Raw genomic sequence first — 117,518 nt, forward strand, 5'->3', positions numbered from 1 at the left:
GTGTATACATTGCACAGTATTTATATATATATATCCTTATATGTATATGTATGTGTAAGTATTTATACAGTTTAAAAGAGTTCGCTTATATTTTCCGTTTTGGCCGTTGTTGAATTTACTTTGTTACATTTCTGTCGTTTCGCGTTTTTCTGCTTTTTAAAACACTCCAGTGTATGCAACCTCTTCGTTTTGTTTTATTCTAAATAACAAGAAAGTTTGCACGCTATTAAAAACGATCCGCTACACTCCATATATATATATATATATATACACATACGACACACATACATACACTTATCCATTTATACACGACACTTACACATATCCATTCCATATATTCCATATACATTACATATATATATCATCCAAACTTTTTTCATATATGTACATGAACAGCAGCAACTTGTGATCCAACGAGTTTAATAAAGATTCACGCTGCTGTTTGTGTTTTATTTAACATTGTGTTTTTTCCAACACCGAAACATATTTGTGTTTTCCAACAGCGATCTTTCCGTCTGTTTTCTTGTGTCGGCCTTGTTCACTATCCTGTGACAGCCGAAGTTCCTCTCCAATTTGTGCTTGCTTTCGGCTGTCTGCTTTATCTTGAGTCTTTGTCGAGAAAAAAACTCTAAAGTGACTGCCGAAGCATAGTATGTTCGAAAGCCAAAAGAGTGAAAAAGACTCTAAACTTTCATTAAAGCTTCCGACCACAGCTCGTCACCTGTCGTCCGCTTCGCCCGCTCCTTCGGGGTCCAAATTCGCCACCCCTGCCGGTCAACTCCGAGTCAAAGTCGATCGTTCGTCGCCGTCTGCTTCTGCAAAGACTCCATCGTTGCCTAAATCTTAAACTGCTCCACGTAGTCAGGCAACTACCCGTTCCGTCCAAGCTAAACTTAGCAAAACCCGTGCGATGGCTCTCAGCAACTTCGTCGCCGTCTCTGACAGACTGGTGCATCACTGCTATGCAGTGTATGAGCGGTGTCTCGCCCGTGTAAAGGGGCAAATTACCCAAGTTTCCGAATCAACCAGGAGTGAAGCATCCGCTCCTCTTGTGTACTCCAGTGGCTGCCGGCTCCCTCCAGTCGACACCGAAGTATTCCGTGGGGATTACTTGCGGTGGCCGACCTTCCGTGATCTTTTCACGGCTATCTACGTCAACAATCCGAGGTTGACTCCGGTTGAGAAACTATTCAGCGGTGCTTGACCGCTCTTGACCACTCAGACATTTTAGTTTCTAGTTCTTTCGCCGACTGCTTCCTGGTCTTTCTTTGCTCATTCAAGCTCCCCAAACTTACACTCTCACTATGGGAGCAATCATTGGTGGACAAGACCAAGATTCGTACACTCGAGCCTGTTGAGGACGTGAAGCAAACGTTCAACTCGCAGAACTCTACCGCTGGCCCATCCCGTCCACAGCAGAGTTCAAAGCAAGTTAACTCTTTCAAGGCCCAAGTCACTCAGAGAGGCAAATCGTGTGACTTGTGCTCAAACGACAATGAAATGCGCATTAGCCCTTAGACGATGATATTACTATTTACATATTTTGAAGCTAATATTAATGTCTCCTTGACATATTTTTAAAATGTAAATTGTTTATGAACAATATTAATAATATATATGAGAATTCTCTAAATACATTGCAAAATGTCATTCTGCTCAAGGGTTATTGAAGAAAAAATTCGTCCGCAGACAACCTCTTGCGTCGAAAAACGAACACACACTGACGAAAGCTTTTGCCGACGAGACTACCTTCTATAATTGTATCATAGGCTTGGCCATCGCTGGCGTAAAGTTTGGAACAAGAGCAAAACAGAGTATGCTAAATAACGGTACTTAGCAAACGATTCTGAGTTTGCTCATGTGCTCTGAGTTTACTCATACGCGATGATTTTGTTCATACGCGTTGAGTTTGTCCATTCGGAGGGAGTTTGGTCATAAGAGATTACCTGATATGAGCTGTTTGAACACGAACATGAATAAATTCAGCAAGCAAACGAATTTACCGGATTTGCTCCAAGTGAACAAATCTTAGAATTTGTGGCACGAAACGAATTTAAAACAAGTAAGAAAGCTATAGTTGCATGTGCTCGACTGTGAGATAACCACTACCCATTTTGAATTCAAGAAAACAACGCGGCTTTATTCTTAAAATATATCAAAATAATATACCTCAAAATACTACAAAAATACCAAATGGTATAGGTGGAATATTTTTATAGGATTGCATTTAAAATGTATCATGAACAAAAATGCTTAGTTGCTTTGGCTAACTATGAGTAGGTGTTTTTGCCATATAAAAGTATTTCTTTAATAACTTTAATTTTTAAATTCATGACTCCAGCTTTAAAATTACGCTTGTTATTCGAGTCAATTTGCGGTGCGGACAATATTGTGTAATCAGTGGAGGTTTTGTCAGCTGCTTGTACTGAGCGCCATTGCTTCTAAGGACGGTGTGTGTACTGCTTATCCAGTGTACCATTGTCTTGGAGTCGGACCAAGGAATCTAATGGCAATCCTGCCTTCTTGTTTGACAATAGAATAGTATAAGTTCTTTTGGCTGTCATCACTTTTTTTTGGTCTTTGTGGAGTCTCCCGTTTAATTTAAAATCATCCGTTGCCTGCTGCCAGTACATGCCGAGAATTTTCTCCTCTGCATCGTTTCATTGCACAGTTTTAGTACTCATATTGGTTCAAGGCATCACCGTTTCATTGCACAATTTTAGTAGTCATATTGGTTTAAGGCATCAATTATGGTTGACGAACTAGATGCGAATTGACAAAGCTCGAACTGGATTTGGCATTTATTGCTCTTTTTCGGGACGTTAAATCATTTGCCATTGGAATGCTATCGCGTAATCGACGTAATGGTAGTCGGTGACCACATTCGTTGAGCATGCTACGTCAAATATCATCACAATCATATCGTATACATACGGATCTCGTTGGTCGTTTCCATCGCGCAAGCGTAGCACTTGCTGTGGTCATATCATATGTGGTCATATCATCTCCTTAATGTTGGGGCAAACTTCGACAGCTTCTTGTCAAAAGTGTTTAACTTGAGAGTGGGTTGGTGTTCGGCAATAGTCTTGTTTATCTGTTCTTTTTGAATGTGTTTATAAACTAATAAAAATATAAAGTATATCTAACAAGTAGAAAGCTACAGTCGAGTGTACTCGACTGTGAGATACCCGCTACCCATTTTGAATAAAAGAAATATATTTTGGGGTATTTTTTAAATATATCAAATATACTGCAAAAATACTAAACAATATACGAAATGGTATATTTGGTATTTCGATATAGTACCGCATTCAAAATATACCATAGACGGCACAATATACCAGATTGTCAGCCAAAGCAACTAAGAGCCCTTGGCTCTAGCCCTAGGCGTGTTTGCCCATACAAAAGTATTTCTCTAATAACTTCGACAATTTTTATCTGATCGCAAATCCAAATTTTCAGGAATCATAACTACTACAGTAATTACTGTATATACCAAAATTCGCAACTCTATCTTGAAAATTACGCTTGTTATTCGATTTTTTTGATTTGCAGAGGCGGAAGTGGGCGTGACAAAAATTTGAAACATAACAAGTGCTGTCGAAAAGAAATTATAGCTCTATCTCTTATAGTCTCTGAGATCCAGTGTTTCATACGGACGAACGGACAGACACACAGACGGACATGGCTAGATCGTCTCGGCTGTTGATGCTGATCAAGAATATATATACTTTATAGGGTCGGAGATGCCTCCTTCTACCTGTTACATACATTTCCATCCGGCACAAAGTTATAACACCCTTCTACCCTATAGGTAGCGGGTATAAAAACTTAGGGCGTAAAACAATCGATAATGGGATGAGATGAATTGGAAAAACAAGAAATTCGCACATGTTATTGGTCCAAGAGAAGGATAACAGCCAAACAATTTTTTAAAACCGATAGGGATAAATGAGGTGGTCACAGAATGAAATCTTGATCCAATGGACAGTCGTCTGGACGAAGATATTATTAAGTTAGCATAAGTCGCCAAAGCGACTTAAAGCATTAATTGAAAATAGATTGTAAAACGCAGCACTCTCTTGTCAGCCTGCTGCATTTGGAACGAGTAACTTCGATCACTCACTAAGATTAACTCTTTCGTACCCACCCGTCTGCTGTTAATCACTATTCGAATATTTTAATCCGATATTCGTGGTTTTTATTTTGCTTTTAGTATGTTTAAACTAATATTTGTTTGTTGTGCTTTTTTTTTATTACAAATTGTTATAGAATTGCTATATTTAATATTGACAAGTTTAGGCTCTGAATACAAACATAAATTAGCCAGAAGTGCAGAGAGGCAGAAATAACTCGAACCAACGAGCCAAAGAGCCACATAGCAAAGGTTAAGAGCAGCATCTAGAACTTATCAGCTGTTTAGTGCTTCGAACTCGCATTCAGTTTCGCTTATAAAGTCAAGATAATTGCTTCGGTACTTCAATACTCGTAGCGAAATATGCCAGAGCTGGCACTGTCATACCAATAATACGCATATGAAATGTTGTTATTATTATTATTATTATTATTATTATTATTATTATTATTATTATTATTATTATTATTATTATTATTATTATTATTATTATTATTATTATTATTATTATTATTATTATTATTATTATTATTATTATTATTATTATTATTATTATTATTATTATTATTATTATTATTATTATTATTATTATTATTATTATTATGTTGTCACAAAAACCTGCCTATTAGCTAGATAAATATTCAAATATACGAATTCATTAAAACTGCTATTTTTTGGAGTATTCGATAAATTCTGAAAATGAAATTAAGCAAAATAATTAAAACACAATTATTTATCATCGATAACGCAATTAAGACTCCGATGCCTACTTTTGACACCCATTTGACAGCCACGCATTTACAATTTATCGATGATTAGGTCCAATCGATGACAAAATATAAACATTGATATGTGTCTGCAGATAACACATTAAAGTTCTCTTCAAAATTTATATTTGTTTGGATTTTTCAAAGATGGCTTCCGCAGGTTTGATATAAAGTTATTTTACATTATTTCCCTATAAATTATTTTCATTTGATGAATAATGTATTCAATGGTGAGGTGAAGTTATTTCATTTTGATTGTTTTACCCTCGTGGTCTGCACTTCGACACGTAATGATATTCGCATACATACATACATACATAGATGTAGATGGGCAGAACACGCTTGCTTGTGTGCTGTTCGTATACAGAACATTTGTATAGGTTTATGTGTACATATGTTTGTATATTCATACTTGTTCAATTAATTTAGAAATGTTATTCAAATTTATTTCTTATGTATTTATTCACATTTAGGCAAGAAGGGAAAAAAAAAAATAAAGGAACTGTTATTTCGTTACAATCGTTCCTCTCCAATGGCGATACCCCCCGTTGGAACTACACAAGTAGCGAAGAAAGTTCGCAATTTGGATGGTGATGAGAGTGATGACGGCAGCCACGCGGTTATTTATCAGTTGCCAACCGCCCCGCGAGCAAATCGAATACTTGATGACGATTCTATTCCGCACAAACCGCCATTCATAGCATACATAAATAATTTACCATTTGATGCCAGCGAGGACGACATTTACGAATTCTTTGGCTCTATTAATCTAGCATCTTTGAGGTTACCTCGTGAGGATGGCGAGACTGGCCGGTCTCGAGGTTTTGGCTACGTTGAGCTTGAGAATAGGGAGGACCTTATACACGTGCTTAGCTTGCCGGATCCTTCAATCAAGGGACGCCGCATTCGCATTGAACTGTCTAATGAAAATGATCAGCAAAATCGTCGGCAACAAGGCAATCGTCGTTTTGAAGGTTTTGGAAATTCTAGTGAGAATCGTGATTCAGGAAATTGGAGACGTGATAGCCAAAACAATGGGAGTGGATTCGGAGGTGGTGGAGGAGGATATTCTGGAAACTATGATCGCGGTGGTTTTAATCGGGATAGAAAACCAATTTCAGAAAGGGATGAAAACAATACTCCTGGCTCATGGCGTACAAATAGTCGGCAGCCGCCCACAGATTATTCGCCTCCTCGAAGAGATCACCGCGATCGGGATCAAACCACTGACAAATTTCGTAATCGAAATCATGATTACAACGAGGCTGCCGGAGCTGCCGAAGAAAGGCCAAAGCTAAATTTAAAGCCTCGAACACTTCCGTTGCCGGAATTAGTAACTAAACCAGATCCTGATAATGAGCAAGAAAACGAAACTGAACTGCCGCAAAAAGTAATAGGAGGTGGTTCCTCATCCGTGAATGTATTTGGGTCAGCAAAACCTGTGGACACAGCTACAAGAGAATTAGAGATTGAAGAGCGTTTGGCAGAAGCTAGAAGGTTAGAAAAATTTCGTCACGATGATGAAGATGTCAATGAACTGAAAATTTCTGAAATGCAAATTGACATACACGATAATGAAAATGCCAATGCATCAAGTAGAAGTTGGCGTCGTACGCAAGACTCGTCGACAAATTCTGAAGATAAACAGTCTGTAGTGCTGGGTATGAAAACGTAAAATATTGTCTTTAGTAATACATTATATAATTACATTATCATTTTAGACGACAAACGACGTGACGATCGAGATTTTAAAAGATTAAATAAATCGCGGGATCGTAATGACAGGTAGAGTATAACGGATACAAGCATGTGTATGTGCACGTTGTCATATTGTACATATGATTTAGGCGGAAGGAATTATTTCCTACTTAAGGTTACATAGTCTTGATTCATGTGAACTTTCAAGACTATAAAATTAAGTTTATTAATACTTAAGGTTCGTACATTCTAAGCGATCTTAAGAGAGATCCATCAAGCTAGATTGATCCCAAGCCTTATATCAATATCTTTTATTCCGTGAAAATGGTAAAATGGCTGAAATGCCTCAAGTAAGCAGTAAAGCACAATTAAATAGAATGAATATTTTTAATTGTTAACAGACATATTCTAATGCTAATTACCGACTAAACAAATGAAAATATTTTAGGTTTGAAAATGTGAAAACAAAAAACTATCATGATGGAAAATCTAAAGAGGATAATAAATATAAAGGGGATTATCGAAATGACCGACTTCAGCCCAAGAATACAACTCTTCAGGCTGAACCTGTAAGTAAGCCCTATACTTTCCTGGAATCATTATCACTGCTCTTTTAAATTACTCATATTCTACGGTTTTATTGAATATTAAGCTATCATCGTTACTCACATTTTTGCTTTGGAAAAGTACAATTTTTCTTTACGGAAATAACCTGTTAATAATTGTATTTTTCAGGTTTTGCAGTCTTCCAACAAATATTCAGGACTTGACGATGAATCATCCGACTAAAAATATTTCTATATATAACAAAATAAAGAAAAATTAACACATTTTACGAGTAAAAATAAAATTCCATAACTACAGAGAAATAAAAAAAATCTATTTTGTTCTTACTGATGAAATGAAGGTTACAAAAATATTAAAAAAGGTTTTAATCAATGCAAAATCTCGATCAACTTAAGTACCGGATAAAAGCGTTGTTCTCAAATGAGTGAAATCGCGTTTTTCCGTGCAAAATTTTAGCGGTGTCATTTAGATAAGCAGTTTCCAGCATAAACAAAATTGTGGGCGTATCGATAATCCGACACTGGAACCCACATACGAAAAAAATTGGCAACCTATTATTCCGCAGTCATATCGGCAAAGTGAAAAGAAGCATCAGAGACTATAATCTATTGCCAAGACATTTTTCGTTTATAATGGATCCAAAGAAATACTAGAAATCGAGGACTACTTCATATATTTATTCAAGAGTATGACGAATAAGTAAAGTTCACAGTTTAGTAGGGTAGGGACAAAACTACTAAATTCTTTCTGCCAAGGTGTTGTACACTTAAGCGCTGTTCCCAAATGAGCAAAATTTTTTAAGTGCGGAAAAGCAATATATTTCGGAAGTTGTGGATTTGACCTCAACATACATATGTACAGTATCGGAGTATCGAAACGCTTAACTTTTTTTTTATATACTGGGAACTGTGAAGCCTATTAAAAAAGTGCATTTATTAAAAGGAACAGATAAACACACATTCTTTGCCTATTTCTATGGTGAAAATATCCCAAACAAATTTTTATTGCAACTTGGTTGCATTTTAATTAACCCTATTTTTCTTTACGAGTGTGGTTGTAGAATAAGACGTAGAATAAATTATTCGTTCTAACAACTTAAAAATGAACATAGCATCAAGAACATAACATAAAGAACCTAAAAAAAGGAAAATATCTAAACACATTTCATAGAACTAAAGAAGGTTTATATAAGACAGAATATAAATATATTCACACTATTAATGAACAATTTTAAAGCGACAATTGAATAAAGCTGAGCAGGAGTATTATTTGTATACCATATTCCTCGTTATGCTCATTTAGGCAAGATTTCCACCTCCTAATTACTATACAAATGAGCATAACGAGGAATACAACATAGCAGTTGTCTACCAGTCACGTCATGTGTAGACACAAGACCAGAATTGACATTTCCGCTTCGTTTTGCCGTATACGCGGAATTGATTATCTACAAGACTCGTCAAGTATCAAGAAATTTAAATTTCCCTCGGCTGCGCTGGAGGATTTTGTACTTGACGTGTCTACCAGACAGTCTGGTGTCCAGGTCATGCAGAAAATCTGTGTTTAGATTATAGTGCGTAGTTCGGAATATGCAAAATAAAAATACGCTCAAAAATATTTGCAGTAAATAAAATGTTTATTGTACTTCTAGTTAAATTTATTAAAACTAATACAATGAGTACTTAAATTTATATATTATCTAAACAGAAAAAATTTATTTATTCCGCCGTTTTCTATTTCGCCCTGGACAATGTCTTGTAGTTTATCAGGCATGCTCCGGTTTTCACTTTTCGTTTTCGTTTTCGTTTTGGGACCAAAACCGAGATTTTCGTTTTTAGGTGCTCCGGTTTTCACACGTTTTTGGTCATCGTTTTGCTATCGGAACGTTTCATTTTTTACTACTAAAACAGCTGACTTGTGTTTTGGTTAAAAGTAAACAACGCGAAAAAATGTCTTTGGTATGTCCAATTTCGTGCGTGGATTGAACTCACTCAGGATTTTTTTATCCTGCATAGTTTATTTATGCTTCCCCTGAATGAAATATATTTGCCTTTTGTCTTTTTTGCAAAGAAAGATTTGAAACTTTCTTTAAAAAAATCAGTTGAACGGCAATCAGCTGTTTCCCTCAAAAAATGGGGATGCCACCTTTTTAATGCATTTCATTCCGGTTATTTCAACAATTTTTTTTATAAAATTTTAACGCATAAGTAATTAAATTAAATAAATTAATTTTTAAAACATATTTTACCCAACTTCAACAAATTTATCGCCATCCGTTTGATTATACAAGTATTTTTAACTTGCTTTTCATTCTATCAAAAGTATGGCAGCTTAGGCGATAACTCATGGTGTCCGACTTATCGGTCGCTCACCAAAACGAAAATTGTTGTTGCCGACGGCAAAATTTGATATCCAAATTTGAGGTGGGGTCAGAAATTAGTCGTTTTAAAAATAATTACAAGCCTAATTGATCTGCTGGCGGTCTTAAAAGAACGACAATAAACCAATGAGTCAACTACTTTTTTTCCTTTTGCAAATAAGATCCGATTTAATATAGAAAAAGGCATTTACTTTTCATTTCGGCAAGTCAAATTTTCTCGTTTTGCAATTCGAAAAAATCTTGTGAAAGTGAAAACGGGAGCACCAATTTTTTCGTTTTCGATTTCAAAACGAAAACGAAAACCGAAAGTGAAAACCGGAGCATGCCTGTATATTTTGAATTCTTAAAAAGACATCCCCCACAGCTCTTTCGTAGTCCTCAAAACTGTAAATATAAATACAAATATATTTAATATTTTAAATCAGATTAGAAGAGTAGATTACTAATATTAACAACTTGCTTCTAATTGTTTTATAAAAGATAAATAACCTCTACATGCATAAATAACCTCTACATGATTTCAGTGCCAAACAAAATGTTAAAATTTCCTTTTGATGTTTCATAATTTCATTAGGTTTTTGATAGGGTTCTAGATATGAATGCTAATGGTCTAGAGAGTTGTACTCATATAATTAGTAAAGTCAAAATATTGTAATATCCTTTTGTCAGATATTAAATCGTTTTTTAGTTATTCATACACTTATGCAATTGGAAATTGATCAAATTTTGAGTATACTATGAGTGTGTATTTCTGCCCTTACGAGGTTAGCTATATACTACTTCTGGCCAAATAATGAAAATCCGAATATTTATCATAAAAATTCGGTTTATTGTTTTTCAAAGTATTTTCCAGCAACATTTATACACTTTTGCATGCGCTCAAACCAATTGTCGAAGCACTTTTTCCACTTCAATTGAGGGACCAAACCATAGTTTTTTAACGCTTCAACAGCATCTTCTGTCGACGAAAATGGTTGACCACGAATTTTTCCCTTGATGTGCGGGAATAAAAAGAAGCTATTGGGTGCCAAGTCAGGGCTGTACGGCTGGTGACCCATCAATTCCACGTTTTGGGCGGCCTAAAAGGCGCGGGGTTGAGCTGATGTGGTAGAGCTCACATTGTTATGGCGCAGAATGATCCGTACTGTCACATAACGATCTTGCATTATCAGTTCACGCACGGCATCAATGTTCTTGAAAGTGTTAATTAACTAACTCCATTTTTGTGCCGACGTAAGTTTTTGATTAATCGTCCATCGACCAAACGTGGTCACACATGAAAAAGATGAATGGAACTTTTATCGATACAACTTTTAGGAAAAAGCCAATTGGGAAATATATATATATAGCAACCTTCGTACATCTATTGTATAAATAAGTTTCTCGCTTGGTTCTGCAAAAAATTTTGGGGATAATTTTATAAACGTCAGTTTAATCTTATTCTATGTTTATGAGTATGATGTTCTGCTATACAAATGACTTTATCAATGACACCTACTTTGAGGCTATTGTTTTTAAATATTCCATCGAAGGTTTTATGAATTGGTCCCCTTGAAATGTATTTTTATTAATTATAGGGATATTGTATTTGGGTCAAATTTTTATACCCGCTACCCATAGGGTAGAAGGGTATTACAACTTTGTGGCGACAGGAAATGTATGTAACAGGTAGAAGGAGGCATCTCCGACCCTATAAAGTATATATATTCTTGATCAGCGTCAACAGCCGAGATGATATAGCCATGTCCGTTTGTGTGTCTGTCCGTCTCTCCGTATGAAACACTGGATCTCAGAGACTATAAGAGATAGAGCTATAATTTTTTTTCGACAGAATTTGTTATGTTTGCACGCAGATTAAGTTTGTTTCAAATTTTTGCCACGCCCACTTCCGCCTCCGCAAATCAAAAAAAAAATAATAACAAGCGTATTCAATTTAAAGCTAGAGAGTTTGGTACATACAATAATTACTATAGTAGTGATGATTCCTGAAAATTTGGTTGCGATCAGATAAAAATTGTCGAAGTTATTAAAGACATACTTTATCGCTATACCAAATATACCAATTGGTATATTTTTAGTATTTTGCAGTATATTCGGTATATTTTGAGAAAATACCGCAAAATATATTTATTTTATTCAAAATGGGTAGCGGGTATCTCACAGACTGTAGCTTTCTTACTTGTTCTTAGTAGCTCTTGACTTGAGGAGTACTACGTATTCGGAGTCTGCTTGTACTCGTTCGTTTACATTCTGTTTATAGCCGCTCATTAATGGTGTTCGTTCTTCTAGACTTATTGCTTGCTGATCCGTTTATGTTTGAGTGTTACAATTTCTTGTCGTTTCGCTATATCAGGAGCTGGCTATTTACGATCTCTATCCTACTTTAAATTGAGGCTTGTGCGTTTTTTTACATACATATGTATGTATGTAATAAATTAATTAAACTAGTCAAGGCTTGAATATTTTTGTCAATATATATTGTTTCTTTACTGTGTTGTTTTGATGCTCTGGCTTGAAGAGCTACAAAATATTCGGGACATGTCATTGGTTCTGATTTCTGAGTTGGATTTCTGAAAACATTCTGTAGTTTTGTATGATTGCATGCATAGTTGGAAAGTTATGTTACATTTTTGGTTTTCATGCACAAATGCAATTTCTAAGATACATACATAGCTCATTAGAATCTTCCATATAAGGACGTGACAGATCACACCGAACAAAAATGTCTAAGGCCTTGTTTCTGAACGGTTTGGTTATGAGTTGCTTTGATCCTTTGGCCAATTGCACACAACTTATTTGGTTAAGAATCAGTAATTAGTGTTTGTAAACTGGCTGATGGAATTCTACTACTGAGTGGCTAACATCCGGTAATCGTAGTCATCTTCGGTAATGGTAAGTTAAGGCATTTCAAGATAGTCTTCCGGCTTTTACGTTTCCGCATTGCTAATTATTTTATTGCGGAGGTATGCAAAATAGCAAAACATTTTAAAGTTTTATATTAAGTTTTATGGAAATTGTTGTAAGCTTTTTTCAATATCAGGCACCCTATCCAAGTACCGTAAATTTCTTTGAATTTCTGGAATAATTCCCTTTGATTCTGACACAATTAAATCAAATTGTTGTTCACTAAGAAATTTTGTTTGATACATTTTAAATGGCTTTCCGAAAGTTTGTTTGTCGTCGAGGATGTCCGACAAGAGTACACCGCGACAACGGGACGAACTTCGTCGGCGCTAATCGCAAGTTCGAGAAGCTCAGGAGACGAGTCGAAACACTGATGAGTGCGCCTCACTTCGGAAGACAATAGGAGGCAGATGTCAAGTCTGCAAAGCACGTGGATGTCAAATCAGTAGCTCCACATGCGAAAAAAAGACAATCTATTATTCCGCACTCATAACGGTAAAGTGAAGATAGATAATTAAAAAAAATTATAAATAAAGCATCTGACGTCTTTTCTAGTGAAGAGAAATAGCATTAATGAATATTTTGGAGCCGCAAGACTATATTTGGTTTTTGCCCATACAAAAGTATTACTTTAACAACTTCGATAATTTTTATCTGATCACAACCAAATCACAAAAACTATAATTATTTTGTACATACATATGTACCAAAATTCGAAACTCTTATTCTATTTTTGTCGATTTTCGTGGCCGTAAGTTTCCTTATCAAAAATTTTAAACTGATTAAGATCCCGTACAGCTTTTTGTGCCGAATTTTCTATTCGGTGGTCCAGCCTAGCGATGCGATCTTCCGTCCTCAAGGGGAACTCTGCATTTGCCGGCAATCAAAGTGTTCGCCACTTGGCCCAATATCTGTTGGTTTGAACGTCCATTTGCCTCCATATTTGTCTTAAGTCATCTCGCATTTTCATCAAACTGGCTAAACTGAGATGATAAAAGCATATGTAAATGCAAATTAATTTCTTAATTTACATCAGATTAGAATGTTAGAATGTGGTTAAAAAAATATAGACAACTTGACTCCGATTGGTTTTTTAAAACATGTGCAGAAAACACTCACAAAACAAATAACGTGTGATACACCAAATCGCAAATGTCCAAGAAAAAATATTAGGTTGGCCAAAAAGTCTTGCGGTATTTTTATTGAATTTTCAATTGTTCATAAAATTGGTTAGAATAATGCGATTTAAGTCAAATATGCGCCGTTTTGTTCGATGACGAGTTCCCAACGAGATGCCAACTTCATAATGCCCCTCTTATAGAAGCTCGCTTTTCTATTGGCAAAAAACAAGGAGAGCCAATTTTCACAGGACTCTCTTGTGGCCAATTTCCGACTACCAAGGTCGTTCGCCATGGACAGAAATAGGTGGTAATCACTTGGTGCGAGATCCGGACTATACGGTGGATGCAATAGAACCTCCCATCCGAACTCCCGGAGCTTCTGGCGCGTCACCAAAGATGTGTGTGGCCTGGCGTTGTCCTGATGGAAGACAATTCGGCCTCTGTTGACCAAAGATGGCCTCTTCTGCTTGAGTGCTGCATTCAAGCGGTCCAGTTGTTGGCAGTACAGGTCCGAATTGAGCGTTTGGCCATAGGAGAGCAGCTCATAGTGGATGATTCCTGCCAATCCCACCAAACACACAGAAGAACCTTCCTGGCCGTCAATCCAAGCTTGGCCACCGTCTGGGCAGCTTCACCGCTTTTCGACCACGACCGTTTGCGCTTCACGTTATCGTAAGTGATCCACTTTTCATCGCCAGTCACCATCCGCTTCGAAAACGGGTCGATTTTATTGCGATTCAGAAGCGATACGGCCAAAAATGTTTTTTTGCGTCAAGTCGTGTGGCACCCATACATCTAGCTTTTTTTTTAATCCAAGCTTCTTCAAATGGTTTAAAACGGTTTGATGACTCATGCCAAGCTCTTGGCCGATGCTACGGGTGCTACTATGCCGATCTCTTTCGATCAATTCGGCGATTTTATCGCAATTTTCGACGACAGGCCTTCCGGACCGTGGCGCATCTTCGACCACCTCCGCACCAGAACGAAAACGTTAAAACCATCGTTGTGCGGTGGAAATGGAAACTGTATCGGGTCCATAAACTGCACAAATTTTATTGGCAGCATGAGTTGCATTTTTGCCTTTATCGTAGTAGTACTGTAAAATATGCCGTATTTTCTCTTTATTTTGCTCCATGTTTGTGACGCTATAACTCACGAACGACTCAAGACAAACAACAATAAATCAAACACGTGTTAGCGCGGGAAAAGAGCTTTCCAAAAAGGTATCGCATGAACCGATTCGATAAATAGAACTAGAACTACGCGCTTGCAAAGACACCTATCGGAAATACCGCAAGACTTTTTGGCCAACCTAATATATGGGAATTAAGCGGCGGACACTGTCTGACAATACAATCCAGTGGACTACTGGAGTGTCTGGCAGTCAAGGAAGTACCATGATACGAAACACAATTGTGATGTGCATACAATAAACTTTACGGGTTCGGAAATGCCTTATTCTGCTTGTTATATGAATACATTTCTACCCTATGGGTAGCAGGCATAAAAAGCGGATAAACATATCACAATTTAAGTTTTACACTAGGAGACAACTAAAGTACAATAAGAAACCGTTATTTCCCTAGAAAATTGATCCTCACACAGCTGCAAAGTTGCTGATTGAAATAAGCTACTTGATTTTTGGCAATTTTTTGTTTTTCAATAATTTTTTTATATAGTAAACAAAAAATTAGACGGTAAATAAAAAAATATCTTGTATGTTAAAACATTAAACTAAAATCCTGCGTTTAAATAAAGTTAATACCCCCTTCAGTTTGGCCAGTATACTGATTCAAAATTGTTGGTTGGTGATGGTTGAAATAAGCTGTGATCCACTGTTCATAAAAACAAGTTTTTCTGAATAAGCAATAAGTATGAAAAGTGCTCCTATTCTTAATTTCGAAACTATTGGTTCGATCATTTTCGTCAGTTTCAATTTAAATACGAAGGAGATATTTATATATTACATGCAACAACTTCCAATTTAAAAAAAAGGATGTAAGAGTAGATGATAGCATTCGCGATCCGACTCACTCGATCCAAATATTTCTTTCGTTTTTAGCATTCACATCATAAAACAGATTCGAATGATAATTTTGCAATTTGATTTATTCAAAAGAGCAAAATACAAAATCGACGAATTTTTTAATTCACAGAGGGATACTCTTTAAGCATAGACGTCACGCTGAGCCTTTTCCCATGCAGCCATTGGCCCATGCTCTGGGCGGTATTTGACATTGCATCCATCTTGCTCCAGGCGATTATCATCGCGAAGTTCTTCGTAACGCTCGCGATCGTACTTAGTGAACCCCCAATTTTTCGAAACATAAATCTGCAAGATGTGAAAAATAAAATATTTGCGGAAAAAATCAGTAAAGAATGTCACCTTTTGGCGTCCAGGGAACTTAAACTTGGCACGACGGAGAGCTTCTACAACTTGTGCCTTGTACCGGTCGCTTGAGCGCACCGACATAATTGGTTGTCCAATTCGGACACGTGCAACTGTGCCCTGTGGCTTTCCGAAAGCGCCTCTCATTCCAGTTTGAAGCCTTAAATTGATAGATAAAAAATATTTAAGAAGTCAACAAAAATATTTCTTTCTATTTACCTATCAGCTCCAGCGCACGACAACATTTTGTTGATGCGAATTACATGGAATGGATGCAAACGCATACGGATGTGGAATTGATCTTTTCCGCAGTATTTTACTAAATACTTGTTGCAGCAAATACGACCAGCTTCCAGAGCCTCACTGCTCAATTGTTCGTATTCATCAGAAACTAAATGGACACAAAGTGGGAAATCCTCCACACTAGCCTTCTTTCTGCCCAAATCAAAAATGCGGATTTTGGGATCGGGTACACCACGACAGAACCGCGATTTTGGATACGGCTTGTTCTTACAGTAGCGATAACTAAAAATTTAACAGGAAAATAATTATTTTAATTAACCATAAATATATATGTTTGTATATATGTATACATATATCCACGTACCATCTTGCAGGTCGACGACCCATTTTTTAACCTGAAATTATATTAGGATTTAATAAATATATTCAACACTAAATACATAAAACTCCACAATTGTTAATTTAACGATGTAAACATTTGAAAATTAAAAATAGTGGCGATGTTTTCCGATTTATAAAACCGCAAATAATATTACCTGTCACTCAGAAGCTCAAAACAAAAGGAAAGAGAGATGACAACCGGATACGAACAAAGGTCAATTGAGTTGCAATATTATCATATCGATAAACTTTGGCATATAAAAACAGGTTAACTTTCAAATTTCCAAATACAAGATAGCAACGTAGAGTTTATTCTTGAAATAAGCATCAATGAATTATATTAGTTTATGTCCACAACGTCCACAACTCGGGTTGTAAGGAAAATAATATGTGACGGTTAACGAAACTTTATGTGCCTAACAAGCATTTAAAAGAAATTATTGATTTTCGTTTTAAAAACGAAAACAAAAAAAAATTGGTGCTCCCGTTTTCACTTTCATAATATTCTTTCGATTTGCAAAACGAGTAAGTTTCTCTTGCAGAAATGAAAAGTATATGCCTTTCCTTACATTCAATCAGATCTTATTTGTAACAAGAAAAAAAATAACATATCAATTTATCATTTCACCTTAAATTTCGTTTTGGTGAGCTACAGACAAATTCGACACAATGGGTTATCGCCTAAGCTGCCATCCTTTTGGTGGAATAAAAAACGAAGTTAAAAATGCTTGTATAATCGCGGCATTAATGGCAAAAATGGCATTAAATTTGATAAAGTTGGGTAAAATATGTTTTTTTTTTAAATTAATCAATTTAAAAATTAATAAATTACTTGAATGTCAAAATCGCATGAAAAAGTTGTTCAAAACACCGTAATATAATCAGTTAAAAATGTGTCATCCCCTTTTTTGTGGGAAATATGTGTTTGCCGTTTTCCATTTATTTAAATGTCATTTTCAAATCTTTATTTGCGAAAAAGAGAAAAGGCAGAATGAAATCACACCTATGTACGCAACAAATTAGACAAACGAAAGGAATTTTTTCGCGTTGTTTACCTCTGACCAAAACAGAAGTCAGCTGTTTCAGCAGTCAGAAATTAACCGTTAGTCCTTTCACCAAAAATCACATCATTCAAACAGCTGTTTAGGGAGGCCAAAGTGAACAAACTCAGGCAGGGAAACGAATATAAATGGAAATATAAATAGAAATAAATAAACGGAAATTGATAAATTAATAAATTATGCGACACTTGAAGCTTCATGAAATATAATATACATAAATTACGTTTATTTATCCATTAATCGTCACTACTTATTTCAGTTTATATATATATAATATATAACTTTTTTTTTTTTTTTTTTATATTTTTATACTAACGGTAGTACCATCAAGTGCTCCAGCGAGCCAGGGGCTTGTTGACGCGCGGACAAAACAAAATATATTTTTGAACAGCATGCATTAATCGAAAACCGCGAATAAATATTAAAAAGACGTTGGACAGCTAATGAAATAAACTAGTATTACTATATTAATACGGAAGAAAAATATGTTAGTAATAATGTATATGGGCAATTCAGTGAATAAAAAAAAAAACATAACCTGAAACAATTTTAAAAATAAGAAAAGATCACTCTTATAGCTCTAGATTAGTGCTTTAATTAGAGCTAAGAATGGTTTTGGAATTTTCTTACTGTTTTGTTTTCTGTTTTGATAATTGCAAAAATTAACAAATTCGTACGCAACACCAAAAAATGAACGAATTTATATATTTTATCGTAAAACAGAACAAGTTTATAAAATCAATCTTAGCTCTAAAAATAGTGCTAATCCAAAGCTTTAAGAATAACCTTCACTTATTTTTAAAATTGTTTTAGATTATATTTTTTGTGTTAACTGTAAAGGTGGTCGCACGCGACACTTAACAGTCAGCAACGCTCAGTAACAGAAGCAAGGTTCAGCAATAATAGACCACTACGGTAAGGTGGTAATAGGTTTCGGTTCCAATTTAAGTTACGAAGACCAAATATCAAAAATTGTTTGTGCAGCGCCTCAATCCTATCTTGAGAAACCCAATGCTGGGGATTCCAGATAAGATATCCATACTTAAGTATAGGACAAGTACTCCGCTTGCCCTATTTACAAGACAGAATATGTTTATCAAATTTTAGTTTTGCTCTATTCGCTCTAGAGTATCATATAAAACATACAAAAGTACCCGGGTGTGCTCTATAACAGAAGGAAGATCATTTATGAACAAAGTAAACAATAGAGGAGCCAAATGACTACCCTGGGGTACACCAAAAGTAACTTGGACACATTTAGATACAAAGTCATTATAATAAACATTCTGAATTCTGTTGGAAAGGTATGAGGAGATCCACTCAATTAGGCTATGAGCTAACCCTAAAAGATTAAGTTTATACAGTAAGAGGTGATGATTTACTGAGTCAAAGGCCTAACTAAAATCGGTGTAAATGACATCCGTTTGCATTTTATTCTCAATAAGTTAGTAGATGTGGACAAGAGGTGGAGAACATTCGATAGTCTGCGCCATCTATAGTGATTGATAGTTTCCATAAACTATCGACGATAGCAAGGAAAATCTATCGTCGATAGTTGTCGATAGCGCAGTAAAAGAAAAAAATATGGAGAGCGTGTCGATAGTGGCCAACCATCGATAGTCTCGATAGTTCTCCACCTCTAGTCTCTAGGTATAATATACGATTTTTTTCAGATTTTTGGAAAAGAGCATCAATTAACAGATAATTTAAACATATTAAGAGCGGTTTTCAGATACTACCAGCGCAATACCTTAGCACCGTGCCTGCCGAGAATGAAACAGAATATGTCGTTTGGAAAAGTCAGCAATTAAATCTGCAATATCAGGACCATTAGATAATGTCATATTCTCCAAGGACATTAATGCTGGCTAAGACGCGGATCTACGCTTCGAATTTATGAAGTCATAAAATCGTTTTGAATCACGTTGATATCTTATTCTGCACTTACGCAAATAATCATTATAACAGTTATGAGTGCGGAAAGCTGCTTGAGCACTAGAATAGCGGAGAAAATCAAGGGAAGAGCAAGTTTTCTTGAATCATTTGAGTTTTTGGGTGCCACAGAGCCCTTTTTTCAGGGATTTCGAAAATATTGACTATTTTGCCAGTGCTTTTGCTAAAAACAGTAATGAAGCTTTCATTTTATGGATGCTACTTAAATTGTTGAGCAACACCATAATTTAATAAAAGCAGACAGTCAACAAATCAATTGATGAAGAAGAGCACGACCAAAATGTAAACTATTTCTGTTAAAATGTAAGGAATTTAATTTTAAATAATTTAAGGGTGGGGCTAAAGAAATACACAATTCATTTGGCAAAAGGATTGGATGCGGTTCGAAGAATTCTTCGCTCTCTATAGTCTCCTTTTGCAGTTTCTTTTTGGGAGACTTCAGTTAGTCGCGCAATTTCAATAAAAATATTTACACCGGCCTACTTTGAATTCAGCCGGCAACAGCTGATAGCCGAGAATTACCCAATAATAATTGTTTATTGGGTAGAAGAGAATTTTTTTTATTTAGAAAAGTAAGATTTTATGCGAACTAAAATCTTATTTCTAAGTTTATTATTGCATTGCAGTTTAATTCACATTTTTAATTATTATAAATTAATAAAAACAAGTAAGAAAGCTACAGTCGAGTGTACTCGACTGTGAGATACCCGCTACCCAATTTGATTAAAGCCAATATATTTTGCGGTATTATTCTCGAAATATACCAAATATACTGCAAATACACTAAAAATATACCAAATGGTATATGTGGTATATCGATATAGTACCGCATTCAAAATATACCATGGACGGCTCAATATACCAGATTGTCAGCCAAAGCAACTCAGACCCCTAGTAAGTAGGCGTATTTGCCCATACAAAAGTATTTCTTTAATAACTTGGACAATTTTTATCTGATCGCAATCAAATTTTCAGGAATCATAACTACTATAGTTATTATTATATATACCAAAATTCACAACCTTAGCTTTAAAATTACGCTTGTTATTCGATTTTTTTGATTTGCGGGGGCGGAAGTGGGCGTGGCAAAAATTTGAAACAAACTTGATCTGCGTGCAAACATAACAAATGTTGTCGAAAAAAAATTATAGCTCTATCTCTTATAGTCTCTGAGATCTAGGTGTTCATACGGACGGACGGACAGACACACAGACGGACAGACGGACAGACGGACATGGCTATATCGTCTCGGCTGTTGACGCTGATCAAGAATATATATACTTTATAGGGTCGGAGATGCCTCCTTCTACCTGTTACATACATTTCCTGCCGGCACAAAGTTATAATACCCTTCTACCCTATGGGTAGCGGGTATAAAAATCGAAGAGCAAGTGGAATTCTAAAACTAGAGTCACGATACATTTGGGTCAATCAGAACAACAGTCTTTATAATTTCTGATAGAAGTGGGTGTGTCCAAAATCTAAAACCAACTTTAACTCCGTACAATAACAAGTGATAAAGCTACAGTCGAGTGTGCTCGACTGTGATATACCCGCTTCCCACTTTAAATAAAAGCTAAACAGTTTAATATTCCCAAAAATATACCAAATTAATATACCACAAATAATCAAATATACTGAAGGTTGTTTTTGGTATATCGCTAAAAACATAAATACCACATGGAGCGCAAAATATACCAGATCGTCAGCCAACACAACTAAGACCCAATTGCAATAATCGTTTTTTTGTCATACAAAAGCATTTCTTGAATTACTTCGACGTCTTTTATCCGATAGCAACCAAATGTTCACCAATAATAAATAATGTAGTTATTATTGACTGCTAACATTATATACATATACATATGATAAGTGCTGTCGAAAACAAATTATGTATGTATATCTCTATTTCTTAGTCTCCAAATCCGAGTGTTCAGACAGACATACGGGCACGGCTTTATCTTCTCGGCTGTTGATGCTGATCAAGAATATAAATACATACATATGTACACCTAAGGGTAACGGGTATAAAAATAAAATAAAACAGCGTGGCAAGAATTCACAATTTTTCGCATTGAATATTAGATGCACGCAAACAAATTCAGAATTACATATGTATGTATGTACTAGCTGAATCGATCCAGCTCCGATTGATTTGCCCCCCTATGAATTTGTTTCATGAGTAAGCTGCACTTTCTTGATTATTATGAAACTATACTATTTTTGAAATTATTATTATAAACAATTTTTTTTTTTCAATTTGTATGTCCAGGGAAATATTTAAATTTTTTGTAATTTTCAAAGAAATTTTCGCTTTTAGTATCATGCCTTTTTAATGACACTTCTTAGGTATTTAAAAGTACGGTTACATTAAACAGTGACCACGTGTTGAAATAATTTTTTGTAATCAAAGATTAGCAAACAATGTGTGTATGTATGTATATACATACCGTACATATGCATATACATACGTACATATGCATGTACATGCATACGCACATGAGTACATACATATGTACATACATGTGTACATACTGACGTTCATATGTATGAATGTACATACGTTCGTGCCTCTGTTGTAAAAATTCTTATGTATAGACATTTCTGAGATTAACTTTGGCATTTCCAATTCTTAAGCAGAACACAATGGATGCTATTTCCAACGGATGGTTTAGTGAAATCCAGGATGATTTGTGGCCCGGTCAATCGTTTTCATTGAAAATTAAGCAGCTTCTTCATAAAGAAAAGTCAAAATTCCAAGACATTCAAGTGGTTGAAACGTAAGTTTTTTAATGTATCATAAGCATGCCAAGACAGTAAAGAATACAAATATATGTACATATGTTTTTTAAAGAAAGTTTCATTACAAATATGAATGTAGAGTTCATATCTTCAAACTTCAGAACATGAAAATAAATTTAGGTTTAATAAGGTTGAACTCATTACATCAAAAGCTACTTTATTTATATTTAAATTTTGTTCATTAATTTTCTGAGAAATTAAATAAACATTTTCTTTTTGTAGTAGTTATGTACATTTTGCTTCACATTTATGTAAAAATAATTATATTGATTTATTCAATTAAATTCAATTTGTGACTAAACTGTGTGGAGTAAAGTATTAAAATTACCATTTTTGTACTTGAGTCGGCAAAACAATGTTTTTACGCTTATTTTGATTTACAGTTTTTGTATCCGAATTCGGATCACAAGCGTTTAAATAAAAAATTATTGAACCTAGTAAAATTTATTAAAAATAAGTAAGAAAAATTTAAATCATTTGTAATAGATTGTCATTTTTTAATTATTTTCATAATTATTGCTCAATTTGCAAAAACCATTATCAGCATGTGTTGTTTAGATTATGTGGCAACACAAAAGTGATAAAGATCACGGCAAACAAGTAACAAATTATAATAACGTATATTCTGAATCTTATTTGTTATAATATGTATGTACTATATGTACATATTTTCGAAATTAAATTTGACACCACATAATAATAAAGTAGATAGATTGGCATTTAATCTGCAATATCTGTATTCTGATAACTCATTGGTATTTTTGGATAAAAGAATTCGATATTTCTGGTTTTTTTCAGTGAAACATATGGAAGGTGTCTAATATTAGACGGAATCATTCAATGCACATCCCGAGATGAATTTTCATATCAAGAAATGATTTCATTTTTGCCGCTTTGTTGCCATCCTAATCCAGAGAAAGTTCTGATTGTTGGTGGCGGAGATGGCGGTGTGGCTCGCGAAGTTGTAAAGCATCCATTGGTTAAGGAAGTGCATCAAGTAGAAATTGACGATCGAGTTGTTGAATTGTCTAAGAAATATCTTCCTAGTATGGCTTGCGGTTTTGAGAGCGAAAAAAGTAAAACTTACTATCGGTGATGGCTTTGAATATATGAAAAATCACAAAAATGAATTTGATGTGATTATAACCGATAGTTCAGATCCAATCGGTCCTGCGGTCAGCTTATTCCAAGATAGTTACTATGAGTTACTCAAAAATGCCCTACGAGAAGGAGGTATAGTGTGCTCTCAAGGCGGAAGTTTTTGGTTAGATTTCGATTACGTTAAAAAAACCATGAATGGTTGCAAATTGCACTTTCCAAAAGTTGGCTATGCAATAACTTCTATCCCGTCGTATCCATGTGGTCATATAGGATTTATAATAGGATCCCTAGACGCAAACAGATGTCTTCATGATCCAATAAAAAAGTTTGAGTCAACAGAAATTGATTCGTTACATTTGAAATACTACACAAGCCAAATTCATTCAGCAGCTTTCACATTACCGCGATGGATTGAAAAACATTTTTACGCCTAACGCTAAAAAAAACAATAATATTGTAAAAAAGCAATTTGTGTGTATTTAAATAATAAAGAAATAATTGCCTTCCGGTTATAAGGCAAATATACATATACATATATGTTAACTATTTGTTGTATTATAATAAACTTTTTTGGTTTTAACACTAATAAATATAGTTAAAATCAATTAAGTTTATAAAAACATCTAAACTCTTATAGGGACAATAAGTAAAAAAGCTTCAGTCAAGTGTGATCCACTGTGAGATAACGCTATCCATTTTACAATATATGCAAACTGTTATTATTATTATATTAACAATAAATAAGATGTCATTTGAAAATCGGTATTAACTCACATGATTTGAGACCAAAACGTACGTTTTCGTTTTTAGGTGATCCAGTATTCACAAATTTGTGGTCATCGTTTTGCTATTGGACGTTTTATTTCGTATTATTGAAACAGCTGACGTGTGTTTTAGTCAGAAGTAAACAACGCGAAAAAATGCATTCGTATGTTTTATTTACTACGTGGATAGAATTCACATTAGGATTATTTTACCCTGCATAGATGATTTATGCCTTCCTGAAAGAAATTTACTTACCTTTGGTCTTTTTGGCAAATAAAGATTTGAAACTTACTTTAAATCAGTGGAACGGCAATCAGCTGTTTCCCACAATAAAGGGGATGTCATCATTTAGCCGATTTCATTCCAGTGATTTCATCAACTTTTTTTGTATACAATTTTAGCACTTAACTAATTAAATTAAATCAATTATTTTTTAAAAAACATATTTTACCCAACTTCAACAAATGTAATGCCATATTTAATGTCATTATTGAAGTATTTTTTACTTGCTTTTCATTCCACCAAAAGTATGACAGCTTAGGCGATAACTCATGGTGTCGGACTTATCGGTCGCTCACCATAACGAAAATGGTTGTTGCCGACGGCAAAATTTTATTTGCAAATTTGAGGTGGGGTCAGAAACTAGTCGTTTTAAAAATAATTACATGCCTAATTGATCTTCTGACGGTCTTAAAAAAACGACAACAAACCAATGACTCAACTATTTTTTTTGTTTTGCAAATTCGATCCGATTTGGTGTAGAAAAAGGTATTTACTTTACATTTCGGCAAGACAAACTTGCACGTTTTGCAATTAGAAAGAATCTTGTGAAACTGGGGCAAACAAGTAAATAAGACTCACCATCTTTTTTCTTTATGCCTACTAAAGTTCATCACGTAGATGTGAACGGTAGGAAATAGCCAGGTTTGCACCGGTATTGGAGCCATTTGTGGTGGATCAGGTAGTGCGTTAAGGATCTTGCATTTTTGACAAAATGATTTGTAAAGCACATGGAATATGGTATTGCTGATAGTGGTTTTATGATTTTCATGATTTCATTCCATTTTCATGATGGAATTTGACTATCAAAACAGATGTGTACTGCTCTCTGCAAGACTTTTAGGTCTTTCTTGTTGTTGATAGTATCAGCTCTGCCTTGATTGATTTCGTTGACATTCAATCCATAAATCTAGATACATATGTGTACTTACGACTATGCGCGCCTGTTTATAAAAAAAGCTTTCTGCTCTACAAACCATTTCTGTACCCAAGTTTTCAGGCATGATTGCAGTTAATTTTTACTTTTAGACGCTCTATGTATAATATGGACGTGGCCAGGAAATATTATTGGGAATTTGCCTTATACGAAAACCTATCGTAATTTGGATGTACATATATAGCTCCGGTGAATTAGACACGAAGGGAGGCGTTCGAAAACTATCAAGAGCATTTAGCAAATTTCCCACTTTGATGCTACTGTTGATTTTTGTTGCGGCATCAGGGAAATTGAGTTTCTTCTGAATTCATCGTCGCTTTGCTACATCGGAAGTATTCAATATTTCCCCGACTCTATGCATGACGAATTGTTGAAATTTTGGTAGGTTAGTCTTTAGCCATTGCGAAATGGTTTTCGAATCCGACCCGAATGTGACGGTATCTTTTAGACCACGTACTTTTAGAACTCGGAGTTTCATACGCGGAATACACACAGGCTTCAGCGTTGCGACTTTGCGTATGGCTGCTGTTAGAAGACAGCCATACGTATTACCATCATAGAATTTCAGTTGCTTGCACTTGTAGTGGTAGCAGTCGTTATGAAGGCATCTATTTATCCCACCCGATGGTTGCCCCCCAAACACGCTGAAATAGGATTTTAAATTTGACGGTGTAAAATGACAGCAATCCAAAGGGGTCAAATATCGACATAAGGACTTGTAGTATCTCTAGTTTAGATGGGATTGGATTCAACGCAGACGTGCTCACCTAAGAATGTACTTTAAATCATCAGTTCTGGGTTCCCAATCCGTGCATAACATTTTCTCGGTGACTTTAAGCTGCACTGGACTCTTGACAGAGTTTGACACCCAAGTAGCGTAGCTCGAATCCGCCTGCCTGATGAATTGACCGCAACTGTGCATCACCACATTCACTGAGGTGGCTTCGATTCGAGTTGTGTCGCTAGTCCATTGAAGACAAAATTGGAATGGTTCACCTTTAATGCCTCTCTGTGCATCCGTCCAAGCCACACGGTTTTTTGAGAAAGCATACCTTGCGATTATTTTTTAAATATAGCACGCCTTTTTTGACCTAACAGTCGCCTATCTATACTTCCCAGAGGAACGTTGAAATTCGCCTTACTGAATGATAGGATATTCCGTTAATATACATGTAATGCAAATGCTGATTGCGGCTTTTCACGCGCTTTTAATATGTGCGTTTACTCTGCTTACTAACGTCGATTCAACAGTTAAAGCTGCTTATGCTATTTGATATAGCCAATCGCTGAATTCCTTAATAATTAGTATCGCCAGCCTTTAGCCTGTCTCAATATTTACGGTCGCATCTACGGCAAGTGATGCTTCCACTTATCCCACTGCACCCAATCAGCTGATTTCGTGTCATAAGTATCATAAGCCTATTTGCATTTTAATAAGTTAGAAATAATGTCTTGAAATCTATTGTTGATAAAATCGTCTTTCTATGCGACAAAATTACAGAAATTATTTGGAAATGATATCAATCCGCTCGATTCATCGACAGGTACTTGACCATTACTTATAGTCAATTCCTCAGAGAAATCTTCTGCAGATGTATCATTAAGCGATGCAACTCTCATGTTTATTGTCAGCTGCAGTTTACTCACATAGCGCCTTAGATTCGACGTTTTGAGGCAAGCATTTATTTCGTCGGCAGCCGTAGATCTTGGAACTACTGGCAGTGTTTGGCGGAAATAACCAGACAGTAAAATCATTGCTCGTCCAAAACATCTCGAGTCATTCCGTAAATCTTTCAATGGTCGCTTAAGTGCCTTCGTCCAAGATGATGATTTTCGATGCCGATAAAACTTTGCCCACTGAATTTTTTTCATAATATTACTCGTTGGTTCTTCAATAGTTTGAAGATTTACCGGTGATGTTAATGCTGAATGAGCCGTAAAGTATCCTAACAATGTGGCTGGTATTCCAGAAAAAGCATCTGCATTCCTTATGTTGGATCTTGCACGAACAGTGGCTAAAACTACAGACATGAGGAATGTCTTACCTATTCGACCGGGGGCATTTAGGAAATATAAACCCCCATTTCCATCGCCGATTGCGTTTAGAAAGTATCATAAACTTCCTTTTGTTGAGAATTCAATAGGGGTACATTCATTTGAAATACTAAATCTAATTCCTGATGATCATATTTACGTACCCTTTAAAATTCTCAATAAAATGCGTCATTAATTTCACGATTTGGTGCTGGCATTCCTAATCTGATTAATTAAGTACCGCACACACATGAGGTAACACATATCTTCGATCAAGAGATCCTCATTCTTCTCAACATCGTGATTTCTGGAAGTGACACGAATTTTATGTAAAATATCTTCTGACATATTATCCTTATATTTGTGCCACAAGTTACATGGGTTTGATGTCCGTATCTGACTTGGAGATGCATAGATAAAGACTTCAGCGGTTGTCGTTTCCCAATGGGTGTCGTTTTCTAATAAGTTCAGTTTTATACATGCAGCAAACAATCAAAGATTATTGGGCAACTCTCGGTTGAGATGCAATCAGTTGTTTACGATTGTGTTCAAATTAGACTGGTGCATATATTTTGATTTAAAATGCCTATTGCGCGATTCATTGCAATCAAGGAGCTGAAAAAAATTATTTAAAATTAAATTTCTTTAATTTGCTTTTTTTTCTCTTCTTCAATCATTTTCTTTACTGCCTCTTTGTCTGTCTTACTCAATTTGAATGGAGCCCATAATCTAAACAACACATGCTGCAAATTGCACAATAAATACTAAAATAAAGAGAAAATATCAATCCATTCTAAATAAAATTAATTTTTCGTTACATATTTTTAATAAATTTAAACAACGTTTATAACAATTTTTAAATTATTTTTAAAACTTACATTTGAATGCGAATACAAAAACATGTCATCATTATAAATCAAAGTCAGCGATTTTTCAAGTGATTTAACTGCATTTGCAAGTAGATCAAGTTTGTTTCAAATTTTTTCCACGCCCCCACAAATTAAAGAAATCGAATAAAAAGCTTAATATTAAAGCTAGAGCTGCAAATTTTTGAGTATACAATAATAACAATAGTATTTGTGATGTCTGAAAGCTTGGTTGCGATCAGATAAAAATTGTGGAAGTTAAAGAAATACTTTTGCGTGGGCAAAAACGCCTACTTACTAGGGGTTTTAGTTGCTTTGGCCGACAATCTGGTATATTACGCCGTCTATGGTATATTTTGAAAACTATATCGATATAACAACCATTTGGTATATAGTGCTTACAAAAAAAGAATTACGGCTTTATTTTATTATATAAAATTGTAAGTCATCAAAAATCAATGTACGATTAGTTCATATAATATTCTGTCAGTAAGCTTGAAAGGGAATGAAAAAATTTAAATCACATTAAAAAAACATAAAATGCATATGTATATTCTCCAACGCGGTCCGTGTGCCAGTGCCATTTAACTGCAAACATAAAGAACGCGAGCAATTGTTGTTGTCTTCATCTTCAAGACTTTCGTCGCGGCAAAACAAAATTGTCGTGCGCTAGCTGCTTGTCAGTGAGGCAACAGCAACTTTTTTTTTGAAAATGGTATTAGCTACAAATCTAGCAACTTTTTATTTTTTGTTAGCTATTTTAGCAATTTTATATTTATATTTTATTTAAGCCTTTTTACTTTGTATTGTTGCCATTCACTGCAAAAGTTGCGATTAGTAGTTCACAATGAAATCGGTACTTTTATTTAACTTAATGCTTCGATTATATGAGCTACTTGAGTTCACTGACTTGAAAAGTTAACTGCATTTTCAAAGTTCACTGTGCCAAGTGTTTTTTATACCCTTTTACCCTATGGGTAGTGGCAGGAAATGTAACTTTGTGCCGGCCGGAAATGTATGTAACAGGTAGAAGGAAGCATCTCCGACCCTATAAGTATATATATTCTTAATCAGCGTCAACAGCCGAGACGATCTAGCCTTGTCCGTCTGCCTGTCTAACCGTCTGTCCGTATGAAACACTGGATCTCATAGACTATAAGAGATAGAGCAATAATTTTTTTCGACAGCATTTGTTGTTTGCAAGCAGTATGACCAAAAACGCCTACTTACTAGGGGTCTTTGTTGCTTTGGCTGACAATCTTATATACTGTGCTGCCTATGGTATATTTTGAATCTGGTAGTATATATATAGAGGGTATCTCAATCTCAACGAAATCCTGTTTATTTTAATTATTTTATTTCTAATTTCAATATTTTACATTACATTAATATAAAATGAATAGAATCTATCAAAACTAACATTGAAAAGATTTAGAAATTTTTTTTTGGTAATTTTTTTTTATAATTTTTAGCAACTTTTTTTCTGATATCTAGCAACTTTTACTCCGGAGAATTTGGCAGCACTGCGAGCTGCGTTAGAACTTCGAATTTTCGAACGAGCTGAAGACGCTCTGGTGTTCGAATCGCGGCGCTCGACCCGACTGGGGTCGCCATAATTCAGTTTTTAATGATACAAAAAATTGTATGGGATGAAGCAAATATTTATTTATAGTGAGTGGTAATACCCTCATGATTTTGAGTGTGTGTGTATCTCTTAACTTGCTTGCGAATACACTTTGGCAAACAGACTCCTTTTTTGTCATTATTATTGCTTTTGAAGATAGAAACATGAAACTGTGCACAAGATAATTACCTTTAGTTTCAAACAATGAAATCTAAGCTTCACTTTTGAAGTTTACTGAAATAATGTCATTTGTTATATTTAAGATGTCTTTATTATGAATTAAAGTGTTATCATACAATTTGATAATCAATAATTGGTGTACAAAGATTTGCTTCATTAGCCACAAATAGCCGGAGTAAAGCTCGTATGACAAGTATATATGAATTAATTAGCGAGAAAAAAACTTTGGGTGGCAGTGATGTTAAGTAGGGGAGAGTTTGTGGTTCAAGAACAGTGTGGTTCAGTTCAGTGTCGTTGTCTACTCGAACTGTAGCTGAGCTGTCGTTGATTATGATGATCCCGTCGTCCATCTGGGTGATTGCATTCAGGTCGCATGGATAATTTCACAGTGGGCTGTACCTCCTGCATGAGGCTCTTTGGTGCATGAAGCTCCAGAGGCCGGGCGGCAATAAGAGGGTGGGCTGATAAATAGTCGGCAAGAAAATACGTTTTTTTTTTTAATTTTGCTTTTTTATTTCTCAACATAATCTCTTTTTAGACGTATGCACTTGGACCACCGATCCTCCAGTTTCCCAATACCTTCCATAAAATAGGATTTGTCCAGGTCCTCAAAATAGGCGTTTTTTCACAGATTACCTGTTCATTTGAATGAAATTTCTTACCCCCAAGCCATTTTTTTAAGTTTGGAAATATATAATAGTCACAGGGTGCTAAATCTGGAGAATAGGGTGGATGGGGTAGAATTTCGTAGTGCAATTCACACAATTTCGACATGGCGACATGGGTTGCGCTTATTTTCCATTGTGAGCAATCGCGGCACCCATATTGACGAAAGCTTTCTCATGTGTAAAAATTCGTGTAAAATGTTTCCAACGCGTTCCCGAGAAATATTTAGAGCATTTGCAATCTCTCGCAGCTTGATTCGGCGATCATCCAATATCATTCCATGGACTTTATCCACAATTTCTGGTGTTGTCACCTCTCTAGGACGACCCGGGCGATCATCGTCAAAAATGCTTGTCCGCCCGCGTTTAAATTCAGCAGTCCAATATTTTATTGTTGAAAACGATGGAGCTGAATCCTTATAAACTTTGTCTAACTCATTTTTAATATCGCCGTTGGATTTCTCTTTTAAAAACAGAAATCTTATGACAGCACGATATTCGATTTTATTCATGTTGACGACAATGCAAAAGTGAATGCGCTAAAAGTCTCGCCAAAATTACCAGTGTTGATAAAACCGCATGAAACTTTCACAGTAATCAGCTGATAGAAAACACTAATCGAATAAAATATTTACGAATTTTTAAAAAATTTTTTTCTTTGTTATGCCGACTATTTATCAGCCCACCCTCGTATGTGGTTTCAGGCGTAATGGCGCAAACCTCAAGCACGTGAGTTAGTCCACTGCAATCAGCTATGGTGTTATTCATCACTCGTAGCATGTGGTCTTCTTGGATGACAGAAAAAATTGTAATTTTCTTGCAAGCAAATTTAATTTTTGGGAACTTAATAAAATGTACAGCAATGGCTGATTGAAGTACTTTTACGAAAGCAACGGGTGTAAGATCCCCTATGGGAGGGTTCTTCTAGCCAAACCGTTTCCAAATCTGCATGGTCTAAAAAATTTGGGCTAACAATATGAGCGTTTGCTTGTGTAATGGCAAGCATTAAATTTTGCAACTCCATCAACATTCTCTTCCTGGCCAATATGTTTCATATAAATGACTGGTGTCAGCTGGTGTTGACATCAACATCGTCATCACCTTTAACATGGACCCCAAAAAAAATCTAAACTCCTTGCGACCCTTTTTTGCACGCCTAGCGCTTTTAATAAGTTCCGGAGATGTGCAATGTCCACGTTTAAGAGTTTTCAAAACGGAATGCAACAACAGAGGCATTAAATTTTCTGTTTCATTGACTATGTTAGTTCAGATGCTAAATTTCACTTTAGCCTTTATCCTGCCCCAGTATACGTCAAGCGTTTTCGCGTGGAACATCATCTGAAGCAACTTAATATTTAACGTGGATGCAACCCACTGCGAATGCTTTTCTGTTGAATCTTGGCAAATTAGTGTTAATCAATCCGAGAAATTAATTAAGATTGGCTGAACATCACTTAATTTATTTTCATCGATATTTTGCAAAACAAACTGCTTCACAGCAGCTTGTGGGCGATTATTGTTACTCCAAAAATGAAGCAACGTTGAATAGAACAACGTAAATACAACTGCAACATCGAGTATTCCCGTAAATCGGGCAAAAATGTTAATCACCTTTTGATTGTTAACAGTTTAGTAAATAACAATCAGCTTTAAAATTGCCTAGACTGGCCTACGCTTACAAGTTACACTCTACAGAAGCACATTTACATTTATTAGCAAGGACCTAAAAATATACCAACAACACATTGTACGATCAGACAATGACATGTACTACAAATTTAGTGCTAATAATTAATATTACATACCTTGACGATTAAATTCCAACTTCTAGCTTTTTTGCTTGATTTAATATTTGAATATAAAACTCACAAAAAAATTACAAACTTTCGCAGAAAAATTTATTTTTTTTTTTTGTGAATGGAAAGATCATAGTAAAATTGTAACAAATATCAAAAAACGAACGAAGTCCAAAAAGCTTAAAAAATGTAGTAGTATTCATTTATTTAGTTTTAGTATTCTTAATTTGTGGGTGTAAGTTGTGTTCCGAAATTATCGTATGAGGCTCGTCGATTTTATTGGCCTGAGGTCCAATGTACTGTTATTGCACCCACAAATTTTCAAATGTCAGAAAAATATTTTTAGTTTAAAATGAGACGCATGACCAGTATGCAGACTAAAGTGCATGCATTTGATTAAGATCAACGACGATAAGTCGTTGGCGGTAGAGTTGTAATTGATTTTGCATCAAATGGACTTATGCACTCCAAACTTGAACAGCGATCTCATAAAAAAGATTTATATGAAGCAATCGCAAATGGATTGAAGCAATCAGAAAGAGAGGGAAGCTGAATAGAGTCTTGCGAAAGCTAGATTTTGTTCATCCGGGAAAAAGAATTGCGTGTACAAAAGACAGGAACAAATCTTTCATTTATCATGTCCTTTATATGTCGGCGATTTTCTTATAGCTTGCCAGTTGAAGAAGGATTTGAACAGCTAAAGCAGCGATGTCTAACGTATTTGAGGGTGTTCAAGCTTTTTCTAGGTATCAAACGCGTTGGCGAGCTCGGCGAGATTACTTGGGGTCATTCACAGTACATCAAGAATCTATTACGACGGTAGTGACCAATATAAGCAGCAACTATCAGTTAATGTGGCTATCTCGTACAAACAGTCCTAATATTTTGCATTCAGTTGAGCGATGCATGTTCTGTGATATTTAGCATCAAAAACGAAGCTTAGGGTACACTAGCGCAAGTGACAAATTAAGTGCGCAACAACTGGCAAAGAATCCTGTGCATCATTTAACTACATAAATTAATTTTGCACATGAAGGGAAAATGGGGGACAAATAGTTTGTATGTAGTATGTTTTAGCAAATGATATCATCGCAAACGAAGAATTTGCCGAAGCATAAACATATGGATATCACAAATTTGTTTTATTTAAAGTAGCCTTTGTAAATATGCTTGCATTGAGGAATAATGTAACATCAGTGCACTCATACCATAGCTGTTATTTTTCTTCTGTGAACTATTATGAAAGTTACCTATCATAATAAGATTCCTTTAATGATCCTTGTCTTGGTTAAAATCATATCGAAAGAGCGGGAATATATTATATGATCAAAATCCACTTCGCACAGAAAATGGAGGAGTTTAGATATACATAGTTGTTATAGGACATGTTAGCTTTGCTAAAATGGTGTTTGGAGTCACTGCTTTTTTTTATCTTTAGTGCATGAGTGCAGAAGAAATTTGGAGTGTGATTAATTTGGCCCAACAAAGCATTTCAAACAAGAGCAGTTAAGTTGAGGAAAATTAGGAATTTTATTTGTTACATTTGCAAGATCAAATTTTCTTATTCGGCCAAATATATAAAATTGTATAATATCCATTTGGTAATTTTTAAATTTATTACAAATGGTTTTAAGTACTGGTCCTTCTTGCTCGTATATTCTCCCTGCTTCAGATGATGCTTTGTATTTAGCTCATTTTTCTATAATTAATAACATTTCTTCTTTCTGATCGTGATCACTTTATATCCATTGGTGACTTCAATATTGCTGGTATATCATGAATTTTAATGGACTTTGCTCCTCTATATCCCATGTTTTTATTGATAGTCTTTTCGGGGTATCATTGTCTCAGATTAATGGTATTCCAAATTGTTTAAACAGGTCTTATTATTGTTTTAGACCCAGATTCCTGTTCTCTATCGAGAATATCTCCTATATCTTCGCCTGAAGATCCTTACCATCCCACTTTAGAAATTATGTTGGAGCTCCCATTTATTGTGTCAGAGTCTAGTGTACGTTGTGGTGAGCTTTCTCGTTGTTTTCGGAAAACCGATTTTGAGAAACTTGCCCTGCTTATATCTCAAACTGACTGGTCGCAACTTTCTTAGTCTACGAACTTGGATATAGCTGTTGAATTTTTGTATATTACTTTGAACTCGCTATTTGAAGCTTGTGTTCCATCAAGAACTCCAAATTTCTCTGATAAACCCATATGGTTTACTAAGAAATTATCGAATTTAAAAAAATCGTAAGTCGAGACTTTACAAAAAATTCAAGGAAACTGGCTCTTTCCTTGATTTTCTCCGCTATTCTGTTCCTCAAGCTGCTTTTCGCACTCATAACAATGAGTATTATAATACATATTTGAGTAGGTGCAGAATAAGATTTCAGCGTGATCCAAAATGATTTTATGACTTCGTTGGCTATAAAACCTTTTTTTCGGCAGGTCCGGATGGAGTTGTGTGCTAAGGTATTGTGCTGGTAGTATCTGTAAACCGCTTTTTAAATTGTTTGAATTATCCGTTAACTTATGCGCTTTTCCAAAAATCTGAAAAATTCACCTATCCTAAAAAAAAAAGGGAACAAATCTAAAGTTCAAAATTATCGCGGTATATCTAAATTGTCTGCGATTCCGAAAGCATTTGAAGAAATAATAATTTCTCAACTGCAACATCTGTGTAAATCTATAATTTCACCTTACCAACATGGGTTTGTGAAGTCTAGGTCCACTTCTATAAACTTATTGAAGTTCTCTTCTATTGTAATTAAAGAAGTCGAGAATAAAATACAAACGTATGTCATTTACACCGATTTTAGTAAGGCTTTTGACTCACTAAATCATCACCTCTTACTGTATAAACTTAATCTTTTAGGGTTACCTCATAGCCTAATTGAGTGGATCTCCTAATACCTTTCCAACAGAATTCAGAATGTTTATTATAATGGCCTTGTATCTAAATGTGTCCAAGTTACTTCTGGTGTGCCCCAGGGTAGTCATTTGGGTCCTCTATTGTTCACTTTGTTCAAAAATGATCTTCCTTCTGTTATTGACCATTCCCGTGTATTTACGTACGCTGATGACGTTAAGCTTTGCCTAACATTTAACGATAGTCTTGCGAGCTTACTGTCGCAATGTGACCTTAATCGTCTAGAATCTTGGTGCAGAGTAAATATGTTACATCTCAACTGCAATAAATGTAAGTTTATGACCTTCTGTAGAAGTTCTTCCCAGGTAATATGATACTCCTCTTGAGCGAATTGAAGGTGGGAATTACTTAGGGGTTCTGCTTGATGCAAAACTAAAATTTGATAAACATATTCTGTCTACTGTAAATGGGGCAATGGGTGTTCTGGGATTTATAAAACGCTGGTAGAAAGAGTTAAAAAAATCCCTTCATTACCAAAACTTTGTACGTCTCACTGGTTCGTCCTATCCTTGAGTACGGATCTCTTGTCTAAAATCCCCCAGTATAGGATTTATCAAGATAGGATTGAGTCGGTGCAGAAATAATTCTTGTTTAGATTGGAATCCTAATATTATATTACCGCCTTATCGCAGTAGACTTTTATTACTAAACCTTCCTTCTCTTTCTGACTGTAGAACTATGTAAGGTGCTGATTTCATACAGAGACTAATTAATGGTGAAAAAGACTCTTTGGAGCTGTTAAGTCAAATTAGTCTTACAGTTCCGGTCAGGATCACTAGGAATTTTCCTCCTCTTCTCATTTCACGTAGAACTACTAACTTTGCTTGCCATAATCCCTTCCGTATTCTGTGTGTGAATTATAATAATCTCAATAATGTAGTTTGCTCTAGTAAATCTATTCCTCCGCTTAAAACCTTATTATTAGCGTATTTAATGTTATTTGGACGTTGACGTACTAACGCCCAACGATACCAAGCACGGGCTTGTTGACGCGCGGACAAAACAAAATAAATTTGTGAACAGCATGCATTAATCGAAAACCGCGAATAAATATTAAAAGACGCTGTACAGCTAATTAAGTTAAATTAAAATATGTTGGGATATATGTATAAGAAGATGAAAAACAATAACTAAGTATTTAAGATTCTTGAAAATTTGGTTACGATCACATAAAAATTGTCAAAGTTATTAAAGAAAAAACTTAGTTGCTTTGTCTGACAATCTCGTATACTTTGCACGCTATGGTATACATATGTATGTACATATTTGTATTATTTTTGCAGTATTATCTTGACAGCTTTTATTTAAAATGGTTAGCGAGCACACTTGACTGTAATTTTTTTACTTGTTAATATTTGTTGTTTATTAAAAATCGAATGATATTTGGAATGATATTTTTAGTTGTTGTTTGGTTTTTTTGGTTATCTTTTGTAAATATTTTTTGCGGGAAATTTGACGAATGTAATAATGGCACCACTTTTAATTTACAGGGGCTAAAGTGGGCGTAACAAAATTTTGATACAAAGTTAATCTAAAATAACAATTGTATCTCTCTTAGTCTCTGTTGTCTACGTGTTCATAGGGACAGAAAATCATGTCTTTCTACCCTATGTGTAGCGGGTATACATATATATATATATATAAGCTTTACTTATTCATTTTAGTTAATAATAAGTCAATATTACCATGTGTTTAATCGATTACCATATACAGTAGATCGCACCTTATTTCGTGCAGTCGCAAACTAAAAGTTTAAACCTCCACTGGGTCTAAACCATCAAAGATATTTCAAAAATTTAAATGAAGATTGGTATAGCAGAATTTGTAGATTTAAAATTAATATGAAAATTTTCTTAATTTCAAAAGTAAAACATTGAGATAAAAAAAAAAATGTTGAGTTTTTTTGTGCCGCAGCTTTTTTTGTGCAGACATTTTATACAGACGAAATTCTAACTTTTTTGACAAGAATATTAAATACCAGTTTTGGTATTTTTGGTACTTATAATGAAAGGCTTAATGAGTATTTTGACTTGGCCACATTGACGTATTGACATAGAAGTATGCGTTTTTTTTTAAATTTATTGTGAATCAATTGAGACGTTGTAGACTATAGTTTAATAACTAGTCATCTATCTAGTAGTGTGGTGAGTATAAAACTATATAGATTTGCATAAATTTAATATTAAAAAAATTAATTGTGTTTCTTTAAATTATTCAAGGCAACATATTTTTTAGTAATTTAAATTTACTAAATTTAGTCGTCACCGAGGGCACTCGAAAATTATATTATAATAATAATTTTATTTAATATTATTTTTCTATTTATTTGCGATTTTCACGATATTAAGAAACTCGATTTCAAACGATCAGATTATTGTATAAAGTGGTTATTTGATCTTCAAACATTTGCTTATGATTCTCTCTAATTTGCTTTATTTTCTGACTTATTTGGTAGCAAAGCGATATGAAATATGGCGCCAAAATTTGTAAGTGGATTAATCAGCTGATTTATTATTTTTTCGATAACTATACCGAAATATTCAAAATACGGCCACCTTTTCAGAATCATTGCCGCATGATGCAGCTCTATTAGCCTTCTCTGTCTTACACACAGCCGCTTATGGATTAATGTGGCCGAAGGTTGTACTTAACGGAAATTTTCAATGTGAGAAGGGAATAAATGGGATATAATTTGAGATGTTCTAATCGATATTATTTGACAAAAATTGAAGAATAACAGTTTGTTATTACAATAATGTAAAATTGCAACAACCCGGTATTCGACACATTTTCGCATTTGGAGAGCTTGTTCGTTTTTATTGTTATCGAATGCCGTGTATTTAAAGTTAATACTTCGCAACACTAACAAATACGTTGTGAAATATGATTGGACCACATGTGCCCAATCAAAGCGTTCCACCGGGTATACACAACAAATATATTCATCTCTTTCTGACACATGGTGTGTATACTATAGATTTAACCGGCTTTTCGACCCATTTATAAAATTTGTTTGATTCTTACAGTAAGTTTGTTTAAAGAGTTCGGTGCAGTAACACGTGTGCATGATGCTTCTAAAAGTAATCGCTCTTTTGCTGGCGATAGGATGTTTAAATGCCGAAGTGTATTTTGAAGAAAAATTCGAAAATGGTAATTTTTCTGCAATGTTTGGAATTGTTTAGTTTTTGTATTTCAACTTCGACCTAATTTCTGGATTCCAGATAATTGGAAAACTGAATGGATCTATAGTAAGCATCCCGGAAAAGAGTTTGGAAAATTTGTTCACTCTGCAGGCTCCTTTTACAATGATGCTGACTTGGACAAGGGTAGGACGTTTTTATTTTATTTGGGCATTTTGCACAATTCAAATTCATAATTTACACAGGCATTCAGACATCGCAGGACGCACGTTTTTATGCATTGTCTAATAAATTCGATGGATTCTCGAATAAGGGCAAACCTTTGGTGGTTCAATTTTCTGTAAAGCATGAGCAAAATATTGATTGCGGAGGCGGTTATGTGAAGTTGTTTGATTGCTCTCTGGACCAAACGGATATGCATGGTGAATCACCTTATGAAATTATGTTTGGACCCGACATCTGTGGACCTGGCACCAAAAAAGTGCATGTGATTTTAAGCTACAAAGGCAAGAATCACTTAATCAACAAAGATATTCGTTGCAAGGATGACGTGTATACACATTTCTACACTCTGATTGTGAAGCCAGACAATACCTATGAAGTGCTAATTGATAATGAGAAAGTGGAATCCGGCAATCTTGAGGATGATTGGGATTTCTTGGCGCCCAAAAAGATTAAGGATCCAAATGCAAAGAAACCTGAAGATTGGGACGATAAGGTACTTCGAATATCTTTTACGCAATTTTCTATCTTTGATAATTATTTTGGCAATTTTATTTTAATTTGGAACAGGCCACGATTCCCGATCCTGATGATAAGAAACCTGAGGATTGGGATAAGCCAGAGCACATTCCAGACCCCGATGCTTCAAAACCAGAAGATTGGGACGATGAAATGGACGGCGAATGGGAACCTCCCATGGTCGATAATCCTGACTACAAAGGAGAATGGCAGGCCAAGCAATTGGATAACCCTAATTACAAAGGAGCATGGGAGCATCCAGAGATCGATAATCCAGAATATAGTGCTGATGACAATCTCTATCTGCGCAATGAAATTTGCACTGTGGGCTTCGATCTGTGGCAAGTCAAATCGGGCACAATATTTGATAATGTCCTCATCACAGATGACATTGAATTAGCATCAAAGGTAGCGGCTGAAGTAAAAAATACACAAGCCGGTGAAAAGAAAGTGAAGGAATTGCAAGATGAGGTGCAGCGGAAAAAGGACGAAGAAGAGTCCAAGAAGAATGCCGATAAGGATGATGAAGACGATGATGATGATGACGACAATACAGAGTCTAAGCAAGAGACTGAAGACAATGGTCACGATGAATTATAAATGGCATTTACAAAAAAAAAAAAAGTATTTGTGCATCTTTAATTTGTTTGACAAATACAATCATTCTTAATAATATTTATGTAGAATTAAAATTTGCAAGACTTATAAGTTTAAATAAATGAATTGCATATTAGTCTTCGAAATAATAATTTACCTGCATGAATTACGATTGTTTTATGTACATATAGTCAATACTAAAATGAGCTGCACAAACTGTGCCTTCAATGAGGAACGGAACTCTTCTGATGATTAATGAACAAAAGACTGACTTAATTACATACATATATAATGAATCTGATAGTTTTGTGGAGCTCAAAAGTACAAAATTCGCGCAAGTAATTATTTCATAAAAAGAATGTTTTTTTTTAAATCGAAATTTTTAAGTCTCAATTTGACGTATCCTTGGTTAATAAATAGGGAACACATTTTGTTATATTTTATACAAAGTTTAGACTTACTAGGAGTTATCGCCTAAGCTGCCGTACTTTTGGTGAATGAAGTTGGGTAAAATATTTGTTTAATAATAAAGTTATTTAATTTAATTACTTAAATTCTAAAATCCCACGAAAAAGTAGTTGAAATCATCTGAATGAAATCGATTAAAAAGGTACCATACCCTTTTTGTGGTAAACAGATGATTGGCAAATACATAGATTGTTTTCAGAGGAAAGCAGAAATCATCTATGAAGCCAATTGAATTGAATTGAAAATTGAAAATGCGAAAGCCATTTTTCGCGTTGTTTACTTCTGACCAAAATCACAAGTCCGCTGTTTCAGCATTAAGAAATAAATTATAAGATTGCAAAACGATGACCAAAAATTTGTGTAAATCGGAGCACCTACAAAAATCTTGGTTTTGGTCCCAAAACGAAAACGATTGAATAGTTAATACCGGTGCACGCATGATAACTTCTTAATTTCAGTGTCAATTTTCGATACAAAAATATGGCATGGAAAATAATGTTTAATTTTCAATGTATTCTAGCCCCAATTTAAATTAATTTCGTTTTTAAAATCTGAAAATCAACTAATTATGAGTTGTAGACTACAGTTTTAGGAATAAAATTTAGTACAATCAATAACGCTAGAGCTATTTTTCAAAACGAAAACGAAAAACTAATTACAAAACGAGCAAATTTGTCTTTTCGAAATGGAAAGTAAACGCCTTTTTCTACGTCAAATTGGATATTATTTGCAAAAGGAAAAAAATAGTTGACTCATTGGTTTAATATAAAAGAGCAAATAAATTTCTTTCAGAGGAAGCATAAATTATCTATGGAGGATAAAATTATCATAATGTGAGTTCTATCCACGCGAGAAATTGGACATACGAAGTGCATTTTTACGGGTTGTTTACTGACTAGGGATGTCGGAAATTTATCAAAATATCGATATTTTTCTCTTAAAGAATATCGCGATATTTTTTTTAGTAAAAATAGTCGATATTGATATTTTTGAGATGATGTATCCACTGAAAATGTGAGCGGAGATTCTTTTGTGACCGTCAGCTTAGTGATTCCTAAAATTAATACAAAATTAAAAAAAAAAATTAAAATTAAAAGAAGAATGTGGTTACCGCTGAGGGCATCGAAGCAAATAATACCCTTCTAAAAATATAAGATAAGCGATTGAGTGCTTTGCTGCAGTCTAACATCCTGATGAAAGGTACTATGCTTGATCTTCGATTTAAAAAAATGTTAGTCGATATGCCTCTTCATGTAAAAAATGTCACCGATAAAGGCATTAAGCATAAAAGAAACAAACAGAAATATTGCCTTCGTCTGAAGGAGAAATAGATTGCGGAGAACAGGACATGGTCGCATTAAGCGTACACGAAAATTTTCTAGATTTGCAAAAAAGGATCATATAACTCCGAGGCTCTACAGTCCAGAGTTCCAAAAGAAAGGAAATGCAGCTTTTCTTTAGTACGACATTTTGTAGTTGGGAGACAAATCCGTTGGAATTCTGGATTCCACAAATGTCAACTATGCTCATGCTAGCAAAGGTGGCATTAGGTTAATTAAACACGCCTGGTAGTTTGGTTTCATCTGGCTTCTGCCATAAAGTGTGTTGTTTGTAACTCCAATTGCACTATGGGCAAAAAGTCCCGAATTGCGGCATTTTTACCATTTTTGAAGATAGAAACATGAAACTTTGTACATATACCTAAAATATAAATATCGAATTTCGGTTTTTTTCTTTTTTCAATTGGACTACGACTTCCTTGCCGCCCACCTTACCATGAGGTTATAATTTTCGATTTTTTTTTCCAAAAATTTGTTTTAAAATTAAACTAAATTTATTAAATTAATATATTTTTTAGCAAATTTGCATTTTAAATTTAATTTGGATCTATGCAAAATTAAATCAAAAATTTATTAGAGCCCAATATTATGTTTTGTGACTCTATACCTTGGTGTCCAGTTAATAATTTATTCTTCACAAAGCTCTTCCTCCAACTCCAGGGAACTTTGCCCAAAAATTTCGAGTTCATTATCTCCGCCTTCTTGTACCTGATTATCATTATTGTCTACACATGCCCATGTTATTGGAGGCTCAATATCAGGAGATTCCAAAAGAGCTATAACATTTCTTGGAAGGCTTTTTTATAGTTTAATCTTTGGCGTTCCTTTAGATTTATAGCAGTGGGTCAGAGGAATCTAATGCTCTATTTAACACATCTGATAAAGTATTCAGGCGGCTGTTTTTCTTTGCATGAAAACATATCGATTTTGTAAAATTTTTTGTGCTTCACAGCAGTTTGTTGGCGGTTGTTTTTGCTCCAAAAATCAAGCAACGTTGAAAAACAAGACGTAAATACAACTGAAACATTGAGTTTTGCCGTAAATCGGGCAAAAACGGGCAAAAAAGTTAATCACTATTTGATTGTTAACAGTTTGGTTAATAAAATTCAGCTTTAATATTGCCTCGAGCGGCCTAGACGCATTAGTTATACTCCACAGAAACACAAATACATTTGTTACCAGGGACCTAAAAACATACCAACAACACATTGCATGATTGGACAATATATCACATGTACTAAAAATGTAGTGCCAATAATTAATATTACATACCTTAACGATTAAATTCCATATTCAAGCTTTTTTGTTTGATTTAATATTTGAATATAAAATTGACAGAAAAAATCACAAATTTTCCCGCCAATTTTTTTTTTTAAAGGGTCCAGACCATAGTCTTTAAGTATGGGCGAATAACAAATTACCAACGAAGTCTAAAATTTTTTAAAAATATGTTTCAGTATTCTTGAAGTATTCTAATTCAAAAAATAAAGTCAATTTAATGATACCGAACACAAAAAAAATGTAAAAATGCCGCACTTTGCGACTTTTTCCCCTTAGTGCATTGTCGTATGACAGACCAGGATGTAACCGAACGAGTTTAAAATCGTTAAATACAGATTTGTTTTCTAACCTAATTAAAAGCATTAAGTACAAATTCTATGAATTAATAATTAATACGTTTTGAAAATATTTAAAATTGAACACAATGGGCTGTGCTCTATACCATATATGTACTTAATAGTTTTGTTATTTTTATTTTGAAGAACGCAAATAAGGCTGCAAACATAGTGCGCGCTGAGACGAAGATGAAGATGAAGCTGAAGACAAAAAACAGTGCAGTACAATTTATATAAATTCGCTCACCCGCAAACATACTGCGCGCTGAGACGAAGATGAACGGTGCAGTACTGTTTTTGAAGACGAATCGCTTGCTATTTTGCCTTTGTTGATATTTTTTTTGTTCTACCCATGCTTTGGCGCAATGCATGTTACAATTTACATGTGATTTGAGATTTGGCTGACGGACAAGTTTTGTGAAAATGTGAATTATAAATGAAGAGTTAATTTTCGAATTAAGAAAAATTAAATAAACATGTAACTAAATGAAAAGTTAAAATGATTGAAATGAATGAACTAAATATATTTTGAATAATTTTCTACCTTAACGTTACAATTTGCCTTTCTGCAGGTATAATTGGGGTTTTAGTTGTTTTTTTTTTTTTTCTTCAGCTTTGTTGCTTCAGAGTGGGTATAATATTTGTTTTTTATTCACTTTTTAAATAAAAAATAGTCTATTGTGTCTCAAAATTTATTCAATTTTGAATAATTAGTGGTTCAATTTTTAACAGAATGTAATCAAATGTGCTAATTTTTATTCGGGTATACTCCAAAATTTTTTTTTCATCTTGACGCAGCTCATCAACTAAATGATGAAATTCGCCGAATGCTTTTCTTCCCAAATTAATTGGGTGAATTTTTCCATACACTATTTTGTTTCATTTAAATTTAAAAAATAACCTTTCCTCTAACAGCAGCTCATCTTCTGAAGAGAAATCCATTGCGACTAACATCACAAAATCGCAACAAATCCGTCTTGCACCATGCAACTTATTAGCTTACTCGCATCACAAGCAATTCGTATTCAGCTTTGTTGCTTCAGAGTGGGTATAATAATTGTTTTTTTTTTTTATTCACTTTTTAAATAAAAAATAGTCTATTGTGTCTCAAATAGCTCTTATTTGCAGTCCATAGTTGATGAAATCATCTTGGGCCTGTAAACTTACAGCAACTTGAAATTAAGCTGAATATTAAAAAATTTCAAAAATACTTGATATATCGATTTTTTTAAAAATATATTTCTTAATATCATCGCGCAATATATTTTAGACAGCAAATATCATCAATGCGACATTTTTCCAAAATCCAAAAACCTTACTTCTGACCAAAACACAAGTCAGCTCATTCAGCAGTATGGAGTGAAGCGTTCCGATAGTAAAACGATGACCAAAAACTTGTGAAAACCAGAGCACCTAACCTAAACGAAAATCTCGGTTTTGGTCCCAAAACGAAAACGAAAAGTGAATACCGGAGCACGCCTGATTCAGGCGTTTTAATTTCAAATTGACCTGATTTGTGATATTGACCTTCGTGTATTTTATATTTACCCATTGATTACATAAATTACATTACATTACATTACATTCAATATAACATATTTTTAACATAAAATTAATGTTATATATCAATATTTATTTATTATTTACTTCTTGGCATTCTCACTTCTAAGTCGAGCACACTATTTTAAAAATCTTAAAGCTTATTTTAAGCATGGGTCGACGCTCTCTTTAATTTTTTATTTGTTATTACTCATGTTATACGTATATGTATGTATTTGAGCTCAGTTACTCAGTATGAAGAGCTAGGTACTCAATTTTGTAATTTGTTTAGGCTGCATCATAGAAATTATCATTAAGTAGAACCTTCCGCCGCATTATTCTATAAGCGGCTGTATGTAGAGAGGAACGGCTAATATAGCCGCTTGATTGATCATGAGGTAATAATTCTGAAAAGGTGTCGGTATTTTGGCTAATATTTTGGAATATTTATCGAAGTGCGATATGGATGGAAATCAGGTGATTATTCAAATTGCAAATGTTGGCGCCTTAAAATTATTGCAAATTGGAATTTCTTAAAAAAAAAAAATAAAATTGAGAAATCAAAAAGAAATAACCACAGGTATAAAAGTGTTTTAAGAAAATCGTCAAGTCGATCAATGCGACCTGTTTGTATAAAAGTATGATAGTTACTGAGCGAGTTGCTTATTATGATGAAAAACCGAAATAAGTAATGTCAATTGACGAATAACATATGGGCAATCCTCAAAAAAAGGTAAACCACGACCGAAAAAAAAAATCTTCACATTCATCGTATTTTTTTGTATAATGTCATAAAGAAATATCAAAATTTTCATAATACAATGGATCCGTAGCATATCTCCGTTGTTTTTATAAAAAAAATTTGCCTGCAAACTGAAAAAATTTAATTTTTTCACTTTTAGCTCCCTTTGTATGCATTTTTATGTTTTATTATTTCACAAAGAAAACATATGATATGTTTGCTCTTTTTCTACCAAATCTCTTAATAGCAATCCAATAATAAGATAAAAAATGCAAAGTGAGCGAAAAAATTTTCAATTAACTGTTTATTTTTATTTTGCTTCTTATCTATGTTCAAATCGTACGTTCGCGACCGAAAACATCATTTTATTATAATTGCTTCGCAATAAGTGCAAGCAGGTGAATGAAACTTCGCGTGTTAAGTGATTTTGGTATATATATTTTAAATATAAAAAATCGTTGGGGTTACTCAAACCAATCTTTTTTTATTGATTGTCAAAGTAGCGTACGTTCGCGACCTTACCTATAAGCCTATGTCGATTTTTACTAGCGTCGCATGGATTTAAAAAAAAAAAATTTTTTTTTTGTTTTTGAAAACTATGTTGTTTGCAGTTACTTATTACTTGTTAGTTATTACTTATTATTTATTACATATTTTTCTTGCTATTAATAAATTTCAGTACATTTTTCATATTTAATAAAAATTTATTTTTTTTACTTTTAAATGTTATTAGACACATTAAATTGAGTTAAATCCGTTTGTTTTTATGAAATATGAAGTTATTAATAAAAAAGTTGTGGTAAAATAAAAATTTAATAAATAAAACAACATGGAAAAATCGTACGTTCGCGACCGGAACTTAATTAAATTAAAAATAAATAAATGGAGATATTTTCTTGGGAGTAGACTTAATAGAAAGCAACATGATTCTACTTTAAAAGTAAAGTTATTTCTTTAAAATATTCCGTCTCAATTCGCAGAGTTTTGTATTTTACTGTATTAAGCCAAAGTCGACTTCCATTTTGCGTACGTTCGCGACCGCATGTTTTTTTGACAATATTATGAAAATTAAAAATCGATAAGCCCCATAATTTACAGTAACCCAAGAGCTAAACAAATGCTATCGAAGAGTAAAAAAAAAGTTTCAGGAAACGTTTGTTTTCGATTTTATTTTTTTAATTTATCTCGTACGAACGTACGTTCGCGACTTTGAGAAATGCTCATATATTATTGCATATATTTATTATTTTCTTCTTTTTCCTGCTTGAGTTTGTTTAATTTTTATCTCTAAACAATTGATGCAGCTTTGCCGTAAACCACTTGTATCATGGAATTTCATAATAACACCTGGTTTAAATAGAGTATGACAGTCCAGCATCAGAAGTATCGATATCTCATATATTATAGGCTAGAGCTGTATAAACAAAATTCATTTAAATTTTTCCAAGAATGATGTATCTCCAAAAGACTACATTTTGTGGACAGAATATATTTTTTCGAAAGCTTTGCAGCTTTGACAAAATGATAACGTTTTTATCTGACCAAAAAATTAATTAGTTCATTATTCATCGATTTCATTAGGCATTTGTATATTGGTCAAAAGAAAACAATGTGAAAAAATGACTTTCGTTTTTTTAATTGCCTGAGTGGTTTGAACGCACATAAGGATGATTTTAACCTGCATAGATGATGACTTATGCCTCTCCCTTTGATTTTTTGGACAAGAAAAGTTTTTTATCTTTTATTTTCAAAAGTCAATTGCACGACAATCAGCTGTTTCCCACAAAAAGGATGCCACCTTTCTAATCGATTTCATTTTGGTGATTTCAACTACCTCTTAATGCACTTTAGGTATTAACCTATTAAATTAAAGGGATTTGTTCATATAAATTTATTTTTTATCACATTTAAAAAATTAATGCTATCTGTTCTACTATAAAATTATCTCATATTTTGGCGATAACTCATGGTGACAAATTTATCGATCGCTAACGAAATCGAAAATTGTTGTTGCCGACGGCAATATTTTATTTGCGAATTCGAGGTGTGGTCAGAAATAGGTTGTTTCTAAAATAATTACATGCTCTATTGATCTTCTGGCGGTTTTGAATTAACGTCAATAAATCAATGAACCACTTATATATTTTTTCATTTCCAAATAAGACAAACTCGTTCGTTTTGCAAATCGAAAGAATCTTGTGAAATTGAAAACGTTAGACTCAGTGTGACCGTGTTGTAAATAATCTGTACCATTTCCGACGTTTCAACCATTTTGTTAGTTTTTGTTATTTAATATTTTGCAGAAGATTAGTGTGTAAATGTAACTCTGTCGTCGACAACTAGCCGGAAGTCAGTTAAGTCTTTCTTTTGGATTTTGGTCGACCTCGAAGGTGGGTGGCAAAGAAATGTTGCAAGAAAAAAATTTTTTTTAAGTGTGAATCTTTTTATATTTTTCTTAATGTGAATGATTCTTTGATTATTAATAATTATGCCTGATGGTTAGAATAGTTATTTTCCTTATTGTCGAATGATGATACTTCCATGCACCACTCTGAAGCGGTTATTGCGCAAAGTGCAGATTATGGATATTCTGACAAGTGACAAAGTTGAAAGTATTAGTCGTATTTTTGAATGTGCGTTTTAAGGTTGACATTTTTTTCTTTAAATGTGTATTTCAATTAGAAAGAGTATGAAAATCAGGAAGAAGCAACGAGATTAATAGACCAATGATGTGACAAGTTATTAAAAATAACAAATTTCATTTGTTACTAGGTCTATCGGCTATTGGAAATGGGTGCCTACCGTTATATGCAAGAGTTGTATAGAAAGAAGCAGAGTGATGTTATGCGCTACCTGCTTCGCATACGCGTGTGGCAGTATCGCCAATTGACAAAGCTGCATCGCTCGCCTAGGCCGACTCGTCCAGATAAGGCTCGTCGCATGGGGTACCGTGCCAAACAGGGTTTCGTTATCTACAGGATTCGTGTTCGTCGAGGCGGTCGCAAACGTCCAGTGCCTAAGGGATGCACCTACGGTAAGCCAAAGAGCCATGGTGTGAACCAATTGAAGCCGTATCGTGGATTGCAGTCCATTGCTGAGGTAAGTAATTCTAACATTAGATGTACTACATTTTTCATATGATGATATCGTAATATTTGTTGAACTTGTATGATGCGTACTAACTTCCTTAGATGTCTGATTTTGATTCAACATTTAATACAGTATGAGAGGTGGTGTCCACATGTGATAATATGAAATTCATTTTGTTGTAGGAACGCGTTGGTCGCAGACTTGGCGGTTTGCGTGTTTTGAACTCTTACTGGGTGGCACAAGATGCTTCTTACAAATATTTCGAGGTCATTTTGGTGGACATTCATCACAACGCTATCTGTCGTGACCCCAAAATTAATTGGATCTGTAAGCACGTACACAAGCATCGTGAGCTTCGTGGTCTCACTTCGGCAGGAAAGAGTTCCCGTGGCATTGGAAAGGGCTACAGATACTCGCAAACCATTGGTGGATCTAGACGTGCTGCCTGGAAGCGAAAGAACCGTGAGCAGATGCATAGGAAGCGTTAAGTGTGATCAGACTGGACTATTTTGTTGTCAACACACATTTCAAATATGAATTAAAATCCATTAAAATTACTGGCTTTTGATACGTGTAAACCTTCCATTTTTATTAGATAGAGAAATTTACGTCTTGATCTTGTAGCGGCAGGATATAATAGTTTGTCGACATTTAAGTTCATACATAACCAATGTAGAATTGATTTCCATAATTTAAATTGTTAAATTTCAAAATTCGGCAAAATAGTTTATTTAAGAATTATTTGGCGCGCTAGATGATTTTAAAAATAGGGGAAACATGTTAGGCATTATAAGTTGAACATCTTGAATATATCCAAATGTGCTCGTGAATCAATTTCTTTTAAAATGAGTGTTTTACCGCTCTGATTAAAAAGAATAAGAAAATGGTGGCAATGGATGAAGGCTTTATTCACACTTATTGTAGTCATTCAGTCTAAGTTGTACTATGTACAATTATGTATGTGGCGTGTGCAAATCGCTTGAGGTGCAGCTTGTTTACTGAGAGTGATTTGGTATGCAGTTCAAGCAATGTACAGTGGGTTTATAAGGTCTGAGTCGAAGGCCCCAGCAGCCAGTACTCTCTTCTCTATTTAAATGTGGTATTAAATACTAGTTTTAATATAATAAAATAATTTATACGGTCCGGATTTGCATTGACGCCTTAAGCCAGATTGGCTAAAAAAAAACTTATTAATACATTGCAATAATGTATGTGCTTGGGTTATTGTTGCCATAGACCGAGGCAAAGTTGGTGAGTTCATCAGTTTCTTTTACCAATTGCATTTAAGCAAATGTTTCAGCGAATGAGTTGAATAATATTCATTATATTTGGAAACAACGCTCTACGTAAACATATTCAGATGAGAATATCAAAGTTAATAAATAGGTTTTTAATTGATTATGCTTATTTCCAATCTGAATTTTCTTATGCATTTGTTTTGAACGATCACATTCGTTTATATTAATTTAAACATTAAATTTCATACGATTTTTGGGTTTTTATGTGGTTTCCGGAAAAGAATTTTAGTTAAATTTGAAATAATTTTATAGCGCCAAAAAATTTAAATGCAATAATCAGCTTCCCACTTTCAATAAAAATACCAAAATATTAGTTAAAACAGGTAACCCTTTAATATTAGTGTAGTATCGTTCCTTTTCGTCTAGTTGACTATGTGTGATTATTCATTCATAAGAATTTTTAAATACCAAGGTACATATGTATTAACTTTTTGCACAGAACAAAAAGCAGAATGCCATTTATGAGGCATGGTCCGGTATTCATATGTACATACATAAAATTCGGTTATTAACTTTGTGCCTCCAGGAAACGTATGTCACATGCAAAATGAGGTATCTCCGACCCTATGAAGTATTTAACATATTTACCAAATGTGCCAAATATTTGGTACATACAATAATAAATATAATTTTTATGATACTTGAAAAATGGGAAACTTATAGAAATTGCTTTGGCTGACAATTTGGTATATTTTACTCTATGGTGTACTTTAAGTATAGTACTATATTAATAAACCAAATAAAGCCTGAAGGGTATATTTTAGTATATCTGCATTATTTTGGTATTTTTTAAAAATTAGCCTGGCCTGTTTTGCTTTTATTAACAATGCGTTGCGGATATCTCACAATCGAGCAGACTCGATGGTAGTTTTATTATTTGTTTTTGTCGAATAGGGTACTCAATATTCGTAAAAATTGTCACAGGCCCAAAACAATATTAAAGAGCATAGATTTAGATATGGTAGCAAGTACAGCAATAAATGCCCCACATTTGGATCTTGGGGCAACTCGGTAAGGCGAAAACTTGGATCATATTCCAAGCAAATAAATGCTCTAAAGCAATGAAGTGAATTTTATGCCCTACCTGGCGTTTATAGCTTATAAATAGTTGATCCAATGTTACTATTTGGGAAAATTTAACATTTTGGGGAGTTGCACTGGTGTTTTGGTTGAGAATTCGTATTAGACAAGGCTACTTCCTTGCTAAGGCGAATTCCATGATTTAAGTTAATATGTGATCGTCGACCATATACTAATGAAATTGTAATAAAATTGATGAATTAAAATTATTAAAAATCGTAAGTCAGTTTTTAATTTTGTTTCGAATTAGAAATGCAAGTTTCGAAAGTGGTGTTATTTTACCAACGTCAATTTTTAAGCAAATCTAAAAAAAAAAAAAACTCGCTCTTGTTCAAATAGAAACCAAACGCATCGATTTATTAAAATATTTAACTATTTTGGTGTGCCCTTTTGCACTATGTGATTAACTCAGTTTATGGCGCTCAGTTCGTTGCTCTTCTGCTCGAGACTATGGTAGGCTCATCCATCAGTAAATCACAATTAAATTGAAGTTTTTATACCCGCTAGCCATAATGTAGAAGGGAAATGTGCCGACAGAAAATTTATGTAAGAGGTAGAAGTAAGCATCTCCGACCCCATAAAGTCTATATGTATATATTCTTGATCAGCGTCAACAGCCGAGACTATGTCCGTCTGTCCGTATAAAACACTGGATCTCAGTGACAAAAAGAGAAAGAGATCGGCTATATATATGAATAGGTATTTAAATTTCCATTGCAACATTGCATTTCCATCTCCGAAAGAAAAAAACATAAATTTATGTTAAATATGATTGTTGATAAATTTATAATAGTAATAATCTTATTAAATATCTTATTATTGAAGTTTTGCTTATAAATATATTCTTAGCTTACATTTAAATAATATTAGTTAATAATTCATTTATTTCATTGATTTCATTTTCATCGTCATTTAAATATTTGTCATTTATTTATCTGCATAATGTATTTTTCAGGCAATGTGTATGTATGGCAACATTTCCCATGCCTGCGCGCAATCCATATCTGAAAAATTAAAAAAAAGTATGTATTTAAAAATTAAAAAATTTTGATTAAACAAATATAGCAAACCTTATGCTTAATATTGCATTCAAGGAATTAGAATGCATATTGTTGCGCAGTTTGGTTTTAATTACATTCATTTGGCTAAAAGCCCGGTCGACTTCGGCATTGGATCAGGGTAAGGAAAGCATTTGTATAGCAAATAAGGCAAGGGACTCAAATGGTTTATTTCCTCCAGCATCCTCATAATCCATTGCCTCTGCCCAAAATTTGACCGTATCATGAATATTTTCCCATTTAATCAGATGAATTTTATCAATTTGGGATTTTAGCTCAGTGCGTTAAGATAGTTCCGCAACTTTAGCGTCACATATCGATAAAAAAAATATCGGCTAAAAAAAACTTTTTACGTGATATTTAAACTTTTTCGATTATACTCTCTCCTAGACTTTTTCTGAGAAGGCGCTATAATTGCTATAATATAAACATAAAAAATTCGAATGCTTGGCAATATGTTTTATTCAAATCGTGCTATGCGTTTTCGAGAAAATCGCATTTTAGTAGAATAATACAAATTTTTGAATTTTTGCGCGTTACCTAAAGTAGTCAAAACGTTGCCAAATTTAAAAAATGGCGATCATGTACATACCTATTTATCATATTTATTACCCATATATTATTTCATTCTATTCAATTCAAATAGACAAATATTTTGCTTTTTGTTTTATACAAATCGTTTAAGCCGTTTTCGAGAAAATTCAATTTTTGTGATTATTGCCAAACTAATATTACCATGGTGGCAACACATGTTACGGCCGAAAGTTGGGCCACCCTTTATGAACTTGGTGGCAACTCTGGAACATAACTAAATACTCAGCAGAACTGGAGGTGTCGATTGGCCACAGGTAAGTGCTTACCTCGCCGATCACTACATGGGTACATTTCATACAAAAACGGAAATTAAAGAACGCATTGCTAGGTGCCACTTTGTAAGTAGTGGTGGTCTGCTGGTATGTGCTTATTTCCCCAGCAACGAACTAGCGCTCAGAACTGCAGGGTATTGGCAATCATTTTGAATAATTATAAAACTATGAACATATGTATATTAGTGCATAATTGAAGAGCTATATATATATATATATATATATATATATATATATATATATATATAACAACTTTAACTCAATACCATTATGAAAGAAAGAACACAAATGAAAATTGTGTTTTCGAAATATTTGTCTATAATTGAAAAATGTATAAAAATACATATATGTATATACATAATAAGTTCAAGTGAAGTCCTGGACGAAATTTGATGTAGGTCTTGGACGTTGATGTACACAGTACATTCAAGTGGTCCACACGAACACCAAGTCGAAGCTTGTTGCGCCAAAAAAGGAGGTGTTGGACGTTGATGTACACAGTACATTCAAGTGGTCCACATGAACACCAAGTCGAAGCTTGTTTCATAAGTACCTGAAATGAAATTAAAGTAATTATTATAAAATTGAGTTTTTTAGGACAACAATAATAATGAAAAACTATTTGGCAATCAAGAATCAGAAGACAAAACAAAGATTAAAAGACATTTATAAGTCGGAGATTTGACATAATTTGCAACTAATATAATTCTGTGTATCACCATAATAATCTCGTTTGCAATTATTGCATATAGGTCGATCACAAAAAATACACTGGGATTCGGAAGGTGGTTTCTGCTCAGCACAGCAGTGTAAACAAAAACCATCTGGAGAATCTCCATACCGTAGAAGTTTATCAAACAATTTGCTCCTAAATAAATCATGCGATTTTAAATTAGTAAGCGAAGTGTTTGATAAAAATCTTTCAGCGTATTGCAAAATAAAAATGCCACAATTGTAGCTATCATGTGGTATTTTAAATATGGAATAAGTTACATTAGGCTCTATATGTTTTAACAATTTTATATAATAATTTTCAAACAGAGAAGTTTTCCCTAAATCCCCGAAGGGGTCTAAAAATATTATTTTTTTTACTGGACTTGTTAATAAATAAAATATAAAAATGATTTTCAAAGTAATGGGGAATTATAAGTAATTTAAATTTATGAGATCTAATATATTTGCCAATTAATTTATCATTATTAAAACAAAATTGTCCTAATTGACAAGGCAAATTTATGATGGTTTCGACTTTGTTTTCGTATATCAGAACAGTGAGTCTAACATCAACGATAAAGTTTGTTAGCCAGCGCTGATCGATTAACGAAAACAAATCGCCCACACAAATTTTAAAAACAAATTATTGACTATCCAAGTCACCATGAACTTTCCTGAAAAGAGACTCAAAGTTTAATATTATTATTTGTTGATTTAAATTTAGGTTGTTAGTTTCAGATTTTAATCTAACAATTAATTGTTTATGGATATCTTCCATATCAAATTTAGTTGAAATGGCTGAATTCGAGTAGTCCTGTTCAAAAATTTTTTCAACCTCCTTTTTACAATCTTTGACTTTAGAGTCATGGAATTTTTCCAAAGTGGAAAAATCATTTTTAAACATTCTCACTTTAAGCTTCTTCAAAGCTGGCTTTTGCCATCTTTCAATATTTTAAGAGAGCTTTCGCTTATCAGCCATTTCATCAAAATATTTACTTTCGTTAATTCTAAGTTTATTATTTTTTGGTCTAATGATAGTTACGTTAGTTAGTTAGTCGTGTGAAGGGAGAGAAAGTTGAAGCTGCTTCATGACGGAAACAGAGCATTCCTCCATTTTCCGAATAAAGCGGCCCCCTTATTATTCGGTTTAATAATACTATGCTTAACTACTTTAAAAAACGATTCAATTGGTCTTTTGCCAGATGAATCAATAAATATTCCAATAATATTAGTCCAGAAGGGAACACATACAATATACTTTTTTAAAATTAACTCTAACATTTTCGGACAGTAAAAAATATTGTTCGCGTAAGATGTATTAAATTTATTTAAATTATTAATGACTTCAATGTAAATGGTTTCAAATTTTTTACGAAACGGACTTGCCAAAGTTATTGAATTTAGTGTTATATCAGTTAATTTATAATTTAATGATGTTTGGCCAAAAAATTGTTCATTACAATTTAAAAAAAAAAATGTATCATTACGGTAATTTATAAAATATGCCTTGGCGTTATCAACTATCTTATTAATACATGGAGAAAGAAGAATGATTGAAAGATTCTTGAACCATTTTTCTAAGTCTAGCACGTTGTCAATCGAATAAGCAATTTCTTAAAAATGTTCTAAATTCAATGTTGTGCAAGCCAACTATTTCATCAATATTACGGCACATCATTTTGCAATAGTGACTTGTTCAAAACTGAACACAAACATTAGGAAAAATTGAACTATTATTATATACATAATTAAAACAAATTTCATTATAATTTACAATGTGAAGATTATTAAACTCTTTTAAAATGGCCCCAATAATAGTAAAACTAAAATCAGTTATTATTCTCCTGCAAATAGGCCATCCAAAAATCTTCCAATGTCATACGATGTATGATTCGAAAGTATTGCATGAGCTACTGGGAATACAATATGGAGCTTAGGGATATGGGCTACTAATGAATACAAAAATATTCTCTTCTTTACAAAGTGCAAAGGCTGCACTACATTTCCTGTGGCATCCATATGTAAAGTGTCTTGTTTAAAATGGGTCAATAACATATTAATATGTTCTTTGTCCCATAAAAAGACTTCGAGTTTGGTTGATAAATACTGAATAAAATGAGAAAGAAATCATACCGAAAGCATTGACAAAAGGATCCTTGTCGAAATCAAATTTGGCGATGTTTTCTGATATTAAATTTCTATAAAAAGGCAGTTACTCATTTGTCATCTGGTCATTACCAACTAAAGAAAAAATGTGTTGCAAAGTGAATAATAATAATTTTATATCCATATATATGTATATGTATATGTATATACATGTATAATTACAATACTTTAACACTTCGAATATATATTTATGACATTGAAAATTTAAAACAATATTATTCACTTTGAACACACACTTTTCCAATCAATTTATATTTTCCCGGAATGGCCGCTGCATTGTCACAAAAGCGCCACTGCATATTCATATATACATATAACATACGCACATATATATACATATATGTATGTATGTTACTGCACTTAAAGTGCGCACCGGATGTAATATACATATGTACTACTGTATGTACTTATGATTTGGTGGACATAAATTTACGTGTCATTTTCAATATATTGTTTGCTCTCACTTTATAAACTTTTAACTGTATAAATCACTTGTGCAGAACTTGTTGCTTAGCAGAACATACATCACTATTCCGTTATGTTCCAGAGTTGCCACCATGTTCATAAAGGATGGCCCAACTTTCGACCACGTGTTGCCACCATGGTAATATTAGTTTGGGAATAATCACAAAAACTGAATTTTTTCGAAAACGGCTTAAACGATTTGTATAAAACAAAAAGCAAAATATTTGTCTATTTGATTCGAATAGAATGAAATAGCGCTACAAGTTCTGCAAATATGAAGAATAATTTGATGACCGCATCTCTTTAATTTTTTTTCTCAAACGCATATCCCAAATATAAATTATCTTGGGATATGTGTGATTTCATCCTTCTAAATGTCAAAGTCCACATCTGGCGGTATAATTTTCTCCTTAAGGGAATTTATGGTGGTAATCCATTCATTCAGTAATTTTGATAATTCCGACCGCTCGCTTTGAAATACTATATTTTGAGTTTTTACAAGTCGCTTAAAATTGGCTTTAAAAATAACAAGTTTTCTTCATCACAATAAAGCTCATGTAAAATTTTAGCCTTGTGACATTTTTCTTGAGTAGCTGCTAAAGCGAAGTGTAGCTTTAGTTCAGACCACATTGGGCCAGCGTGCCGATTTTTCGACAAAAATTAAAGTTTTAAAGCTAGGTTCTTCAAATTTGGTAAATATGATAGTGTCGAGGCACATAAAAATATATCTAAGTTTCAGACCGATCTGACCACGCCTTCCTAACCGCCCATATGACATAGGTTTTCTCTTATTGATACTTGTACGGTAATAAATAATGCTAGCACTCGTTAAATTCAACAAATGTTTTTGATTCATTTTTTTAACACTTTACCTTAATATTAATAAGTAAAAATAACAATGCATTCAAAATGACTATACATAAATATTCTTCATTTAAAATGACTACATTAATTGTTATTGAAAACGTATTTTTAAGAGTCAGAATCTGAATCACTATCACTAACCATGTAGAGGACTTATGCCATATTTTAATGCTTCATGTCTTCCATGTAGACTTTTGGACTCGCTCCACATATCGGACACAATTGGCAAGATTTGGTTTCAGTCAAAATGTTTAAAACCTTTCCATCTAAAAGTGTCATTTGAAGATCATATTTAACTGAAATTGGTTTTCCATTTACAACGGAGCAGACATATGAAGACAAATCTTTTATTTGACTATCTAAATTTTTTTTCTCAGGAAGAATATGGTCTTTTGTCTGTTTAACAAACTCAAGCTTGACTGGTCTACAAAATCTAATCGACTGAGAAGTACGATTCATCCAAAATACATTTCCAATATGGTCCATTAATTTAAGGGGTATTATTGTTGTCGCAAAAAGCGAGTCGACAGAAAGCAATAAATCACATCCAACAAAAAAAATGTGTTGCTTATAGCTGCTTTGTCCGGTTGTTCTGTCAAATCCATAGCTTGCAATAAGGGTCAGACTTAAAGTATTGCCAAGCTGCTTAAATATATCTTCTTGAATTTTAATTATACGGTAACTAGTGTGGTCTAGAAGACTTTGCAGCGGAACTTCAGCAACTGACTCGGTTATATTAATATCAAAAGGTCTACATTTTGACTTAGCTTTTCTGACTTTGTTGTAAGCAGGAAAAAGTTTACAAGATCGGGAAATACTGAGCTCGCGAAAGTTTTTGTAGTCAAAGCTTCGTCCTCCGCAGTGTTGCCATTTTAGCTAATTTATTGCTAGATCTAGCTATTTTGAAACTGCGAAAGCTATAAGATTTTGTGAAATGCTATTAGCTAGAAATCTAGCAATTTTGTTCAATGCTTCGGCTACTTTTGGCACTTTTTAAAAAGTTCCGATAGCTCTTTTACCGATAGGATGTATTTTGAGGCTTACTCATAAAATTATAGTTCGATTCTGTTTATAGTTCATGTGCGAACTTAGTTCGTTCACTCATTAGCTAAATACAAATTGTGAAATTGTGAAACTGTGAAGCAGTGCGCCAGTTTAGCAATTTAGTTGCTTTAGTTAATTTGTAACTTTTTTTTTTAAATGCTATTAGCTACAAATTTGGCAATTTTTTATTTCTCTGTTGGCAATTTTAGCTATTTTACTTATCCTTTTTATTATGTATTCCTTTTGTCATTCACTGCAAAAATTGCGATTAACAGTTTGCAATGAAATCGGGGCTTGTATTTAACCAAGTGGTTCGATTATATGAGCTACTTGAGTTCACTGACTTGAAAAGTTAACTGCGTTTCAAGAGTAATATTTGCCCCCAAAGTGTTAACAAAATCATAAAAATACGAAATCTTGTTTTTTTATTTTTAATTTCAAGATTTTATTCTTAAATGAATTAAAAATGTACAAACTTGATGAATAATGTCATTTAAAATATTTAGCAATTTTGTTGGCTATTTTTTGTATAATTTTAGCAACTTATAGCAATTTTTTTTCTGAAATCCAGCAATTTTTGCTCTAGAGATTCTGGCATCACTGGTCCTCCGTTAGTCGAACCGAGTCATTTTACTAAGAAAAAAAATTGTTTCTAGCCTTATTGGGGTCACTCGCAGTAAGAAATGTATTTTTTAACATGTACATATGTTTCTCGTTCGTTTTTTCGGCCGAAACTGTGGCGGCATGCACAAGAGATGTGTTGTGACCCTGATTAACAGCTAAATCGGATGCCAATTTTCTGTTCTGACGGGGACCGGCGTTAACATATTCAATGGGTGGGCGTCCAACTGGTCTTAATGTTAACGGCTTTGGATTTGAAGACAAGAATGAACTTACTGTTATAGCCATATTGGACAGAAGCCATTCAGTATGCTTTGTCTTAAATCTGTTCATACTTCTGTTATATTTTGCCAAGTTCTTATGTGTGTAAAGGTAATAGCTTCTCACTTTGGTGTTGATTTCATCCTCAGTGCTTAAGTCGAATTCTTTCAGTTCATCATAAATCCAACTCGAAACGACAGATGCGCTACGATTGTTTTGTATATACATAGATATCAAGCAGTTGCTCATAGGAAAACTCAACTACAGCTACAATATGTGATATTTATACATATCGGTGCAAAATGGAGCAAAAATGATTAATACAATTAGTTTATATACACTTTGTACTTTAATGACACATAGTTACTTTTTAGCACAAGTTGGCACAAAATTTGTTATAATCCACAACAGACGGGTTAGCAGGTTAGCTTTTTTCTACTTATGGACAACACCAATAAACGCACACAAAGAACACATTATCGAACATGAACAAAGTCTTTTTTAATACAAATATTCTACATTCCCTTGTCTTTCTTTTCCATAATTTTAGTGAAAATTGCTTAAGCCACAACAACCTTGGCAAGCTCGGAAGTAAACGAAATCTTTACCGCGCTTTTTAGTTTCGCACGCATGTAATCAAACAGCTGACTTTGCAGGGCTGTCAAAATTTCAGGGGTGCAACAAAACAATTAAAATCTTTTGATTCACTTTGGTCAAAGTATATACTATTCAAATTATATTATTTAAATAGGTTTACTTTTTATGAAAAATTTTAATTTTCGTCGAAAAATCGGCTCGCTGCACTGATGTGAAATTCTTGACACCTAGCCCACCTTGGGTCGCATATTTTTAGAGGAGTCTGAAAGAATAAAAGTAGTCATTCAGTACAACCAATACATTTTATATCAAAAACTACACGAGTTAATAAACAAACAATAAGTCTACTATCAGCATTTATAACAAACACAGGTGTTAGATGTTAAATCCTTTACTAATTTACTCCACACGTACTGCAGTAAATTACTGGTATGTATATACATATGTACCTGGTCATTATTAATACATTCATAAATTTTTTTGTAATTCATTTGGCGCTGGAAACTCTTGGAAAACCATGAATATGTATTTGAAATCAAGAATTCCAAAGAGTCTGGAATAGTATCTTTGCACGTCCGATTTACAGCCAATTGGATGGAGTGACATATACATTTAATTAAAATAAGGGGAAACTTTTTTTTAGCTCGGTGTATACGCCCATCCTCGAACATGTCATAACATTGGCTTTGTCCTTTCCAAGGCCATATTTGAAATATTCAAATTCTTTTCTTTGAGCTCCGCTCTTAGGCTTTCGGCAATGGATATAGGCATCTCAGGACTCTATACTAATCAAACTCAGTAGCGTTGAAACTATACATTTATTTTGAATACTAAAATAATTAATCACGATTCCTAAAAGTTTTAAAAAGTAAACATTCACAAGACAATTAAATTATAGACCCACACAATTATTTGTACAAATAAGAAAGAAAATAATGTAATATTTACCAAGGAATTTTGTCACACTGATATCCGTGGACTCATCCAGCAATAAGCTAAATTTTTAAGCTCCGATGTCGACGCGCAAGTCTTCCATAAAGTGCACAGCTAACACATTATTTATTATTTGCGTGCATTTCGTACGCCCTAGATGTATTTAGGCAGTTGCACTACATGCTTTTTATTTATTATTTGGACGTTGGCGTACTAACGGCAGTACCATCAAGTGGCCCAGCGATACCAAGCACGGGCTTGTTGACGCGCGGACAAAACAAAAAAATTTGTGAACAGCATGCATTAAACGAAAACCGCGAATAAATATTAAAAGACACTGGACAGCTAATTAAATTAGATTAAAAATATGTTAGAATAAATGTATAATAAGATAAATAACAATTAAATACTCGATAAATAAGCTAATAATAAGGTTTAAGCAAAGGAATAGATTTACTAGAGCAAACTACGTTATTGAGATTATTATAGTAGTTGTAGTGGTCGCTTGGATCGCCAACATTTATTTGTTGGGCCTAAAATTGGAAACCGTCAGCGTCACGGCTCTATTTGTAGAAAAAGTAGTTAATGTAGTATATTTATTAAAGTTATGTATATATATGTTAATAATCCAATTTTTGTTTGTTAAATGTTAAATGTATAATAATTGTTTAATGTTAGTATAAACTTTTAGGATAATTGTATTTTGTTGGCACTGTGGCAACTCTGTCATCCACCTATTGCCCATATGCTGGCAACACCAAACGATCAGCTGCAAACACAAGAGGATTAGTTGGGCAACCCGCGAATGGATCGCAGCCAACTTCATGGCGAAGCCACTTAATTTTGTGCTTTCAATTTCATCAGACATATACGTTTATAATATTCAATAAAGCTAAGTTAAAATACAACGGCGTTTCCATTAAATCTCCCACACTAATGAAGACGCCAAAGTGGTGACCCCGACTGCAAAAACACAACTACAATTTACGTTCAGTGGAATGCCAAGCTCATGACACTGAAGACGCATTTTTTGGCGCAAACATGCAGGCACACGATCAAAACCTCGCAGAACAACTGCGGGATCTGAAACAGCAACTCGAGCAACTGGAGACACATGGCCAACCAGCTGGATTCTCATCGCAATGCGTGCAGCTTCGCATTCCGAAATTCAACAAAACAAATCCTCAGCTTTGGTTCTCTCAGTTGGATCGCCTATTTCATCTGCATAATGTCACTGACGATAACAAATTCGACATTATATCTGTGAATTTGGAGGAGGATGTAATTGCCAAACTGGAGGATCTGATCGCATCGCCACCGCTTACAAACAAATATGCCACTTTAAAGCAACGCGTGCTTGACAAATTCGCAGAATCATCAGACTCAAAGCTGAAAAGGCTTTTGCGTGGCGGCGAAACTGTTGGCAAGAAACCGTCAGACATCCTTGACCACATGCGGCGCTTAGCACCAACCACGGGCTGCGAGGCAGTTATTCGATCGTTGTTTCTGGCGGAGCTTCCAAACTCGATCAGACCGTTCATTTCGGTATGGGACGAGAACAACCTTGACAAATTGGCGGAGATTGCAGATAAAATGCTTGAAGCTAGCGAGCCAGGTTCTGCATTTGTTGAGTCAACGGCACTAACAGAGCAGCAGTACCAAGTTGATGCTCTGAGCGGCAAGCAAACCGGCATGTCAGAAGTAACATCGGCATTACAAGCGCTCACTACAAAAGTCGACAAGCTTCAGGACGAGCTACGCCAATCAAACCATGCCCAATTGTCACGGCATACACGTGATAGCTCTAATGATGTCGTTTCAAAACTGTGTTTCTACCACACTAGATTCGGTGAGAATGCTCGCAAGTGCCAGCCAGCATGTCCACGCTACCAGTCGTCAAACTAAAGACGCTACCGTTGACTCAGCTGGTAAACGGTAGCGCAGAAACCACCACCAGCCACAAAACTCCAAACGACATTCAACAAATTGGCCTGGACCGGCGTCTACACATCAAAGATCGCTTGTCAAACCAATCATTCCTCATTGATTCCGGATCAGTGGTGTCAGTGATCCCACGCAGCATGGCACCGCACACACGCATCAACGGCAGACTTTATCTGTATGCCGCCAATCAATCTACAATCAAAACCTACGGAAATTGTACTCTTCAGCTCGACCTGGCCCTGCATCGCTCGTTCACATGGCCATTCATCACCGCTGATGTACAAACACCTATAATCGGCGCAGACTTCCTTGCCGCACATCATCTCCTCGTCGACGTCAGTGAACAACGATTGCTTGACAACTCAAAGTCAACTCACCATGGCACCACTGACCCGTCACACGACTTACAAAAATCTCTGGAACTCAAGTCACCGAATTTGTCAGCTGATGTGCAAAAGATCGACAAAATGGTTTCTCTCGAGCAAGTACATGCACACAACGTTTGTCACTTCATTAAAACAAGCGGCGCACCTGTAGCTGAGCGACCTAGACGATTATCTGGCGAGAAACTTGCTTCAGCCAAATCGCAAGTCAATACGCTCATTGATAAGGGAATTTGCCGTTACTCCAAAAGCCCATGGGCCAGTCCCTTGCACATGGTGGCTAAAAAGGATGGATCTTGGCGCGCTTGTGGCGATTACCGCCAGCTGAATGGAATTACGGTTCCAGACCGTTATCCGATTCCACACATTCAGGATTTTGCTGATCGCCTTCACAATAAGAAAATTTTCACAACGCTTGATCTCGAAAAGGCTTACTACCAAATTCCAATGGCGCAGGAGGACATAGAGAAGACGGCTATTTGCACTCCATTTTTTATTTGGACGTTGACGTACTAACGGCAGTACCATCAAGTGGCCCAGCGATACCAAGCACGGGCTTGTTGACGCGCGGACAAAACAAAATAAATTTGTAAACAGCATGCATTAAACGAAAACCGCGAATAAATATTAAAAGACGCTGGACAGCTAATTAAATTAGATTAAAAATATGTTAGAATAAATGTATAATAAAATAAATAACAATTAACAATTAAATACTCGATAAATAAGCTAATAATAAGGTTTTAAGCAAAGGAATAGATTTACTAGAGCAAACTACGTTATTGAGATTATTATAGTTCACACACAGAATACGGAAGGGATTATGGCAAGCAAAGTTAGTAGATCTACGTGAAATGAGAAGTGGAAGAAAATTCCTAGTGATCCTGACAGGAACTGCAAAACTAATTTGACTTAACAGCTCCAAAGAGTCTATTTCACCATTAATTAGTCTCTGTATAAAAACAACACTTTGTATAGTTCTACGGTCAGAAAGAGAAGGAAGGTTTAGTAATAAAAGTCTACTGCGATACGGTGGTAATCTAATATTAGGATTCCAATTTAAACTACGAAGAGCAAATAATAAGAATTGTTTCTGCACCGATTCAATCCTATCTTGATAAACCCTATACTGGGGATTCCAGACAAGAGATCCGTACTCAAGGATAGGACGAACCAGTGAGACGTATAAAGTCTTAGTGATGTAGGGATCATTGAACTCTTTCGACCAGCGTTTTATAAATCCCAAAACACCCATGGCCCTATTTACAGCAGACAGAATATGTTTATCGAATTTTAGTTTTGCATCAAGCAGAACCCCTAAGTCATTCACACCTTCAATTCGCTCAAGAGGAGTATTATATAACACATAGTTATTTAACTGAGAAGAACCCCTACAAAAGGTCATAAACTTACACTTATTGCAGTTGAGATGTAAAATATTTACTCTGCACCAAGATTCTAGACGATTAAGATCACATTGTAACAGTGAGCTCTCAAGACTATCATTAAATGTCAGGCAAAGCTTAACGTCATCGGCATACATAAGCACACGGGAATGCACAATAACAGAAGGAAGATCATTTATGAACAAAGTGAACAATAGAGGACCCAAATGACTGCCCTGGGGCACACCAGAAGTGACTTGAACACATTTAGATACAAAACCATTATAATAAACATTCTGAATTCTGTTGGAAAGGTATGAGGATATCCACTCAATTAGGCTATGAGGAAACCCTAAAACATTAAGCTTATACAGTAAGAGGTGATGTTTAACAGAGTCAAAAGCCTTACTAAAATCGGTGTAAATGACATCCGTTTGCATTTTATTCTCGAATCCTTTAATTACAATAGAAGAGAACTCCAATAAGTTAGTAGAAGTGGATCTAGACTTCACAAACCCATGTTGGTAAGGTGAAATTATAGATTTACACAGATGTTGCAGTTGAGAGGTTATAATTTTTTCAAATGCTTTCGGAATCGCAGACAATTTAGATATACCACGATAATTTTGAACTTTAGATTTGCTCCCTTTTTTTAGGATAGGTATAATGTATGATTTTTTCCAGATTTTAGGAAAAGAACATGAGTTAACGGATAATTCAAACAATTTACAAAGCGGTTTACAGATACTACCAGCACAATACCTTAGCACACAACTAGGTACTCCATACGGACCAGCCGAAAAAACAGGTTTTATAGCCAATAGTTCCGTTAAAATAGAGCTTTCAGTAATTAAAGGACCAAAAATACAGTTAGATGAATTTAACTGATAAGGATAAGAAAAGGAATTTTGAGAACTTGGGACAGAATATGTCGTTTGGAAAAAGTCCGCAAATAAATCGGCAACATCATGACCATTAGATACTGTCATATTCTCCAAAGACATATATGCTGGTGATGACGCGGATCTACGCTTCGAGTTAACGAAGTCGTAAAATCGCTTTGGATCACGCTGAAATCTTATTCTGCACCTACTCAAATAATTATTATAACACTCATTGTTATGAGTGCGAAGCAGCTTGAGCAACAGAGTAACGGAGAAAATCAAAAGAAGAGCCAGTTCTCTTGAATTTTTTGTAAAATCTCGATTTTTTAAATTCGATAATTTCTTAGTAAACCATAAGGGTTTATCAGACAAATGTGGAATACTTGATGGAACACAAGCATCAAATAGCGAGTTTAGAGTAGAATAGAAAAATTCAACCGCTCTATCCAAGTTTGTAGACAAAGAAAGTTGGGACCAGTCAGTTTGAGATATAAGCAGAGCAAGTTTCTCAAAATCGGTTTTCCGAAAACAACGAGAAAGCTCACCACAACGTACACTCGACTCTGACGCAATAAATGGGAGCTCCAACATAATTTCTAAAGTGGGATGGTAAGGGTCTTCAGGGGAAGATATAGGAGATATTCTCGATAGAGAGCATGAATCAGGGTCTAAAACAAAAATAAGGTCTAGAGACCTGTTTAAGCAATTTGGAATACCATTAATCTGAGACAATGATACCCCGAAGAGACTATCAATAAAAACATGGGATACAGAGGGGCAAAGTCCATTTAGATTTTCGGCGGAATGCCATGACACCCCAGAAATATTAAAATCACCAAGGACTATAAAATGATCACGATTAGAAAGCATATTAGAAATGTTATTAATAATAGAAAAATGAGATAAATATAAAGCATCATCTGAAGCAGGGGGGATATATGAGCAAGAAATAAAAATGTTAAAACTACCTAAGGATAATCTAACAGCCACTAGCTCAATATCAGAAGTGTGCTCAATCAACTCTGAATTTAATTGAGCATCTACTGCAATTAAAACCCCACCACCGCGACGTACCTTGCGGTCACGTCTGTATACGAAAAATCTACTAGAAAAGATTTCCGTATCAAGGATGTCATTTTTTAACCAAGTTTCAGTAAAGGCAATGACATTGAAAGGGAAAGATACACTATTTAAATATAAGTCAGTAAGTTTACTACAAATAGCTCTTACATTCTGATAGCCAAGAAGTAAAGAGGATGTTAGTTTTTTGAACTGACAGACATAAAGGAAGGCTTTGAAATCGAATTCTTGCCACTACTAGGAAGAGAAACCGGAGACCGATTTTTCTTTTTCGCAACAAATTCTTTAACTAATAGGGTTTCCGGCCAAAACTCTTTACTGCACATCATGCTAAATTGTTCAACCGGAACACTTATTTTAAAAGACGAAATCTCCCGTTCATACGAGAAATTAAATTTATCTACTTTAACCCTGGCTTGAGATTTGGACTTAATATAAGCCCGAACATCATCAGATGTCGTATCAGGGGAAAGCCTGGAAACGAAAATCTGCTTAAGAGGTGGCACTGCAACTAAAGTGTTGCGGACAACTGAGGTAGGAGCTGGAGGCGAGTCTTCTATCGTTACAGCACTAACAATCTCAACAGAGGATGGTGATGGTTGAATTTCTTCAACTGTCTCCATCTCAGTCGACAACAAAATCGAAGCCGGAGCAGGAGACTCCAATCTTAAAGACGTAATGTCATGATCTGGAACATCCAGAGCTACCGAAGGTTGAGGGGACGGAGAACTAAACGACATTAATTCCCCAGCAGGTGGTACAGATAAGCTTGGAACATCAACTGGGACAGAAAGCTCGATTGGGGTAATCGACAGACGCGTATTGGCCTTTTTACGCTTCGGAGACTCGGTCAAGAGCTTCATACTCTTAAACCCAGAATCCAAAGCTGAAAAGCTATCGGAGAGTTTTTTAAAGCCCGCCAATATATCTTTAAAACCAGTTCGCGTCTGCCGTATAAACCCAGCAATATCGCGTTCAGAGTCCCTACAATGTTCACAAGTCCATCTCAATCCAGACTTGGCCGAAATCAAATCCACTATACGGCCGTTAAAACCAGCACATTTTTCATGTGCAACGTTGTCGCATAACCAGCAACAAACAAAACTCATTTTGGCACCAACTTGCACCCGGCATTTCTTGTTATAGCAGGTTAACATATTGCTAAAACAAAGATTATTAAACCAATTAAAAAATTAAAAAACAAAAAAAAAAGAAATAAATCAAAATAAGTAAATTATTTGCAAACTAATATGATCTGTACTTACGAAGAGCACAAAACACAGAGAGTATGCACAGGTCGAGCGAGACGCAAGATAGAACGATAGGCAACTACAACACCAAGTGAGGGAGAGTTACTATTCTAAAGAGCGTTGAGAGCACAAAGCACAAGCACTGAGAGTAAAGCGCGGGTCGAGCGAGATGCAAGATAGACGATACCCAACAACAACACCAAGAGAGGGAGAGTTAACTATTGTAACAGCGTTGAGCGCAAAGAAAAGCAAGTGAAAAAAGAAGAGCGCGAAAGTAAACAAAAATACAAAAACAAAGTGCAGCGACAACGAAAACAGAATTGTTTTGCTAACGAAGCAAAGCAAAGTTTGACCACACAATTTGTTGTTATATTTTTAGACAAATGATAATAATTTACTAAATACACGAAAGCACACAGCGATTTAACGATCTCTAGTTAAAACCAAGTGAGAGAGTAAAATTAGTGTTATATTAATAGTAAATAAATATGAAATTTAATGAAAAATCACAAATTTAAGAGGGAAGAAAAAAAACACGTCCGACTGCGAATGCGAGCGACGAGCTTGATTGAATTTGTTTTTATGCCATTTGGACTAAAAAAATGCAACGCAAACCTTCCAGCGGTTCATTGACCAGATCTTCCGTGAAATTGATTACGTGTTTTGTTGTGTTGATGACATTCTCATCATGTCGAGCTCGGAAGAACAACATAAGCAACACGTGCAAAATGTTCTTAACATTCTTAAGAAACACGGATTGGTCATCAACCGAGACAAATGCAATTTTGCTCAGGCAGAGGTGCAGTTCCTTGGCTATGTGGTTAGCAGCAAAGGCATAAAACCACCACAGGACCGAATAAGCACGATGTTGAACTTCCCACAGCCACAAACAATCTGTGAATTGGGCCGATTCCTGGGAATTTTGAATTATTATCGACGCTGCATCCCTCACGCCTCGCGAATACAAGCTCCTCTCAACGACTTAACACGCAACATGAAAAAGAATGACAGGCGTCCCATTGAGTGGAATCCTGAAACTATAAACACTTTTCTGGAATGCAAAAGAAGCTTGGCAAACGCAACCACGCTCGTCTACCCCAATCCACGCGCTGATCTCTGCCTGGTGTGTGACGCGTCGGACACAGCAATTGGAGCTGTTTTGGAGCAGAGCTCTGAACATGGTTGGCAACCTCTTGGATTTTATTCCAAAAAGCTCAACAGTACAGAACGCAACTACAGCACCTACGACCGCGAATTGTTGGCAATCTACGAGGCGATAAAACATTTCAAGCATGTGTTGGAAGCAAGAGTGTTTGTGATCAAAACTGATCATAAGCCCCTAATTTATGCCTTTTCACAGCGACCGGAGAAGGCGTCACCTCGCCAATTGCGACATCTCAGTTTCATTTCCCAATTCTCAACCTCAATTTGTCATTTGAGTGGCGACGAAAACGTGGTTGCAGATGCATTATCGCGTTTAAACGCAATATCCATGCCGTCATCACTCGACACCAAAAGCATTCAAGAGGCGCAAGCATCTGACGGCGAGTTATCTGCACTTCTAAATGGAACAACTTCGCTGCAACTGCAACCTGTGGAGCTGACCAAAGAAGTCCTTGCGTACTCCGATGTTTCGACCGGCTCCGTACGTCCATCCAGCATGCAAGCGATAAGGCCCATCTCGGCAGCACACCACAGCACGCCAAAACTATCCATTCATAAGCACATCCACGAATGTTCCTATGTGTTTGTGAGAACCGATGCCGTGAAGCAACCGCTGCAACCACCATACTCTGGGCCATACCAAGTGATCGACAAGCTTTCAGATTGAATTTTTGTGCACAAAAAACTTATTGAAAGACGTGTCTAGAGGGGGAGTATTGTGGCAACTCTGTCATCCACCTATTGCCCATATGCTGGCAACACCAAACGATCTGCTGCAAACACAAGAGGATTAGTTGGGCAACCCGCGAATGGATCGCAGCCAACTTCATGGCGAAGCCACTTAATTTTGTGCTTTCAATTTCATCAGACATATACGTTTATAATATTCAATAAAGTTAAGTTAAAATACAACGGCGTTTCCATTAAATCTCCCACACTAATGAAGACGCCAAAGCACAAATTTATTAGCGCCATCTGTATCAAAAAAATTTTTGCGATAGATGCATCTTGAGGCAGTGAATGTCAAAGAATGGGACGATAAAAATGCAACACAGTTTAACGCCCTATTGACAAGCCAGTTTTTTTTGCTCAGTCGTGCTGGTCATGCAATCTCAAAAAGTCATTTTTCTGAATTGGTCGTGACAAGTCGCACCAGGTGAAATATATATATATAAATTGAGAATTAAGTGCGACGGCCGTTAACGTAACGATCCAACATAAATATTCAGTTAAAAATAAAAAAAGTGCATAGTGCAATTGTGTGAAAACACCCCTTTTTCGGTCAGCAGGCAATAGCCAACAGGCGGAGTCAAAATTTGGAGTTTTTATGGTGCCGTCCAAAAAGGCAGGGTAACTATTGCACACAGCAGACATAAAGATTACATGTATTCATGATCTGATTTTTCTTTCAAAATCAGATGGCACGTAGTTTCATTTTGTTCCTTTGGATGTTGTTGGTTCTTACGGAGTTAAGCCACCAAGCGAAGCTCATCCACTCCGCTTCGACAGTCGGCAGAACAAAGCTTGTACGAAAGCCGCACCGCCGCCACCTCAATTTGCATTGGGAGTTGTCCCTAAGAGGGAAACCAAGGAGAACGCCAACATTACCACAGATGTGGTATATGTGCAAGTGACCGTGCGACGACTTGAGGAAATGTCTAAGAAGCTGATGATCGTGCCATAGATGTTTGTGTTGTTTAGTATATGTATCTCGACATTGTTCATTTTGGGCCTTCTGCCAATTAATTAGTGCTTCTTTGTATTCTATTTTGTTCATGTAAAGTCTTGTTTACGTTCATATATATATGTTGAATGGAAGAAAAACTGTGATGCAAATTTACATTTGATTTCGTGGTATAATATACTAGGTATCAGTTGTAAATAAACTTCATTAGTCATTTGGTCGTCCTACATATATATTGTTCGTAAATACTTTTGTTTTCTGTCATGAATTTGCAATTTTAGAATTACATTTATAATGGTTTACAAAGTAAACAATGGAACATCTGGCATAAAAGCTCAGATCAACATTTGAGTAGAAAGCTTTTGGTTTTGGCAAAAGTTAAAGACCAAACGAAGTTTATTTTTATTTGTTTTGCTGGCAGCTTCATTTCGCTGCGCCTGAGGAACCTTAAGTTTCTTAGGGCTGGGCATTTGCCGATGGTCCATTGCCATATAATGATATGGATTCGTAATTAAATAGTTTTATAGTGCATAAAAACTATCTATTAATTAGCGATCCATATAAAAATTGCAATACGAAATATTGGCTAACTATTTCTATTAATCATATTTATTTCTTTTTATCTATTTATTTAGTTTTTAAGTATTTATGAAATAGATTTAATTTAGCTTTAATATTTCAACGTCGTTATTTCATATTCCGTGCATGTTTTCTTTTGTTGCTTTATTTGCCTTTTCTTTATGTTTTTTAATTTAAATAAATTTGTTATAATGTTTAGTATGTGCGAGTAATTGTTCAAATTTGGAACCATGCAGCGTTTGTATGGGGAGGGTTGAGTAACGAGGAGCTTCTCTAAGGGATCCTGTCACTTAAATTGATTTTTACATTGGCTTTGCAGGATCATGGTAGGGTGGGCGTCTGCACCAATGAGTGCACCGTAAAGGAGAAATGCTCCAAGTCGAAGGTAGATCCCTAACTTGTCTTTCCTCCAGTTTTCTTCTAACTCTTTACTCTTTGTTTACTGTCCTTGTATGTCCCTTCCCCGTTTTTCCTCCTCCAACCTAAGTACGCGAATTTATTAATAATGTAATTAATCTACGGAAGCACGTAGCGGAAAGGATTTTTTTTCTCTTTTGCCCACACCCATCCGACCGGACAACAGCCGTAGCGATCGCGTACGCCTTTCGTATCGTTACAAGTCCACCAGCTTCTTAAACGAACAAGCTTCGTTACACGATACAAATTGATTACATAAATAATGGTTTTAATGTGGCAGTTGAAACTAGTGTTAGAGAGGCATTTTATAATATTTATAATATAATATTTTTTTGTTAGAAATTTTTTTTACTAACTGATCTATGTGTGCGTCCCATTTATATTTATTAGTTATAGTAACACCTAATATTTTCAACGGCTTTTCGCTTTTTAGATGGAAAGTGCTAAGTATTTTGAAGTTGCATTTCTTCATGCGACAAACGTATAAATATTTAGATTTAGGGATGGAAAGACTGGCTCCAGAGTAATGACACCATTCTTGAATGTCTGTGAGCAGAGGGTTTATGTTTATTGACGTATCTCTTCTTTTGTGTCTATTTATAATTGTATAGTCATCTGCGTATGCTGTAAATTCGAACGATTTGTGAAAACCTATGGTTCTATTGAGTTTGTTATAGGCAATTGCAAAAAGGATTACGGATAATGGTGATCCTTGTGGGATTCCATTCTTAAGTGGCAAGGGTTGGGATTATATGTTTTGAATTTTTACGCAAATTTTTCGGTTAGTTAGAAAGTTTATTATATATTTGATCATTTTTGGTCATAATTTCCAATCAACGAGTTCATCGTGTGAATTCCTATTTTCTCAAATGCTTTTGAGAAATCTAGTGAAATTATAGAAAGGTGACTTTTACTGCTAGAGAGTCAGATACCGATTTTCCCTACCTGAATCCCATTTGACGACTATAGAGTAGCTGGCTGTTGTTAACTAGCCACCATAGTCTTTTAGATATTATTTTATCCATGACTTTGGATAGACAACTATTTAAATATATAGGACGATTTGAAAGTATTTCTGCTTTGTTTTAATCCGGTTTTAATATTGGTATGATGTTGCTTTCTTTAAATTGCTGTGGGATGTGTGCATTGAGGATATTGTTGTAGAGTTTAAGTAGCCTTAGCATTACCGAATCCGGTAGATTTTTATACCCGCTACCCATAGGGTAGAAGGGTATTATAACTTTGTGCCGGCAGGAAATGTATGTAACAGGTAGAATGAGGCATATCCGACCCTATAAAGTATATATATTCTTGATCAGCGTCAACAGCCGAGACGATCTAGCCATGTCCGTCTGTCCGTCTGTGTGTCTGTCCGTTCGTCCGTATGAAAAACATTTCTCGGGAACGCGTTGGAAACATTTTACACGAATTTTTACACATGAGTTAGCTTTCGTCAAGATGGGTGCCGCTATTGCTCACAATGGAAAATAAACGCAACCGCTTGCACATTGCGAAGGAGAGTTTGGCATTGCTTAACGCAAACAAAAACGAATTTTTTCGTCGTTTTGTGACTGTTGACGAAACCTGGATTCATCACCGTACACCAAAGAGTAAGAAACAATCAAAGCAATGGTTTTCAACTGGAGAAACGGCACCGAAAAAGGCAAATATCGGTTTGTCCGCCAACAAGGTGATGACAACGGTTTTCAGGGATGCCCGAGGTGTAATTCATGTGGATTATCTGGAAAAAGGCAGAACAATTACGGGAGAATACTATTCCAATCTCTTGGGACGATTTGATTCGGAGCTGAAGAAAAAAAGGCCCCACATGGCGAAGAAAAAAGTTTTGTTTCACCAGGACAATGCTCCCGCTCACAAGAGCGTTGTCGCCATGTCGAAATTGTGTGAATTGCACTACGAAATTCTACACCATCCATCCTATTCTTCAGATTTAGCACCCTGTGACTATTATTTATTTCTAAACTTAAAAAAATGGCTTGGGGGTAACAAATTTCAGTCAAATGAACAGGTAATCTGTGAAACAAACGCCTATTTTGAAGACCTGGACAAATCCTATTTTATGGAAGGTATTGGGAAACTGGAGGATCGGTGGTCCAAGTGCATACGTCTAAAAGATTATGTTGAGAAATAAAAAAGCAAAATTTAAAAACAAGTAAGAAAGCTACTGTCGAGTGTCTTATCATGGCGCAAGGGTGGGTTTCTTGGTTTATTTGTTGGCTGAGTTGTCTGTCGTAGGAAAATTGTTTACCACATTTTTTATAGAGAGGCCAGTTGGCTTTATCAATGTTGAATTTAGGTATAATGGAGGAGTCAGTTTGTTCATTTTCAAAAAGTTGAATTAGGATCGGGAAGTGGTCGCTATCTGAGAGGTGGTTGTCAATTGTCCATTTAGAGTATAGGTATAGTTCGGGGGAAACTAGAGAGAGGTCAGTATGTGTAAAGGTGTGCTGTGTGGTGAAGTGGTGGAGCCATTATTAAGAATGGTTAGAAGGGATTGATTTATAAATTTGAATAATAAGTTTCCTCGTGAGTTATTATTTTGTGATCCCCAACTCATGTGCCTGCTGTTAAAATCGCCAGTTATTAGGATAGGGGTGTTGATATGATTGTAAGTGACTAGTAATTCTTGTAGAGTGAATGGTTTGTTGGGAGGAATGTAACTGGAAATTATAGTGAATTTGATTTTAGATTGTACGGTAAGGCGATTGAGTCAAAGCTTATATTTTGAATTGGGTTTGTTGTTGTTGTAAGGAGTTGTGAAGTAGGAGGGCTACGCTGTCATAAGGATTGTTGGAGTTATTTATGTGGTAGAGTATGGGATGGAAATATTATTTGTAGAGTGGATCTTGGATGGATATTATTTTGGGGTTGTGTTTTTTTATTAGTATTTGTAGGTGGTTATAATTATTGTATCCATTTACATATAATTGTAATATTTTTAGCATGTTAAGAAGAGGAGTGAAGGTTAAGGCTAATTAGAATTAAGATAATTTTAATTAATATAATTTGTATAATATTATAATTCTAAGTCTTCATCTGAACTCATTGTACACTTATCTTCAGATGTCTTGCTTTTTGTTCTTTTATCAGTTTTAGTTTTTTTCTTTTGATTTCATGGTAGTACTTAACTTATTTGGTTTAGTTAAGAATATTTTAAGTTTGAGTTCGTCGGCAATATCGGAACGTGAGGAATGTAATGATGTTGATGCATTGCACAGTGGCTATGAAGCCGCGGCCAAAAATATTTTCCTTTGAGATATCGTTATGAAATTTTCCCCAAAAATTTAAAAAAATATTTTGTATATATAGTAAAAAAATTGGATACATCGGAGGACTATATCCTATAGCTCCCATACAACCTTATTATGGCTTATATGACGATTGTGCGCCAAAATTTTCCGTTGGAGTTACAGTGCTAAAATTTCATATTAGAATAATTAATATATAAGTATTTAAATTATATTGCTGCTTTCTTCTACCAAACTAATTACTCTTCGAGTTTTTTCTTCATTCGTGCCCACTTCTGTACACCAAAGATCAAAGATGTACATGCGTGAAAAAATATAAAAATATTCTAAACACACTGTAAAAAATCGTATTATATAGCCTCCATACAAACGGCTCAGATTTTTTGATGTTGATTGAGCGCATCTTATCGGTATTGATTCCTTTTCATTCAACCAATCAGATTGATATTGGAGAATTGAAGATTTCATGCGTTTGTAATTAACCCAAAACGTTATAATCCTCTTACAAACGTATTCAATTCGCTTTGACACTTCACTCTTATCAACAATATAGCCGTTTTTAATAGTATTTGCTTCTATAACTTCAATCAATTTTGTTCGCCTTTCAACGGCGCTACCTTCTTCGCTGCACCATACATTAAAAACATATAAACGTGTGTTTGTAGGGGGGCGTCTTTCAAGTAAATAAAAACACTTTCACTTTTTATACGTAGTGGGTTTGTTCACTTTACAAACTTTTATTCGACACTTGAAAATATACTTATGCATGTGCTTAAGAAAATTCGAAAACATATGGTAGAAGGCGGAATAGGAAAAAACACTAAAAAGGGCAGGGTGACCATCTCTAGAGGAAACCAAGAACAGTGTGGCTGCGCGTATGACACGGTCACACGCACAGTATACCAGCTTTGTCGCTATCGATAACTTGCGATCGCGACCACACTGTCAGCTGGCCTGAGTGGTCACACCTGCAGTCATCTGGCATCAACATCCTCCCCCCCTTGCAATGAGTTGCAAACGGTATCATTGTCCAAATGGACCGGACAGAATCCAACCCAAGGTGGAATTCTGGGCCATTGGCAAACCGTTGGTGCTCGGCAGGAGGCCAGGTTGGATGATGTGAGGATACACATCAGTGCCGAGCACCAGGGACACCATCGATGGCTGGAACCAGCGTTCGTCGGCGAGCGTAATGCTGCGGAACTGCTCCAAGTTTTCGCCATCGACGGGTGGGAGGGGGGTGCGGCAGCAGAGTTGAGAGTCCACCTGCAGCAGCACCTTTCGACGGAACTCGGATGTCCGCGAGCGGATGATCGCCGTGCAGACGCCTTCCGTACCAACGCGGGTGACGGATAGCCGGTAGGCCGTTGCCAATGATACGCAGATACGGCTGGTCGCCGTGCACGGGTCGATCAGCGCCCGCATCTCGAATGTCTTACATCCCGTGTCGATTAGGATGTTGGCCGTTGGAAGGATGCTCACAGCCTTGTCCTGCAGCAAGGATGCGAGCGACGTCGGAAAAGCCCCCTCGGGCGTAGGTGAAACCGGTCGCTGGGAAGACGGCGAGCGGGAACGTGACCGTGCTGGAGTTCGCGAACGTGGCCGTGTTGGGGTTCGCGAACGTGGCCGTGTTGGGGTTCGCGAACGTGGTCATCGCCTCGTCGCTGACGATTGAGGCGAACGCTGCGTGACGCCTTGAAGTGCAGCAGCGTGTGGTGGTGGTGGACACACCCTGCACCTTCCCGCGATGCGGCAGGATTGCCCGGAGTGTTGGTGGGCCAAACAGTTAGAGCATTACTTGTTGATGAGTACTGCTCTCAACCGTTTCTCCGCTGTCAGCCTAAGGAATCGCTGACACTTCCGGAGTGGGTGGATCCCACGGCACACGCGACACCGGAACGAGTTGGTGCCAGCGGGGCGGTCCTGGTGGGTGGATGAATGTGATGGCATACTACATGAAATGAAACAAGAAAAAAAATAAATGATTATTGTAGTAGCCTCTTTGCGTTGTCAATGACACACGGAACAGGACAGCATAGGACAACACAGGACGACGAATCGGAATACGGAGCAGAAGGTTATTCGTCCTTCAATCCTTCTGACGTGGTCAGTCGTGCTGTCCATCGGGAGTAAAATGAGTTTTGCGACGGGTCTTCGGATAGTACCCCGCGCCGTGAGCACATCTACAACTCGGACCTTGGCGTCGGTGCTGGACACGTCGTCAGCACCCGTCCTAGGCGCCACTCGTTCGAGGGGAGGTTGTCTTCTTTTATGACGACCATGTCACCGATCCGAAGGTTCCGTATAGGGGATTGCCATTTCGTCCGTTTGTGCAGCTCCTTCAGATACTCAACTTTCCAACGAAAACAAAATTGTTGGTGAAGAGCCTTCAGTCGCTGCCATCGATTGAGGATGGAGGTGGCCGGTTGGTTAATTGGTGGTTTCAACACCGAAATAAGAGGGCCACCTATGAGGAAATGGCCAGGAGTGAGCGCTAGTAAGTCCGAAGGATCCTCGAAGATAGGGGAAATCGGCCTCGAGTTCAGGCAGGCTTCGATCTTAGCGAGAAGAGTGGACAACTCTTCGAACATTTACTTCGAGGTGGATGTCGCCTTGTAAAAGAGTGCCTTAAAACTCTTTACGCCGGCTTCCCATAATCCACCCAATGCGGGGCGCCCGGCGGGTTGAAGTGCCAGGATAGGCTTTTGTGGGCGTGTTGTGCGATGATGCACTCCCTCGTCGCTTCCAAGAAGTCGTTGGAGATCACCTTGTCAGCTCCAACGAAGGTTTTCCCGTTGTCCGAGTACATCTGGTATGGACACGTGGATCGCCTTCGTGCTGAAGCACACGAAGACGCAGACATACCCTTTGGTGATGAGGCAGGCTCGGCCAGTGTAATTCTTTATTTCGAATGGGCCGGCGAAGTCGACTCCAGTGTGCGTGAAAGGTCTCGAGTAGGACGCCCTTTCCTTGGGCAAGTCCCCCATCATTTGGGTCTGCAACCTCTTCTTGTAGATCACGCAAACCTTGCAAGAGTTGATGGTGGATTTGACGAGGACCTTCAATTTTGGAATCCAGAATCTGGAACGGATCATCCGCATGACGACTTGGTTACCCCCATGTAAGGATATACGATGGGAGAAAAGAACCAGTAGTCGTGGAAAGGACGAGGAATACGAGAGTATGATTGGATGACTCTCATCATAACGCAGCGAGTGGGACGCCCTCAGACGCCCACAGGCCCGTAGAATCCCCTTGCCATCGAGAAAAGGGTTCAAGTTTCGGATTGAACTTGAGGAAGGAACCTGCTGCTTGGACTGCAGACAGTGGTATTCTTGTGGAAAAGTTTGTCGTTGAGCCATGACGATTAGCCACTCTTGGATCCGTGACAGCTCATCCGCTTGGACCACGGTAGAGCTTGGAACTGCCAACTTCCGACTCCTATCGATGATTCGGAGAACATAGGCAGACGTGCGCAGTGCCTTGCCAAACTCAGAGAACTTACTCAGGAAATCAGGAGTAGGAGGTAACTTAGCGACGTTGCACTTAATCCGCTGCTCCAGCAGAGTCTCTGGAATGGGACTTGGAGATGTTGGCCATTGATCCGGTTGGAGATGAAGCCACTTTGGTCCACGCCACCGCAAAGGGTTATGAATCAGTTATTGTGGCAGGACACCTCGGCTTGCAAGATCTGCAGGGTTGTGCTCGGATCGCACATGCGACCAATTTTTGGAGTCGCTGGCTTGGACGATTTTGACCACACGATTGGCCACAAAGGTTGTCCATCTGCAGGGTGGCTTGTTCAACCAGGCGAGAACAATTGTTGAATCAGTCCAAAAGAAAGTCTGGAAACTTTCTGCTGGCAGATTCAGGAGGAGGGCTGCACATAACTCAGCCAACAGGACTGCGCCACAAAGCTCCAAACGTGGCACTGAGAGAGACTCGACAGGAGCCACCTTTATCTTCGCAGTAAGGAGATGTGTGGAAACCTTGTTCGCCATCTCCACACGGACATAGATCGCCGCTCCATACGCCCTTTTTGACGCATCACAGAATCCGTGGTACTGGAGCTTCACTCATGTCTGGAATTGGACCCATCTTGGAATCCGGATCTTTCCCAGAGCAGGATAGCTCTGGAGGTACTCCTTCCATTAGAGTAAAAGATCCGTGGGTAAATGCTCGTCCTATTCGAGCGTTCTCAGCCAGATCTCCTGCATGAAGATCTTGGCTCGGATAACGAAAGGGGCCAGCCACCCGGCTGGGTCGAAAAGCTTAGCGATTTGCGAAAGCACTTCCCTATTCATGTAGGAGTCCTGATGGGCAACTTCTTGTGGCATGAAGAAGAACTCGTCATCGTGAGCTTGCCACCTGATGCCCAGAGTTTTCGCCGTACTGGAGTCTTCGAGTTCGAGGAAATCTTTTCGAAGTAGATGGTCCTTTGGAATGGCCTTCAGCACGCTCTTATGGTTCGACGTCCACTTCCTCAGCGGGAACACACTTCCGCAATGGTCCGGATGGCCTCTTCCTTTGTGTGTGTCCCCGCCAGGACGACGTCCACGTCGCTGGAGGACTCGTAGAGCCAGGAAAGGCGCACAGTTGACACCGAATGTCACTGTGTTCAACTCGAAGTCACGGATCTCACCGTCCGACGTATGGAACAGAATTCGTTGGAACGGTGTGTGCTTCGAGTCCATGAGAATTTGGCGATACATCTTCGTTATGTACGCGTTGAACACATATCGATAGTATCGCCATCTGAGGATCTGCAACGTGAGATCCGATTGGAAAATGGGCACTGAATGAAGGATATCATTCAGACTCTTGCCATTTGAGGATGGACAAGATGCGTTGAAAACGACCCGCACCTTCGTTGTGGTGCTATCTGGTTTGAACACGGCGTGGTGAGGTAGGTAGAAATTAGGAGTCGTGACAATCGCCTGAGGCGATATGGGTGTCATATGACCCAAGTCCACGTACTCCTGGAGAACGGCATTGTACTGCTCCTTTAGAGAATCGTTTCTTGACAAACGATAACGAATGCCGAATTCTCGATATGGAGCGTCAGCTTCGTCGAAGAACCAATGCTGAAGAGACATAACTTCTGCGATTGGGCTGCAACTGCGTGATTTAGCCCGGATACCTGGGCTCGCACGGACTTCAAAGGCAACTTAATGCGTTGGAACAGACGCTCAGAAATGAAATTCGCTTCGGACCCGGAATCAATTAGCGCACGTGCGGTGTATGTAGTGCCCAAGTGGCATACATTGATGACCGCCGTGCCGAGAAGGACATTCGTTGGATTCGAAACGGACTGTATATTGGAAGATGAAGAGGCACCATTGTGGGCACTGTCGCCCCGATGAAGAAGAGTGTTGTGCCGACCTTTGCATGTAAAGCAATTGTGCGTACTCGTACACTCTCGGAGTTGGTGACCTCTTGCGAAACAGTTTAAACAGAGACTTTTCTGTTTGATGTAGGTCATTCTCTCATTGACCGACATTTGCAAAAAACGTGGACACACCCGGACAGGGTGATTCTCCTTTGAGCACAAGTCACACGATTTGCCTTTCGGAGTGACTCGGGCCTCAAAAGAGTTGACCCGCTTGGAATTCTGGGGACGGGATGGTCCTGCAGTCGCGTTCTGTGGGTTGGCAGTCTGTTTCACTTCCTCAATCGCTTCGAGCGTACGATAGCGCTCATTGAGGAACGTGCTCATATCCTGCCATGCGGGAATTTTCGCTTTGTCCATCAAAGATTGCTCCCACAACGAGAGTGTGAGCTTGGGGAGTTTGGACGAGCAGAGGAAAACGAGGATGCAATCTGCGAACGGGCTACAGACGGAAATGTCTGAATGCTCAAGAGCGGTCAAGCAACGCTGAATCGTGCTCTGCAGCTCCTTGATAGCTGCTCCCGACTCTTGGGTAACCGTGGACAGGATTTTTAACAAGCGCTTGTTTTCAAACCGTTCGCAGAGAGCACCCCAATCCGACGCGAAACCATCGTTTGTCAGCGGAAATTTGGCTACGATTTCATTGGCCTCATCTGCGGTCTTCGAATTCAAATGGAAAAGTTTCTCAACCGGAGTCAACCTTGGATTGTTGACATATATGGCCGTGAAAAGGCCACGGAAGGTCGGCCACCGCAAGTAATCCCCACGGAACACTTCGGTGTCGACTGGAGGGAGCCGGCAGCCACTGGAGTATACAGGAGGAACGGATGCTTCACTCCTGCTGGACCTGGAAACTTGGGTAATTTGCCCCTTAACACGGGCGAGACACCGCTCATACACTGCATAGCAGTGATCGTATTTCGCCTCCATGGCCTGTGTGCATTCACTGTCGCCGTCTCGATGCAGTGCATCAGCGCATGTGGAATAGGCGGCTTCGACACTGTCCCAGAGGGCTTGCAGCCGGTCACGACGGATCTCGTACGTGTGTACATTGTCGTCTTCGGCTGCAGGCCCTCTGACCCGACTCTCAAAGTGCACCAGTCTGTCGGAGACACTGACGAAGTTGCTGAGAGCCATCGCACGGGTTTCGCTAAGTTTAGCTTGGACGGAACGAGTAGTTGCTTGACTACGTGGAGCAGTCGAAGAAGCAGACGGCGACGGACGATCGACTTTTACTCGGAGTTGAGCGGCAGGGGTGGCGGATTTGGACCCCGAAGGAGCGGGCGAAGCTGACGACAGGCGACGAGCTGTGGTCGGAAGCTTTAACGAGTGTTTTGAGTCCTTTTCGCTCTTTTGGCTCTTGGACATACTATGCTTCGGCAGTCACTTTAGAGTCTTTTTCTCAACAAAGACTCACGATAAAGCGGACAGCCGAAAGCAAGCACAAAATGGAGAGGAACTTCGGCTGTCACAGGATAGTGAGCAAAGCCGACACAAGAAAACAGACGAGGAGGAAAAAATCGCTGTTGGAAAAAAACAAAATTGTTTAAGTAAAACACAAACAGCAGCGTGAATCTTTTATTACTCGGTGTGATTGCTGCTGTTTATATACGTATACGGAGATGGATATGATATTATATATATATTGTATGCCTAACACTGCATTGAGTACATAATATCAATAAATACGGAGCATATACGGAGTGTATATGTGTGTAAGTGTCGTGTATGGAAATGTACGTGTATGTATGTGTGCTATATGTGGATGTATATATGTCGTATGTATATGTATGTATATATATATATATATGTATATATATATATATGGAGTGTAGAGGATCTACGCGCGTTTGCTATTAGAAGAGCAACTCTCTTGTTATTTTGAATATATCAACATGAAGAGAGATTGCATACACAGGAGTGTGTTAAAAAACAGACAAACGCGATACGACAGAAAAAGAAATAGCAAAGTACACACAACCGCGGCCAAATCGGAAAATATTAGCGAACTCTTTTAAACTGTATAGATACTTACACATACATATGTATATATACTGTGCCAAGTATACACAAAGTAGAAAAGATGGCTGAGAAAATGCCGGTAGAACGCTTATGTACTATATATATGCTGTGTCACATATATATAAGGTACAAGGAAAAAGTAATATGGCGCGAACACGACACTTGCACAAAATGTATGATGGAAAAAAAAATTTATTACTTATCTTGAAAAAACAACCAATGCTGTTGCTGGGGTCGAGCTAATCCAGAAATCCGGCTCGAAGGACCAAGTGTTTGTAGGGGGGCGTCTTTCAAGTAAATAAAAACACTTTCACTTTTTATACGTAGTGGGTTTGTTCACTTTACAAACTTTTATTCGACACTTGAAAATATACTTATGCATGTGCTTGAGAAAATTCGAAAACATATGGTAGAAGGCGGAATAGGAAAAAGCACTAAAAAGGGCAGGGTGACCATCTCTAGAGGAAACGAAGAACAGTGTGGCTGCGCGTATGACACGGTCAAACGCACAGTATACCAGCTTTGTCGCTATCGATAACTTGCGATCGCGACCACACTGTCAGCTGGCCTAAGTGGTCACACCTGCAGTCATCTGAGAATACACACTTATAAGAAGAACCTATTAAAGTTTAAAGCAAGGGAATAGACAAAAAATAAATCAAAACTATTAATAAATGATAAACTATTAATAAACACAAACTCAAAAGACGAAGACAGGGCAACAGCACAACAAGCACACGAGCGAAAACAAATTTTTTTAGTTCAAAACTGACCCTGAAAATGTTAAGACGGTGTTAGAATTTTTACGATTGTAAGCACATCTGCAATTTTCTGCAAACAAAATTTACACATTTATTACCTTTAGAGCCGGCAAACACATTGGTATACAACTTAACTGTGGCGTTCTGTGGCGTCACTACTAAAACTTTAGCTAAACATAAAAAAGACGTTCAAAATATAGACAAAAAACATGTATTATTTCAAATTAATATAACAAGATGAGTTTAACAAGTACGTTTTTTATAACATCTCAAATTTTAGAAAATACCTTCAACTTCAAAATCCATTACAAATATTATAAACTTGGACACGTAATAAATGAACTGACCACTTCAAAGTTCGGTTTTGTTGTGAATAATTCGCGATGCACGCAAGCTGTGCTGTGCAAATGACTACCTTCTCGCAACTTCAATTCTATTTTTAGAAAGAACCGTTAGATATCCAGAAATATCTAGTTTGCCATGAAAAAGGTTGGACAGTTTAGAAACGATTTGATTACTTTTCGTGCATTTTTGTTGTTATGACTTTTTTTTATTTTTGGCCTATGGACGCAACCACTGTGCATTGGTGTCCATGTGCGCTTCAGAGGTGTCTTCGTAGGTGATAATTTGTCTGGCTATAGTATTTGGGGTTGATGAGTTTGTTTTTGATGTAATAGGTGTGTTTATTTTTTTTTATAGCTGGTGTTTCGTGTGTTGAAATTGCTGCTTTTGGGCGTAGGGTATTGGTGGGTGTGTATGGCGTGTGTTGTATAATAAGCATGCTGTCTTGTGGTCCTTTTTTTGGGTTCTTTTGATAGCAGTCAGTTCTTTTTGTTTGATAAAGGCGGGGCATAATTTGTCCATTGCGATAAAACAATAAAACTTTAAATTTGAAGTTTCGCGTTTCATTTTAAAAACAATAGTTTAACGCGTAAAAGCTACTAAAAAAACTTGGTAGCTTAACAGATATATCGCGACTGTAGCTTCAATATTTGGCTTGTTATTCGAGTTTTTTCAATGTGACTTGATCTGCGTGCAAGCATCTATATCCTTTAGAGTCTCTCGGCTGTTAACGCTAATCAAGAATATATGTACTCTTTAGGGTCGGAGATGCTTCCTTGTGTCTGTTACATTTCCTGCCGGCACAAAGTTATAATACGCTTCTACTGATAGATAGCGGGTATAATTATATTAACACATGGAGAGCCGTGGCGCTGGTGCTTATACTTTTGCCCTTCAAAAAAACCATGCCTACTCTTAGGCCCAAAACAATAAGTGCGGTCTTGAGCAAAAACTTTTTTATTCGCAACAGCATTATTCCTACCCCAGAAGAGCCGACCGTTGCGATTAAAACCCCAGAGTCTCTTCGGCTCATTTCGAAATTCGAACGCCGCGCGAGTTATACATTTATCAGCACTTTCCCATTCCCCACCACTTATTCATAAACAATACTCAAAGCGGTCACTAGGACCGGGCTTACAATTATCTTCAATGTGATAGGAAATAAACATAAACAGATGCCAAGTCAAGAGCGAATATGCCGCTAATTGACATATATCATATAACATACATATATCCACTTAATTCAATTCTGTAACGAGAAGCAGCCAGATTAAAGTAACCTATAAACAAAAGAGTAGCTAGCAGATTTAACATACACTAAGCAGAAAAAGTCTGCTTACAAACATAACGCTCAACTTTGATGTTAAATAAAAATAGTTGTATTGAAGATATTGGCTTAATTTTTTTTTTTTTGAAATTAACAACATATCTATTATGAAAAAATAAAACCAGTCTTTATTTATTTTCATCAGCAACTTTTTTACTTAAAAACAAAAAGTACACCAGTTTTCGGACCAGAAAAAGTCTGCGTTCAAACTTAAATTATTTAAAAAAAAGCCATTTATTGATAAAAACATTACAAAAATTAGTACGAGGTAGGATAAATAGGAAGGTTTATTGTGCCAATCAAGCGTTTTGGCATTGATTAAACCAATTTTTTGTGAATTCTGGTGATATTTCGATCCACTCATCCAAAATTGCTCCCGAGGGAGAAAACCGCTCGTCAAACTGAGCCAAAAAGAGAAATCTCTGCGGGAAATTGTCGAATTTGTTTTTAAAACGCATTCAATGATTAAAAAAGTCCAAAAAAATTTGAATCAAACCGGCACAGTTCAATCAAAGCCACATTCTGGTAGGCCTCCAAAGCTGACCGATCGAGAAGAGCGGGAGGTTTTGAAGTCGGTGAGGCGTAATCCTGGGTCAACTGCCGCAAAAATTGGTCAGGACATAAAGGAGAACTATAAGAAGGATTTACATGATAAAACAATCCGAAAAATTTCCAAAAAGTAGGACTTTCATGCCTGTGTTGCGCGGAAGAAGATTCTCATATCACACGTCAGTAAAGCGAAGCGCTTTGATTTTGCAAAAAATGCATCCAAGAGCCTTTAGCCTTTTGGAACAAAGTTATTTTCAATTATTGGAGCCATTTGACATAAAAGGGCGAAAATTTGAGTGGCGCAAACCTGGCACAGCCCTTGATGTGCATAACCTTGCGCCAACAGTTAAGTACGGTGGTGGCAGCGTGAGCAACACAGGCATGAAAGTCCTACTTTTTGGATAATAGAGTAGCTGCATAGTCTTAAGCTCAGTTTGTACCACATCATCAGTGAACCATTTACAAATAAAATAAAACTTTAATAAAGAGAGCTGTATTCATTGGGAAAAAGTCAAATTCACTATATAATTAGCGCAGCCGGTCTTAACGGACTAATTAATAACACACTAATAGTGATTTTTTGGAATTAAGTCATCAAGACAAAACTAACCAGAATCATAAAAGTGACAAACATAGTGCATAACAAGTAAGAAAGTTACAGTCGAGTGTGCTCGACTGTGAGATACCCGCTACCCACTTTGAATAAAAGCAAAATATTGCGGTGTTTTTGCAAAATATACCAAAAATAAAAAAATTATTAAAAATTTACCAAATTGTATATTTGGTATATCGATATAGTACCACATTCTAAATATACCATAGACGTCACAATGTACCACATTGTCGGCCAACGCAACTCAGACCCCTAGTTTTTGCATATACAAAAGTAATCACAATTACTATAGTGCTGAAGGTTGATGAACCTTTACCCAGTGGTGGGCAGCACGTGATCATTCAGATCAATATGGAGGCCGAGGATCTGCTTTACAAGCGCACCGGCAAGATGGCGTGGGGCTTAGGGAGCGTGTACCTTCGCCTCAAAAAACGTCATCCCAACGACCAGGACACCCACACGCTGAGGTCAGCGGAGGTTGAGGCAGATCTCGGTCTCGAGAGCGTGACCGACGCCACCCTGCACCTCAGCCTTACTGTCGAGGCGGAGGAGGTGAGGGAGGAACTGTCCATGCAGACGGAGAAAAGTGAAGAGTCCTGGACAGACCCTCCTTCTCTGGTCATAAGTACATTCAGTTTGCCATTCCCTTAAACAGGTACCTACGGCTCAGCCGTTTAGAAATCCCCGTAATACGAACTGGGCGAAAACCTTCAGCTTTGTTTTCAAGTCTCTTGGTCCGCCGTCCACCATCATCTCGGAACAGGACCTAGAAACAACTGTTAATGTTTACTTTCCGCGTTTCGCCAAACCTTTAGGCTCTCAAGACCGACGAGAAGACCCAAGCCACCCTTATGGAGTACAGATCTCTCATCGCATACGTGGTGAGCTTACTAGCATACTTCAACTTGAAGCATTGCTCTTAGCTCATTTCCCCGGGATGTATTGGAATAGAAAACAGTGACTGGCAGCTCTTTCCTAGTCTCCCAGTTCCGAGCCCCCCCCTGCCGATCTAATTACAGACAATAAAATAATTTGGGCTATCGACTCCTTTGCGAAGGGCAAGTCGCCCGGTCTCGATGGACTTTTTCCAGCAATGCTGCAAGCCAGCAAGCCCACGATTGTTCCTTGGCTATCGGGAATCTATTCGACGTGCCTCGCATGGTGTCATATCCCCACTCTTTGGAGGATCTCAAAAGTCATTTTCCTGCCCTAGGACGGCAAATGCCGTCATGTGGTTCCAAATGACTTCCGGCCAATCAGCCTAACTTCTTTCCTGCTAAAAACTTTGGAAAAGCTACTTGTTTTGCACATCAGAAGCAACTCAATGCATCTGTTGGCCCCTAATCAGCATGCGTATACTAAGGGCAAGTCCATTGAGACGGCTCTCCATGCCCTAGTAGCCTCCATCGAAAAAGCAGACCATTATAGAGAATAAGCCTTGGGTGCATTTCTAGATATTTCAGGCGCCTTCAATAACGTCACTACTGACGCTATTATGAAGGGCCTTACCTCAGTAAACACAGCTCCAGCGATCCACAGGTGGGTCAACCGCCTTCTTTGCGACAGGCGGGTGGTGGCTACGTGGGGTGGTGCGGCCATTACAAAGGAAGTGCGAGATGGCACTCCCTAGGGAGGGGTTCTCTCGCCTCTCCTTTGGAATTTGGTCGTTAATAGACTACTTCAAAAATTCATTAGACGGGCCCCAAGTTAATTGCCTATGCCGATGACATAAGCATTTTGATAACTGGAAAATGCCCAACCACCCTCAGTTCTGTAATGGAACTTACTTAACGGGAAGTTAAAGCATGGGCCGAATCAGCCGGGCTCAGCATTATCGCGGACAAAAGGACCTTATCCTTTTCACGAAGAGGTATAAGGTACCTGTGTAGTCCCCCCAAAAATAGTCTGCACTACGCTAAAGCCGAGCCAAGCAGTGAAATACCTAGGTGTGGTTCTGGACAGCAAACTGTCATAGAGGCTCAACGTGTTAGAAAGGGTGAAGAATGCTACCGGTGCCTTGTACATGGCGAAAAAGATGCTTGTTGCACTTGGGGCCTCTCTCCTAATCTTATGCGGTGCATATACATCTCTGTTGTTTGGCCTATCCTTACCTATGGTATTCTAGTGTGGTGGCAGACTACGGAAAAAAGGACGTACCTATCCATCATGGAAAGGACACAGCGTCAAGCGCTACTGTGTATCACAGGCGCACTCAGGTCGACGCCTACTAAAGGTAATAGCTGGCGCCGTCCGCCAAACTCATACGCGCAATCCATAGCCGCAAAATCCGCCCAACTGGGTCTACTAGGCTGTGGTCACAGCGCCATTGGTAGGGAGACTAAAACAGACTTGGACCCTGCTGGCGGGAAGGAACCTCTTCAGCGACGGGTCGAATATGGAGGAAGGAGTCGGTGCGGCCGTATACTGCCCAGATCCGGAAGTCTTCGCCATTGGCAAGGATGCAAAAGTGCCTCGGGGTTTACATCACAATTACAATTCGATTAATATCTTTGTTGACAGCCAGGCTGCAATAAGATCAATGAATTCGGATGTGATCAAGTCCAAAGTTGTCCTGGACAGCAGAAGAGCAATAGAGTCGCTGAACACATCTGTGATCGTGCGTATCTATTGGATCCTAAGCCACCAGGGCATCGATGGCAACGAGATCGCAGACACTCTCGCCAAAGAGGGGGTTGGTCCATGCTGTTAAGATGGGCATCGCGAACAGTGACCAGTGTAGGAAATGCAACGAGTCCGGAGTCAAGGAAACACTTAAGCATCTTCTCGGTAGATGTCCAGCGTTATCCAGACTCCGGATGAAATACCTTGTTTCGCCGTTTCATAACGAACTTCGTGATGTTTCCCGGCTACCACCTAGGATGCTGCTGGCCTTTGCCAAAAACGCATCCATACTGTGCAGCTTCTGAGACGAAGACACCCTCCACCGGTACAGCTATGGACCTCTACTGGTCTATGCTTCGCCCCTAGCAGGGGCGGCCGGTCTAACCTAATCTAACCTACATCACAAGGGGGATCGCCACAGCCGTAGCATCCTGAAAACGTGCTACAAAATAATAAGTTTTTGGAATAGCTGAAGGCCACGCCGGTTAACACTATAACAACAACAGTGCACGTGTAGTGCCGACGTGTAACCCCGAAGCTGCTGGTGCTGACGCGGCAGCGTGGTGCAAAACTGCGAATATGATCCTGAATGATCGTCCATTAAAGGACAATGCATTGGTGATGACTCTAGGTAAATCTCGAATTGGTAGCGCGTTGCAATGACTGTCGCAAAATTTGCTTTGCGGGAATGACTTGGTCACAATTTGAAGAACTATTAATGCAGAAATATGAAAGCGTAGAGACGCCGGCCGCCATTTTGTTTAACATGTTAAACGGACGCCCAAATGCAAACGAGTACTAATCGGTCTACTGTTGCTGCTTTGTGACGTCATTGATGACGAAATGGAGCTCGATGACAGCGTTCAACGGCGTTCTCGTATTTTTAAACAGTTTGACCAATTAAAATATCTTAAATTGGAAAATGTTTCGCATGGTATGTAGAAATTATTTGTATAAGTGTTTGTCGGGAGCAGCAGACAGCGCATGTTAATGTAATGCTGTAACAGCGTCTGCCAGCAGCGCTGCATCTGCCAGCAGCGCTGCATGCTCTCTGTTAGCGATCGCTTGCAGTTCGATCGGCTATTGTTTTTCTCTCTTCAATTGTAAAAACGCTTGTATAACGTGTCGGTGGCGAAGCTTGAAAGTGTTCAAGTCACAGCCAAAACATACATAAGTGGTTACATATATCTACATATGTACCACAGCAATAAACATTTAATTTGAATTCGCGTGTTTTATTTATAAACAATATTCTTGCGAAATAAAGCTACTAAAAAAGCTTAGTGGCTCAACATTTGGAGGCTCCGGCGAGATTCAATATACTCTCGCTAAGTGTTGTGAATGCAATTGATTTGCATAAATAATCAGTGAAGTGTTTACTAAACAATAACAATTAGTGAAACATTTAAGTGCAAGTGCTCGAGAGTGCAAAGAAATATATATGTATATATGTACATATGCATATATATTTAACAACCGGTGCATTTATATTCTTGCATTCTCCGTTGTTTGCGCATGTTCGCCGTTGCTCCGTGGCTTGCGTACCTTCTCCGCTACTCCGCTGTCGCAGCTGCGTGCATTGCCCTTCTTGTTGCTCTCTCTTACGCTCTCGGTTTGTGTGATCTAAATCAGCTAATCAACTGATTAACTTTGAACAGCTGCTGTGCGTAAGCAACTCGCGCGCGTTTGTGATCGCGGTTTTGACGCGTTTTCCGTGATGCGCTTCTCTTTAAGCTACTGCTGTGCTTAAGCAACTAGCGCGCGTCTGTGATCGCGAGTTTGACGCGTTTTCTCTGGCTTTGAACTGCTGCTGTGCCTAAGCAAACCGCGCGCGGTTTGTAATCGCGGTTTGACGAATTTTTTCTTGCTGCGCTGCACAGTAAATTTGATATACATACATAGTGAGAAATTGCCAGTTAGCACAAGTGCGGTTAACTCCTAACAATGGAAAACTCGATGAACGAGCAAGCGACTACTGTCGAAAATCGCGCGAGGTTTTTCAAGCGGAAGGTTTTATCGCTTTATGATAGCCTTGTGAGACTCGATGCGTCGCTTTCCGAAGTTAAGCTAGCTGCATTTAATTCTTCTGAATTAGCAGTACGGTTTGAGCTATTAGAACGTGCTCAAGCTTCATTTGATTTAGCTCAGAATGCGCTAGAGGAGATAGACTATAATGAGATCGGTAGTGAAACGCGAGACAATTTTGATGAACGGTTTCTTGAAGTGAAATCGCGTGTTCGGGCGCATTTTGACAGTCGTGAGCGCCAGTTGATTCGGTCTTCCACATTGCGGCGTGATGAGACCATCGATCCTTCGGCTAATGGCCTCGGTGCTCGCTCTTATAGACGTCGTCTACCCGAGCTCAAACTTCCCACGTTCGGTGGAGGTTATACGGAGTACGCGAGTTTTTGTTCGAGTCTGTCATTGACAAGGACAACGACTTAGATGATGTTGAAAAGTTTCAGCATCTGCTATCGTGTTTAACTGGTCCAGCGCTGGATGCAGTTCGGTCGTTGGAGATATCGCGGCCCAATTATCGTGTGGCTCTGGAGATATTGGATAATCGGTTCAACAACAACCGACTTGTGTTCCAGTTGCACATCAAGGATCTGTTGGGTACCAAGAAGGTGGAGGCAGGGGCATCCGTGGCCACTAAACTTCGTGAGTTTAGCGATAAGGTAAATGTTCACATGGGGGCATTAAAGACTCTGGGCCGTCCAGAGGAAATCGCGAACAGCATTCTTATTTACGTGCTGCTGCAAAAGCTGGATGTGGAAACCCAGGCTGCGTGGGAGGATAGCAGGGCATTGGACAACCCTGCCGCCTATAAAGTGCCGACAGCCAATGAGTTCTTCACGTTTCTGGACGAAAGATGTCGGAAGCTCGAGACTCTGCAATACGCTATGGGTAGTCACACAGTAGGCTCACAGGTGGGAAGGAGCTCTAGCCATAACGGCAGCAGGAAGGCGTTTGTGGCCCAATCTAGCCCCAGCAGAGCAAATGTTTGTGTGTTTTGTGACGCGCCTGGTCACGGCATATATTCCTGCCCCATCTTCGCAAATTTGTCTCCCTTCTTGAGGCAGAGAGAAGTGAAGAAGCTCGCTCTCTGCTTTAACTGTTTGAAGAAAGGACACCAAACTTGATCCTGCACATCTGGCGCTTGCCGTAACTGTGGTGGGCGGCATCATTCTTTGCTACATTTCGAGACATCGCAACGAGCCTCGTCAGCTGATGCGTCTGCCGCTTTGCAGCCTCAAGCGTCCACCTCTCTTGCTGCTCAATGTCGTCGTTCTGATGCTGTGCTCTTGGGTACTGTTGTTGTTTGGCTTAAGAGTCGTGCTAGGTCGTTCGTTCCTTGTCGTGCTCTGCTGGATTCCGGTTCGCAAGTCCACATGATGACGTCCCATTTAGCCCAACAGTTACAATTAAAACGGACGCGATCAGATGCTATGATTTCTGGCCTCGGGGACACAGACGTTTCTGTTGAAGGATGCACGGTCAATGTTTGTATGCGCTCTTGCATCACCGACTACTCGGTCAACTTTCAAGCTGTTGTGGCATCGACAATCACCAACAGCCAGCCGAACTTTGCTATTGACATCGACGGTTGGGCAATTCCATCCAACATTCAGCTAGCTGATCCTGCCTTCAATCGTCCGCAGCGTGTGGACCTGCTGATTGGTGCAAGCCTATTCTACGGCTTGTAGGACAAATAGGCCTTGGAGAGGGATTGCCTATCCTTCAGAAGACCCGCCTTGGTTGGATCGTTGCTGGTGGTGGTGACAGTACTACGCACACAGCATTGATGGCAGCGCAAAAGGGTTCTGAAAGTAGTAACGATCAAGCAGATGCCAGCCTAAATGAGCTTGTTCGCCGTTTTTGGGAAGTCGAGAGCTGCGAGTATGTGGCCACAAGGTTTAGTAGGGAGCAGCAGGATTGCGAAAAGCATTTTCGCAAAAATGTTACTCGGCTACCATCCGGTGAATACTCCGCAAGATTGCCAATGAAGTCTAGTGTTGACTCGTTAGGGGAATCATATACTCAAGCTCATCGTCGATTTCTCAATCTGGAGCGCAAATTGCAGCGGCATCCTGATCTTAGGATGCAATACTCATCATTTATTGAAGAATACTTGAAGTTGAATCATATGTCGCGTGTTCCTGCTGAGACCATTGAGCGTTGCAAGTATTTTCTGCCACACCACTGCGTGCTAAAAGCCGATAGCACGACAACAAAGCTTCGTGTTGTGTTCGATGGTTCGGCAGCGACATCCACTGGATATTCGTTAAATGAGGTTATGATGGCTGGTCCTGTTATACAGGGCAAATTGATGCATATACTTCTTCGCTTCCGTACATATCTGGTGCCACTAACAGGGGATATATGCAAGATGTATCGATGTGTGCGCATGGCTTCAGCAGATAGCTATTATCAATACATCTTATGGCGCGATTCGCCTAATAAAGAGCTGCAGATTTTTAAGCTGGACACCGTTACTTATGGCACGAAGGCAGCGTCATTTTTGTCGGTTCGTGCAATGCATCAGCTGGCGCATGATGAAGCAGTCTCGTTTCCGGTTGGATCTGTTGCTTTGAAGAATGAGTTCTACGTGGACGATTTTATATCTGGAGGCGATTCAGTTGCAGAGGTTAAGGTCAAGCTGCAGGAAACCGCTGCAATTCTAGCTCGTGCAAACTTCAAACTCAGGAAATGGTGTTCCAGTCATGCCGAAGTATTGTCGGAGATAGTTGACGACGAGAAAGAGTCGTACATGAGGTTCAGCGTTGGTAGCGAGATCACAAAAACTCTTGGCTTAGCGTGGGATCCCTCATCGGATCGGCTGCTGTTCTCGCTGTCGTTCTTAGAAGCTGGTTCCAAGCCGTGCAGGTGGTCTGTCTTAGCCACAATTGCACGATTTTATGATCCGCTAGGACTTCTTGGACCCGTCATGACCAAGTCCAAAATATTTCTACAGCAGCTCTGCAAGGATAAGTTGACATGGGATGAGAGTTTGCCTTTGCAGCGATACACAGCCTGGGTAGAAATGTGCAGCAGCTTTAATTCCATTTCTAGTCTTTCATTCCCGAGAGCTGTTCCTGCTGCTGGGTGCCGTGTCGAAGTTCATGGATTTTGTGATGCCAGCGAAGAGGCCTACGGCGCTTGCGTATATGTAGTGTCCAGTGGACGCACTTCTCAGAGTCGGCTGTTGTGCTCTAAGTCCAGAGTCGCACCACTCAAAACTATATCAGTTCCCAAGCTGGAATTATGCGGTGCTTATCTTCTGGCCAAACTGCTTCATGCAGTTAGAAACATGGGTTTTCTTGATGAGGAGTTCTTTTGCTGGAGTGATTCATCGGTGGTACTCTCATGGATAAAGGATGATCCATACAAGTTCAACGTTTTTGTGGCAAATCGCGTAGCGTCTATTCAGGATCTTACCGTCAACATGAAGTGGCAACATGTTGCCACGGCTTTGAACCCTGCCGACGTACTCTCCAGAGGTACAACTCCAGAATGTTTAGCAGAGTCCAAGATATGGTTTCATGGACCAGAGTTTCTTGCTGGAAATCGAGATGGATGGCCTTCACAACGCTGCTTAGAGTCTTCAACGTTGGAAATGCGTAGTAAGGTCATGATAGCCACGTCCCCGTATGATGATATCACTCTTCGTTGCAAGTACCTTAACACGTTTGCCTCAATGCAGCGCGTATATGCGTTTGTGTTTAAATTTGTTAATCGTATAAAGCATCCAGGCCTCAACGTGGTAGATGTCAACAAAGGCACATGGCTGCTACTGCGATTGGTGCAGTTGTCAAATTTATGGAGTGATGTCAAGGAAATTCGTTCGAAGGGCTTCGTCAAGAAATCGAGTTCAATCGCTTCTTTGTTGCCGTTCATCGACCAATTTGGACTTCTGCGTGTTGGCGGTCGGCTAGCCAATTCAACTCTTCCCTACGATGCTCGCCATCCTATTATATTACCTCGACGGCATCCCATTACGTTGGCGCTCATCGCTCACCATCATAAAAATAATCTTCACGTTGGAGCTAGAGCATTATTAGCAAAGATTCGGTTACAATATTGGCCGATTGGCGGACTGCGAACTGTGTCGAAGGTTGTTCGCAATTGCATCGAATGCTTCCGGGCCAAGCCCACTGTGCTCGAACCAATTATGGCCAGCCTTCCGAAGGAACGGTTTCTGAATTCTCGTGCCTTTGCAATAAGCGGAGTAGACTACTTCGGGCCGTTTTACTATAAATCTGAAGTTCGGAACAGACCCCCCAATCAAATGCTACATCAGCGTATTCATCTGCTTTGCTAGCAACGCGATTCATCTGGAGTTGGTGAAAGATTTGACAACTGCCGCCTTTCTGGGAGCGCTAAAAAGATTCGTGTCACTTCGTGGGAGACCTAATCAGATTTGGTCCGATAATGCGACTTTGTCGGGGCCAAAAAATGAACTTCATGATGTCAAGAAACTTCTCCTCAGCGATCCTCATAAGGAGTCAGTTCATCGTGTGTGCCTGATGGACAACATCGAGTGGAAGTTTATTCCTCCTCGTTCCCCACATTTTGGTGGACTAAGGGAAGCAGCAGTCAAGAGCGCAAAGCACCATCTGTATCGTTCTGTTGGTCGCTCTATTCTCAACTACGATGAGCTTCGCACTCTGGTTTGCCAAATAGCGGCAATAATTAATAGTCGTCCATTGCTATCAATTTCAGAAAGTCCTGACGATTTGGATGTGCTGACTCCCGCTCATCTACTGTTTGGTGGTCCTCCAACCGTGATTTTTGAGCCGGACCTAAGTACGCTGGACTACAATCGGTTGGATGGTTGGCAGCGTGTCACTCAGCTGCAGCAGGTCTTCTGGAATAGATGGCGGGAGGAGTATCTGACTCTTCTCCAGCAAAGATCTAAGTGGCGCACTCCTGATCGTCGTCTCCAAGTCAACGACGTGGTCTTGATGAAGGACGAAAATTTGCCTCCTTTTCGGTGGTGCAATGAACACGGTGCAATGCTGTAACAGCGTCTGCCAGCAGCGCTGCATCTGCCAGCTGCTCTCTGTTAGCGATCGCTTGCAGTTCGATCGGCTATTGTTTTTCTCTCTTCAATTGTAAAAACGCTTGTATATCGTGTCGGTGGCGAAGCTTGAAAGTGTTCAAGTCACAGCCAAAACATACATGATTTGAATTCGCGTGTTTTATTTATAAACAATATTCTTGCGAAATAAAGCTACTAAAAAAGCTTAGTGGCTCAACAGTGTTTAATTATATGTGATTTTGTGTTGTCATGTTTTTAATGAAATACGTAAGCTGTAGTTTTGTTGGTTCTAACCTTAAAATATGTGTGTTTCGTGGAGCATATCTAGCAAGATACAACAGGATTCAAATAACAACTTATTTGGTAGTATGAGTTATTATGTGTACATTCAGATAGCCCTTAAATAATTTGCGGGAATTTGAGGGGGGTTAAATATTTGAATAGATACAAGCAAGGTTGCTATTCGTCGAGGTGACTTACTAGAAGTTTGGCTGGATAAAAATCGCAATGTCAACGCTACTTTTGACTGGGTTTGCGTCGACGTAATTCCAAATGATTCCGGAAAGGTGATTAAAAACAAAATAAAATAAAAAAAATTAAAAAAAATAAAATAAAAAAAATTTGAAATTCACAAATAATATAAGCAGCAAATTCTCCAAGTTTCAACTTTCTATCTTTAAAATTACGGTTATGGCCAAAATAAAGGCATTTCATCCCAATGTGCACAGTCAAAATTTCTGAATTTTATCTAGAGATACAATTTCATGTTGTAAACAATGACTACTTTAAATATGACATAATGATTGATCGGGAAACATTACAAAATGATTTTGACATTACAAGAGACTCAGATAAGCTAAGTATATTTAAAACTAAAACTGTTAGTGTAGTTCACAAATCCACAGCAGACACTATGGTTAAGATAATTAATAACAACGTTGATTTAAATGAGCAGGAATAGCAAACTTTAATAAATATACTGGAACAATATTCTGATCATTTTATAGATAAAATACCACAAAGGTGAGTAACAACTGGCGCATTAAAAATCCGTTTATTAGATAATAATAAGACAGTTCAGAGACGCCCGTTCAGACTCAGTGACGATGAAAATAAGCTTGTCAGAGTAAAAATAAGGCAGATATTAGATGCGAAAGTGATTCGCCCAAGTAGCTCGCCTTACCCTAGTCCAATGCTTCTAGTAAAAAAGAAAGATGGCAGTGATAGATAGACTACAGGGAGCTAAATGCTAACACAGTGTCAGACAAATATCCATTGCCACTAATTTCAGACCAAATTAACAGACTGCGAATACTTTTCGAGCCTAGATATGGCTAGTGGCTTTCATCAAATTCCTATAGAGGCTGAATCAATTGAAAGAACAATTTGAGTTCCTTGCCGCGCCATTTGGGCAGAAAAATGCTTCCTCAGTTTTTCAGCGATCAATTATACAAGCATTAGGTGAACTTGCATGTTCATACGCGGTAGTTTACATAGATGACGTTTTTATTGTTCGAAGATCAAAAGAAGCCTATGAAAGATTGAACATTGTGTTAAAAGCTCTATCATGTGCACGGTTTTCCTTTAATATAAAAAAGTGTGCATTTTTATCAAAAGTGGTGAAATTAAACCCAATGCTAGAAAATTAGAAGTTTTATTAGCATTACCTAAGCCAAGTTCAGTTAACCAACTCAGACAATTTATAGGTCTAGCATCTTACTTACGGCAGTTCGTATCACATTTCTCTGAGCAAATGAGACCGTTATATATGTTATTATAACATCTAAAAGTAGTAATTTTATTTGGAACAAGGAGCATGGACAGATACTCCAAAATATCATTCAAGCATTTGATCCAAACTACCCAATGGAACTTCACACTGATGCTAGTGCAGATGGATATGGTGCAATGCTGGTGCATAAAATTGATGGCAAGTGCGGGGTGGTAGAGTATTACAGTGAGCGTACTACTGCAGCTGAATCCAAATATCATTCTTGTGAGTTGGAAACGCTGGCGGTGTACAATGCTGTGAAAGATTTCCGCCACTATCTGCATTGTAGGAAATTTGTAGTGCATACAGATTGTAACTCGAATTAACGCCCAGAGTACACCATTGCTGGGCTTACAATCATTTGATTTCGATGTTGAGTACCGCAAGGAAAGCCAGATGGCACATGTAGATTTCCTGTCCCGTAATTGAATTCCAAGTAAATCTATTGATGTAAACAAAGTAACTGAGGTGCGAGTAGACTTAGCCGAAATTACAGACAATTGGCTAATCGCTAAACAACAACGCGATCAAGATATAGTTAGTATTGTGGCACATCTAAATTCAGGTGAAATGTCAGATGATTTAGCAAGAACTTACGAGATGAGAAGCGGATTATTATAATGTAATATACAAAGAAATGGCAAAACACGCTGTTTGCCTGTTATGACTCGCGCCTTTGGATGGTCCGTCATTAATAATGTCCACGAGACCATAATGCATCTTGGTTGGCAGAAGACCCTTGACAAAGTTTATGAGCAATATTGGTTCCTATTCCAACAAAAAAAGCTACAGTCGAGTGTACTCGACTGTGAGATACCCGCTACCCATTTTGAATAAAAGAAATATATTTTGCGGTATTTTTCTCAAAATATACAGAATACTAAAAATATACCAAATGGTATGTTTGGTATATCGATATAGTACCGCATTCAAAATATACCATAGACGGCACAATATACCAGATTGTCAGCCAAGGCAAATAAGACCCCTGCCCATACAAAAGTATTTCTTTAATAACTTCGACAATTTTTATCTGATCGCAACGAAATTTTCAGGAATCATAACTAGTACTATAATAATTATTGTATACACCAAAACTCGCAACTCTAGCTTTAAAATTACGCTTGTTATTCGATTTTTTTGATTTGCGGGGGCGGAAGTGGGCGTGGCAAAAATTTGAAATAAACTTGATCTGCGTGCAAACATAACAAATGCTGTCGAAAAAAAATTATAGCTCTATCTCTTATAGTCTCTGAGATCTAGGTGTTCATACGGTCAGACACACAGACGGACAGACAAACAGACGGACATGGCTAGATCGTCTCGACTGTTGACGCTGATCAAGAATATATATACTTTATAGGATCGGAGATGCATCGTTCTACCTGTTACATACATTTCCTGCCGGCACAAAGTTATAATACCTTTCTACCCTATGGGTAGCGGGTATAAAAATTCCATGGTATACTATACATATGTATGTATAAACATTAGCGGTAAATTAAGCGGCAAAAACGATATGAAAGAGTGTAGTGTGTAACGATCGGAAGTGTTTGAAATCGTAGAGTCTGTACTAGCGGGGCACGCTATAATTTCCGAACCACAAATCGGTAGTAAATAAAAAAAAAAATATATATGTCGGATCTTAAATTATGGTAGTCAGTGTAAAAGACTTAAATCAAATACGCGTACCAAGTGACATTTCTTGTCTCTACACTATAACGGTTGTTTGTTAGTACGCTTTGATCCTTCTATTCGCCAGATGGTCAGAATAGTTCGATGCGAACATGAGAGAGAGATGTTGCGTGAGGTTAGAGGTTCGAAAGAGAGATACACACTACGATTGTTGTGCGTGTATGCTTGAGCCACTGCGAGAGACAGAGATAGAAGTATGTTCGTTGCAGCTTTTCTGAAGAGCATTTTCGGTATGCAAAAAGGTTGGCGAACACTTCTAAGTTGGCAGTGGCGTAATCAAGTTTATTCGCCGTATACAATCCGCGTAATTTAATATGGAAGAAAATAATAATAACCCGACATCAGAAGTGGGATCAGTGCCAACTCCTGCATTTTCTGAAGATCAGTGGCGTACCATTATGGAACTCCAAAATCGTAATTTCGTCGAAATGTGTAAAGCAATGCAAGCGTCTGTGCGTCCACAAAATCAAGTGGTTTTGCCAAAATTTAACCCAGATGTAACTGGAGCTGATGCGACTCAATGGTGTGCAACGGCAAGCATTATTATGGACGAACAGCAGATTAATGGCAGCGCACTTATCATGATGTTGAGTAGTTGCATGCAAGGCAGTGCTTCGGCGTGGCTTGCACAGATCTGCTATCCCGGCATTAATTGGGAGCAGTTTAAAGAACTGTTTCTACAGCGTTTCGAGATTAAGGAAACGTCGGCAGCTATGTTCCTGAATATGCTGAACAGCCGTCCAGGCTACAATGAGTGCCCTGCAGTGTACGCAAGCCGTATGGTGACGTCATTGACCACAAAATGGCGCAATATGAACGTCGAGGAAATAGCTGTATCCACCGTACTTGCGCACATGGCCAATTTTGACAACCGTTTGCAGCGTATGGTGTTCTCGTCAAATGTACAAACTAGAAGTCAACTCCAGATGGAACTGAAAGCATTTACATTTGACAAAAAGCGTAGTGCTGGAAGTACTGATGGTAATAGCGGCGACAGCAAGCGAGCCAAAATTGTGTGCCACTTATGCAAGAAACCAGGACATAAAATGGCGGAGTGTAAATTAAAGCGGTCTGGATCGGAGAATAAACAGCATCGCGATTTGCAGAATGTGACCTGTTACCGGTGTGGACAACTTGGGCATCTTGCGAATCGGTGCACGAACAATGCAGCTAAATCTGGAGCAGTTACTGAGAAGAAATGTAATCAATGTTTTGTGGCTGAGCCAAAAGGAGTTTTGACACATCAGGGTGAGATCTTTCCTATTTGCTTTGACTCTGGAGCAGAATGCTCGCTTATTCGAAGTAGTGTTGCCGGTAAATTTGATGGCAAACTTATTAATAATATTGTCATAATACGAGGTATTGGCGACGCTGGCATTTCCAGTAAGCTACAAAAACTATGTAAATGTATTATTAATGGAAATAATGTAGAAATACTGTTTCACATCATAGCAGATAAGTATCTCACAAATGATATTGTAATTGGTAGGGAAATCCTTAGTCAGGGATACGAAATCATCTTGAAACCTGATAAATTTGAATTTGTTAAGTCTAAATCTGTAAACGTTTGCAAAGTATCTGAGCCATCTGCCTTGTTACTTAATGTTGATACTGAAATGATTGGTAATGACAATGAAAACTTAATTAAATTACTTGAAGACTATTCAGCTGCATTTATTGATGGAATCCCTTGCACAAAGGTTAACACGGGTGAAATGACTATTAGATTAATTGATCCAAACAAAACTGTGCAGCGGCGTCCATATCGTTTAAGTCCAAATGAAAAAGAAATTGTACGTGAAAGGATAACGGAATTGTTAAACTGTAACATTATTCGACCTAGTTGTTCTCCCTATGCTAGTCCTATACTCTTGGTTAAAAAGAAGAACGGATCCGATCGACTTTGCGTTGACTATCGTGAACTGAACAACAATACTGTTTCGGACAGATATCCCTTACCACTTATTAACGATCAGATTGCTAGACTAGCGGGTGCAAAATATTTTACTTGTCTGGATATGGCTAGTGGATACCATCAGATACCCATTCATCCCGATTCTGTTGAATATACCGCGTTCGTTACACCTGATGGGCACTATGAGTATCTGACAATGCCATTTGGCCTCAAGAACGCCCCGTCTGTTTTCCAGAGAGCTATTATAAACGCATTGGGAAATCTTGCATATTCTTATGTAATAGTCTATATGGATGATATAATGGTGGTGTCATCTACCATAGAATTAGGTATGCAAAGATTGAGAATTGTTTTGGATGTATTGACTGCAGCGGGATTCTCTTTTAACATAGCAAAATGTGGATTCATAAAAACTACTGTACAATACTTGGGGTACGAGCTGGAGAGTTAAGGCCTAATCCGCGAAAAATTCTTGCGTTGAATTCCTTGCCACCACCGCAAACCGTTCGTAGCGTAAGACAGTTTATAGGATTGGCGTCTTATTTTCGAAAATTCGTGCCTCGGTTCTCACAGATTATGAAACCGATATATTCCTTATCTTCGAGTAAAAGTGTGTTTAATTGGAATAGCGAGTTGGAAGATATTAGAAAAAATATTATTGCTATCCTTATAAATGAGCCTGTACTTGTTATTTTTGATCCACAACATCCAATAGAGTTACACACAGATGCTAGCTCTTACGGTTATGGTGCAATGTTAATGCATCGAATCAATGGTAGTCCTCATGTAATAGAGTATTTTAGTAAAACTACTTCCCCTGCGAATTAGAAACCTTGGCAGTGGTAGAATCCGTTAAACAGTTCCGTCATTACTTAGTCGGTCGTACGTTTGTAGTGTATACTGATTGTAATTCTCTTAAATCATCGCGGACGAAGATTGAGCTAACACCAAGAGTGCATCGTTGGTGGGCGTACTTGCAGTCGTTTGATTTCAAAATCGAATATAGAGAAGGAAAGCGCATGGCGCATGTGGATTTTTTATCGATAAATCATATTCAGGAAGCAACCAAAGTTGAAAAGTCTTTAGTCCCTGAAAAGCGTGTAAACTTAGCAGAAATCTCAAGTGACTGGCTTGCTGCTGAACAGCGCCAGGATTCTGAAATCACTGATATCATTAACAAACTTAACTCTAAAAAGTTGACAGATGATGTTGCACAGACTTATGAGTTGAGAAAAGGTGTTTTGTTTCGTAAAGTTCAGAGAAATGGAAGAACCCGTTGTTTGCCAGTAGTGCCCCATGCATTTCGATGGTCAGTAATAAATCAAGTGCACGAGTCCATCATGCATTTGGGATGGAAAAAGACTCTTGACAAGACTTATCAATATTATTGGTTTGCTAAAATGAATAAATATGTTAGAAAGTTTGTCGATAGCTGCATTACATATAAAACTGTTAAGGGTTCATCTGGAAAGATACAAGCCGAGTTACATCCAATTCCAAAAGTGAGTGTGCCATGGCACAAGGTGCATATCGACATTACTGGAAAATTAAGTGGGAAGAATGATCTTAAGGAATATGTGATAGTACAAATTGATGCTTTAACAAAATTTGTTTATTTGTTCCATACTCTAAGATTAGATTCTGACAATTGTATTCAGGCAATGAAATCATCTATTTCTTTGTTCGGAATACCGCAGCGTATAATAGCTGATCAGGGTAGATGTTTTACTAGTGGGAAATTTTCAGAATTTTGTACATCACAGAAGATTAAGCTTCATCTTATAGCTACAGGAGGAAGCCGTGCAAACGGTCAAGTTGAACGTGTGATGAGTACACTGAAGAATCTACTGTCTGCGGTTGAATCAAGTCACCGATCTTGGCAAGATGCTTTAGGTGAGGTACAACTTGCCTTGAATTGCACAGTTAGTAGTGCAACCAAGGCAAGTCCCCTAGAGTTGCTTGTCGGCAAGGAGGCTCGTCCTTTGGGCTTGATTCCACCGTATGATACAGAGATGGAGGTAGATAAAGTTAATGCTAGAGATAGGGCAATTATAAATATGAATAATCAAGCTAGTTACGACAAAATAAGGTTCGATAAAAATAAAGCAGCAGTTGAACGACATAAAGTTGGAGATTTTGTTTTACTGAAAAACGAAGAACGGCATCAAACTAAATTGGATGCAAAGTTTAAAGGACCGTTTTTGGTTAGTGAAGTTTTAGAAGGAGATAGATATATCTTGAAGTCATTACATAATCAGAGAACTTATAAATATTGTCATGAAGATTTGAGAAAGATGCCAGATGGTTATGTTCCGAGTGAATTGGAGTGCCCGCCTGAGAATTGTTGAAATGGTTATAATATATCCGTGTGAGAGGATATGTTATGTGATTAACAAAATATCCATAAAGAGTATGGAATGGTTGAAATGAAGTTGCAATAGACTTCGATGAGAAAATGTTTGTGAATGGCGGATGTGTTTGAGAATTCGAATGGAAATAACCTGGCGGATGCAAAGTTTATGCATGGTTGATGTGACAATATTTGATTGAGATGAGTTAAAGATATGGTTTTGAGATTTGAACTATCTACGTCATTGGGCAAGCACAAGTGAAAGACGAAAGTTGGAACATGGCGTGTGGCGCTCTTGACGGGACTATGCTCTTAATCAAAAGGAAATCATAGTGACGATAACTAGAGTCGAATTTTGAATTGTTGAGAAGCAAATGTAATGAATTTAATGTTAACATAAGGCTGGCAAAAATCCTCTGCTGAACCCTCCCCGAGGGTGCTGGCTGGGTAGGATCTGTATTACCTCATTGTCAACGGGTAGCAGATCTCTACTATACGTCGATATTTCAGGAACTGCAGATCCTAGCTGAGGACTCTGTTCCTTATCTTTCGGGCATCTGCCTGAAGATAAGTAGCAGAATCCATGGTACGAGGTGTCTGGCGGTCAGACTGAAAACGCTATGGGGGGCTCCCAAGAACAAAATTAGCCAACAATGGTCTCAGAATGGACTTATTAAACATTTCAACCCGGGCTGGGATGTCAGCCCAAACGTCGGTGGAAGGCGTGACTGCTACCACCGGCGGGCACGGGGGGGAGAGATCCTCTCTGCGTGTCGCCAGCGGTCACACCTCTGAGGCGGCGGGAGCAGGCCGCACCAGTTGTAACATCACTGCCACCAAAAATTCGAGGTTGGTGCGCGCGGGTGCTGTGGTCTTAACCGACACGGACCAAAAGAGCGCTGCGCCAACTTCTACGGTGGAGGGGGAACGTCTTCCTCTTCAGTCACCCCTGCCTATCGTCAGCACCTCCAAGGTTGCGCAGCGGGGCACGGGGGGGCTGAAGGAGAAGGCCAAAAATAAGGCGGCGACCCGTATTCACGCAAGGCTTAGTGGCGTAGCTAACCTGTCCGTCAAGGACCAGGGAGGCTTGCCTGGGCCAACACGTGGATGCGGGAAAACCAACTTAGCCCCCTTCCAAAAGACACTAAAGTGCAGACCGGTTCTACCGGCCCTGCCAACAACAAGGTGGAGTCCATGGCAAGCAAGCGCCAACGGTCCGCTGAGAGTCCCAAGCAAGGGGCCCCAGTGAGCAAGAGGCTGCGAGCACCTGGCTCCACCAACACGGACTCGAACAAGACGAGACAGAGAGCAACGGTTGCTGAAACTGCCAGGCGGCATCTCGCCGTTGCTCTCATAGACAGAGGGACCCTAACGGGAAAATGTCTGCAGAGCGGTGGCGGTTGACCCATAGTAAGCTGGTCGACGCACTGTTTGTCAGGATGGAGAATGTCCCAGACAGTCCAATGCCTACTTTCGAAGGCACTGGCTGGCTGAATGGTGTCAAGATCCTGACATGCAAGGACGACCCAACATTGCAGTGGCTGCAAGCGACCGTACCCAAACTGGACGGGCTGTGGGAGGGGGGCCAAGCTGGACGAGGTGGACAGGAATAATATTCCGTCCATGCCGAAGGCGAAAGTCCTTTTCCCAATAGTTGTTCAGGGAGAGCGGGCGCTTCAGTTGCTTAAAAAGCAGAACCCGGCCATACCGACGAGTGATTGGTCCGTGCTGAAGGTTGATGAACCTTTACCCAGTGGTGGGCAGCACGTGATCATTCAGATCAACAAGGAGGCCGAGGATCTGCTATACAAGCGCAATGGGAAGATGGCGTGGGGCTTAGGGAGCGTGTACCTTCGCCTCAAAAAACGTCATCCCAACGACCAGGACACACACACGCTGAGGTCAGGGGAGGTTGAGGCAGATCTCGGTCTTGAGATCGTGACCGACGCCACCCAGAACCTCAGCCTGACTGACAAGACGGAGGAGGTGGGGGAGGAACTGTCCATGCAGACGGACCCCCCCCCGCGAGTTTGCTAACCTCTAATGAGTGTGCTGCAACTCAACCTCCATAAATCCAAAACGGCTTCGGCGGAGCTACTCCTTGCCCTGGAGGAAGCGTCCGCCTACGCGGCTTTGGTCCAAGAACCGTGGATAGCGTCGGGCAACACGGTGGCTGGGCTGAAGTCGCCTAACTATGATTTATACGTCCCGACATTGGTAAGTAGATCGAGAACTGCCATCCTTGTAAAAAAGGGGCTAAAAGCTCATCTACTACCTAATTACAGCAATGACGATCTAACCGTGGTGGTGCTGGAGAGCCGTGAAGGATGTTTGCTGCTGGCATCCTGTTATATGGCTCACGACAAGCCGGCTCCACCTGACGAGCTGCGGAGGCTGGTGGACATGGTCTGCTCCTCCAATAAGCATATTATAATCGGAACGGACGCCAACGCCCACCATAGCGTCTGGGGAAGTCCCGACATCAACGACAGGGGTGAGTCAGTTCTTGATTTTATCCTTAACCATAAGCTTAGACTAGCCAACAGAGGTGAGGTATCTACCTATGTAGGTCCCACCTCCAGTAATGTGCTGGACTTAACGATTGCAACTGAGTGTACCAATGTAGAAGAGTGGAGGGTCCTGGATAGACCCTCCTTCTCGGATCATAAGTATATTCAGTTTACCATTCCATTTAATAGGGTACCTGCGGCTCAGCCGTTCAGAAATCCCCGAAATACCAACTGGGCGAAATTCTCTAGCCTTGTCTCCAAGTCTCTTGGTCCGCCGGGTAACATCAACTCGGTACAGGACCTAGAAACAAATGTCAATGTCCTCTCAGCAGGACTACTTTCTGCGTTTCGCCAATCTTGTAGGCTCTCAAGACCGACGAGAAGTTCGAAGCCACCCTGGTGGAACCCAGATCTCTCATCGCTACGCGGGGAGCTTACTAGCATGTTTCAACTTGCTAAGAAGGCGGATAACGAATATGTCTGGGACGAGTATAGGTCTCTCCTGAAGTCGTACAAGAAGATGATCCGATCATCCAAAAGGTCTTCATGGAGAACCTTTTGCTCGGACCTGGATAACATCAAAGACACCTCCAGACTGAGGAAGCTGCTGTCCAAGCAGCCTTCCAGTCCTAGTCTGCTCAAGTCGGGCGACGGAGCGTGGACGGAGAGCAGTGCTGAAACTCTTGAAGCACTGCTCTCAACTCATTCCCGGATGTATTGGAATAGAGAACAGTGACTGGCAGCTCTTTCCTAGTCTCCCAGTTATGAGACCCCCAGCCGGTCTAATTACAGATAACAAAATAATTTGGGCTATCGACTCCTTTGCGAAGGTCAGGTCGCCCGGTCTCGATGGACTTTCGCCAGCAATGCTGCAAGCCAGCAAGCCCACGATTGTTCCGTGGCTATCGGGTATCTATTCGGCGTGCCTCGCATGGGGTCATATCCCCACTCTTTGGAGGACCTCGAAAGTCATTTTCCTGCCCAAGGCGGGCAAATGCAGTCATGTGGTCCCAAATGACTTCCGGCCTATCAGCCTAACCTCTTTCCTGCTAAAAACATTGGAAAAGCTACTTGATTTGCACATCAGAAGCAACACAATGCATCTGTTGTCCCCAAATCAGCATGCGTACACAAAGGGCAAGTCCATTGAGACTGCTCTCCATGCTCTAGTAGCCTCCATCGAAAAAGCAGAACACTATAAAGAATATGCCTTGGGTGCATTTCTTGACATTTCAGGCGCCTTCAATAACGTCACCACTGATGCTATTATGAAGGGCCTTACCTCAGTTAACACGGCACCAGCGATCCACAGGTGGGTCAACCGCCTTCTTTGTGACAGGCGGGTGGTGGCTACGTGGGGCGATGCGGCCATTACAAAGGTAGTGCGAGGTGGCACTCCCCAGGGTGGGGTTCTCTCGCCTCTCCTTTGGAATTTGGTCGTAAATAGCCTACTTCTAAAATTTACAAGACGGGCCCCCAAGTTAATTGCCTATGCTGACGACATAAGCATTTTGATAACTGGGAAATGCCCAACCACCGTTAGTTCCGTAATGGAACTTACTTTGCGGGATGTTAAAGCATGGGCCGAATCAGCCGGGCTCAGCATTAACGCGGACAAAACGGACCTTATCCTCTTCACGAAGAGGTATAAGGTACCTGCGTGGTCCCCCCCAAAAATAGGCTGCACTACGCTAAAGCCGAGCCTAGCAGTAAAATACCTAGGTGTGGTCCTGGACAGCAAACTGACATGGAAGCTCAATGTGTTAGAAAGGGTGAAGAAGGCCACCGGAGCCTTGTACATGGCGAAAAAGATGCTTAGTTGCACTTGGGGCCTCTCTCCTAATCTAATGCGGTGGATATACATCTCAGTTGTTCGCCCTATCCTCACCTACGGTGTTCTAGTGTGGTGGCAGGCCACTGAAAAAAGGACGTACCTATCCATCATGGAAAGGACACAGCGTCAAGCGCTACTGTGTATCACAGGCGCTCTCAGGTCGACGCCAACTAAAGCCCTCGAGGTAATAGCTGGTGTCGAACCATTAAACCTATACGCGCAATCCATAGCCGCAAAATCGTCCCTACGGATTGCCGCAACTGGCAATCTGGGTCTGCTAGGCTATGGTCACAGCGCCATTGGTAGGGAGATTAGTAGAGACTTGGACTATACTATCCCCCTTACCAGTACTGACCATATTAACACAATATTCCTGGAACCGGAGTGCTGGCGGGAAGGGTTACGCATTCCCGAAGCCCTCAACCTCTTCACCGACGGGTCGAAGATGGATGATGGTGTCGGAGCGGCCGTATACTGCCCAGACCCGGTCTCCAAACAATCCTATAAACTCCCAGACCATTGCAGCATCTTCCAGGCGGAAGTTTTTGCCATTGGCAAGGCTGCCGAATTGGCTCGGGGTTTACAGCGTAATCACACCTCTATTAACATCTTTGTTGACAGCCAGGCTGCAATAAGATCAATGCACTCTGATGTGGTCAAGTCCAAAGTTGTCCTGGACAGCAGAAGAGCAATAGAGTCGCTGAACGCATCTGCGGTCGTGCGTATCTATTGGATCCCAAGCCACCAGGGCATCGATGGCAACGAGATCGCAGACATTCTCGCCAAAGAGGGAGTGGGGCTCGATGTCGGTAACATGTGCAATGTTCCGATATCCCTGCGAACTCTAGGCAGTGAAATTGAGGTACGCTCTAGACTTCAGTGGGACGCGAGCTGGCGTAATGCCAACTCGTGCAAAACTGCAAGGCATATGTGTGCCTCTACTAACAAAAACTTAACCAAATTCGTCATGCAGCTTTCAAGGAAAGACTGCAGGCTAATGCTAGGCATTTTAACTGGTCACTGTCTTTCAGCCGTCCATGCTGTAAAGCTGGGCATCACGAACAGTGATCAGTGCAGGAAATGCAACGAACCCGGGGTTAAGGAAACACTTGAGCATCTTCTCTGTAGATGCCCAGCGTTATCCCGACTCCGGTTGAAATACCTTAATTCGCCGTGCTACAACGATCTTCGGCACGTCTCACGGCTACCTCCTAGGATGCTGCTGGCTTTTGCCAAAAATGCATCCATACTGCGCGATTTCTGAGACGTAGATAAGCTACCGGTACAGCTACGGACCTCCTCTGGTCTATGCTTTGCCCCGTACAGGGGCAGCCGGTCCTACCTAAACCTAATGTTAACATAAATTTGATTATGTAATGAGAAAAAGAATTGAAATTTGTTTATAATGTTGCGTAGAATGTAAAAAATAGAAAGACTATGAAATAAGAGAAAATGTTAAGTGTAAGGCAATATATCGAATAAATAAATGGTATTTGAAATTGATGAGTAAAAGAAAACACAAGCTATAATCACGGATTTATAAGTCATATTCGTAATATTAAGGTTACAGTACACGAGGACGTGTAATTGTCAGAATGGCCGTGTCGGATCTTAAATTATGGTAGTCAGTGTAAAAGACTTAAATCAAATACGCGTACCAAGTGACATTTCTTGTCTCTACACTATAACGGTTGTTTGTTAGTACGCTTTGATCCTTCTATTCGCTAGATGGTCAGAATAGTTCTATGCGAACATGAGAGAGAGATGTTGCGTGAGGTTAGAGGTTCGAAAGAGAGATACACACTACGATTGTTGTGCGTGTATGCTTGAGCCACTGCGAGAGACAGAGATAGAAGTATGTTCGTTGCAGCTTTTCTGAAGAGCATTTTCGGTATGCAAAAAGGTTGGCGAACACTTCTAAGTTGGCAGTGGCGTAATCAAGTTTATTCGCCGTATACAATCCGCGTAATTTAATATGGAAGAAAATAATAATAACCCGACATATATAAAAAAATATATATATAAAAATATATATATATATAAAAATATATATGAAATATGTAAAAATAATATATTTTAAATTTTATGTTATCGATATGAATTATTCCCACTCTGTTATTTGTTATTACTTTATTTCCCAAGTCTTCTTTAACAACTTGTTTTTTATATCTGGCTTTTAGATTATTCCTTTCACCATGTTTTTTTTCGTAAATTACTTCTTCAACATGATAATTTTTGGGTGTTCTTTTTTCATTACGGTATTCTAACATTTTGTCTTGAGCTGTTTGAAGATTGGCTGGTAAATTGTCATGTTGTGTTATATTAAACAATTCGTCAGATGGTTTTTGCTGGTTTGTTGATTGAATAGTATTATTGTATTCTTTTGCCGCTCTGTATATGACCTCGGAAGGATCCATTATTTTAAATTCCTCTTGAATGCAACGAGAAATTTCAATTAATGTTGAATGAACTCTATCTACTTGACCATTTGTAGATTAACGACATAGATATGTCTGGGGTCCTCGAAATAAATTGTTTAGCCTGCGCGATTCATAGCTGATTTAAATTGGGCTGATGAAAAACTGGGTTCATTATCCATCCTAACTGATTTTGCAAACGGAAAAACTTGGAGTAATTCTAGTACTTTATTTTCCATGTTAGATTTGTTTTCTATTTGTTTCACTACTAGAAATTTTGAATATGCATCTACGCAAGTTATGAATGATAATTTTTCTGCGTAAAAAATGTCAATGTGCAATTGTTCTCCTTCTCGTTCTGGAATGGGTGCTTTAGATATCGATATTAACTTGGGGTGCCTGTTATATTTATTTTTGTTACAAATTTCACAATAACGAATATATTGTTGAAGTTTCTTTTACAAAGTTGACCAATAGTAATATTAAAGAATTTGTTAAAATTTTCATCGAATCTTCTATGTGCTCGAGCATGTGTTTCTTCTATAATTATTTCTTGATCATCTTTGTTTTCTATATCTTGAACGAATTTTCTTGTATAAAGGAATTTATTTGTAAAAGTGTTTTTAATAATATTTTGAATTTCATACAAATCTTCGGGAGTACAATGAATACCTGTTGTAAGATTTGGTTGGAGGAATTCTTTCAAAATGGCAATCAAATTATCGACTGTATCGTATTCTAAAATGGGCCTTATTTATTAAATACTAAGTATTTCTCATGGATTGTGAATCTATTTTTTGCAATAAGCAATTCTTGTTTAAATTGGTTTAAAGGTTTATTAGTTTCCTCTATTATAATTTAATTACTGCTGTCAGCGGAATGTACTGTTTCAATATCGGACAATGCCTCAATAATTTCGTTTGTTAGAATTCTTCAATAAATGCATGCCAATTTTTTTATTTTTGAATTAGGATTACGTGCAGTTACTGCGAAAGAAAGAGGTTGATGATCTGTATGGATTTCTAGATTGGTTACTCATACAAGTAATTTCTGAGATTTTTTAATCCCCAGACAATGGCATATAATACCCTTTCGCTGGTTGCATAATTTCTTTCTGTTTTATTCAAAGTTTTGTAGATTAAGGTAATTGGCTTATTATCTTGGGGAAGTACGGCTCCTATAGCAAAATAGTCTGGCTGTGTTAATTCAACTTTTGTGATTAACTGGGATTTCAAGTTTTGAAATGCTTGTATTGCCTCTTCGTCAAGTGTTATTTCTGTGTTCCCTGAGATATGTTTTGTTACTTTTCCATTATGGCCTTGTAAATATTTGGTTATTGGTTTAGCTATTGCTGCATAGTTGTTGTCCTAATAAACCTCGTAGTTCTCTTATATTGCTAGGCGGAGGGAAATCTACTATTGTTTTGACCTTCTGAGGGTCTCTTTTTATAATTTTGTGGGAAAGAAATTCCATTTCATTTCGGAAAAATTTAGACTTCTCTAAGCAAATTTTCATTTTGCATTGAATAAGATTTCAATGATTTCTTGTAAATCATCCGAATGTTGTTTGGTGGTTTCTGAAAATACTATTATGTCGTCTATGTGAATGTGTCATGATTTGCCGATTTTATCTCGTAAGATATCATCCATTGCTCACTGGAAGATTCTTGGTGCATTTGTTAATCCGAATGGTAGTCGGAGAAATTCACATTTTCCATTGTTAATGGAAAATGCTGTTTTTTCAATGTCTTCGTTTTTCATCAAAATGTGATGAAAACCTGATTCTAAATCTATTGTTGAAAAGAATCGTGCTTTTCCAAGGTTAGATAATAATACCTGTCCGGAAAGGTATTATCGTTCAGTTTTTTGGAATTCGATTACTAACCGATTTTTTGGAGTACCGTCTTCGTTAAAGCCTTTCTTTCCTACTACCCATACTGGAGAATTGTAGGGCCTTTACTGGGTCTAATTATGTTTTTTGCTAACATCCTATTAATTTCCTTGTTAACAAAATTGTTGACTGAATGCGGATAAGGATATTGTTTACAGTATATTGCATCATCATTCAACGTTCTTTGATATCTGTTCTAAAGGGAAAACACGTTTGAATTTTAGAATGCTTTGTTATTATGTCTTCATCAATTTGTTGTTCCAGATTGTCCAAGTTTTTCCATTTATTTCATTAAATGAATGACTTGATTTGTTTTTTTGTGTTTGTCTTTGAAGATACCGACGTGTTTGAACGTCTGCTCTTTTTGACTTTCTTTTTTGCGCATTTTGCTTTGAGTTGATCATCAGCGTCACTTTATGGCGATGATTCATGATCAGATACTTAAAATAAGGAAAATGTTTTCCTTGCTTTATTTTGAACAATGTCAAAAGACTCATCTGAACTTTGCAGAATGCCTAATGTCTCTTGAGCATTTGTTTCGTCATTTATTTTTTCAATTTTGTTATTACAATATAGATTTCCCTTAGAAAGATATATTATAGCAATAATACTATTTAATAGATTATAGCCGACCAGTAGGTCACCACACAAATTTTCTATTTCGTAAAATCTGTGGCGTTTACCGAATATATTTATATTATGGAAATGCGTAATAAGGCTAAAGCCATTTACTGTTTTAACTCTTTTCTTAATTGCTAATTCTTCACCGTTATTATATATACCTTTTTTGATATAGCAAACTGTTTCTACAGTATCAATTAGTATTTTTAGGTTTTTATTTTCTTTCTTATCTATTCTGAAGATGAATGGGAGTTGTCCCCCTGTTCTTCTAAAAAAATTATCCTCATTAAGGTTATTGATACGCATTACTTTATTTGCTTGTTGTACAGAAACAGAAGCATGATCTCGTTTTATAGGATGTGAATGATTTTGATTATAAGTTTTGTTTTGAATTTGAATCGATGGATCTATTTCCATTGGTTCTGGTAACTGGTTAATACCTTGTACATGATTTTGATTTTGGTTATTCAATGCTTGATTAAAACGGAGATTATTACTGTTTTTTCCGTTATGATTGTTAAACTTTTTGTTATTTTGATTCACAGTTTCAGATTTCTTTTCCTGAACCTTTGAATCCGAGTTATTATTACTTTGTACTGTATTTGCATAATAATTGTAAGCAAAGTTTGCTCTTTGATGGTTTGCCTCTAGCTCTTGGGCTTTTGCCAAGGCATTACGTAAATTTTCGGGCTTGAGAGAAAACAGAATTTCTGACAAAGAACCGTTTAAACCAGTAATACAGATCCGCAAGGCGTTATCTCTATTCTTTTTGTTCATTTCTGTTACGACATTGACATTGTTGCCATATGTCATGATTGTTTTATTCACCAGTAAGGTGAGTTTTTATACCCTCTACCCATAGGGTAGAAGGGTATTATAACTTTGTGCCGGCAGGAAATGTATGTAACAGGTAGAACGAGACATCTCCAACCCTATAAAGTATATATATTCTTGATCAGCGTCAACAACCGAGACGATATAGTCATGTCCGTCTGTCCGTCTGTGTGTCTGTCCGTATGAACACTTAGATCTCCGAGACTATAAGAGATAGAGCTATAATTTTTTTTTCGACAGCATTTGTTATGTTTGCACGCAGATCAAGTTTGTTTCAAATTTTTGCCACGCCCACTTCCGCCCCCGCAAATCAAAAAAAATCGAATAACAAGCGTAATTTTAAAGCTAGAGAATTTTGGTATATACTATAATTACAATAGTACAATAGTTAAGATTCCTGAAAATTTGGTTGCGATCAGATACAAATTGTGGAAGTTATTAAAGAAATACTTTTGTATGGGCAAAAACGCCTACTTACTAGGGCTCTTAGTTGCTTTGACGACAATCTGGTACATTGTGCCGTCTATGGTATATTTTGAATGGTGTGCTGTATCGATATACCAAACATACCATTTGGTATATTTGTAGTATTTTCGGTATATTTGAAAATAATACCCCAATATTTTGACCTTATTAAAAATGGGTAGCGGGTATCTCACAGCCGAGCACACTCGACTGTAACTTTCTTACTTGTTTGTTAACCAAATTGTAGTATTCTAGCACGGTCATTCTGCCTTGCCTTAGAACACTCAATTCTTGTTTAATTATATAAATTGGACGCTTATCGCTATAAGCGAAATCCCATCTAGATAAGATGGCTTCTAAATTTAAGAGTGTACCATGATTCGTTAATGTGTCGTTCGCTTTCCCTGTCACTTTGTTTCTTATGATAGTAAGCGCGCCTGCGTATCTTCTACTATTTTCCTTATACATTTTCATGGCACCAGTGGCGGATTCACGCCAACTGACTTATTGGTTAAAATTTCCCGAAAACTCGGGAACAGATTTGACAACATCGAAGGATTCGTCACAACGAATTGACGTTGATGACTGTGGTTTTATATTCTACTGTATTTGTGTTAGTCGAGAGTTGCAATTTTAACTCCGCAATTTGTTATTGAAGAGCCCTAGTTTGATTGGCTATTAACTGAGTAACAAGATCTGCCGTCAAATTGTTGTTTAAAGTCATGTTTAATTTTTCGAAATCACTTATCAATTCGTCTAGGGTTTATTTATTTATTTTACTTCTAAACAATTAAAAATAACTGAAGCTCACTTGGCTCCCGTCAGGTTGGACCTTCTTCTTGTTGGTTTTAGTCTTTCTTCTTTTGGATGATTTTGGACCTCCTTCTTTTGGATGATTTTGATATAGTTGGTTTTTTTTTTTATTTTCAGTTAAAAAAAAATAGGTTGTAAACTTTGAAAACCTTTTTTATTTCGTGTATTTTTTTTAAACACACTGCGTTATGTTCACATAACTTTATTTGACGTTTTCTTTTTTGGAACACTCTCACTTATTTGAGTTTTCGAACACACGTCTTTTCCAGTCAAAGGAAATTTTTAATTCTCTTGTTAACTTGTTTTGTTCAGCACTTGTTTTGTTTTCGGAACACACGGTTTTTCCAGCTATAGTTATCACCCAGCTCACATAACAAATCGTATAGGAAATATAAACACTTTCGATTGCTCACTTCAGCATATTTCCAATTAGTCCAATTCCAATTGCGCAGTCATTTTTGATGAAACAATTATGCTTTATAATAAACACAATTAACGTAAAGCCCAGATCATAATGCGCAAACCTAAATGTAAACTCAACAGCGAATGCTGACATGTCAAAACGCAATTGTAAACACAATTGCATTTCACACTTCGATCACTAACCATACAATACATAGATGCGTCAAGTCATACATACATCCAAAAGGTATCATTAAAAACAGTATTATTGCAACCCCAGTCGGGCCGAGCGCTGCGAATAGAACACCAGAGCCTCTTCGGCTCATTCGAAAATTCGAACTTCTAACGCATCGCGCAGCCAGCGTTGCCAATTTAGCTATTTCCCCGCTAGATCTGACGGTTTTCAAAAGCAAAATGCGGGATAAATTGAAAACTAGCGGCTAGCGGGAATTATAGCTATTTTCAAAACAAAACTGACGGAACTTTAGTTTTTTTAAAAACATTTGGTAACTTTGTGTATTTTTATGTTTTACGATGCCACACTTTAATACCTTGCAGTATTTTTGCTTTGCAATGGTAAAAGCATCGATATGCCAAAAGATCTTTACATTATTATCGATTTTTACTAGTGTTTTACTATCACCATCTGGGTATTTCACAATTTTCAAAACGATTGTGTGTGACACTTTAAATGCCGAAAGTTTATAAGCAAAATCCGCGTCATGCTTGGTTGCAAGACCCAGCATTTAAGGATTGGCTAATGATCAAAAATGCTTTTGCAAATATTGCAAATCCAGCATTAATGCGAAACTGTCTGATTTGCACGCGCATGCCAAGACAAATAAGCACAAGTCTTCGTCATCTGTGTTTTCTGTAACGTTTATTCCATCTGTCTCTTCAAAAACCTGCCGGCAAAAGGCGGCATTGTCTTTATATGTTGCGGCGCATTCGTCGGTGAGCCCCATTGACCATTTGGGATTGTTGCGCGGGACAAATTTTTAGAATGGCGGCTCTAAAGCTTCATAGAACAAAGTGCACCAGAATTATAACAAATACACTAGTCGGCACAATTATTTTGACGAAACTCTTTTTTGACTATTGAACTTAGCTTTGCTTGAATTCGTCAAATAACGGTGCGAAAATGAGGCGCAAAGCAAAGAATCTTTAGCTATGTGCACGCCAAATTTTATTTCGTTTACCTTTTGCATTCTCTTTCTACTGATAAGAATGCATGCAGACAACGGCTTTTTGCGTGGCACAAGTATTTTGACAGCATCTTTATGGAAATATTTTTACACTTTTAAGCACGCGAGAATTAAAGAACTTCTGTGTTTAACTTTGAGCAATATTAAACCTTGTTATTAAAATAGAATGTTATTAACAATTATTAAATAATATGGGTAAAACAGCTGAGCTAAGTTTGGTTACCAGATCTTCAATGGTAGCAAAGTTTAACGCTGGAATATCAGTCAAAGACATTGCCAATGAGTATAATGTGTCGCGTCAAACTGTGCACTACCAAATCAAAAAGTTTAAAAAGCATAATGACATGCGTAATTTAAGAAGATCAGGTGCTAAGCGCAAAACAGATCTCAGCGATGACCGAGTTCTATTACGGGAATTAAAAAAAAAAAATGTTTTACTAAAGCCCCAATCCGCAGCAGATTAATTTAATTTGTCAGCTAAGACACCAATTAGTGAGCGCACAGTTCGTAGACGATTAAAAGAATATGATTTTAAGACTTATAAAGTCAAAGAAGTCCCATATATAACAAAAGCAAACAAGCTCAAAAGACTGTCATTTGCAATGGAATATGTCATTAAGCCAAAGGAGTTCTGGAGGAGCGTTCTATGGACAGATGAAAGCTCCTTTGAGTATAATTCATCAAAAAAATAAAATTTTTGTAAGATTACCAAGGGCACAAAGGCAGAAAAGGCGGCCCGCTTGCCAAAAAGTAAGCCATGGTGGAGGCTCTGTGATGTTCTGTTCCTCAAAGTCCAGATTTAAATATAATTGAAAACATCTGGTCTCTTATGAAACGTAAAAGAACAACATCGTTAAATAAAACCAGAGAGGTGACAATTTCTGAGGTCACTTCCCTTTGGGAAGAGATATCTCCAGAGATCATCCGAAATTTAATCGATTCAGTACCGGATCGCCTGGAAAAAGTTATTGAAACTAAAGGAAATTATATATTTTACTAAATACCTTTTTCCCGTTTAGTTTTGTTTAAGTTTAAACTTTGTTATTCATATTAAAATGCACTTGTCAAAATACTTATGCCACCGCTTGAAAATTACATAAGCTTATATTTTTTCAAGTTCATATGATAAAATGTTGAATTCATTATTTTTAAGTTTGTATTAGCACTAAGTAAAGCAGCAAAAAAAATTCATTAAGTTATATTAAACCATTGCAAAGTTACTTAAAAATTTGAATAATTTTTTTTCGTCAAAATAATTATGCCGACTAGTGTATTT

The 117,518-nt window shown here is 37.7% G+C and overlaps 7 protein-coding genes and 1 non-coding gene across 8 annotated transcripts; 7 read left to right on the forward strand and 1 right to left on the reverse strand.

Annotated features, from left to right (window-relative positions):
• The first annotated feature begins 4,955 nt into the window (after nucleotides 1-4,955).
• LOC132797658 (eukaryotic translation initiation factor 4B) lies at nucleotides 4,956-7,477 on the forward strand. The gene is made up of 5 exons (XM_060809412.1): nucleotides 4,956-5,062; nucleotides 5,376-6,563; nucleotides 6,624-6,687; nucleotides 7,049-7,169; nucleotides 7,336-7,477. Exons 1-5 carry the CDS (start codon nucleotides 5,050-5,052, stop codon nucleotides 7,387-7,389), a joined length of 1,440 nt encoding a protein of 479 aa, XP_060665395.1. The 5' UTR covers nucleotides 4,956-5,049; the 3' UTR covers nucleotides 7,390-7,477.
• Nucleotides 7,478-15,660: 8,183 nt separating this feature from the next.
• Nucleotides 15,661-104,318, reverse strand: LOC132797690 (large ribosomal subunit protein uL16). The gene is made up of 5 exons (XM_060809445.1): nucleotides 104,311-104,318; nucleotides 16,569-16,594; nucleotides 16,181-16,486; nucleotides 15,959-16,121; nucleotides 15,661-15,904 (listed from the first exon to the last, which is right to left on the reverse strand). Exons 2-5 carry the CDS (start codon nucleotides 16,589-16,591, stop codon nucleotides 15,740-15,742), a joined length of 657 nt encoding a protein of 218 aa, XP_060665428.1. The 5' UTR covers nucleotides 16,592-16,594; nucleotides 104,311-104,318; the 3' UTR covers nucleotides 15,661-15,739.
• Nucleotides 22,161-24,040, forward strand: LOC132797671 (spermidine synthase). Its single transcript, XM_060809423.1, is given in 3 exon segments — nucleotides 22,161-22,379; nucleotides 23,200-23,473; nucleotides 23,475-24,040. Coding segments are annotated over 3 exon segments (870 nt in total). The 5' UTR covers nucleotides 22,161-22,245; the 3' UTR covers nucleotides 23,937-24,040.
• Nucleotides 38,601-40,204, forward strand: LOC132797645 (calreticulin). Its single transcript, XM_060809402.1, has 4 exons — nucleotides 38,601-38,724; nucleotides 38,796-38,900; nucleotides 38,960-39,432; nucleotides 39,507-40,204. The coding sequence occupies exons 1-4, from the start codon at nucleotides 38,640-38,642 to the stop codon at nucleotides 40,053-40,055; spliced, it is 1,212 nt and encodes a 403-aa protein (XP_060665385.1). The 5' UTR covers nucleotides 38,601-38,639; the 3' UTR covers nucleotides 40,056-40,204.
• Nucleotides 48,009-49,425, forward strand: LOC132797691 (large ribosomal subunit protein eL15). Its single transcript, XM_060809446.1, has 3 exons — nucleotides 48,009-48,147; nucleotides 48,530-48,856; nucleotides 49,030-49,425. Exons 2-3 carry the CDS (start codon nucleotides 48,548-48,550, stop codon nucleotides 49,333-49,335), a joined length of 615 nt encoding a protein of 204 aa, XP_060665429.1. The 5' UTR covers nucleotides 48,009-48,147; nucleotides 48,530-48,547; the 3' UTR covers nucleotides 49,336-49,425.
• On the forward strand, nucleotides 48,277-48,357 carry LOC132797692 (small nucleolar RNA Me18S-Gm1358). Its single transcript, XR_009633772.1, has one exon. It is a non-coding gene; the product is annotated as a small nucleolar RNA Me18S-Gm1358 (small nucleolar RNA).
• On the forward strand, nucleotides 49,552-64,110 carry LOC132797689 (uncharacterized). The gene is made up of 5 exons (XM_060809443.1): nucleotides 49,552-51,156; nucleotides 52,181-52,247; nucleotides 52,320-52,404; nucleotides 52,969-53,131; nucleotides 61,493-64,110. The coding sequence occupies exon 5, from the start codon at nucleotides 61,856-61,858 to the stop codon at nucleotides 62,717-62,719; it is 864 nt and encodes a 287-aa protein (XP_060665426.1). The 5' UTR covers nucleotides 49,552-51,156; nucleotides 52,181-52,247; nucleotides 52,320-52,404; nucleotides 52,969-53,131; nucleotides 61,493-61,855; the 3' UTR covers nucleotides 62,720-64,110.
• LOC132797656 (uncharacterized) lies at nucleotides 92,284-95,503 on the forward strand. Its single transcript, XM_060809411.1, has 2 exons — nucleotides 92,284-94,687; nucleotides 94,755-95,503. Exons 1-2 carry the CDS (start codon nucleotides 92,284-92,286, stop codon nucleotides 95,501-95,503), a joined length of 3,153 nt encoding a protein of 1,050 aa, XP_060665394.1.
• Nucleotides 104,319-117,518: the final 13,200 nt, after the last annotated feature.

Source organism: Drosophila nasuta, unplaced genomic scaffold (genome assembly GCF_023558535.2).
Source record: "Drosophila nasuta strain 15112-1781.00 unplaced genomic scaffold, ASM2355853v1 ctg16_pilon, whole genome shotgun sequence".
Lineage (NCBI taxonomy): Eukaryota > Metazoa > Arthropoda > Insecta > Diptera > Drosophilidae > Drosophila > Drosophila nasuta.

Coding starts and splice junctions, on each gene's coding strand:
- LOC132797645 (XM_060809402.1), top strand. CDS start 38,640: ATGATGCTTCTAAAAGTAATCGCTCTTTTGCTGGCGATAGGATGTTTA. Junction 38,725..38,795: donor TGAAGAAAAATTCGAAAATG/GTAATTTTTCTG, acceptor TCTGGATTCCAG/ATAATTGGAAAACTGAATGG. Junction 39,433..39,506: donor CTGAAGATTGGGACGATAAG/GTACTTCGAATA, acceptor AATTTGGAACAG/GCCACGATTCCCGATCCTGA.
- LOC132797690 (XM_060809445.1), bottom strand. CDS start 16,591: ATGGGTCGTCGACCTGCAAGATG. Junction 16,122..16,180: donor TCGTGCGCTGGAGCTGATAG/GTAAATAGAAAG, acceptor TATCAATTTAAG/GCTTCAAACTGGAATGAGAG. Junction 15,905..15,958: donor AGTTCCCTGGACGCCAAAAG/GTGACATTCTTT, acceptor CACATCTTGCAG/ATTTATGTTTCGAAAAATTG.
- LOC132797691 (XM_060809446.1), top strand. CDS start 48,548: ATGGGTGCCTACCGTTATATGCAAGAGTTGTATAGAAAGAAGCAGAGT. Junction 48,857..49,029: donor GATTGCAGTCCATTGCTGAG/GTAAGTAATTCT, acceptor ATTTTGTTGTAG/GAACGCGTTGGTCGCAGACT.
- LOC132797656 (XM_060809411.1), top strand. CDS start 92,284: ATGGCAGCGCAAAAGGGTTCTGAAAGTAGTAACGATCAAGCAGATGCC. Junction 94,688..94,754: donor GGAACGGTTTCTGAATTCTC/GTGCCTTTGCAA, acceptor AGTTCGGAACAG/ACCCCCCAATCAAATGCTAC.
- LOC132797658 (XM_060809412.1), top strand. Junction 6,688..7,048: donor TCGCGGGATCGTAATGACAG/GTAGAGTATAAC, acceptor AAAATATTTTAG/GTTTGAAAATGTGAAAACAA. Junction 7,170..7,335: donor CAACTCTTCAGGCTGAACCT/GTAAGTAAGCCC, acceptor TGTATTTTTCAG/GTTTTGCAGTCTTCCAACAA.
- LOC132797689 (XM_060809443.1), top strand. CDS start 61,856: ATGCAGGCACACGATCAAAACCTCGCAGAACAACTGCGGGATCTGAAA.